At 41.5% G+C, this 102,500-nt stretch overlaps 3 protein-coding genes and 1 long non-coding RNA gene across 11 annotated transcripts; 2 read left to right on the plus strand and 2 right to left on the minus strand.

Moving 5' to 3' along the window:
- The first annotated feature begins 6,793 nt into the window (after positions 1-6,793).
- LOC138964456 (carbohydrate sulfotransferase 11-like) lies at positions 6,794-30,593 on the plus strand. Of its 5 annotated transcripts, none has more exons than XM_070336415.1 (6): positions 6,794-6,993; positions 21,331-21,419; positions 21,928-22,096; positions 24,186-24,253; positions 28,134-28,280; positions 28,782-30,593. In XM_070336415.1, the coding sequence occupies exons 3-6, from the start codon at positions 21,976-21,978 to the stop codon at positions 29,565-29,567; spliced, it is 1,122 nt and encodes a 373-aa protein (XP_070192516.1). In that variant the 5' UTR covers positions 6,794-6,993; positions 21,331-21,419; positions 21,928-21,975; the 3' UTR covers positions 29,568-30,593. The 5 variants fall into 5 exon arrangements, 4 of the variants coding, with proteins under 4 accessions (XP_070192516.1, XP_070192517.1, XP_070192518.1 ...); XM_070336416.1 differs by having other exon boundaries at positions 21,331-21,400; XR_011455109.1 differs by lacking the exon at positions 21,331-21,419 and having other exon boundaries at positions 6,795-6,993; positions 28,782-30,046; positions 30,111-30,593.
- An 8,766-nt stretch (positions 30,594-39,359) lies between these two features.
- On the minus strand, positions 39,360-63,415 carry LOC138964457 (POC1 centriolar protein homolog A-like). Of its 3 annotated transcripts, none has more exons than XM_070336418.1 (14): positions 63,265-63,415; positions 61,977-62,061; positions 59,897-59,976; positions 56,843-56,934; positions 54,652-54,760; positions 52,927-52,997; positions 51,821-51,928; positions 50,547-50,662; positions 50,124-50,257; positions 48,016-48,084; positions 47,188-47,343; positions 45,184-45,270; positions 42,958-43,167; positions 39,360-41,168 (listed from the first exon to the last, which is right to left on the minus strand). In XM_070336418.1, exons 1-14 carry the CDS (start codon positions 63,277-63,279, stop codon positions 41,064-41,066), a joined length of 1,437 nt encoding a protein of 478 aa, XP_070192519.1. In that variant the 5' UTR covers positions 63,280-63,415; the 3' UTR covers positions 39,360-41,063. The 3 variants fall into 3 exon arrangements, with proteins under 3 accessions (XP_070192519.1, XP_070192520.1, XP_070192521.1); XM_070336419.1 differs by lacking the exon at positions 45,184-45,270 and adding an exon at positions 46,883-46,903; XM_070336420.1 differs by lacking the exon at positions 45,184-45,270.
- A 200-nt stretch (positions 63,416-63,615) lies between these two features.
- LOC138964458 (cyclin-Q-like) lies at positions 63,616-68,416 on the plus strand. 2 transcript variants are annotated; one of them, XM_070336421.1, is made up of 6 exons: positions 63,616-63,724; positions 63,846-63,943; positions 64,257-64,342; positions 64,641-64,773; positions 66,906-67,133; positions 67,919-68,416. In XM_070336421.1, the coding sequence occupies exons 1-6, from the start codon at positions 63,667-63,669 to the stop codon at positions 68,003-68,005; spliced, it is 690 nt and encodes a 229-aa protein (XP_070192522.1). In that variant the 5' UTR covers positions 63,616-63,666; the 3' UTR covers positions 68,006-68,416. The 2 variants fall into 2 exon arrangements, with proteins under 2 accessions (XP_070192522.1, XP_070192524.1); XM_070336423.1 differs by having other exon boundaries at positions 66,927-67,133.
- Positions 68,417-93,868: 25,452 nt separating this feature from the next.
- Positions 93,869-96,866, minus strand: LOC138964466 (uncharacterized). Its single transcript, XR_011455113.1, has 2 exons — positions 96,335-96,866; positions 93,869-94,855 (listed from the first exon to the last, which is right to left on the minus strand). It is a non-coding gene; the product is annotated as an uncharacterized lncRNA (long non-coding RNA).
- Positions 96,867-102,500: the final 5,634 nt, after the last annotated feature.

Here is a 102,500-nt window from a genome sequence, read left to right on the forward strand (position 1 = left end):
AGCGCAGTGACATTCTAAAAATAGTAATAGTAAGTTACAAACGGGAAAGCCACACGAAGGAAGGGAGATAAACGCCAAACACTGGAGAAGATAAGGAAGAGTTACTTATAATGGTGAAATGAACACAAAAACCCAAATCAGTTCAGCGCTGCGCGCTGCGCTGAGAGCACGTGTTGAAATATCTCATCGATGATATTGTGTCCGGGGTGTAGCTGAATACGGTGTCCAAATTTGAAAAAGATCCACCGAGAACTTTGGCGTTGTGATGTGGTGTAGCGGCTATGGTGTGTCGGTATGGGGGCCCGGGTAGCTGAGGTGGAACCAAAATAGCTGAGGTGGAACCAAAATCGGTTCAGCGCTGCGCGCTGAGAGCACGTGTTGAAATATCTCATCGATGAGGTTGTGTCCGGGGTCTCTCTGAATAAGCCCACCAAATTTGAAGCAGATCCATCGAGAACTTTGGCCGTGCATCGCGCACAGACAGACACACAGACACACAGACACACAGACACACAGACACTAGTCGTATATATATATATATAGATGTTTACTAAAGCGGGTTTGCACTTCGTAGTTCACTGATGTGCTAAATACACGCGTTTAGATGGCAAAACATATACAGGGTGGTAAAACACACACACACACACACACACCGCCACACACACACACACACACCGCGACACACACACACACACTCACACACACACACTCACACACACACACACACACACACACACACACACACACACACACACACACACACACACACACACACACACACACGATAAATGAAATATAATCCCCAGAAAAATTAAGTTCACCGAAAAACTGATCAAATTTGGAAAGAGAAAATCATGTTTCACTTAACAACAAACCAAACAGATATCAGAACGAAAACGGGTCAATAACAACGCACTGCTGACACCCTCCTGATAACTTACGCTCTTGTTCTTGTTCAAAACATAAATAACACCAAACGTAAGCTTCCTCGCATCCGATACAGGCGTAAAGCTGATAAAGTTTTCGGCATTTACACCGCGTAGTAATTATCCATCCTGTCAGAGAGACATGAGCGATAGCGTAGACCGATGACTATCAGAATGATCAGGCATCAGTTACAACATTATTTCCGAAAACAAATCCCACTACGCACTAAACAATCAGGCTGTAAGTTGCGTGTATATGTCCTTAGAAGTGAAGCTGATATTATACGTTATTTGCGTTTTTGACCAAAATATGACATTTTACATAGATCGAGACAGTCATTGTTCTCCGAGACCGCGATAGCGGTCGAGGTGAACAATGACTGTCGAGATCTGTGTAAAATGTCATATTTTGGTCAAAAACGCAAATAACATTTATGTATCGATCGAATTCCTTTCAGGTACTGACTTTGTTGTTGTTTTGACGATTGTCGAACGAGCACACACACATGCAATCAAACACATGACGTGTGTTTTGTAGTTGCTTTGAAGTTTCGGTCAACCTGAAACGCCCAAATATGAAGTTTTGTAGGCCTCTGACGTCACATGGCTCAAAGAAGGGAAATCCAATGTCCAATCGATACATTGTGCAGTATATCCCATGTCAAAGCCTGTACGGCGATGAATTCTAAGATGGTGCACACGTGAAGGACGGTGCCTTTAATAATAATAATAATAATAATATAATGATAACTTGACTGGACATTTTTTTAGTGCCTAACCTATGGCTCTAGGCCTTTTACAAAAGAACATATACAGAATAGAACAATTAAATGTACAACCTACATAAAACAATTAACCATGCGGACAAAAATCACCACAAGTACTGTTCACAAAATATTCATGTATGCTATACACACTATATGTACACACATACCCAGCGAACACTTTCAACAATCATGCCAACCCTGTGGGAGAGGAGTACGTGCAGAAATGGAATGGAAAAGACATTAGGCCGGGTTGGTGTAATATTGTGTGAAAAAGAAATAAAAGATAATAACGGTAGATAAACCCGAAATGTTAGGCTTCTGTATTACGTTTATAATATGACATGTGTGTTTCACTTGTTGATGGTCTTACTGAGCCAGAGTATCGACGCATGAACTGTATGTAACTTCACCAGGACAGACAACGCACTGCAGATTATCCCAGCCTGCTACACTCGTTGCGTGAAAGGAAAACAGGCCAAGTACTCGTCATAATCCCTATCGCAGCATCAACAAGGAACTTAGTCGATAAATATCGACAGGGGGCCGACTAATGGTTTAAATGTGAAATGTGTGTATAATAATGGGTGTGGGTCTGAAATGAAGTTAGGTAGTAGATAACATTTGTTTTGAATAATTATTGGTATTTTGACAATGTGGGTAGCATGGAAATGTAAGCATTTGAATATAAGTCTTAGGTACCATTGTACCCAGGAAAAGAGACGAGAGATAGGAGTAGGTTGCAATAGCTTGTGTGGTCTTTGAGTTTTGTTTTTGGAAAGACATTGTTAAAGAAAAAGAAGACAAGTACAGTAACTAATGCAATATTTATTGTGAAAAACAACGATTGTACAAAGAACATGTGAGGCAACATTATGTCTATGATGGTGTGAAGAAAATTAGTTATGATTTATACTATTATTATTTAGACTTGAGACTGAATAGCAAAAGGCGAAGTGTATGTTTTGTGGTGTGAATTGAAACAAAATGAAAAGTGTAAATATCTGGGAAATTGTGGTTAAAAGACTTCGTTATTTCTTGATTGTTATTTACTATTATATTGAAGTGAATAGCAAAACGCTGTATTTGAAAACAGCATGGGATTTATATATATATTTTTTGGTATCAGGTAATGCCCTAGTTTTTACAAAATGTAGCAAAGTCGATTAATTTTACTATGTACGATGTTTGCTTGCAAATTACAACACAAACGCGAAAAACTTAACTATTTGTAGAGCATTGCAGACAAAGCAACTGCAAGAAAGTCAGGTTTTAGCAGTGTGAAAATCCGCTGAAAACGGTCTTATATCCTTTCCGTTAACATGGCTTCGTCCGGCCATACATGTAGGCTCTTATGACACTGACCCTGAGCTGACCCTGAGGCACTGAAAAGGTTTTCACGAAAAAATTCTCTCGAAGAACCAAATGGGTTCGGTGCATTCGTCAGTCTGTCACATGTTGAAGGGCGCTACACGGGTTGAAAGAGATATAAGGTACTGTCGTGTTTTTCCCAAACCTAGTGCACTACCGTTCTCACGAGATAAGTTACTTCTGTTTTGTTCCGGATGAGAGATAAAACAGAAAAGCCTGTTGTGAAAATGCAAAAATTTGGAGGAAAAAACGAAACAAAACAAATGTAACTGCTCTCATGACAACGGCAAACAACGACAATTAACCTCTGCTTTGAGACACATGTTCACCGCCCTCAGCTCCACCAAAAATCAATTATTTCAACTTTCGTAAAGACTTCAAGCTGTCAGTCTCACTTCAATTAATGGGTTTAGCCGCGGCCAGCTTGGTAAACTGACTGACTTGAACCGCCTGAAACTGTGCCAGTGCGCCGAGTTACTGCAAAGGGGACTGAACACTAGAGGGCCCTTTTGTATCCTTAGCGGATTATGACTTTATTCAGTTATTCTGCAGAAAAACAGAAATGCTGGAGAAAAACTGTTTGTTTCTGCAGCATTTCTGCATAATGTCATTCTTCGCGAGAGCAACGTTTATTTCTGCAGTAAAACAGTTTTACTGCAGTAAAATTGAAATCAAGAATGCTGCAGGAAAACGGTGATGTTGTTTTACTGGAGAAAAACTGTTTACACTTTTTCTTCAGCATTTTGGCATTATTCAGTTATTCTGCAGAAAAACAGAAATTCTGGAGAAAAACTGTCTTTTCTGCAGCATTTCTGCATAATGTCATCTTTCGCCGAAGCAACGGGTTTTTGCAAAACATTTTACTGCAGTAAAATTGAAATCAAGAATGCTGCAGTAAAACGGTGCTGTTGTTTTACTGCAGAAAACCTGTTTACACTTTTTCTGCAGCATTTTGTACTGGCTCATTATAATGTTGGAGCACGCGAGCCCCCCTCTGTCGAGAGATGGACTCATCCAGAATTACCAATAGTTGTGCGTGACACGAATGTATTTTGTCTGTCTGACTTCCTTTCCGCCGGAAGTTCAAAGTTTCAAATTAAACAATGGCAGAACAAACTATTATACTATCCCAGGGGGCGACGAATACAAACGCTACTTTACAAGGTCGTTCGTTTTTCTCCAGAAAAACTGTCACAGTCACAGACTATTCTGAAGAAAAAGTTAATCGCAATAATGCTGCAGAAAACCAAGTAAACATTATGCTTCAGAAAAACTGTTTTACTGCAGTAAAAAAACGTTGCTTCGGCGAAATATGACATTATGCAGAAATGCTGCAGAAAAGACAGTTTTTCTCCAGCATTTCGGGTTTTCTCCAGAATAACTGAATGTCATAATCCGCAATGTAAACAGGTTTTCTGCAGTAAAACAACAGCACCGTTTTACTGCAGCATTCTTAATTTCAATTTTACTGCAGTAAAATGTTTTGCTGCAGAAAAAAACGCTGCTTCGGCGAAAGATGACATTATGCAGAAATGCTGCAGAAAAGAACGGGTTTTCTCCAGCATTTGTCTTTTCTGCAGAAAAACTGAATAAAGTCATAATCCGCTAAGGATACTTTTGTGGATTGGGTGACACAAGGCTTGATTCAAGTTTACCAGCCGTGTAGCGGGCGTATCAATCGTCAGTGTACCGGCCATCATGAAGCGGCAAGTCGAGGTTAGTCAAACGGCTTTGTCAAGTTAGTGAGTGACCTGAAGCTGAGGAAAAACAACATTGTAAATATGAACAGGGATATCGTCTGTCCAAACTTTTTTCAAACCGGCCGCCGACACTAACTTGCCGTCAACAAGTTTCGGGCAGAGTGTGTCGAACATATTTTTTTTCAGGGAGGCCAAGGCGGGAAATTGCCGAAAGTCAAGTTTAACTTGATGGCTATTTCAACAAATTTGTCAAAGAAACTGGCCATCTTATTTGTGTGTTGACTGACTGTCACATTTTGTAAATCAACCGCTTGTATCAGTGTTCGTCAGTGGATCTGCCAATAGAATCAAACAGTCAGCTTGTAAACTGAACATTTTGTATTTGAAAAAAACCCACCCCACAATACCCACAATTACGGAGTGGGCGTATTGGAACCTCCCTTTTAGCTTCCAAAACATGGCAAAATACGGTATTAAGCATTTTTTTTAAATATTTTTTTTTACATTGGGGTGTTCCTAAATGCGGAGTTCCATTCTACGTTTACTGAACAGGGTCGCACACACACACACACACACACACACACACACACACACACACACACGCTAATCCCTCCTCCCCCCCCCCCCCCCCCCCCCGCGCCCCCATGTTCTGACAACATGTGTTGGCCCTGTTGATCTCTGATCAACCCTATTTCTCGTCTAAAATGCTATCGGTCAGCAAGTGACGGTCTGCTACTGGATACAAACTGACCACAGACATGAAAGAATCCACCTATCTATGTCAGTGTAAACTGCCTGTACCGTGCGCAGTGCCGGAGTCAGTATAGCGAATTCAGCTTTTCCCCTTATTCAGCTTTCTGATTCGGCCTCGTTGATCTTGTATAAACTCCACACTGAAAAGCCCCTCTCCCTTCCGCATACACTGATTCATGGGGTAACATTCGTTCAACCAATTGAAAAAAAATTAAACTAAGAAATTTGCTTCATACTAAAATCCAATCCTTCTCATTCAAGGGACGTTGCCACTCAGTGCACGTTTTTGAAGAAATCGAATTTTGGGGTCACGTGGAATCTATTAAATTTCACCACCAATTTCCTCACTTGCAAAAAAAATGACACTCGTTTCTTAGTGTCCTAATTCTTTAATTTGACCCCGGCAGGAAACAATATATTTTAGTCTCGAGTATATCGAATCAGAGAGCTGAATTCGTTACACCGGTCACGGTTGTGAAGGACCGTGAATAAAAGTTATCGTCAAGTTGTCGATACCTCAGTGAAATGGGCTTTTCCCACTGATTTCTTACAATTGGATCAGTCCCAATCCACAGGCTTTTTGTAGAAATTATTCAGTATCACGCATACAACGTCAGAGCAAGATTAAACAACAAACAAACAACACAAAAAAACAACAAGGAAACGCAAGGAGCGACAAACAACAGGCGCAAGAGAACTAGCAAACCTATGAAGCCGAAGCTTCGATGTCACAAGGGTACAAGAGTTCAAAGGTCCTGGGATTCTGCTATAAGCATGGGATATTTGGGGCGTATTCACAAAGCCGTGTGCCCTTCTGCGGGGCGAAAGCAGGGATGGGACCAGAAGAGAGAGAGAGGGAGAGAGAGACTGAGAGACTGAGAGAGAGAGAGAGAGAGAGAGAGAGAGAGAGAGGGAAGAGAGAGATCGAGAGAGAGAGAGAGGGAGAGAGAGAGAGAGCGAGAGGGGGCGAAGGCCGGAGAGAGAGGGAGAGGGAGAGAGAGAGGCAGAGAGACATCGAGGGAGAGAAAGAGAGAGCGAGTGGTAGTGAGAGAGAGAGAGAGAGAGGGAGAGAGAGAGAGAGAGAGGGGAGAGAGGGAGACTATGAGAGAGAGAGGGAGAGACTGAGAGAAAGAGAGAGAAAGAGAGGGAAAGCAGCGGGCGCAGGGGGGCCAGACGGGCGCGATTCGCAGCCACCGTGGTGAAAACTTTGGGATAGTGGTGTGTGGGATGCTGGTAGGCTGGGGGGTACAGGGGAAGGGGGAAATGGGATGCTGCTGCCACCATTCCACAACAGCACCACACTGTGCACAGACGGTGAAGCGAGGTGAGGTGATGTGTACTGTGTTCCCCCTGTGTGCCACGACGTGTCGGGATGGAGTGAGGGGTGGAGTGATGTTGGTGATGATGTTGATGCTGTTGTTCTGATTTTTGTGTATTCCCCCTTTTCTCCTCTCCGTCGCTTCCACGGTTATCAGACAGGTAAGCGCTTTTCAAGTTTTGAGGTTGCATCCTTTTGGGCTTTTGTGAGGGTACCAAAGATTGTACAATCTTTGATGGTACTCTTGCTAGCTAGGATAAAGCCGTGCTATGACTGATAGCCATGGCTAAAGTTACCGTGTTATCAGTCAGGCTAGTAAACTGCGATTCTACTTACTATACTGACATGCGTGAGTAGGTAGGGGGTAGGCCTATAGGCTACAGGTTCTGGAATTATCAACGATTTCTTGTACTAGTTTCCCTACCTATCCAAAACCCTTTGTTTAAAGAAGGCGCTGGTTTACAATCGATAATAAGGACACCGAGATTCTAATCACTACACTATACTGACATGCGTGAGTAGGTATACAGGTTCTGGAATTATCAACGATTTCTTGTACTAGTTTCTCTACCTATCCAAAACCCTTTGTTTAAAGAAGGCGCTGGTTTACACTCGATAATAAGGACACCGAGATTCTAATCACTACACTATACTGACATGCGTGAGTAGGTATACAGGTTCTGGAATTATCAACGATTTCTTGTACTAGTTTCCCTACCTATCCAAAACCCTTTGTTTAAAGAAGGCGCTGGTTTACACTCGATAATAAGGACACCGAGATTCTAATCACTACAGTATACTGACATGCGTGAGTAGGTATACAGGTTCTGGAATTATCAACGATTTCTTGTACTAGTTTCTCTACCTATCCAAAACCCTTTGTTTGAAGAAGGCGCTGGTTTACAATCGATAATAAGGACACCGAGATTCTCATTACTACACTATAATGACATGAGTTAGTATGTATTTATCCTACATACGTGAGAGAGACACTCGTGAGATAATAATCGTTCAAATCACACGTTTCTTTACTTTGACGTAATAGATTGCAAGAGGCTTTAGAAGAGATCGAGGTTCCAAAACAAGCGTCTTCAATTTAGCTGCCTCGACTGCAGGACATTTTCAGTAAAGTACATCTAAGTACAGTATGTAGGATAAACAGAATAATACATGGCTTGCTGTTTCGTACCAGATTTACTACTCGTTGCTTTTTCAAATAGTGAACAGCTCGCTTTCGCTCGCAATTCAATATTTAAAACAACAACGCGTGTGAATCTGGTACGACACAGCAAGCCATGTAGTACAGGGCCGGACTAGGCGAAGAGGAGGGGGGGGGTTGCCAGTGGTGGCCCAGGGGGATGTCCCCCCTCGCGGCAGGGGCGGATCAGTTCATTTTATGACTGTTTTTTTTCAAAAGTATATTGTGAAGATATGGGTGTGAAGGCGCGAAGCGCCGAGCCGACGGCGCGAAGCGCCTAGCTTGCTAGGGGGGTCCGGGGGCATGCCCCCCCGGAAAATTTTGAAAAAAAGGATGCCAAATGGTGCAATCTGGTGCATTCTGAGGATGATCATAACCAGTTTCAGGCAGCAGATTTTGTCACTGATTAATACCCCAAAAATTGAAACTCAATGTAAAATAAAGAAATGCATACCTCATTCAATATTTTTATTTTTTGGCTGGGGGGGGGGGGGGGTCCGGAAACCCTAAAACCCACCCCTCATTGTGGGGGTCAGGGGGCGAAGCCCCCTGAAGCTGACGGGTAGGTCATATTCTGAGATAGGAAAATGGTCGCTCCTTGCATGAAACGGCATAAAATAAGCAATAATTAAAAAAAAATTAAATAAGTAAGGTACATGTTTAGGCTGGGGGGGGGGTTGCGCAACCCCCATAACCCCCCCGGTAGTCCGGCCCTGTAGTATTCTCTATTCATTTATATTTATACAGGTTCTGGAATTATGAACGATTTCTTGTGCTAGTTTCCCTACCTATCCAAAACCCTTTGTTTTAAAGAAGGTGCTGGTTTACAAACGAAAACAAGGACACCGAGATTCTAATTACTACACTAAATAATGACATGCGTTAGTATCTATATATATATATTTATACAGGTTCTGGAATTATGAACGATTTCTTGTACTAGTTTCCCTACCTATCCAAACCCCTTTGTTTAAAGAAGGCGCTGGTTTAGGGTCGGGTCACTTTGTGCCCCGGACTACCCAGGACTACCCCGGACTACAAGAAATGTTTGGACAACAAAGACAGATCTATTGATCTGTGTTTATTTACAAAACCCTTTGTGCCCCAGACTACCCCGGACTACCCCGGACTACAAGAAATGTTTGGACAACAAAGACAGATCTATTGATCTGTGTTTATTTAACGAAAACCCTTTGTGCCCCAGACTACCCCGGACTACCCCGGACTACAAGAAATGTTTGGACAACAAAGACAGATCTATTGATCTGTGTTTATTTCGTATCCAGTCTATGGGACTCAGCAAGTGATAATTCCCTAAAGCTACTCAGCATATTACACAAAAGAGCGCTAAAAGTTGTATTACTCAAACAGTCTACTCTCACAGACTCAGACTACATCAACATAGGGGTCCTACCTCTAAAGTCAAGAATGAATTATAACAAAGGAATAATGATGCATAAAATTATGACAGAAAATGCACCCGAAACCATTTGTTCAAAGTTCTCTTTGAAGAATTCGCACCATTTTAGTAAATCTCATTCACGTTACTTGGCCATGTCTATTACTTTGATTACGGCTCTTCTGTGAGTAAATCTCTCACACACACACACATACACACACACACACACACACACACACACACACACACATACACACACACACAGGGGTAGTCCGGGGTAGTCCGAGGTAGTCCAGGGTAGTCCGGGGTAGTCCGGGGTAGTCCGGGGCACAAAGTGACCCGACCGCTGGTTTACAATCGAAAACAAGGACACCGAGATTCTAATTACTACGATATATAATGACATGCGTTAGTATGTATATATATTTATACAGGCTCTGGAATTACAAACGATTTCTTGTACTAGTTTCCCTACCTATCCAAAACTCTTTGTTTGCTGGTTTACAATCAAAATCAAGGACACCGAGATTCTCATTACTACACTATACTGACATGCGTTAGTATACTAGTATACTACAGGTTCTGGAATTAAAAGGCAGCTTCCAGTACCGGTTTGCCTCCGGCACATATCCAAGAACCCTTTGTTTGAGGAATGCACTGTGGTTTACAATCGAAAACAAGGAAACTGAGATTCTAATAATAATACGAGAATTTATAACGCGCACATATCTCACCACAAGGCGACTCAAGGCGCACTCATACACATTCTTTCGCATTAACAACTCATGCACACTCATATACACGTAATTCTACTTAGTATTCTGACATGCATGTGTGTGTAAAACTAAAAGACGGTTTTCTGTATTGGTTTTCCTCCGGCCTATCCAAGAACCCTTTGTTTAAAGAAGGCACTAGTTTACAATCGAATACAAGCAGAGACATAGATATGTATGTCTCTGATGCAAGGAAACTGAGATTCAGGCTACTCTACTGTGTATGTATACTGGTTCTGGATAGTTTTTTGTGACTAGTTTTCCTCCCTATCTAACAACCCTTTGTTAACCTAAAGAAAGCACTGGTTTACAATCGAAGACAAGGATGTTGATTTGGACTAGCCATTGCTGATTTTTTCAAGTATTATCAGGCAACACTCTGCCCTACCCCCTTCTTCCCGTCGCTGACTGGGTTCATGTGGTACCCAACCGGTACATCGCTTTATTAGGGCCATTACATATGTGTGTAAGATCTTTTTGAATGCAGAGCTTTTAATGCCAAGGGCATATTGCATCTCCCTGGTTATAATTCAAGGATCTTCTCTTATTATCTGTTCAACAGCGCTAATGTTTTCGATGATAACGGATAAAATGAGTAGACCAGGGTGGGTATCTTTTTTGAGGCTCCATCTACCCGGTTTGAAATTGCTTGTACCCGTTTTATATCATGGCTCTACAAAGAGCGTTCATTCTAAAACATTTCACCAAATGTTCATGCAAATCGGCCTCTTTTAACCCTTGATTTGTAGTTATGGAAGTAATGGCTCCAAAATTGCCAGTTTTGAACTTCATGACGTAATCTCATACACTGATTGCGCGGTCAGTATCTTCCCGAGTCGATTATTTGAAAACGACATAACTCTGGAATTTGATTTTTTTGCGTCAAGACTCACAATAGTCCACTATTTGACGGCCTGATTTTGTATTTAACGCCATATTGCCAGGAGCCTGGATTCTAAATAATAGTAATGGAACAGCCCTCGGTGTTCGTTATGGACAGGGTCGACTGTACCAGCAAGTTACACTGCTGTCAAGAGCAAACACGTAAGACGCAGGACTGGTACAGATGCGGCACAGTGAAAATAGCTATCCGCACTGTTACTATAACAATAGATCATTGACCATTTGGTCTATGAATAGATGAATTCCGAAAATAACTCTATCGGGTTTTGTATGGGTTGTGAAAGAGTGAATGCCCTTGTTTTTTTACTCGGACAAACATTGGAGGGGCCAATCACTAGCGGGGGGGGGGGGGGGGGGGGGGGGGGGGGAGGGGTCGGATACAGGTGGACAGGAGAAGTTATTGTCAGAGGAAAAGCAAGGGTATTTACCCTTTCACAACCCACGCAAACCCCGACGGAGTCATAGCCGAAAATGGTTTTTATTTTTTTATTTTTTTAACAGCGGTTAAACAAACGATAATGGAGCGTTCAAACGCTATTTTTACGGTCCGCACTAGCTCTAGTCTGCCATCCACACAACCATGATTAAGGGTTGGCATGTGGAACGGTTTTGACACTGACGTGATGTCCTGATGAGACTTCCGCCTGTCAGTAGAGTATCGTCGTACTCTTGTCACTGTGTGACAGTAACAGTGATAGTCCCAACTGGATAGAACCACAGAGATATAGAACCCAGAGATGTATCTTTTACTAGACCGTCGCGATATAACCTTGAACGGTTGAAAACGACGTTAAACACCAAATAAAGAAAGAAAGAAAGATCTTTTACTAGAGAGCTTTTTGCTTCATTTGGAGTCAGGCGCGATGGAATAGGGTAGGGGGGGGGGGGGTGATGGTGAGGTGGGCCCGTTTTGTGTGTGTGTGTGTGTGTGTTGGGGTGGGGTGTGTGTGTGTAATTTTGCGTGAGTTAGCACACACACACACACACACACACACTCTCTCTCTTTCTCTCTCTCTCTCTCTTTTCTTATCTTATAGTTCTCTCTCCAGGAAGCTCTGACTTCCGCATGCAAACACTCACACTCCACCGAGTATACAATACAGCCAGCGCCAGCGCCAGCAAGACAGACAGACAGACTATCTCACTCCTACTCAGTCTTCTGCTTTCTCTCCCTCAGTCTCGCGCACAGCCAGCGCAAAAATATGCAGACAGACATGTATACCAGACAGCTAAGAGCATGTGTTTCCGATCAACTTTTGTTAACAGCCCAGCGCATAATTATGACCGAGGAGGCTGCCTCATGTCGCCGTGAAAACCATTTTGTTTCGCCCTAACTGGGCCCTATCTGCCCAGTTGTCTTCTTTGTTTCTGCTATAAATTTGACTGGCACTGCAGTCCTTGCGTAAAATGTAGATTCAATCAAGGTTACCCAAATGACAATGAAATCGGAGCTTAGATATCTCTCTTATCGTGTTTACAAATTGAAATAAACTCGGGTTGATCTTGGCAACTTTTATGGAAGGGTAAAAAGGAAGAGGAAAAGTAGATGATGTCTACAATTCCACACTCGGCGCTGCCGCTGATGTGTATCATACCATGTCGCTGACTGTTATCATACAATCGAATTAAAAGCTACACTGTGTGTTTGAATTGCCAACTAATTAAAGCTGTGCCTGGAATAAGATGCAGAGGTGAGATCAAGAAAAGCTCACAGGGCACAGTTTGGCCATCGTGCTTTTTAATTTTTTTTTTATATAAAACAAAATCTGGAATAATGTGTATAGAGACTCGCACTGATCTCTCACACATTTGTGTTATATACACAACAAACTGTACCAAAACAAGTCTTGTTAGTGCTTTCCAGGAATTTGTTAAGACACCCACGTTTCCTTGACGACGTCACAGAGGCGCTTAGTAAGTTGTTTTAACACTGGGGTGACGGGCGTGAAGAAGCTAGGATAATTTCGGTGAACTTTCCGTCTCGTGTCGAAGAATCCTGATCAAGAAAGAAAGTGATTCTTTTCTTTCTTCTGCAATCGTGGACTGCAACTCCCACGTGTACTCTTTGTGTGTGTACGAGTAGGCTTTTACGTGTATGGTCGTTGGTTCCCCCCCCCCCCCCCACATCGCCTTTTAGGCAATCAATGTGTTTATGATTTATTAAAAGTCGTGAAAAGGTGAGTATTGGTCCAGATTTTTCTCCTCCAAACCGTGAAATAGACTTTTACGAAATTTGAAATGGGGTTTTCGTTCAGTAAAGATGAATGTGCTTATGATTTATTAAGCTTCTGTGAAAAAATAAGTGTATATTGATTAACCCTCCGAAATGTTACATAGACTCTTACACGTGATTGTTGTTGTTATCGTCGTCGTTGTTGTTGTTGTTGTCGTCGTCGATGTTATCGTCGTCGTCGTTGTTGTTGTTGCTGTTGTCGTCGTCGCTGTTATCGTCGTCGTTGTTTTTTTTTGTTTTTTAATTTTTTTAAATTTGTTGTTGTTGTTTTTATTATTGTTGTTGTTGTTGAGAATTCTCACGCTTAACAATTGCGGGGCCACCGGGAAGAAAAATGTGACTGGCATCCAAAAAGGAAGATTACGCGTACGACCGTAATTCAATCAGCCTGCGATATACTCATATAGGCAGCCCTACTCCGTCTTCGTTGGGTTTATAGTCAATCTGTTCCTTACATTCAGTATGACAATCTTTATAGCAATGTATTTTTTTGAAAAAACGATAAAGTGTACTTAGTTTGGTATAAAAACTGGTAGCAGCCACCTTGTAGAGTCCTACTTTGGGTGGAATCCACCCTTAAAAAACACGCGATGAAGTTGCGGCACAGATGGCTGGCCATCAATGTGGCGGGCCACTTCCTTTTTCTGCCGCCAATGTTTTGGTTTTTGAGAGCAGACACATTCCATGATTTGACACGTCATTACAACGCTCATGTAGGGAAATGTCACTCATCATCAGCTGTTGTGTGGATAACACACGACTCCTACCAAAGCAAGGTTAGAATGGAAAAACAGAGCAGTGTAGCGATATTCTGTCGCGATTCGAGCGCGTGCTTTGCGGTCACGTACACCGCTGGACTGCCGAACCGGCGTGTCAGTTGAATCGCTGCATCATCCTTTTGCGACAAACTACACATATGGTAAGTGACGTTTGTTTACAATTTTGTTTTATTGGAGTACCTTTACTTCACTTTGAAAGTGCATGCGGGTTTTTTTCATGATGCGTAGGAAAGTGCAAGTGTCTGTGCATGCAATCATTATTTTGGTCGCCGAGTGAAAAAGTATGGTACGCGACTTTTGACATATTGAGAAGAGAGCAAGGTCACAAAACAGCTTCGTTTTTTTGGTAAGGATAGCATATATATTATACTGAAAAAACAGTTGGTTTTGCTTCCCAGACCCTACGGCTTTCAGTGTCAACGTTCGTCTTTCATTGTTTATTTATTTATTTTTGTTTTTCTGTTTTTAGGAGCAGTTCTGTCTTCTATAAACGGAGTGCGTTTGAAAAAAAAATCTTGTATATATTTTTTTTATATATATTTTTGTTTATTTGTTTGTTTATTAAAAGACCCTTTTGCTCTCAGAAAAGGCTTACACCATATTTGAGAAAAACTATTAAGTTACGTTAACTTTTTTCTGCAGGAAAAATATGGCGAAACACTACAAAGATGTTGATCCATTTTGTGAACCCTCAACTTCACAGTCACCTGTTGTTGACTGGAGTCGATGCATTTTCTGTCAGAACAAGACAACAGAGCATCTGAACTGCCCAGCAGTGGGTACAAGGAGTGGCGAGGGATACACTTTGTTTGCTGAAAATGTCCAACAGTTTCTTGCATGCGGTTTTGACCTTCCTGTAACTGTGGGGGTATTTCAACTAGATGATGGATCTGGGATTAAAGAGACTGTTCAGAAAAATAGTGCATCGTGGCGTAAGTCTTGCAGAGAAAAAATGGGCAAGCGAAGTTTGGAAAGACTTCAAAAGAAAGCTGAGAAACGGCAGGCAGAGGACAGAGCAGCCACCTGCAGCTCAGCCAAAACAAGACGATCTGCTGGCACTCCGGCGTCATCCAAAGATATTTGTTTCTTTTGTAATGAGAGCTCTGGCAAGTTGTACAGCGCAGCAACATTTGGACTGGACTATAAGGTGAGACATGCAGCTAACCTTCTTCAAGACAAGGACTAGCTTAAAAAGCTTGCTGCTGGAGATATGATTGCTACAGATTCACAATATCATCTGAAATGTTTGATTTCCCTGTACAATCGTGCCAATAAATACGAAAAGGAACTGAACTGTGACCAGAGCAACAGTTCTGTTTGTCATGGCATTGCTTTTGCTGAGCTGGTGTCATATATCCAGAGTTTTGAACATGACGAAACAACAGCCCCTGTGTTCCGTATGTCAAAACTTTGCACACTGTACAATACTCGAATACAGGAGATTGGAGTTAGTTGCAGTCTGCATACCACAAGACTCAGACAGAAACTACTGGATGCATGCCCTGAGCTTCAAGAATGCAATACAGGTCGCGAAAGAGATGCTACTCTTGTCTTCAAACGTGACCTGGGATAGGGGCTATGATATGCAGTGAGCAAGGTTGTTGATCATGATTCCGACGCCTTGCTGCTTGCACAAGCCGCCAAGATTGTTCGCAGAGAGATTTTCTCGAAGCAGTAAAACTTCAATGGGGATTTCCTTGAAAACTGCCAAGAAAATGCAACACCATCTTCGTTGAAAGCTCTCGTCAGTATGATTTTGGATGGGCCAGGAAACTCCATCAAAACAAGCAATCCATCACAAGAGGAGGCTGCATTAGGACAAAAGTAGTCACAGGCAGCGCTTACCATTTCTCAGCTCCTCGTATTTAACAGCAGAAAAATTGCACCAAGAGATCCCTTGAAGGACACCCGTCGTAACCATGCAAAAGAGAAGGAAACTCCGCTTCCTGTTTAACTCGGACTGAAAATACACGCCGAGACCAGGAAGCATGGTATTATTGATATTCTGTACAATCTGGGTCTGTCAGTTTCCTATGATAGGGTTATACGTATTTCCAATGACCTAACTGACTGTTCTCTGTTTTCAAGGTTATATATAGCCTGCCAGGTAAGACAAGGAAACATGGAAGAGTTTTTCAGACATGAAAATCAACCCTTCCCCCCTTCTCTTGCCAAGCTGTCAGAAATGAGGTCTGGTAAAAAGTCTGATTTACTTGCCTGCCTCGAGCGCTGTGCATCAAACGGGGAGTATGCTTCTGCTGAACATGACCGCTTGCTGTATGACAATGCCACAGAAAGTATCCCTGAAGTCGTCATGCCCACTGAGGAAGAGCTCAACGTTCTTGATGAGCTTCTTGACGCAGAGCTGACTCCTGTCCACAACGACACGCTACTTCTGGGCGTTGAAACCCAATGCCAAGACATCACTAATCATTCTGCAAAGATCCTTGATGGTGCTTTCATTATTCAGATGTTGTCTCCAAAGCTGTGCAGGACATTTCACGACTACAGTGAAACGGTTTTCATGCCTTACATGTTACAGCAACTGAGCAGTGTACAGCGAGTTGATGTCGTCTGGGATGTTTACCGCGCAGACAGCCTGAAGACAGCAACAAGACAGAAAAGAAGCCATGGGGACAGCGCAGGAGAGTCTCAGGTGCAGCACCAATTCCTACAAACTGGAAAGGCTTCCTAAGCAACAACGCAAACAAAGAAGAGCTCTTCCAGTTTCTAGCAAAAGAAATTTCGAGATGTGTGGTTGATCTCGGAAAACTGATTGTGAGCACTTCTAACGAGAAAGTTGTTTGCTCTAATAACAGTTACACAACCGAAGGCTTGGAGCCGTGCACGCATGAGGAGGCAGACACAAGGCTCTTTCTGCATGCTGCGGACTGTGTCAAACAGGGCCAAACAAGGATCATCATCAGGACTGCAGACACTGACGTCATCGTATTTGCCGTCTCCGTTGCACGTAAACTTCAAGCAGAGGAGATGTGGGTGGCGTTTGGAACTGGGAAGCACATCAAGAACATCCCAGCGCACGAAATTGCGTCAGCCCGGACAAGTGCACGTCGTTACCAGTATTCCACGCCCTTACGGGGTGTGATACGGTTTCCTTCTTTGCAGGGCACGGAAAAGCTAAGGGATGGCAGACGTGGAGCGTGTATCCTGAAGTCACAAAAGCATATCTTCAGATCGCATCCTGCAGCGAGCAAGTGACTTCTTCAACCTTTGAAATCATAGAACGTTTTGTGGTCTTGATGTATGACCGCAGCAGCTCTTGTTTGAAAGTGAACGAGGCACGAGAAAAACTCTTTTCTCAGCGGAACAGATCCATCGAGTTCATTCCACCAACATCTGATGCTCTCAAGCAACATGTCCTCCGAGCAGCTTTTCAAGGACGCGTGTAGAGCCAGTGCCTTGAAAAAACTCCGGAGCTTCCTTCTCCTTCTGAGTATGGATGGAAAAAGGAAGGCCAGCTCTGGCAGCATGTGTGGATGACACTGTGTCAGGCCCAGGATGCCTGCTACGACTCATAAAGTGTGGTTGCAAGAAAGTGTGCAGAGGCCGCTGTAAGTGTGCATCAGTGCATCTGAAGTGTACTGCGCTTTGTGGCTGTGGTGGGGATTGTCATCAGAATTAACTGCATACTTGGGTGAGTGAAAACAGATGTACGTCATGCTCAGTCCTTGTAGAGTTAAGAGAGATCTGACTGGGCAAGAGCTATACAGGGGCGGATCAGTTGCTTTGTAAGGGGGGGGGGGCACTTTGAATCGAAAGTGAATATGATGGGCGCGAAGCGCCCAACTTTGCTAGGGGGTTCCGGGGGCATGCCCCCCCGGAAACAATTTTGGCCCAAAGAAGCAAAATGGTGCCATCTGGTGCCATTTGAACTTAGAAATGGTCATAAAATCAGCTTTTCAAAAAATTTTTTATTCGGGGGGGGGGGGGGGGGGGGCACGTGCCCCCCCCCCCCTCGTCCGCCCCTGGCTATAAAATATTTCATTTTGTCCTAACGAGTGTGAAAATTCATACTCAACTTGTTTGTGAAAGTTGAACTCATGAAATGTTTGTGGGGTTTGTTGTTTTTTTTTTTTTTTTTTTTGGGGGGGGGGGGGGGGGGGTAGATTTTTATGGGGTCAGGCCAGACACTTAAAATTGTATTTTTGAATCTTGTTATCTGTGTGAAGTAAATGTTTACCTCTTATCGTTGTTAAGCTGTATTAGCATCAAACGTGTACGAAAAGTAATAACCTGTGCTCTTGATTAGAAATACGAGCATTCTAAGGGTATTTTATTTGACCTAGATTGCGGACACACCCCTGTCTAACTTAGAATGTTCAAAATTGGCTGCTACCATTTTTTATATTCAGCATGGTGTTAGGTATCATCACAGCAAATTTCAGATTGCTATATAAAAATGCCTTCTGATGGCATTTTTTTGTGCTAAACAGATTGACTATTAAACATGAAGCGCTGTTAACCCGTGATTTGTAAAAATGTAAAAAAAAAATTCAAATCACGGGGCGCGCCTCGCGAATTTGTAAAATTTTTTACAAATCACGTTTTTGCGCCCCATATTTTCTTGTCATCTCTAAAGTCAAGGGACAAAAACGAAATCCCTTGACTTTTGGGGTAGCGCGACTCTGTTAATTTTAAGAATTTTTTTTCATTTTTTTTTCATTACTAGGATGTCCCATTGTTGGGAAATTCCGGTCGCTTCCTCCCAGTGGAAAGCTAGCAGTGACAGAGTCGCACTACCCCAAAGTCAAGGGATCTATTAGTCCCGTTTCGCCGTTATCCCAATTCGCCCCCATCCCATTTTGGCGACATTTCTCAGGCCAAGTGGCACGGTTGGCCTAGTGGTAAGGCGTCCGCCCCGTGATCGGGAGGTCGTGGGTTCGAACCCCGGCCGGGTTATACCTAAGACTTTAAAATTGGCAATCTAGTGGCTGCTCCGCCTGGCGTCTGGCATTATGGGGTTAGTGCTAGGACTGGTTGGTCCGGTGTCAGAATAATGTGACTGGGTGAGACATGAAGCCTGTGCTGCGACTTCTGTCTTGTGTGTGGCGCACGTTATATGTCAAAGCAGCACCGCCCTGATATGGCCCTTCGTGGTCGGCTGGGCGTTAAGCAAACAAACAAAACCAGGCCGAGTGTCATTTTACCACCATATCTTGTAACATTAGCTCCACATCCCATTTTGGCGCAATCCCGTTTCGCCGTTAGCCCATTTCGCCCCCATCCCATTTTTGCGACATTTTACAGGCCAAGTGTCATTTTACCACCATGTCATGTACCATTAGCTCCACATCCCATTTTGGCACAATCCCGTTTCGCCGTTATTCCATTTTGCCCCCATCCCATTTTCGCGACATTTCACAGGCCAAGTGTCATTTTACCACCGTGTCATACCACTAGCGCCACATTCCATTTTGTCGCCATGCCGTTTTGCCGTCATCCCATTTCGCCGCCATCCCTATTTCGCGACATTTTGGATTGTGGCAAAAATGGGATTTGGCGTAAACGGAATGTCTTCTTTGTTGAATAACGCAGTATAGTAGTATAGTGAGGCTTGGCAAGAAGAATAAATAAAAAATGGGATGGCGGCCAAATGGGATGGTGTCAAAATGGGATGTCGCGCTATTGTTATGACACGGTAGTAAAATGACGCTTGGCTTGTGAAATGTCGCGACAATGGGATGGGGGCGAAATGGAATGCGGTGAAACGGCATGGCGGCCAAATGGGATATGGTGTCAAAATGGGATGTCGCGCTATGTTATAACATGTTAGTAAAATGACGCTGGGCTTGTGAAATGTCGCAAAAATGGGATGGGGCAAAAAATGGGACGGCGGCAAAATGGGATTGCACCAAAATGGGATGTGGAACTAAAACCACCCCCCACCACTCAGCGTAGAAGCTCTAAACAAGAAAAATTAATAATAATAAAAGGCATGCATTACTTTGTGGAATGCGATATTTTTATATTTTTGCATTTTTACAAATCGCGGTTTTAGGTTCGACGTGATTTGTAAAATGTTTTAACATTTTTACAAATCGTTGGTTAACAAGCGCTCCAGTAAAGGGCTATCATGTGATAGGATAAGGTATCATAAGTATAGTAAGTATAGTCCTGTGAGGTTGCCCTCAAGGAAATTCGGGCGGCTTTCTCATTGCATGGGGAAAGCGAGCTGCCATACATGACGGCGCTACACATTTTTTTCTTCCTCTTTTTTCGTGCATGCATTTATTTAATCCTTTGTTTTTTAACTTTGGGTTTTTTTTTAACTTTGTTCATCTTACCACAGTCACTTCGTTGTTTAGATTTGCATTTATTTATGTTTCCAAGCCCTGAGACTTTCGCTGTGAACTTGTAATCTTTAACGTGCGCATGCGTGTTCGTACAACAAGGAGACTCTGCAAAAAATTTGACTCTGGGAAATAAATCCCTCGCCAAACGTGAAGGTCGAACCCACGCCAATAGCGACAACTGGTTCCAAGCCAGCGCCGCTATCCGTTCAATCAGGATGAATGATTGTTCATCACCACACCATTTTGAAAACATTGAGAACAAGAAATTCCTCCGAGGTAGGAAAAACACCCCCGTCCTGACCATTCTCACTGCCACCAACTGAGAAGGTTATTTCCCTTTGACCATTAATATGTCCCTCTATAAGTCCTTGTAGAATCTTAATCCACCAATAACTCCCTAACCGTGTGTTTGACTGGTCCCAATTTTTGTAAGGACCGTCTCAGGAATGTATAGAACCTGTTCACCAAGTTTGGTGACGATCGGTCCGTTCATTCTTGAGATCTATATGCGAACACAAACACACAAACACACAAACACACAAACAAACAAACAAACACATCGACCGAATCCTATACACACCCCTATACCGGGGGTGTAAATATGTTGTCACATACGAGCTGTGGGGAACAGTTTTGACAGTCATGTATAGTAAGCATGCGCCACACTACACTATGCAAACATTTGGATATCTGTTAATTGCTATTGGGGTTCAGGGATCGAGTGCACTCGGATGAACTGATGATCTTCTAAGTGCGGGATGTCAGAGTAACAAATAGGAAAGGGAAGAGGAAGCGTATTGTTCCTGATAAGGAAACTGATGGTGAAAGTGGATTGAAGCTTCTTTTGTCAACCTTCTCGTATCGTACCTTTGATGTGCATTATTTCCACAATTTTGCAGGACTGCTTCAGCTCAGGAAGAGAGCGGATGTCTGTGCGCCGGTCACTGGCACACGGCCGAACTAACAAACGTGTTGAATCGCGTCGATAGTAAACTGTCTCTGTCTCTGTCTAACTGTCTGTCTGTCTGACGCACACGAACAAAGACACACACACAGACATAGACACAGACAGACACGCAAGCAAGCAAGCACGCACGCGCGCATGCACGCACGCTCACGCACACACACACACACGCACGCACGCACAGACACACACACACACACACTCACATAATTGCACACATACATATACACGCGCGCACGCAGGCAGAGAGAGAGAGAGAGAGAGAGAGAGAGAGAGAGAGAGAGAGAGAGAGAGAGAGAGAGAGAGAGAGAGTGTGTGTGTGTGTGTATAAGAGAGGGATATACAGACAGACAGACAGACAGACAGACAGACAGTGTACTTACGCTTTTATAGCTCCGCACACCACCAGCATGCTGCGAGACACGTACGAACCTTATTACACGCTGACATTTTTTTATTGTCAATAAAATTATTACGAAGCTTGTTTCCCCACTATTACTCATATTCACTTTTTTTCTTTTTTGAACCACAGGCGCCTGAAAGAAGTTCCTTGACGCTTAAAGCACTACACGTCATCAGCATGTTGCGGGACCCAAGATTGAACAAAAAGTTCTTGGGGCTGGTGGTGGTGGGTGTGATGTTGCCGTTGTTGTTGTTCTACGCCGTTTCCGGGCCCCACGACACGCCGTCGTCGGAGAGAAGTGAGTCACTTGAGGGGGAAGGGATGGTGAGAGAGGAAGAGAGAGGAAGAAGGGAGGGGAGAGAGAGAGAGAGGGAAGCAAAAAGGGAAGAGAGAGAGAGTGAGTGAGAGAGAGAGTGAGTGAGTGAGTGAGTGAGTGAGAGAGAGAGATAGACAGTGAGAGAGAGTGAGTGAGTGAGTGAGAGAGAGAGAGAGAGTGAGTGAGAGAAAGAGAGAGAGTGAATGAGAGAGAGAGAGAGAGAGAGAGAGAGAGAGAGAGAGAGAGAGAGAGAGAGAGAGAGAGAGAGAGAGGGGGCTTCATTTACCTTTTGCGACGTTTTCTACTTTTAATTTTCTTTTTATTTGCAATATACTCGACTACTTTGTACATATATATATATATATATATATACATTATACGTTATTTGCGTGTTTGACCAAAATATGACATTTTACACAGATCGAGACAGTCATTGTTCTCCGAGACCGCGCTAGCGGTCGAGGTGAACAATGACTGTCGAGATCTGTGTAAAATGTCATATTTTGGTCAAACACGCAAATAACATTTATGTATCGATCGAATTCCTTTCAGGTACTTATGACTTTGTTGTTGGTTTTGACGATTGAACGAGCACACACACACATGCATGCAATCCACATGTATGCAATCAAACACATAAGCTTCATATTTGGGCGTTTCAGGTTGACCGAAACTTCAAAGGAACTACAAAACACACGTCATGTACTCACTTTGTTGTTGTTTTGACATTGAACAGCACACACACATGCAATCAAACACATGACGTTTTCTTTTTTTAGTTCCTTTGAAGTTTCGGTCAACCTGAAAAGCCAAATTATAAAGTTTTGTCGGCCTCTGACGTCACATGACTCAAAGAAGGGAAATCCAATCTCCAATCGATACATAAAGTTTTGTCGGCCTCTGACGTCACATGACTCAAAGAAGGGAAATCGAATCTCCAATCGATACATATATATATATATATATATATTTATATATTTGCAATTCTTTTCAATGAGCCTATTAAAAACAAGTCGCGTAAGGCGAAAATACAATATTTAGTCAAGTAGCTGTCGAACTCACAGAATGAAACTGAACGCAATGCCATTTTTCAGCAAGACCGTATACTCGTAGCATCGTCAGTCCACCGCTCACGGCAAAGGCAGTGAAATTGACAAGAAGAGCGGGGTAGTAGTTGCGCTAAGAAGGATAGCACGCTTTTCTGTACCTCTCTTTGTTTTAACTTTCTGAGCGTGTTTTTAATCCAAACATATCATATCTATATGTTTTTGGAATCAGGAACCGACAAGGAATAAGATGAAAGTGTTTTTAAATTGATTTGGACAATTTAATTTTGATAATAATTTTTATATATTTAATTTTCAGAGCTTGTTTTTAATCCGAATATAACATATTTATATGTTTTTGGAATCAGCAAATGATGGAGAATAAGATAAACGTAAATTTGGATCGTTTTATAATTTTTTTTTTTTTTTTACAATTTTCAGATTTTTAATGACCAAAGTCATTAATTAATTTTTAAGCCACCAAGCTGAAAATGCAATACCGAAGTCCGGGCTTTGTCGAAGATTACTTGACCAAAATTTCAACCAATTTGGTTGAAAAATGAGGGCGTGACAGTGCCGCCTCAACTTTCACGAAAAGCCGGATATGACGTCATCAAAGACATTTATCAAAAAAATGAAAAAAACGTTCGGGGATTTCATACCCAGGAACTCTCATGTCAAATTTCATAAAGATCGGTCCAGTAGTTTAGTCTGAATCGCTCTACACACACACACAGACACACACACACACACACACACACACACACACACACGCACATACACCACGACCCTCGTTTCGATTCCCCCTCGATGTTAAAATATTTAGTCAAAACTTGACTAAATATAAAAAAAGCGAATTGTTCTGCTGAATCGAGTTGAATTAACTTGAATCTTCAGGAACTAAAAAGCAAATATTGGACAGCACAATATGCCAAATGAAGTTCTACTAGAATATTCAGGAAAATGTCTTTCTGCTATGAGTTGCGGAGGAAAAGAAATCACCGAAATTGTTCTTGTCATTTCAGGTGTGAAGCTGATTCACAAAGGACACTACCTCAGCAACGCTAACAATACCATTTTATTTACAGACCAGGTTAGAATTTTTTTTACTCGTGTGTGTGTGTGTGAGTATGTGTGTGTGTGTGCGTGTGTGTGTGTGTGTGTGTGTGTGCGTGCGTGCGCGCGCGCGCATTTGTGTGAGCGTGTGTGTGTGCGTGTGCGTGCGTGCGTGTTTCGAGACCGACCCCCCCCCCCCCACCCCCCTAATGTTTTATTATTGTGCGTGAACGACTTATAGGGTACTGTTTGACTGTGTGTATCTGTTTGTGTTTGTATATCTGTCTGTTTGAGAGGTAAGGGTCAGTTTTCTTTTTCTATTCCCTTCTCGCTCCTTCCTCACCTCCCCCCACCCCTACCCCCCTTTACCATGTACGTGTTGGCGTGACAACCTGAGGGCCAGTAGTAGTCATGTTTCGATCTTTGACCCGCCTGCAATACATAATTGACGATCTCTGAGGGGATTCACAGGATTAGGTGACACTCGTAGCGGATTGTCAGCAAAGCTCGAATAGTTTTTCAAAGCCATCGGCAAATAACAAACCCTATAGCTGGGCGTTCTTGTCAGTCTTGCTGCGGGGCACTGTTTGCGCAGGTCCCTTCGGTGTGAAAGTTGACGGGGTTTGTGTGTGGTTGTGGTGGGTTCAAATCTTCCAGCTTCCCGGCGGCGTGGATTTTTTCGCCCCGCTTGTTTTTAGCTCTTGTTTGTTTGTTTGTTTGTTTGTTTGACTAAACCCCTTCTCTTGTTTCTTTTAATTTTAATTTTTTAATTTTGTTTTCTCCTTTCTATCCTTTTGTCTATCTGTCTGTCTGCATGTCTGCCTGCCTCCCTATCTGTTAATTGTTGGTGATAGAGTACGTTAACGCTTGCCATTTGTTATGTCTGTTAATTGCCAGGAGTGATTGCTCATCTGGTAATAAAGTACGTCAACGCTTGCCATTTTTGAAACGCCTATTGGCCTTAGCTCTGACTGCCAGCACTGACACATAATGATCCAGCTGGATCTCCAAACTAACTCCATGACGCTACTTGAAACCACCGCCTCGTTGACCGGGAGCTAGAGCGCGACACCCCCCCCCCCCCCCCCCTTGCGGTGGCCCTTTTCATTTTTACATTTAGTCAAGTTTTGACTAAATGTTTTAATATAGAATCGAGACGAGGGTCGTGGTGTATGTGTGTGTGTGTGTGTGTGTGTGTGTGTGTGTGTGTGTGTGTGTGTGTGTGTCTGTGCGCGCGTGTGTGTAGAGCGATTCAGACCAAACTATTGGACCGATCTTTATGAAATCTTACGTGAGATTTTTCGATAAATGTCTTTGATGACGTCATATCCGTCTTTTTGTAAAAGTTGAGGCGGCACTGTCACACCCTCATTTTTCAATCAAATTGATTGAAATTTTGGCCAAGCAATCTTCGACAAAGGCCGGACTTCTGTATTGCATTTCAGCTTGGTGGCTTAAAAATTAATTAATGACTTTGGTCATTAAAAATCTGAAAATTGTAAAAAAAACAAATTGTTTTATAAAACGGTCCTTATTTACGTTCATCTTTTTCTTCATCATTTTCTGATTCCAAAAACATATAAATATGTTATATTTGGATTAAAAACAAGCTCTGAAAATTAAAAATATAAAAATTATGATCAAAATTAAATTTTTGAAATCAATTTAAAAACACTTTCATCTTATTCCTTGTCGGTTCCTGATTCCAAAAACATATAGATATGATATGTTTGGATTAAAAACACGCTCCGAAAGTTAAAACGAAGAGAGGTACAGAAAAGCGTGCTATCCTTCTCAGCGCAACTACTATCCCGCTCTTCTTGTCAATTTCACTGCCTTTGCCACGAGCGGTGGACTAACGATGCTACGAGTATACGGTCTTCCTGAAAAATTGCATTGCATTCAGTTTCATTCTGTGAGTTGGACAGCTTGACTAAATGTTGTATTTTCGCCTTACGCGACTTGTTTATTTTTTCTGTCTCTTTTTTCCCCCATAATTTATAAAGTCGGGGTCAAACCCGGGAACCCCTAATCGTTTTACCGTGAGGGCGTTAAACATTACTTTTATCATCTTGTTGACAGCAGCCGTATAACCCTACATCGATTTTAAAATGAATTCATTAGTCCAGAGAGTAAATTAAGCGTGCATGCCCCAGCAGCTGCCGTCAGTTGCATTTGCCCTAGCCACCTGTGTTGTTAGAAAGTTTACACCGTGTTCTTAGCCCAACCCTGTAATCTTCCGACTTCGTTGAATACCCACTGGACCACTTATACACCCCCTCCCCCCCCCCCCCTTCTCCTCATCCTCTTCACAATCCCTGCCCCCTCCATTCCCCATCAGATTCCCGTCTCAACCCACCCACCCCCCATCTTAAAAAAAAGAGAGAGACTGAAAAACAAAAATAAGTAAAAAATAAAACTGCCTGAAATGGCCCCTGGCGTGAGGTTGGTTTTGGGGGCAGCCGTATCGTGACAAGGACTGGGTGGCCGAGTGGTAACGCACTTGCGCTCGGAAGCGAGAGGTTGCGAGTTCGACCCTGGGTCAGGGCGTTAGCAATTTTCTCCCCCCTTTCCTAACCTAGGTGGTGGGTTCAAGTGCTAGTCTTTCAGATGAGACGAAAAACCGAGGTCCCTTCGTTGTACACTACATTGGGGTGTGCACGTTAAAGATCCCACGATTGACAAAAGGGTCTTTCCTGGCAAAATTGTATGGGCATAGATAATAAAAATGTCCACAAAAATACCCGTGTGACTTGGAATAATAGGCCGTGAAAAGTAGGATATGCGCCGAAATGGCTGCGATTTGCTGGTCGATGTGAATGCGTGATGTATTGTGTAAAAAATTCCATCTCACACGGCATAAATAGATCCCTGTGCCTTGAGTCCTTCTTCTTCTTCTTCTTCAGCGTTCCAGAATTTTGTCTGGTTACGTGTGAGCTCGTTTGCCCATTTGGGTTCCCCACACTATACTCTGAGAGCATAGTCAGCTTCACTCCGCTTTCGTTGAGTAGGCATGCTGGGTATTTTCGTGTTTCCATAACCCACCGAACTCTGACATGGATTACAGGATCTTTTCCGTGCGCACTTGGTCTTGTGCTTGCGTGTACACACGAAGGGGATTAAGGCACCTACAGGTCTGCACATAAGTTGACCTGGGAGATCGAAAAAATCTCCACTCTCAACCCACCAGGCGGCAGCGACCGGGATTCGAACTCACGACCTCCCGATTAGGAGGCCGACGTCTTATCACTACTCCACTGCGCCCGTCAGCCTTGAGTCCGAGTCTGGAGATACGCGCGCTATATAAGACTTCATATAACATAAAAGTCCGCTCGCGAAGAAAAGGAGTGCGCGTAGGAGTTGTAGCCCATTGACACAAAGAAGATGAGAGGAAGAAGAGGACTTAGCTTACGGTTTTTTGGACTTCTTCTTCTTCTTCTTCTGCGTTCGTGGGCTGAAACTCCCACGTACACTCGTGTTTTTGCACGAGTGGAATTTTACGTGTATGACCGTTTTTACCCCGCCATTTAGGCAGCCATACGCCGCTTTCGGAGGAAGCATGCTGGGTATTTTCGTGTTTCTATAACCCACCGAACTCTGACATGGATTACAGGATCTTTTTCGTGCGCACTTGGTCTTGTGCTTGCGTATACACACGAAGGGGGATAAGCCACTAGCAGGTCTGCACATAAGTTGACCTGGGAGATCAGAAAAATCTCCACACTTAACCCACCAGGCGGCCGCGACCGGGATTCGAACCCTCGACCTTCCGCTTTGGAGGCCGACGTTTTACCACCACGCCACAGCGCCCGTCGTTTTTTGGACTGACAGCAGACCCCGCCATCTTAGCGATAACCTCTCGGTTTTTTGTAACGCCGAACTGCTCAGTGACTAAATGTTTTGCTTTTGATTGACAGCAGGCCCCGCCCACCACACCCAGCCAGCAGGCGGTGCTGGCAGAACACGTGCGGAGGACGTGTCAGAAGCAGGACAGACGTCAGACCACGTCGGTCAAGTTCAACCCCAAGCACTATGACCACATCCTGGTGGACGACCGACACAAGGTCAGTTCTGAGGGTGAAGATACACGACACATTCAATGTCGAATGGGATTGGCATGCACTCATTCAGCAAAGCTGTGTGGTGTGGCTTTCTCATAATCTTTAGTTGTGTTGTTGTATTTGGTTGGTCTGTTGCCTATGTTTGCCTGTCGTTTGTTTTCTTTTATTTCTTCGATTTGTGTTCTAAGTAGTTTCCGTAGTACTTCATTTTTTGAACAAAAACAGGTTCTGACTACGTATCATGGTCGGCCTCTCATCCTCGAATCTCGGCAGCTTGTTATCGAGGACACCGAATTTTACTGAGCTGAGGTCTTGTTCATCGGTTTGTCTCATTATCACTTGTCTCATGATTATATGTATGTCCGTCCACTGCCAAGACCGTTTGGACCGTACTTGTGAATGATTCGTTTTATCTACAACTAAACGCTCCAATGACCAACCTTTTTGTTGTTTTGGTTCATGGCTGGATATTATAACCTTGTTTGTGTCTTCTCTCCCCATCAGATGCTGTACTGCTACGTGCCCAAGGTGGCGTGCACCAACTGGAAGCGGGTGATGCTGGTGCTGTCCGGTAAGGTCAAGGTCAACAACGTGCTGGACATCACGGCAGTGGAGGTCCACAACCGCTACAAGGACGTCATCCCCCTGCTCAGCAACTACCCCAAGTCCGAGATCAAGTACCGTCTCGACAACTACTACAAGTTCATGTTCGTCCGCGAGCCCTTCGAGCGGCTGCTGTCTGCCTGGAGGAACAAGTTCCACAGCAACGTGTCTTCCTCGCTCTACTTCAGGAAGCAGTTCGGTCGCAGCATCCTCCGTCGGTTCAGAGACTCCAAGGAGATAGGCTTCGCTGCCGGTGGGGGCGGGAAATCCAAGACGGACGCGGAGCTTGAGAAAGTCAGGGTCCGCTTCGACGAGTTCTTGCAGTACCTCGTAGACCCCGTGAGAACTGAAGAGCTCAACGAGCACTGGGCCAAGTACCACAAGCTTTGCCGCCCTTGCTCAGTGCAGTACGACTTTGTCGGCAAGTACGAAACGATCGACGAAGACGCTGAGCACGTGCTGAGGTCTGTTCTGGCTAATCACATGGTTAACTTCCCCAAGCGCTCAGCTACCTACAGGCATAATCGCACCGCGTCGTACTTCGGGAAGTTTTACGACGATGTGCCTCCGTCCTTGCTCAGACGCGTGTTCAAAGCGTACAAGCTAGACTTCGACATGTTTGACTACAGTGTGCCCGAGGAGTTGCAAAAACGGTTTGAGGCTGATGATGATGATGTGGATATTTGATGATAGGGAAATGAAGTTGAGATTGCATAAGACATTCGATGATAGGAGTGGATATTCGATGATAAGGGAATGATGATGAGATTGCATAAGATACTCGAGGATGTGATTGGATATTCGCTTATAGGGAAACGATAATGAAATTGCATAAAATATAAATTTGATAATGGGAAAAAATCTGACGCGACTTGATGACGAAATTTGATGACGGAAAAGAAATATGGATGAGACTGTATATAGATATTCAGTGATGGGAGAAAAACATAACTGATTAAACTGGATGGCGATTTTCGATGATCGGAGAAATATTGATGAGACTGGATGAATATATTCGATGATGAAGATATTCGATGATGGGCGAGCGATAGCTGGATTAATGAGACACGAGTGTGGGACTTTTGTGGCCGTATGTTTGTTTAAATTTAACTTGTGGAGTGGTGGGTCGTCTCAGTTAAATGCAGCTTATGTGTGTGTGTGTGTGTGTGTATGTGTGTTTGTGTGTGTGTGTTTGTGTATGTGCTCAGAAGTATCAGTTAACGTTCATAGGTGTGTGTGTGTGTGTGTGTGTGTGTGTGTGTGCATGCATATATGTGTATGTGTGAGGGCGTGCTCGAATGTGTTCATTTGTATGCTTGTGCATTCATAATGTGTACAGGAACGTGTGTGTCTACATATTTCAACGCCAACAGTGAAAAACATGTGTATTTTAACCATGCATTATAATGTTACATCCCCCATCCCGAAACATTTCAGTTCCAAACCTACACCGGCTTCAACGAACCTTCGCTCAATTTCTCCCGCACCCCTTGGCTTTTTTTTTCTCTCAAACAGTGACCACTGTGGAGGTTTCTATAGTGTTCACTGGACGCTGGTCAAGGAAAAAAAGTTTGCTCGTCTCAAACTTGACGAAGAAAAGACAAAGACAAACTGGAACACTTGCACTGCTGGTCAGACTCCAACTGTGCGCGTAGTCGGTATTTGCAGCTTACACAGATTGTGTTGGAATAAACTATTGATTCATAATACAAAGGATGGTCAGTGTTGGTTTGAGGTTTTGATGCGTTTGCTCTCTTGTCTGGGCAGTTTGTATGTCTGTAATCGCTTTTGTTTTGTTTTGGTAGAAGAAATGTGAGAGTTAATGAGCGATTGAAAAATGAGTGACAGTACTGTGCGGACACAGGTGGGTAAAATTGAGGTTGATTTCTTCTGATTGATTGCTGCCATTAGGGGAGACTATCAAAGGTGTGTGTGTGAAAGAGAGAGACAATGACAATGACAATGACAAATCTTTATTTTTCGAGGGTGACAAGAATAAGCATAGATATGCTTTTTTGCATCTGGCCCTCGCCCTAAAGAGGGACTAAACTATTTTACTATAACTATGACTAGGAAAAAAAAAGGTTACATAAAAACATTAATGGTAGAACATATAAGTTTATGTACATGAAGCGCATTATGTGGAAGCATTGTAGATCATAAGGTAGTGTTCAAAATTGGGTGTAAAGCAATGAAGATAAACGGAAAGTAACCCAACAATACATTAGCTCAGCAAAACAATGTATTACAGAGCCAAATCTTCGTGATTTTGTCACAATAAACCATAATTCCGATAATGAACAACTGTATACAAAGAAAACATACCAATCAAGTTTATTTGTTCATAGAGTTCATTAAATGGAAAGAATATTTGGTTCTAAAAGAATCTGTGTTGGTGGATTGCCGCAGGGCGTCCGGAAGAGCGTTCCAGAGGCTGCTTCCTGAATAAACAAGACTTGATTTAAATAGGTCTATCCTAGGAAGAGGAGTGTTTAGTTTTATAAAGTGGTGCGAATTCTTCAAAGAGAACTTTGAGCAAATGGTTTCGGGTGCATTTTCTGTCATAATTTTATGCATCATTATTCCTTTGTTGTAATTCCTTTAGAGAGAGAGATAGAGAGAGGGAGAGAGAAAGGGAGAGAGAGAGAGAGAGAGAGAGAGAGAGAGAGAGAGAGAGAGAGAGAGAGAGAGAGAGAGAGAGAGAGAGAGACAGACAGACAGACATACAGAGAGAGAGAGAGAGAGAGAGAGAGAGAATCGCCGATTTATCGCATGTCAAAGAGAACAAAAACCTTTACGTGACCGTACATGCGCACACACATACACGCACGCACACACACATGCGCGCAAAGAGGCGAACAAGACACTCACGCACACAAACACACTGGAAAACACACGCACATACCCACACACCCATACACACTGGCAAACAAGACACACAGGCAAACAACACACGCACATACCCACACATATATACTTCCTTACACAGGGCTAAAACGCTTCGCATAATATAAACAAACACACAGTCCGTTGGATAATATCACGGTATGATATGACAACCAATTTCAAATCTGTATCTCTAGGAATAGCGCATGAAATACTCAGGTGCGAAAGGTAGGATAAAAATAATGACTCCGTCACATGGGTGGGAGCCAAAAATGTTGCCAGGACTGAACATTTTAGAAGGCCGGGTTCCAGGGGCCGCCAAGGCTCCTGCGGGGTGCACAGCGTAGCCTACAAGATCTTTGTGCAGGGCTGGGGGGGTCTAGGGGGGCAGCGCCCCCCAGCCAAAAATGAATGTTAGCATTTTAGGGAGGGTTTAGGTGGCCTCTCCTGACTTTAAATTTTTAGAACAAACAAGCTATTTGGAGATGCATAATATATACGTCTTGTAAACTTGAAGGTTTTTGTAACTGACCAGCTGAAAATTAATTTTAGCATTTCACGAGGGGGCTATTTGAGCCTCTGCTGGCTTTAAAACTGATAACAGCAAACAAACAACAAATGAGGGGGGGGGGGGGGGGGGGAGGGAGGGGGGAGAGAATGCCGCACAAAATCAAGAACCTCTATACTTGAAGATGTTTGGTTGTATCACTCTTGCTAGGGGGTCTACAAAAACCGAGTGGTAAACACATTCAAGAGTTTTGTTTAGAAGCCCCTATACAGTAAAGGGAAAACCAGTGCCTGGGAGAGGGATTTTGCAGCAAGCGAGAGTGAAGATAAACGGAGGGAACATTTTTCTCTGCGCGCGAGCCAGCAAGCAGGATGTCCCAGGACTGTATAAGCTTAAACAAAATCTTAAAATTGGAGATGCACAAAAGTAAAAAATCTTGTTAACTTAAAGGTATTTGTAACTAACCAGCTGAAAGTGAATTTTTAGCAATTCACGAGTTGCTATTTGAGCCTCTCCTGGCATTAAACCTGAAAACAGCACACCCTTTTTACATTTAGTCAAGTTATGACTAAATGTTTTAACATAGAGGGGGGAATCGAGACGAGGGTCGTGGTGTATGTGTGTGTGTGTGTATGTGTGTGTGTGTGTGTGTGTGTGCGTGCGTGCGTGTAGAGCGATTCAGACCAAACTACTGGACCGATCTTTATGAAATTTGACATGAGAGTTTCTGGGTATGATATCCTCAGACGTTTTTTTCATTTTTTTGATAAATGTCTTTGATGACGTTATATCCTGCTTATCGTGAAAGTTGAGGCGGCACTGTCACGCCCTCATTTTTCAACCAAATTGGTTGAAATTTTGGTCGGGTAATGTTCGACGAAGCCCGTACTTCGGTATTGCATTTCAGCGTGGTGGCTTAAAAATTAATTAATGACTTTGGTCATTAAAAATCTGAAAATTGTAAAAAAAATATGTTTTTTATAAAACGATCCAAATTTACGTTTATCTTATTCTCCATCATTTGCTGATTCCAAAAACATATAAATATGTTATATTCGGATTAAAAACAAGCTCTGAAAATTAAATATATAAAAATTATTATCAAAATTAAATTTTCGAAATCAATTTAAAAACACTTTCATCTTATTCCTTGTCGGTTCCTGATTCCAAAAACATATAGATATGATATGTTTGGATTAAAAACACGCTCAGAAAGTTAAAACGAAGAGATGTACAGAAAAGCGTGCTATCCTTCCCAGCGCAACTACTACCCCGCTCTTCTTATCAATTTCACTGCCTATGCCGTGAGCGGTGGACTGACGATGCTACGAGTATACGGTCTTGCTGAAAAATGGCATTGCGTTCAGTTTCATTCTGTGAGTTCGACAGCTACTTGACTAAATGTTGTATTTTCGCCTTACGCGACTTGTTACATTAGGTCAAGTTTTGACTAAATGTTTTAACGTAGAGGGGGGAATCGAGACGAGGGTCGTGGTGTATATGTGCGTGTGTGTGTGTGTCTTTGTGTGTGTGTGTGTAGAGCGATTCAGACTAAACTACTGGACCGATCTTTATGAAATTTGACATGAGAGTTCCTGGGTATGAAATCCCCGAAAAAATTTTTCATTTTTTTGATAAATGTCTTTGATGACGTCATATCCGGCTTTTCGTGAAAGTTGAGGCGGCACTGTCACGCCCTCATTTTTCAACCAAATTGGTTGAAATTTTGGTCAAGTAATCTTCGACGAAGCCCGGACTTCGGTATTGCATTTCAGCTTGGTGGCTTAAAAATTAATTAATGACTTTGGTCATTAAAAATCTGAAAATTGTAAAAAAAAAATAAAAAAAAATAAAACGATCCAAATTTACGTTCATCTTATTCTCCATCATTTTCGGATTCCAAAAACATATAAATATGTTATATTTGGATTAAAAACAAGCTCTGAAAATTAAATAAAATTAAATATATAAAAATTATTATCAAAATTAAATTGTCGAAATCAATTCAGTAAAAACACTTTCATCTTATTCTTTGTCGGTTCCTGATTCCAAAAACATATAGAGATGATATGTTTCGATTAAAAACACGCTCAGAAAATTAAAACAAAGAGAGGTACAGAAAAGCGTGCTATCCTTCTTAGCGCAACTACTACCCCGCTCTTCTTGTCAATTTCACTGCCTTTGCCATGAGTGGTGGACTGACGATGCTACGAGTATAGGTCTTGCTGAAAAATGGCATTGCGTTCAGTTTCATTCTGTGAGTTCGACAGCTACTTGACTAAATGTTGTATTTTCGCCTTACGCGACTTGTTACATTTAGTCAAGTTTTGACTAAATGTTTTAACATAGAGGGGGGAATCGAGACGAGGGTCGTGGTGTATGTGTGTCTGTCTGTCTGTCTGTGTGTGTGTGTGTGTAGAGCGATTCAGACTAAACTACTGGACCGATCTTTATGAAATTTGACATGAGAGTTCCTGGGTATGATATCCTCAGACGTTTTTTTCATTTTTTTGATAAAAGTCTTTGATGACGTCATATCCGGCTTTTCGTGAAAGTTGAGGCGGCACTGTCACGCCCTCATTTTTCAACCAAATTGGTTGAAATTTTGGTCAAGTAATCTCCGACGAAGCCCGGACTTCGGTATTGCATTTCAGCTTGGTGGCTTAAAAATTAATTAATGACTTTGGTCATTAAACATCTGAAAATTGTAAAACAATTATTTTTTATAAAACGATCCAAATTTACGTTCATCTTATTCTCCATCATTTGCTGATTCCAAAAACATATAAATATGTTATATTTGGATTAAAAACAAGCTCTGAAAATTAAAAATATAAAAATTATGATCAAAATTAAATTTATACTTGGCGCTTACAAGGTACTTTACGGTACTTACAACTACCTTATTTTATTTTAACAGTATGGCGGCTCAGGTTATAACAACAACTGCGGCAGCGGAAAAAAAGGGACGCGGCGGAGAAGATGAGTCGGAAGATGCCCGCTCCGGCCCCAGTAATAACAACAACAACAACAGCGGCCGCACGGTGACACCAACAAGGATTCTTCTTCTTCTTCGTCGTTCACTAGACTTTATCATTTTGTGATTTGCGTGATGCAGCGCTTTTTGGCACCCAGGGGGTTCCGCATCTCCGACTTCGGCCATGGACGTTGGTCAGGGGTCCCTCCCCTAGACCAATTGCCTTCCTGGGCTGTTGAGCTTGGTCTGCCCGTGGTTCTATTTCGGAGTTTTCCTTCTCCTAGACTGGTTACCTGCCAGGGTTGACGAGTCCAGTCTACCCGTTTGGAGGTTGCTGAGATGACCGCTTGTGTCCTTGGGCCTCTGTGCCGTCACACCGGTACTGTCCAGCACACCTCCGTCTTCACCAGAGCCCCGTTAGCCAGCAACCAACCTGGCCGCCAAGGGAGAGCCCTACCAGTATACTTCTCACAATGAAAAATCACCCCCATGTTTTAGGGACAGTGAGATTTCAGCGATTTTCTTCCGACAGCATAGCTTGGTTCTGTTTCACCACCATACCACGATGAGGAGGGGATGGTCTTTATAGCTTGGTTCTGTTTCACCACCATACCACGATGAGGAGGGGATGGTCTTTATAGCTTGGTTCTGTTTCACCACCATACCACGATGAGGAGGGGATGGTCTTTATAGCTTGGTTCTGTTTCACCACCATACCACGATGAGGAGGGGATGGTCTTTATAGCTTGGTTCTGTTTCACCACCATACCACGATGAGGAGGGGATGGTCTTTATAGCTTGGTTCTGTTTCACCACCATACCACGATGAGGAGGGGATGGTCTTTATAGCTTGGTTCTGTTTCACCACCATACCACGATGAGGAGGGGATGGTCTTTATAGCTTGGTTCTGTTTCACCACCATACCACGATGAGGAGGGGATGGTCTTTATGGTGGACACCAACAAGGATGATGATGACGACTACTACCACCGATGATGATGATGATGATCATCGCGGCAGAACTAGAAGTAGTAAGAGGAGAAATAAAACATCTTCTGCTGCGGAGACGATGACGACCACCGACGGCGGTGATGGCAACAGCGGTAGTGGTACAACAATAAGGGGTCGAAAGCGGAAATATCATCGGGACGATTACATCCAGAAAGAACCAGATTCTGACTACGGTTCTAAGAGCAACGGCGATGATGATAATGATGAGCTGAGCCATGATGATCAATACGAGCAACAACAACAGCCTAGTGTTGCTGCTGCGTGACGAGATTGAGATCGATTGTGAAGATGATGGAGAGAAAGAAGAAAAAATGAAAGAGGAAGAAGGAGAAAAGGTAGAAGAAGACGACTGCAGTAGAGCCACCACCAAAGGCCACCGCGGTGGCCCCTACGTGGCGGTGGGGACCGGTAGTGGCGATGGAGGAGGATGATGATGATGACAAAAATAATTCTGAACAGCAAAAACTGCAAAAACAACAACAGCAGCAGGAGAAGGACGACAGCAACGACGAGGACTCTGCCGTCGCCACCACCATGCAGTTTCCGTATGGCGGAAGCGGGGATATTGATGAACGGGAAGAAGAAGAAAGGATGTCAGCACCATCGACGTCGTATATGGACGCCGAAACGCTTCAAGGTCTCAAACGTACTCTCGCTCGTATTGACGCGGTCACCGCTCGTTCTGCTGCGCCTAGTAGTAGTATTATTATGGCACCACCCCCGGACACCAACAACAACGACGAAGATTATGAGTATATCAGCAGTAGTGGTAGTAGCGAAGACGATTGCTACTATCAGGACCTAGTAGTAGAGTACAAGCAGGCTACATCCGCCGCCGCTGAGCCGAAGCCCGCCAACGCCGCCGCCGCTGCAGCTGATGAGCCGGAGCCCGCCAACGCCAACACCACTACCACCAACACCACAACAACAATGGATATGATGGATTAATAACCCCCGTTCAAGATCGGTGGTGGTGGTGGAAAACAGACGAGACGTCTAGTTTATGTCGTTGTTGTTGTAGTATTTTTTATTATTATAATATCGTACACACCGGCGGGAAAAAAAGAAAAAAAACCGGCAGGGTGGAGGAAGAGGAGAGAGGAGGGTGGTGGCAGAGACTATAGAGTATACAGTCTCTGTGTACTCTACAGTCTCTGGTGGTGGTCACTGACGTGACAAGTCACAAGACATTAAACAAGTCAAAAGGCTGCCCCGGCCGAAAAAAAATTGGGAGATATAAAAACATTTCACTGGTGGTGGAAGAAGCAGTGCCGTGCCTTTCATTTTTTTTTTTAATGCTCATTCGATTGCCGCGCCTGCACGCTGAAGGGGTTTACAAGGCATAATAATATGTTGGATCTGCGCCCTCTTTTGTTGTTGTCGTTGGATATTGTACGTATAATAGGATATAATAAGTGTGTTGAGTGTACAGGGTTCGTACAGGTCATGGAAAACCTGGAAAGTCATGGAATTTGATTTTTAATTTTCCAGGCCTGGAAAGTCATGGAATTTCAATTCAAGTCATGGAAAGTCATGGAATTTAAGAAAAATAAGAAAGAAAAAAAATTAACCTTTAGCACGCCAGCGGCTATTTTCGTCGCCCAGCCATTCCCCCCCTTCCCCCCCTCCCCCCCCTTTGCCAGCCAGGAGCGATTTGCGTCGCCAGCACAAGGCTTGTTCGTATGACCAACTTCTCGTTCGTATTTGCATACGAGAATAACGGTATTTTTAACGGCACTTGAGCCAAAGCGAGGCTCACTTCCTTCTGTTATCTCTCTTTTGTTTGTGTGTGTGTGTGCGTATGAAAGAAATCATATGCTGGATATTGAATTCTCTTTCTGCCTCCTTTCGTTCTCTCCGCTCCTTTCCTTTCTATGTGTGTGTGTGTGTGTGTCCCAGGAGGGTAGCGCAGGTCGCCGAACCCACACAAATACATACGCGGCCGCAGTGAAAAACACACACACACACACACACATACACCATACAAAGGGAAGCAACCGCTAACAGATTTTCCGACAACGTTTGTAGAACTTGTTTTGTATTTTCCAATGTTATTTTTGGTTCTATAATTTGTATGCACGTTTTCGCACGAAGAGAGTAGTGGTGTTGTTTGTTTGTGGTTTTTTTAATTTTTTTTACGCAGAGTCTGTGTGTGTGTCCCAGGAGAGTAGCGCAGGTCGCCAAACCCACACATATACATACGCGGCCGCAGTGAAAAATACACACACACACACACACCATACAAAGGGAAGCAACCGCTACTAAAGAGAGACAGATTTTCCGACAACGTTTGTAGAACTTGGTTTGTATTGTCCAATGTTATTTTTGATTCTATAATTTGTATGCACGTTTTCGCACGAAGAGAGTAGTGGTGTTTGTTTGTGTTTTTTTTAAAAGTTTTACGCAGAGTGGACATTTTGTGAATTTTTGATTTCATAAGTGAAGCTGGTATAAAGTTTAAAAATGTATTTGTAAAGAATGTCCACCTTCCACAGAAACTGAGAAAAGTATCCAGAAAGATGGTCTTACCCCTGTGTAAAAAGCTGGACACACTTGAGATCATGAACCACTCATACAGGAAGGGTTGTGAATTTAAATAAATAATGTAAGGCGAAATACCACACAGGATTATGGTTCAAGTTACAACTTTAAAAGAAACAATCTGTTCATGAAGATGTGACTGATAAACAATTTCGTTGTACAGTGGAACCCCTCTTTCAGTCTTTGAAGACCTAAGAAAATCTGAGAAAATCAGGTCTTAAAAAGGAGGGAGTCTTAAAATGAAGGTAAATTTACAGAGGCTATGAACAGAAAATCTGAAAAATTCTAGATCTAACAAAGGGAGGGGTCTTAAAAGGGGGTTCCACTGTACATGTTTTGCTGCCCATCCGCCCACCTATGTCCATTTGTGTTCTTTAATGTTCGACAGATGTATAACATAGCTGGCATCAACCGATCAAGGTGCATCAAGGTGCGCGTGTGTGTGTGTTTCAATGGAAATAGACAAAACTATGGATGTGCATGTATAAACTAATTCAACCTTCAGTATGACACAAACCACATTTCACAAAATTGGACTCACAAAACCCTGAGAAACACGAGCTCAGATGTTTAATCCATCTTATGTGTCCATTTGCTCAAATAAATGTAAAGAAATGCTTTCTACAGAATCCTCAAATTCATATGAAATTAAAACCTACCTCACACACTCACGCAGACTCACAGTTACAGACATTTTACATAACTGTACAGCTGAAATAAAATGTGTAATACATGTATATATATATATCATGAAGGAAAAACATATGTCCACAGTTTCATATATACATTTAAGGTAAATATACTGACGTTGGCAGAATACAAATTCAATCATCACAGACACACAGATTTCACTTCAGAAACTGATACTCTTAGTAGCAGTTTTCTAAGACGAACATTCGCCTCAGCCGAAGAAAAAAATCCCCTTATAAAATGCATTACCCCAAAGGCTTTGAAGATACTGTTCTTTTAAAAAATGAATAAAACTCTGTAGACTGTACACATAATGCGTGTACACAAGTGTGCACCTTTCCACATCCTATCCTAAATGCGATGTGCTGCCACAGAATTACTCAAACTTACTATTACACAAGATTTTCCATGGATGGGTGCCACACAGTCAAGTGAGTAACTATGCTCACCTCAGAAATCTGAACATAAGTTTCTTTTGTTTATTTTTTACAAATCAAAAAGAACATAGTGCAGGAAACTGACAAAAAGGAATGCATCCACACTATGGAACTATCTTCAGAACAATGAATTCAACTTCAGCTGTGACAACAAAATGGCCACAAGCAAGACGTTTGCACCAATAAAAGACAGCCAATCTTCGGTGCAGCTTCCACTTCTTGGCTTATTTCAAAACCTCCAGCCAGAAGGAATGCAAGGAAAAGACATTGCTTTGACATTTCAGGGACGTTAATGCAGCTCAAATGATTTTCTTCCAATCAGATGCAAGTGGACGGAATAGTGATACAAAGCTCCTGGAATGAAGTGTCTAGTCATCAAAGGGCCAGTGAACACGAGGAAATTAGTACAACATGATGGGGACTAAGAAACCGGATGGAACATTTGCAGATTTGAAAAATAATGACTGCAGCTAAAGAAGAGATGCTTGTGGGTGAATATTGCATATGAAAACTCTGCTGAACATGTTTTTGTGCAACCAACACCATGCAATGATCGTTCCTCTTCCTGGTTTCTTTCTTTTATCAAATTGCTTCAATTTCAGCTTCACACACGAACCAGGAATGGATACAGCATTCAAAATGGCCATAAAAGTTGAGATAACTTTTCAAAGTTTCAGGCAGTTCTGGGTGGAAAAGTTTTGGGCGATCTGATGGAAGTTCTAACGTTCTGGGCCCGAGGTGCACGAGAAAGTTACCGACCGGGTGGGAGTCAGCCGCGGTGTCGGATAGGTTGAAATTGAGATTTGTTGAGATTTCAATTAATCAGGCCCCGCAGTTTGTTCTCACCCATTTGGGTTTCACCCACTTTTGCTTCGTGCCCCTCAGCCCCTTGTATGTGTAAAACTTTGACTGAAGGTTGAAAAGTAAGTGGCCTCAAGCTACATACAAATAGACAAGAACAAAGCCGGCTGGCAGAATGGCCTTTACACTTCTCATGACATTAAATATTGTGCTGGTAGCCACTTCAGGACACCTGAGCAAATTGCTGCTGATGATGTAGAGGTGAGAATGACTTTAACATGGTAGGAATGATTATTCAGATTTATGCAAGTTCTGCACTCAAAGGCAGGCCTCAGTCCGTGGATTTGATGTGCAGACGTATCTCTTGCTGGCCGTCGATGCATTCTCGCAATTTATTCTCCGTCATGGTCAGCCTCTGCTCCAGCAAAGACACCGTCTGTAACAGGGAGAAAGAGAAAATATCTACTTTTACAAAGCTGTCGCACATTTCATGCTCTGCTTTTATTTATTAAGCAAGACAATTATTATTCACTTTATCACTGCTCCAACAATGATATTGTCTAAACCCGAAAAAAAGAAGTATTTTCAGTGTTCCACATCTGCAGAATAATATAACATGTACCTATTAATTAGAAACAAGTCGCGTAAGGCGAAAATACAATATTTAGTCAAGTAGCTGTCGAACTCACAGAATGAAACTGAACGCAATGCAACGCAGCAAGACCGTATACTCGTGGTCCACCGCTCACGGCATAGGCAGTGAAATTGACAAGAAGAGCTATGCTGCATAGCACGCTTTTCTGTACCTCTCTTCGTTTTAACTTTCTGAGCGTGTTTTTAATCCAAACATATCATATCTATATATTTTTGGAATCAGGAACCGACAAGGAATAAGATGAAAGTGTTTTTAAATTGATTTCGAAAATTTAATTTTGATAATAATTTTTATATATTTAATTTTCAGAGCTTGTTTTTAATCCGAATATAACATATTTATATGTTTTTGGAATCAGCAAATGATGGAGAATAAGATAAACGTAAATTTGGATCGTTTTATAAATTTTTAATTTTTTTTACAATTTTCAGATTTTTAATGACCAAAGTCATTAATTAATTTTTAAGCCACCAAGCTGAAATGCAATACCGAACCCCGGGCTTCGTCGAAGAGTACTTGACCAAAATTTCAACCAATTTGGTTGAAAAATGAGGGCGTGACAGTGCCGCCTCAACTTTCACGAAAAGCCGGATATGACGTCATCAAAGACATTTATCAAAAAAATGAAAAAAACGTTCGGGGATTTCATACCCAGGAACTCTCACGTTAAATTTCATAAAGATCGGTCCAGTAGTTTAGTCTGAATCGCTCTACACACACACACACACACACGCACACACACACACACACACGCACGCACATACACCACGACCCTCGTTTCGATTCCCCCTCGATGTTAAAATATTTAGTCAAAACTTGACTAAATATAAAAAGAACGGGACTTCATGCGTAACATTTTCTGTATTTTTATACCTCTTGGCTCTGCTACTTCTGCAGGATTTTGTTGCATTAGGAGGTACATGTACTATAGCTGATGGGGTCTATGTCGACCAAAAGAGTGGGATTCCCTGTAGGTGGAATTCCTGGAGGGGGATTCCCTGTATACAGGGAATACCACAGGATTTAGTTCCTGTAGCGTGTCGCTGATATCGCTGACAGTCACGTGATGCTTGGCGACATCGGTAGAATTTGATGTTTTTCAATCTTTTTTGATATTTCTTAGAAATTCGAGTATGGTTTGCAAGTTTTATTGAAAAACTCCACCCTGTGGGATTCCCTGTATACAGGGAATCCCCCTCCAGGAACTCCACCTACAGGGAATCCCACTCTTTTGGTCGACATAGACCCCATCAGCTGTACTATACCTCCGATTTTGCATGATGCAGATAACTGATTTTCTTATTTGCTTCTTAAGACCTTCATTTCATGAAATGAGATTCTCTTGCAGCCAGGAATATCAACACCAACAAAACGAAACTTCAATTGTGTCTACAAAATCATGACTGTTTATTTTTTAAATAATCTTTTGACCCATCTTTCTAGAGTGTCACTACTCTTCCTCTCTTCAAAAAACAAAAACAAACATACATGTACAAGAAAAAACCCTCCTCCCACCAAAACAACAACCCCAAACAACAAAAAACAAACAAACAAAAAACAATTGACCCACCTGTGTAAGAATGTCCAGCTGTCCTGCAATTTGCTCCATGAATTTGGTCAGCCCTGCAGGGACGGCCTTCGCTTCCAACGGCTGTGTGCGAGGTCTGGAATCATTGACAGTGCCGGCAATGGCGGTGGGGGGGTCATGAAACTCTCTGTCTGACATCATGTCCGCATCAACATCCATTGACCTGGACGCTGGCGCTGGGTCTATTCTCACCTGAAAACAGTCAGAGGAAAAAGACTTTACAGTATTGTTAGATGTTGAAACCCAGTTAAAGCCAGAGGTCTCTTATAGCCATGTCTCCAGGAAACAAAATGCTTACAAGGTGCCGAATAGACAAACTCCAGGAATAATAACTCTGTCTTGTTTGTATGGGTTGTGAAAGAGTGAACACTCTTGCTTTTAGTGAGGCAAACTTTCCCACGGTACATTATAGGTAAGTCACTAGCAAGAAGGGTGTCTGAAACACGTGGACAAGGAGCACGCATTAAAAGCTTGCCTCACTAAAAGCAAGAGTATTCACTCTTTCACAACCCATACAAACCTGACAGTTATTTTCAGGGTTCGTCTATTTTCAGATAAAACGGTATCGCTGAAACTTTTGATAAACATGCAAAGAATTGAGGCCCAAAATAGTATGGTTATCAAAAGTTTCTGATACAATTCATACTGACGGTTCTGCTGCGCACTACGTCTCTTGTTCTTGTTCCCTGGTAACATGGACGTTAGGGAGCTAATTGGGCTTTAACCATTGTGCAATGAACAGTCTGTAAGATTAACATTTGCGAAGTGCAAGGGGAGAGAAATATGCAATGTAGCTACTTGTAGTAAAAGTTGTTCTCATGTTTAATGTTACTTCAGATAATTTGTGGTTATTAAGTTTCAACCAGTAATAACATGACTACATTTACAAACTCTAGTCCCTAAAAACAATGGCTTGTGAAAGTGAAAGCTCAGTTTTATCTTTGATCCCTTTCAACACAAGTTGCCCAAAACAAGAAGCATTCAATGTGCCATTCAACTTTAAATAATTGTTTCCAATCTTCCCCTTAAGATTAACAAGAACAGACCTCTTTCTGATAATAGATGGTACAGATCACATTCTTATAGGACCATGCACATATGTCATCAGACAATAACATCCCATACAATGTATGTCAATCTTTCTACTTCTGCCATGCAATTTGTGAATCAGACCGTGCGAAATCTGCTTTGTCATATGGGAATCTGAAAAGAATTTGATTGTATGCTCCCTAAGTATAATACTGTATATCAAACTAACCCGCCACACAGAAGAGATGCAATATTTTTTTCATGCTTTTACAATCATTCCCACAGGATTATTGCAATATATCCCATACGGGTTGTCAGTAGAACGAGTAACGACTGCATAAAACACCATGCACCTCATGCAAATTAAACAACAAGCAAACAGAAAATGTTTTTTCAATACTCAATTGAAACAATACAAAACAAGTGACAAAAGCTGACAAGAGTGACAACATTCAGCCATTCAATACATTTTCCAAATTTGTGCAAATATTACGGTCCCTTTCTGCCTACAGTACCCTGCCTTTCCATCCAATCAGAGACCTGGCTGAATGAATTCAAGCCAAACACCTTTAAATTGCTCAGCCTATGTCAAAGGGAAATGGCCAAATACAGCATACCATCAGTAATTTGAATAATTGGCCATAAACTTTATGGGTTGATTTCAAAATAGCTAGTACAGTCTATGTTGCAAGATCTTATGACCCACATGCCAGATATTTCAGTGGGTTACTTGACTGACTCAACAAAAAATGATAGTTTTAAATGTTAATGCATCAACAATCGATGCCCAAACTAAGCTCAGCTATTGTGTGTGTGTGTGTGTGTGTGTGTGTGTGTGTGTGTGTGTGTGTGTGTGTGTGTAGTTGCGTGTACGTGCGTGTGTGCGTGCATGTGTGTGTGTGTGTGTGTGTGTGTGTGTGTGTGTGTGTGTGTGTGTGTGTGTGACTATCATTTGTCTTAGCCCAGCTTGCTTGTTTTGTTGTTGTTTTTTTCAAATATATTTGTATGCTTTGTATGCTCGTTACATTATTCCCCGTTTGTTTTAAAATGAAATTGTAAAGCGCTTGGAGCAAATTGCAGGGACTCGCACTATAAACAAGTTATTTATTATCACTTCTATTCAATCATGATGAATGAATGTTGTCACTGGTTGTCAAAGCATGCGGTGCGTTTCAAGACCTGAGCTCTAGAGAACATGGCCGGTCCCACGTCAGTGACTGGTGGCTCCTCGTCATCCCTGTTTTTGACTGCCAATCGAGCGTCCAGCTGAAAGCCACCATCACCCCCGTTAGACAGCAGACATGCAGCGGAGCAATGAAATTAACGGCTGAGCTACACAGTGGAATACCCCTTGACTGAGTAGGACAAACGTCTATTCAAGTGATGGAGGCAGCAAGCCATCATCACCCCCGTTAGACAGCCGGCATGCAGTGGAGCAATGAAATTAACAGCTGAGCTACACAGTGGAATACCCCTTGACTGAGTAGGACAAAGGTCTATTCAAGTGATGGAGGCAGCAAGCCACCATCACCACTGTTAGACAGCAGATATGCAGCGGTGCAATGAGAGTGACAGCTCTACCCCTTGACTGAGTAGGACAATCGTCTATTCAGGTGACCGAGGCATTCAGTTAACATGATTCAGACATTGGATTCTGAAATCTCCATTTTTATTTCAATGACTAATAGCGAGCAAAACAACTTGAAAAAGAGTAACATGTCCTTTGAAGTGATTTTAATTTTATCATAATTCTATACTCAAGAAATCTGAAAAAAATCATGTTTGACATGCAAGCTATGCTGACTTTGATGTGATTTTATCATTGTTTGATTCTCAAGAACCTGAAAAAGACATGCAATTAATTTTACAAGTAATCTTCGCTGAAGCATATTAAAAAGTCGCCATAAAATCCATTAGTGTAGGACGCCGAGAGTAACTGAGTGGAATCAAAGACCTTCCACATTCAGAAGAATTCAAAATACTCATCCTCCAATTAAGTCATTATTTTGTTTATTTGTTACTTGCAGAATAAAAAATGTTCATGTCAAGTGGACTCCACAGTAGTCACCCTGGCAGTATAGGCCGTCCTTAAAGCCTGTTCTTAATATACCCTGCTTGCAGCTGCATTCAGCTGTGCGCAATGTCTAAAACTACTGCTCCGAGATGCATGCAATCAATTTCACTGCACAGGTTTTGCTTTGAGCAGGTGTGTCCCATGCAGTAGACGCTGATTGGTTGGCTGGCAATGACGCATTGAAAAGACACGTTTTAACCTGATGACGACATCGCAAGTCTGATGATATTTCTTTTTGAAACTGAGTTCCAATCTGGATCTCTGGCACCAATTCGTGCTCTGTGTTATTTTTAATGCAAATTTATGTCGGATTACGCAAAACATGGCGCACCAAGGAGAAATTCGTTCTGGGAGTATGTGAAATGAGTTGCGGTTGCCGTTCCCGTTAGTGCTATGATTCAACGCTTCGCGAAGCACAGGGAAAGCAAACACTACACTTAGCGTAACTGCAGGACAGCTGTTCTGTGGCTTACTGCGTATATTAAGATCAGGCTTAATTGAGCCTGAAGTCGACTTTGCAAAGCCGTCGCAAAATCTTTTTACCGAAAACTCAGTGCAAAAGCTTTGTGCCGCCAGCTTCGCAAAGTATACTTTGCGTAGTCGACTTGGCCCAGTTAAGGACGGGCTTTAAGACATGCTTATTAGTCAACCAGTAGGAAAATCAAGCTTATCGTCATTGGTGCTTTTGCTGTCATGTAACCACCTTACTAGAAATGAACTCATATTTCAACATGCAAGATAATGTTAGCAGCAACAATGAGGAGGGTTCTAAAACAGGTATTTTTCTCCTTTTGTTTTCCTTACCTGAAAGCGCACTTTACGTTGCTGAAAAGGAGAGATGGCAGCGGGGGATAACATCACATTCATTTTCTTCTCAACAAATTACCACCTTAGTATCATTACAGTCGGCCTGCCCCATTTTAATCACTAAATTAACCTGGGTTCATCAGGTAAAATCCAACAGGTAAAAAGCACAGCAATAAATATCAAAATACAAATCAATTAAAACAACACTGATAACAAAATAAAACAACAATAAGAATCAAACGAAATAAACAGTCCAAACATAAATCACAAAAAAAACACCCAAAAAAACCAAGACAACTCACGCTGATCGGAGAAGCTCTCCCTTTCTGCACTCTGGAAGGAATGTCCTCCATGGAGGGAGGTGCTTGTAATTCGGCGCTGGAGCCATCACGTGAGCCTTGAGAGCCCAACACACAGCCAGCTGACAGCTTGTCAAAGTTGGTCCTCCACACGAGGACCTGTGAGACAAAGCATTAGCTATTTAACTCATTGTCTCCCAGGTACGGATATATCCGTACCCACCCACTCATATGGCTCTATCTGACCAGGTACGGATATATCCGCTCAGACTGTTAGCTACAGTCGCTTCCTGTAAAGTCCATCTAACACCTGCAATCCAGCGTGTTTATACAGTTACGACACAGTTACTACAATTCTGAGTGACCTGCTGCAGCACAGCTGGTCTCGGCTAAAAAAAAATGGGTCAACATAGGTGGGGTAGAAAGCGTTAAAGAGTCACTGCAATCAGACAGAACTAAGGCCAAACAAAAATATATGTTGGTTTAGGGTAACGTGACCCAAAACGATAGGGTCGGTAGGTCAGCTTTTTTTTCTCTTTTAATTTTTTTCTTTTAAAGATTTAGTCAAGTTTAAAGGAGGTTACTTCCCTTAGTCTCGCAAATGTGCCAAAAGTTGATTCTTTTTTTTAAGAAATGAAAAAAAAGTTTTATTGTCGGCGAGACAAAAATAGGGTCGGTTGGGTTACTCTAAACCAACATATATTTTTGTTTGGCCTAAGATAAAAAAAATCAAGAATGGTAGATAATTGGAACGTTCATTATTGACAAAACTAACACTTATGAAAGTTAGAAACAAATAATTTAGTTATTAAAGCAGAAGATCTCACTTACCTGTTCATCGGATCCACCTGAAGCAAAATATTCCCCGTTTCTAGAGAATGACGCTGCTGTGACTGGGCCCTGGAGACAGAAATTATATTTTTTATTTTATCATCTGTATTTTTCTCCAAAAACATCACAGTTAAATGATGCGGTGATTGAAACTGTTGGACATGTAATCTCACCATTTGATTGACGAAGCAATGTTCTTGGTACCGAATGGTCCCGCGAGTGTTAAGCAACAACAACATCTACATGTTTCCAGACTACAGTGAAACCCCCCTTTTAAGACCTCCAACATTCTGAGAAATTCAGGCCTTAAAAAGGAGGAAGTCTTAAAATGGGGATAAATTTACAGAGGTTATGAAGAGAAAATCTGAAAAAGCAAAGTCTTAAAAGGGGGGGGGGGGGGGAGGTCTTTAATTGGGGGGGTCTTAAAAGGGGGTTCCACTGTATCAGCAAGTAAGAAACTAAAAAAAACTCGTTCTGTGCTACTGGGCAGAGGTCACTATTAAAAATTGACAAGTTTGTGAAGCCTTGTCCTTGTGTTCAAAACGCATTATTTATTTCCTGGACTCTTCACACTAAAGATGGTCCTCATATGACAAAATAGTATTTGAATTTCAATGCAACTCAAATCTGTTGAAATCATATAACACTTCTGGAGTGAATTAAAAATAGGGTGAGTAAAATCTATTTTAAGTAACGACATCAACGTGTCATGTGATTGTTCAAACAAAAGTATGCATGTAATGCATAAAATATTAGAGTTTCTTCAATTCTGAAAATATGATCTATATCACAAGCATCTGTGACCTGAATACGCATTCTCAAGTAGCACTTGCAAAAAAACTCATACATGTAATGTAATGACGGTCACTCAAGTTGCAAGCTTTTTACTTTTACATTCCTGGTGTTAAGTGCAACTCAAATGACCACAACAGAAAAATAAGAAATTTTCCACTCAAACTCTTCATTTTTCATGCATTATTTAGTCATAACTTCATTGAAAAAAAGCAACAACTGGATATGGAAATTACCAACCATGGCAGTCACTTGAGTTACACATTACACGCATTACTTCATTAATCAGTCACAGAGTTTTATGTGACATGCAATTCTCAGCCGACTTTCCGGCCAATGGTGACGCATGAACTGTAAAAGACGCTTTCCTGGTTGTTTGCTTCAATGAAAAACTTTTGAAAGAATTATACTCAGTCTTTGGTTGAGAAAATATCAAGTTTCACTGACACTAGCACTCAAAACACAAAGTGTAACTAGCAAGTCATTCCAAAAAGGTGAGATGCTACTGTAAGAGCACGTTTGCTTCATGTGACGAGGCCATGTTTGGAGAACCCCAACAGCTCGATTGGAACTTTCACAAAGCTAGGGAGAAAACCCTCCCAAGTAATACACACTAGTGTGCAATTTAACATTCAAATTCATTTTTCAGCTCACCCTCCGGAAAGGTGTTTTCTGGAAAAAAATGTTGATTTGGAAGAAAAAGCCAATTACAAACCTGGGAACCCTTATTTTGCACTTGGAGTATTCTCAAACAAACTTGGTGTATTTTCAGAAAAATCAGTGTACTCCACAGAGCATTTGAACATCTATAATTCAAGTAAGCTTGGCACGCGTACGTTGCACCGTAAATTTAGTTTGCCAATACATTTAAAACAAAAGCTTTTTTCAATGTCTACTGACAAAACCTCCAATAATAGAATGATCAAATGCAGAGCATTGAAAAGGGCGCTAATAACATGTTTATCACTAAACTGGGTTATTCGAGACTACACGTCATGTGACATGCCGCGAGATCTGCAAAACAGGTGTGTTAAAATGCAGTACTAGATGGGCTTCGGGATGTGCAAGTGTGTGTTTACATTTACTCAGTGTGAACCAGTCTACATTCTGCCCAGTAGCAAAGAATATACACGTGTAGTATTTTTGAACAAAATACGACATTTCACACAGATTGAGACAGCCACTGTCTGCGATTCTGAACATCCGTCTATTTAAGGGAAAGTGTCCCTTTACGGGCATTTCCTTTCATCTGAGAGGTCTCACACAGCGGGTGTCACTGTACCTTTCAGTACATGAGAAACAGTTCTAACTCTGACCTGGTGTCCGTGCAGCGTGTAAAAGATGCGTCCTTCCAGGAGGTCAAAGATCTTCAGCGTGGCGTCCTCGGAACTGGTAATGAGGAAGTTACCGTTGGAGTGGAAGGACAACTTGGTTACTGCCCCTGCGTGTGCTGTAAAGGTACACGATGAGAGTCTTTACCAATGCAAAGCTAGGGTAGCGAAGCATGTGCTTGTTAATAATAATAATGACAGCTTATATAGCGCGAACCACAGTAAACTATGCTCTCCGCGCTTTACATATTAACTATGAATAACACCGTGCTATTTAAACATCAAGTACATACATTCTAACAAAATAACGTAACAATAAATTTACAGCAACACATTATCCACTTATGGACAATACCATGCATCCCCCCCCCCCCCCCCTCCAATCTTCAGTGGCTAAAGGTAGCCTACCTGCATGGTGCTGCAATATTTTGTTCATGCGGATGTCCCAGACCTTGATACTGCCATCTGTGCTGGCTGAGGCGATGCATGTTCCGCTTGGGTGGAAGTCAACATGGTTCACATACCTGTAACAAGTCACAAGCTAGTTCACTCTCAAGGCTAGACATTTTAATGCTGTAAGAGTAACACAGACATCCGAGATGTCCACTGCACTCCATTTCACATTATTATAAAAATTATGCATTCACAACTATCCTCATCATGCAATATCTCCTAAATCTATTTATTTCTGATCCAGTGATAAAAAAAACTAAAAAAAACTGCATTGAAAGTCAGAAAGGAAAAGCAGGGAAGCAGAAATACAGAAAAAAAAGGTTTTTGTTTTGAACGCTGTGTAAGGGAGGCAACCAGCTTTTCTATCTCCTAATCCTCACAGAACCCAGTTTTCTCTTTTTCCTCATGCACATTTTTTGCTGATTTTCTTACTCTAGTCATGAATTAAATATCTTGTGATTTCCAAGCTAATTGTAACCTTAAAGCACACACACAAGTGCAAGATCATATGCAAGATTCCATTTTAAGTTTGTAGTGTATGAATTTGCCAGGAACTAACGAGACAGGCAAATCGTCCCTTGCGAAAAATGAAAGACAAGAACGAGTCTCCCTCTTTTAATTAAGAGCAAAAACAACTAAAAAAAAACCAAGACTCAAACAGAAGGGAGTGTTAAAATGGAGGTACATTTAGAGGTTATAAACAGAAAATAGGAGAAAGAAAGGTCTTTAAGTTTAACAACGGGAAGTCTCATTCCGGAGGTGGGGGGTGAGGAGGGTATCTTTAAAAGGCGGATTCCACTGCACTGAGTTTGATACAAAAAGGTCAGGGCGGGGATGTAGCTCAGTCGGTAGCGCGCTGGATTTGTATCCAGTTGGCCGCTGTCAGCGTGAGTTCGTCCCCACATTCGGCGAGAGATTTATTTCTCAGAGTCAACTTTGAGTGCAGACTCTCCTTGGTGTCCGAACACCCCCGAATGTACACGCAGGCACAAGACCAAGTGCGCACGAAAAAGATCCTGTAATCCATGTCAGAGTTCAGTGGGTTATAGAAACACGAAACACGAAAATACCCAGCATGCTTCCTCCGAAAGCGGCGTATGGCTGCCTAAATGGCGGGGTAAAAAACGGTCATACACGTAAAATTCCACGAGTGTACGTGGGAGTTTCAGCCCACGAACGCAGAAGAAGAAGAAGAAGAAGATACAAAAAGAAAACATTAAAACTCTTACCCTCCAATTTCATGGAATGAGTGGATGCAGTCTTTGGTCTGTCGATCCCACAGTTTGATTAATTTGTCGTCGCTACCGGACACAATCAGACGACCATCAGGGGAAAATCTGAAACACAAACACATATTTCATGTCCGTCACTTGGTGGAAAATACTGTAGGTGCACCAAAGTTGCATCAATCTGTCAACATAGAAGTACAGGAACTGAACTATGTGTGCTAAAATTGATTTATGTTAATGAAAGCACCCAGTGCATGTGTGAAAAGTGATCTGAAATATATATATGTGTGCCAAATTTTAACAAGCAAATGGAGTTGAAAGGAACAATTAAAATATAATCATTTAGACAGCAAAAGAGAGACTTGCATGTTGACAAGTTTTAACTAATTCAGAGACAAACGGTTTAAGCCAATGCACACATGTATTAACAAGAAGAGCAAACGCTCGATCGAGTCACTTTCGCAGTTCTGAATATTATATGAGGCATCAGATGGACAGGAAGAAATTGCTATTCACAACACAATGAGTCACGTTCACATAAAATTTGAGCCCGGTCACTTTTATAGTTTCCGAGAAAAGCCCAACGTTAAGTTGTGTGTTGCCGAACAGAAAAGGCTAGTTATCTCCCTTGTTTTTCTGATAACGTTCGTAAAAGGCTACAGATGTAAATACTTTGATGTAAAGAATAATCCTACAAAGTTTCAATCACATCCGATGAACTTTGTCAAAGATATAAAATGTCTAATTTTTCCTTTGACGCTGACCTGTGACCTTGAAAAAGGTCAAAGGTCAACGAAACCATCGTTAAAGTGTAGAGGTCATTGGAGGTCACGACTAAACAAAATATGAGCCCGATCGCTTTGATAGTTTCCGAGAAAAGTCCAACGTTAAGGTGGTGTCTACGGACGGCCGGCCGGACGGCCGGCCGGCCGGACAGACTAACACTGACCGATTACATAGAGTCACTTTTTCTCAAGTGACTCAAAAACCCCACCACCCAAATGTTTTGACCTAGACGTGCTCTTTAGCTAATACAAATAGAAGAATAACAAGCAGAGAAGAGGATAGACAAGAAACTATCACAGAATTCAAAGACGTTCACTTACTTTGCACAGCGTACCCAGTTGCTGTGTTGTGTAAGAGAGTAAAGAAACTTTTGTCTGTGCACCGTCCACAACTGCAACAGAAAACTTCAGTCAACCTTCATGCCTGTCAGCTTCTTTCCCTTACTTGCTTAGTTTTACAACAATCCAACTCGACAGTCTTGAGGAATAAACACAAACTGCAGAAAATGCTGCAGTTAAAAAACAAAACAAATACCACTAGCGTATCTTACACTTATATCGAGACTCCCTAAGTTTAAGACTTCCTACTTTTTCAGATCTTTGTTTTCCAGAGTTTCTGTTCAGAACCTCTGTAAATTTCTTACCTTTTAGGTAAATAAAGACTTTTTATTTTTATAAGGCCTAAAAAAAAAAATAGGTGTGGTTACGGTAACCCGACCTACCCTATTTTTAGGGGCCGATCCTATAACTTTTTATTACATTTGTCACACACACAAAAAAACGAGTGCAAAAAACGCAATGAAAGCGAAAGCGCCCGAGTCGCACACTTATTTCCCTGTCAAGTAGGTTTAATTTGTACACATTAGAAAAAAAAGTTTAAAAAAAAAAGTGATTGCCTACCTACCTACCCTATTGTTTTTGGCTATGTTACCGTAACCACACCTATTTTTTGGGGGGGCCTAATTCAAGACCTGATTTTCTCAGGTTTTTGGACGTCTCAAAAGGGGGTTTCACTGTGCCTACAATTGCCCAGCACTTCCGGTTCTATTACATACATTTACCCCTTGGGATCTGCATGAATACCCCCCGCGGGTTAGGGGGAAGAATTTACCCGATGCTCCCCAGCATGTCGTAAGAGGCGACTAACGCCTTAACGGATTCTGTTTCTCCTTTTACCCTTGTTAAGTGTTTCTTGTATATAATATAGTCAATGTTTGTAGAGATTTTAGTCAAGCAGTATGTAAGAAATGTTAAGCCCTTTGTACTGGAAACTTGCATTCTCCCAGTAAGGTCATATATTGTACTACGTTGCAAGCCCCTGGAGCAAATTTTTGATTAGTGCTTTTGTGAACAAGAAACAATTGACAAGTGGCTCTATCCCATCTCCCCCCTTTCCCCGTCGCGATATAACCTTCGTGGTTGAAAACGACGTTAAACACCAAATAAAAAAAGAAAGAATCTGCATGAATGGAACTATAATTATGGCCTAAGTAATTTATTAAGAAGCTAATATTCCACATAAGCGACATCAACACACACAGAGTTTCTCCTCTATCTCTCTTACTCACTCCATCTCGCCTAGTCTCAATGCCTTTCTCAGTCTCATTCTCTCTCTCTTTCACATACGGGTTAGGGGGAAGAATTTACCCGATGCTCCCCAGCATGTCGTAAGAGGCGACTAACGGATTCTGTTTCTCCTTTTACCCTTGTTAAGTGTTTCTTGTATAGAATATAGTCAATGTTTGTAAAGATTTTAGTCAAGCAGTATGTAAGAAATGTTAAGTCCTTTGTACTGGAAACTTGCATTCTCCCAGTAAGGTCATATATTGTACTACGTTGCAAGCCCCTGGAGCAATTTTTTGATTAGTGCTTTTGTCAACAAGAAACAATTAACAAGTGGCTATATCCCATCTCCCCCCCTTTCCCCGTCGCGATATAACCTTCGTGGTTGAAAACGACGTAAAACACCAAATAAAGAAAAAAGAAGACATAAAGAGAGGAGAAAAGAGTGGGGGCCAAGGAAGGTGGAAGAGATCTATAACTCACTTTGATACTTTTGTCGTCTGATGCTGTGCAGAGAGTCTGTCCGTCACTGCTGAAGTCAACGCTGCGTACTGTAGCTGTGTGGGCCTTAAAAACAGTCGACTCTCCTTTACTGGAACACAAACCAAGAATAAAACCAATCATTAGAATTTAGAGAGTTAATAATAATAATAATAATAATAATAATAATAAATAACTTTTCTATAGCGCGAGTCCCATCAATTGGCTCCAGGCGCTTTACAAATTGATTTTAGAATAAACTAGCACAAATCAACAAGCATACAAAGCATACATTTAACTGAGACATAACACCAAGAACCCAAGCACTAAGCAAAACTTAGCGTACAATGTTAAAAGTACACACACACACACACACACACACACATACACACGCACGCACGCGCACACACAAAGATACCATTGACAAAGAGACCATAAAGCACATACAGGGTAGAGAGTTCCAAAACAGAATAGAGTTGTGGAGAGTCTACTCAGGCTAAGCAAAGGCTTTACGAAACAGGTATGTTTTGAGTTGGGTTTTGAAGGAGGAAAGGCTGCTGGAATCACGGATAGAACTTGGAAGCGAGTTCCAGACGGTCGGAATCTGGTACCTAAAGGTTCTTTCACCAAAGGTCTTGGTCCTGGTTTTGGGGATGCGAAGGAGTTTTTCAGAGGAGGATCTGAGAGAACGGGATGGCTCGTAGATACTGAGGGAATGGGACAAATAGGGGGGAAGTGATTTCTCAAAACAGCGGTACCCTAACAGAGCGAGCTTGTACTCGATTCTATACTTCATAGGAAGCCAGTGAAGGGTGGTAAGTAGGGGAGTGACATGGTCTTTCTTAGACTTCTGCAGAATGAGCCTTGCAGCACTGTTCTGGACTCTCTGTAAGCGATCAAGTTCTTCAGTGGGGAGGCCGGCAAGCAATGAGTTGCAGTTGTCAAGTCGACTCAGGATCAGAGAGGAGACAAGTTGAACAGTGGCTTGGAGTGTCAGGAATGATCTGACAGAGGAAATCTTGCGCAACTCAAAAAAGGCACATTTACAAACAAAACTAATGTGTTTTTGCATTGTCAGAGCAGAGTCCAGGTACACGCCTAGGTCCTTAACAGCGGTTTGGGAAACAATCTGAGTGTCGCCTATTGTCAGGGAAGTACAGTCAATCTGATTTAAAGCATGCCTTGAGCCTGACAGCATCACCTCAGTTTTTGAGTCATTCAGCTTGAGTTTATTGTCTATCATCCAGTCTTTAACTGACTCAATGCAGCGCTCAGTGTTTTTAACCACTTTTGGAAAATCACTGGGGGGAGCAGAATCCTCTATTTGGGTGTCGTCGGCATACTTGTGGTGTTCGCAGCCATGCCTCGAGATGACGTCAGATAGGTCCTGTGTATATAGTGTAAACAGAACCGGGCCTAGAACAGAGCCCTGAGGTACTCCGTGCTTCAGGGGAACAGGGGATGATTCTTTTTGACCTATTTGTACTCTTTGAAAGCGTTCAGAAAGATATGACACGAACCACTGGAAGGCTTTGTCGGCAATTCCAAACGTGAACTGTAGTCTCTTTAGGAGGACGTCGTGGTCGATGGTGTCAAATGCCGCCGAGAGGTCCAAGAGTGCGAGCACAGACACTTCCTTGTTGTCAGCACTGGTCAGCAGCTTGTCAGTTACGTAAAGAAGAGCGGTTTCTGTGCTATGATTTTTCTTGTATGCGGACTGATGGACGTCCAAAAGATCATTACTCAGCAGATGTTCTTGGAGCTGCGCTAGCACACACTTTTCTAACAGCTTGGTCAGAAAGGGTAAGTTTATTTCTAATTGTACTTAAAACTACCTTAGAATGGTAACTTAGATGCATCAAAAGACATGCTCGAAACTATTTATCGACGCAGATGATAAACAAAACAAAACACATGTACAGTGATACTTACGATGCAAGGCCCCTAAAATGAGAGGAAACCTCCCAATAACTGACACATGTAGTCCCTTTGTCTATTATCGTGACCAGAATATACCTGTCATGACAGGCCACCTACAATGTAGGGACACCTTTGACTGGTCAAAGTGGTGTCACTGTCAATTCATCACAGATACTATTGTACACACAAACATTTTCGCACATGTATACAAATCATACAAAGTGATGAACATGTTTACACACTGCACTTCACTGAAATAAGTAGATGTACTCACACACTAGGAATCCACAAGCGAACAGTCTTGTCTCTGGAGGCAGAAGCTACTAAGTGACCAGAAGGTGAAAACCGAACAGACAGGACAGCATCCTGAAACCAAATCATAGGCAAACCATAAAGTTAGACTAAAATAAATATTTGTGTGTGCGACTCCTTTGTTTCTATTTTCAGTTGCATCAAAAAGAAATTAAATTCTTAGGAGGACTAGATACAAGAAGATACAAGAAGTTTTATTGTCCTCATCAATACAAGGAAATTTGGCATGTGTGTGGCAAGACATAATACACTGATACATAGACATTTACAAAACACAACTGAAGTTCAATATCAGCACACCATTACGCAACATACCCACTACTTCAGACACACAGGCTACATGTGCCCCTCGGACGTATGCAACCCACAATTCACCCAGCCATACAGCTCCACATGCACTTACTCATTCATGCAGCACTCTAGCACCCGGGCATGTACAACTCACACACTGGAACCATCATACGGCTACATATTGCATTATAACACCCGCACAAACATCGTACTAGATCTAGAACTAACAAGCATATGATGCTGAAAGGAATAGTGTGTGTATGTCTATATTACTAGATGAATACCCGCTTCGCCGAGCCGGGTACCCCGCTTCGCCGGGAAGAAGTAGAGCCGAATACCCGGCTTTGCCGGCGCACGAAGGAAGGGAGATAAACGCGCAAAACACTGGAGAAGATAAGGAAGAGTTACTGGGAATGGATGTACAGAAAAACCAAAATCGGTTCAGCGCTGCGCGCTGAGAGCACGTGTTGAACATTTTCATCGACCAGCTTGTGTCCGGGGTCTACCTGAATATGCCCACCAAATTTGAAGCAGATCCATCGAGAACTTTGGCCGTGCATGGGGAACACACAGAAAGACAGACAGACAGACAGACAGACACACACAAGCCGTATATAGATATAGATATATATATATTTTTTTTAAAGTGAACATTAAAAAACAATAAAACACATTGTCATCATTTTCACGAGTTTTCATTCACAAACACCTGGTAAATAAATCTCATGTTCCCCATGCAATAACTCGAGGTGGTGAATGGGTTTGAGCTTTCATGTGAAACGTGGATTGTCAAAGTAAAAGCCAATCAGGCTGATTGTTTGATGTGTGGAACCATCGTGGCTTTGGATTTGTGTTTCCGAGGACAACGATTGTAAGCATTCACTCTCAAAGACCCAATCAATGTTGATAATTACCGCGGCGACTCATGGTCAATTTGCAACTTATCTCTGTAATCGCAAAATCCACAACGAAAAGTCATAAACACATAAAAGAAAAGAAATATGCTCAACACTTACTGGATTCACAGGTATGATCGCAGCTCTGTACATTTTCAGACTGGAAGAAAAGCGTCAACAAGCTACGTTTGACGTCACTTACAAGTTTGACGTGTTATCTCGTGCTACAGTAAAACCTGAGTCTAGCGGACCTTTGTTGTAACGGCCACCTGCTACATACGGACAGTTTATCATGGAACGAACACGATTTCAACAATAACTAACCTTTAACGGACGGACACCTGCCACTTACGGACGCGGACACGATTTTTCGGACCGTAGGAAGTGTAAACACTGTCACAAACGGACACTACGTACATGAAAACGCAACTTCGAAAACTCGACTGTTATTCAGGTCAGTGCTCGGCAGCCGTAGCACAAATGGTTGTTGATTGGTTGTCCTGTCCCTTTTCTGACCAATCAGTGGCTTGTTTAGATGGAGACTCACTTTCGCTCACGCACATTCGCTTCGCTCACTTTCGCTTTTCCGCTCTCGATCTCTCTCTCTTTGTAAGCAATTGTTCGAAGGAAATAATAGTTAACACAGCTAAATTTCTGTTCCATGCATTTATGCTGAGACTAGAAAAACTGAATGAAACAAGAGCTGACCCAATTTGGTCGAGACACACTGCGGAATTTCCCGTTGAACGACCGATGAAGAGTCAGCTATTTTTAGCTTTGTGACGTCCGACTTGCGTAAGTTTGAATGCACAGTATGTGTAGGGAACGGGGTAGGTGGAGGGTGGGGGGAGGGGATGTTGTTGTTGTTGTTGTTTGCTACATGTATCATTTGTTTACTCACATTTTCAGCGAGTCTCATGTTCAATCCATTGAAAGGGGCTGTTGGCCCATATGTATTCAATAGCTCAATTCTCTCTCTCTCACTCTCTCTCTCTATTTTCAGTGCTCTTTGTAAAATATTGCCCCGGCCCCTCCACCTGTGAAGAAAGGACACCTGTCTAATAGGGACACCATTACCATACCCCAAGGGTGTCCTTTAGAGACAGGTTTTACTGTACTGTGACGATGCTTTGTGGCCCGGAGTTGGATTCTAAAAATTCGTCTCCCTGTGGGTTATTGTGCATTTTGTTGCACAACCAAAATGATGACAAAAACGATGTTTGGTAGCTTGTTGTCAGACCAGCACTTTGTTGTTGGTCCTCGGGGAGCATATCGCCTTTTGTCTCATATTTATCAACCGCGGCCTTCGGCCTTGGTCGATAAAGATGAAACAAAAGACGATATGTGACCCTCCACCACGGAATGAGTCGCATGTCACCTTTGCATGATTTTCATATTTTTACATTTTCATAAAGAGTTTTTTATGCTCTATCCAGTGGTGAAACCCGTTTTAGAAAAGAGCGAAAACTGTTTGAGTTATAAGCCTGTGACTAAGGTGACCCTCACGCTGTTACCATACACTCTCCGGACTTATATCAAGCCTAGCGCAGAACCGCGCGAGGTGACATGCGACTCATTTCGTGGTGGAGGGTCACATATGGTCCCCTTGGACCAACAAAAAAGCTGGTCTGTCAACAAGCCACCAAACATCTTATATTGTTGCTTATCACCACGCCATGTTTGAAATTGAACAACATTAGTCAGCAATGTGAAAATAAACACACATTTGTTCCATTTTCAAATTCATGCACGTCTGTAACAGCTCTTCCCAAGTCATCCCACTCTCAATAAATTTCCAAACAAATTAATTTTCACACAAAATATGTTACCTTGTGTCCCACAAAACGGTAGGCCCTCATTTTGGGTTTGAAATTCCAGACCATCAAACAAGAATCCATGGACCCGGATGCTGAAAACAAATTGTTTGAACACATCAGGTTACACATCCTCTTCCGCACACAAGTATTCCATAGACCACAATGCAAACGGTCTTTTTTTTAGGAATTTAATTCAGTTTTCTGACTAAAAACACATACATGATGGTCAGTGTTGTTATCCTACTCTGATTCTGAGGGCAATAGGTCAGTTAGGACCTAAATCGATACATGTAAGTAATGTAGAGGGTCTAAATGTTCTGGCCACTAAAAAAAATTTCCGGTCAGAACAGAGCTCTACATGTAACTAACAAGAAGAGCAAACGCTCGATCGAGTCACTTTCGCAGTTCTGAATATTATATGAGGCATCAGATGGACAGGAAGAAATTGCTATTCACAACACAATGAGTCACGTTCACATAAAATTTGAGCCCGGTCACTTTTATAGTTTCCGAGAAAAGCCCAACGTTAAGTTGTGTGTTGCCGAACAGAAAAGGCTAGTTATCTCCCTTGTTTTTCTGATAACGTTCGTAAAAGGCTACAGATGTAAATACTTTGATGTAAAGAATAATCCTACAAAGTTTCAATCACATCCGATGAACTTTGTCAAAGATATAAAATGTCTAATTTTTCCTTTGACGCTGACCTGTGACCTTGAAAAAGGTCAAAGGTCAACGAAACCATCGTTAAAGTGTAGAGGTCATTGGAGGTCACGACTAAACAAAATATGAGCCCGATCGCTTTGATAGTTTCCGAGAAAAGATATAAAATGTCTAATTTTTCCTTTGACGCTGACCTGTGACCTTGAAAAAGGTCAAAGGTCAACGAAACCATCGTTAAAATGTAGAGGTCATTGGAGGTCACGACTAAACAAAATATGAGCCCGATCGCTTTGATAGTTTCCGAGAAAAGTCTAACGTTAAGGTGGTGTCTACGGACGGCCGGCCGGCCGGCCGGCCGGACAGACTAACACTGACCGATTACATAGAGTCACTTTTTCTCAAGTGACTCAAAAACAATTCGATCGTAGAGCGGCCAGAGGTCAGTCCAAGACATCAGAGATCAAACAAGTATGCATTACCATTCTAACTAACTGAAAACCAAGGCCTGAGAACAATACTGCATGGTTTAAGTATCCTCATAGCAACATCCTTAAGACTGTATACCTCTTTATGAGCCAAAAAGACAGATACAGTGGACCCCCCGCGGGTTAGGGGGAAGAATTTACCCGATGCTCCCCAGCATGTCGTAGACTAACGGATTCTGTTTCTCCTTTTACCCTTGTCAAGTGTTTCTTGTATAGAATATAGTCAATGTTTGTAAAGATTTTACTTTTTTAGTCAAGCAGTATGTAAGAAATGTTAAGTCCTTTGTACTGAAAACTTGCATTCTCCCAGTAAGGTCATATATTGTACTACGTTGCAAGCCCCTGGAGCAATTTTTTGATTAGTGCTTTTGTGAACAAGAAACAATTAACAAGTGGCTCTATCCCATCTCCCCCCCTTTCCCCATCGCGATATAACCTTCGTGGTTGAAAACGACGTTAAACACCAAATAAAGAAAGAAAGATACAGTGGAACCCCCCCCCCCCTTTAAGACAGGTCTCCAAAAATCTGAGAAATTGTGATAAATTTACAGAGATTATGAAGAGAAGATCTAACAAGTAAGGTTAAGGTTAAATTGGGGCTCTAAAAAGGGGGGCTCCACTGTGTGTGTGTTTGAGAGAGAGCCTCGGAGAGAGAGAGAGAGTAAGAGAGAGGTTTGTCTTTCGCTGGGGTATGCAGTGCCTTGGGTGGCGTTTGCTCGAAAAATGGGGGCGCCTATTGCACCCACCGTATTTATGTTAGTATGGTCCCAATTTTTGGTGAACTTCCATCTTCAACTGTAGCCCGTAGCCGGGCACAAGGAATCCTTCTTTATCATGTATTATCGGTATGAAAATTTCTCAAGTCGATTACAGTTTAGCGTTCGTGGGATACCTCCAGCTCCACTGTACAATAATTCTACACTGTGGATGGACTGACGACAGCATACCTAGTTGTGTCATGACAGGGCTGAAGTCCACTGACGTCACTGTGTCACGATGGCCACGAAAGTGACGCTCCAAGGACGGGTCCTCCTGGAAGTGGAAGAAACACAAGAAAGTTTTATATTATCACCCAAGTTGCCACATGCATGAATTGAATGCATGCTCCCCCAAAGATAATAGTACTGAAAGTATCGATTTAAGTTTGAACATTGCCATTGGATTTTTCTTCTTTGACTTTGAGCCATGTGAGCATTGTGACTCGTGAGTCACGTGACGCCAGAGACGGACAAAAACTCACATTTAGGCGGCTAGCTGAGACTAAAAAAGACTGTATGTTTGTGTGCATTTCATCGTAACAAATAAAAGGAATTCTAACTAAAATCGATCTATACAGAATTGTTAATGTTGTCATTTTTGACCAAAATATAGTAATAATATTTTAGTTTTTACATAGATCTCGACAGTCAATGAGTCATTGTTCACCTGGCGCAGTCTTTGGGGAACAGACTGTCTCGATCTGTGTAAAATGTCATATAGTTTGGTCAAAAATACAAATTACAAATAACTTACATTACAATAAAATGTTGTTTTAATACTTTTATAATGTTAAGGGAAGTAACTGTAACGTCTAAATCAAAACCAATCCAGTGTTAGTTCCAAATATGCAAGTGGTGAAATAAGAACAAAAAATTTAAAACTGTTTATAATGGCTGAGAGTGAGACTGTGACTGATAGTGATAATGTGTGTTTTAAATTTAAGCAAGGGGGTGGGAATGGGACTTGGAGGGGAGTGAGTTACTGTATACAATGATCTATGATACATAGTTACGGCAACAATAATATTATAAACAATACAAAAATGTAATATTTAATATTTTATCCCCACTTCTCCTTGAAATGCAATGCTTCACTGTTAGTGTTAGCATGAGACTGAGAGTATGCAAGTTTCTCGTCAACGCTCAAGAACTGCCAGTGCCAAGCATGTTCATGTTGTGACTTGTTTTGATTAGCAATTGCAGAAACTCTGTTTACATTCTGATATTTATAACCACAATTTGGAAGGAGTCGTAACCGCATGTATCACGCAAATAAACTGTGAATTGATTAGATGATGCATGGTACGATTAGCAGATCGTTGTGATCAAGGCTTTTGACTAAATCGGTAAAAAAGAATCCATAACACAGTGAAGCCTGGGTTCGTTTTGAGCTCGAGAATGCATAGCATTCGCACAATCACCAGACATTCAAACATAACTGTTGCTGCACTGCATAACTTTGTTATATTAGACTCACCAGTGGTGTTGCCATATTGTCCTACGTCGCCACAAGACTCCAAAAGGAAAGCTGAAATATTACAAGAATAATTCTTGGCTGTAAAAGTTTCGTTCAGGCATGAATTCAAAAGGAGCCGCCTGCGACTGGACTGCGCATGTCAGTCATAGGGAGAATTGCTACTTGGTGTATCCCTTTCAAATCTTTTTTTCAAAATATATAAGTTTGTGAAAAAATTGTACAACCTTGAATACAAAAATGAAACAAAAAGTACTGCTTCAGTGGTAAATATGCAATAATATGCACAATCCACGTAAAATCTACGAAATTGTGACAAGAAGAAAACAATAGTAGATCCCTGGCTTAGTGTCGACTACTTCCGGCATTATCAGTGACAACTTTCGGTCTGCACAAGCACAAAACATGGGTGAATCTGAGCCAAGGGTGCATTTTCGGGTCATACGATTTATGCATGAAGCTGGTACGTTAGTTGCGAAAACAATAATTTAGTCGAAGTGTAATTCTATCTACCAACTGCTTTGTAGATAATGATCTATGTTAAAAACTTCAGGGAAGCCTAACCTGTTCTCTTCTGTTTTCAGGACTCCGGCTTCATGTGGGAAGCATACCTATGGCAACAGCCTGTGTGGTGTATCACAAGTTTTTCTGTGATTACTCGATAAACGACTACGATCCTTATGTAAGTTTAAGACCGATGGTTGAGTTATTATTTTTGTTTAAATACTCCGAGGCAATTTGATTAAGACTTCTTTTGAAACACAAATTTTATTCGTCCAGTTTTTAAGATTTGCCATGCGATTGATCATTTACTAGATAATTTTGAAGCAGCAGTTTGAGATTTTTCATTGGCACCAGGTTATTTTAAGTTTAACCCTACTACATGTATGACATCTGTCACTGAAATAATTAAGATACTTAGATAGTAAATAGCCTCTGTCAACATTTTCTCTCTCTATATATATTTGTATTGTCATGTGTGATTTCACTTTCAGTTGATTGGGAGCACAGCTCTGTACCTAGCAGGCAAAGTGGAAGAACAGCACCTTAAACTGAGAGACATCGTCAATGTCTGCTACAAGTAAGATCAGAATAATTAAATCTCTAAGTCGTACTATTCAAGTATTGTGACATTGCCAGCCATGAATCTGTTAATTGTGTGCATATGCCCATGCAGTGAGTCATCTGCACACGTGTGGTTGTGTGACAGTGTGTGTGTGTGTAACATTGTGTGTGTGTAAGTTGTAACATTGTGTGTGTGTGTGTGTGTGTAACGGTGTGTGAAATGAAAATGCTTATGAGAAACAAATGGGTTATATTGCAGAAAGGGAGAAGAATTCAGCAGCTTTATATAATGTATGGCAACTTTCTGTTTGCAGAACGCTTCATCGGAGGAAACCTGCTCTAGAAATTGGAGAGACATTTAACGCCTTGCATGAAAGCATTCCGAGTTGTGAGCTGTTGATATCGCGCTGTTTGCGGTTTAAAGTCGTCTTTGTCCATCCACACAAGGTAAGCCGTAAGCTTAAGGTTGTCCCTGTATAGCATTAAGCAAGGGATATAACTCTGGCGGTTTCTGTTTTTGTCTAAACCTTCTTCTTTTATAACCTGAGCAGTTAGCCCTTTTGAAGGTGTTTAATTGAAACAAACTGACTTGAAACTTGTTTCTCATTTGGTTCAAGCTATGGTTCAACAATTATTTGAGAATATACCACCTGCAATGATAAAATCATAAGCTACAAGTAAAAATGTGTAGTACAAGGGAGGTGACTGTTATTTTCTGTGTTTGCTTTGTTTGCATGGCGATTTTCCTTTAATGCAGTAAGGTGATAAAATCAAATACCTTCAAGTTTACAAGATTTTTTAATTATGTGCATCTCCAATTTTAAGTTTTTGTTTAAGCCGCTTCTAAAACCCTTCTTGAAATTTGTTTACCACTTGTTTTTGTAGACCCCCTAGCAAGAGTGATGCAACCAAACACCTTAAAGTATAGAGGTTTTTGATTTTGTGCATTAACCCCCCATCCCCCCAAAAAAGTGTGCTGTTTTCAGTTTTAAAGCCAGGAGAGGCTCAAATAGCAACTCTTGAATTGCTAAATATTTACGTTTAGCTGGTTAGTTACAAAAACCTTTAAGTTTACAAGATTTTTTACTTTTGTGCATCTCCAACTTTAAGATTTTGTTTAAGCTTATAGGAGCTTCTAAAAACCCTTCTTGAAATGTGTTTACCACTTGTTTTTGTAGACCCCCTAGCAAGAGTGATACAACCAATCATCTTCAAGTACAGAGGTTTTTGATTTTGTGCATTCCCCCCCCCCCCCCCCCCCCCCCCCCCCCCCCCCATTTGGTGTTGTTTGTTTGCTGTTATCAGTTTTAAAGCCAGCAGAGGCTCAAATAGCCCCCTCATGAAATGCTAATATTAATTTTCAGCTGGTCAGTTACAAAAACCTTCAAGTTTACAAGATGTATATTACGCATCTCCAAAAAGCTTGTTTGTTCTAAAATTTACAAGTCAGGAGAGGCCACCTAAACCTTCCCTAAAATGCTAAAATTCATTTTCGGCTGGGGGGCGCTGCCCCCCTAGACCCCACAGCAAGGGCGCTGCCCCTGCACCCCGCCAGAGCCTTAGCGGCCCCTGGACCCCGGCCTTCCAAAATGTTCAGTCCTGGCAACATTTTGGGCTCCCGCCCATGCAATGTACGGACAGGGTTTTTTCCCTGTAAAAGTTTGTAGAAGTGTTTGACTTACATTATTCTGACATTACTTACAACTAGTATGCTACATCCCATTATTTCCCCTTCCACTTGCTTAAAATTTCAATTGAATCCAGCAGGTGTGCTTACCAAGCAGACAAATATGTGATTTTGTGAAGAGCAAAATCGATTCTTGAGGATATATTCTTACACTGTATGCTTTACTGACTTCTATTTTTTCTTCGCTTTTCTGACCATTGAGAATTATTTTTAATCACAAAGCTTGGAAAAAATTAAAATCCTGCATTATATTATGTACAGGAAGCTTGAATCAGCCAGCAGCCTCGGTATCTGTTTGAAAGTAAATATCTATCAAAGCCAAAAATAAAATTCAGAACAAAATTATTGCCTCGGGACTAGCAGTAGCACTTAACATCTTAACATTTTGAAAATGCCCAAGTGGTGGTTTGCGTTGAGTGAACTCAAAATCCTAAAATAACCCTGACAGTGACATTCAATTTTATCACATCCCATGCCTGTAAAAGTACAGCAGCAATTTGCTCTTTCTTATCAATTCCACTAAATTTTACCTTTTACAGTAGACATTTTGAGACTTCAAAAAATCTAAGAAAATCAGGTCTTAAAAAGGAAGAAGCCTGAAAATGGGATACATTTTCAAAGGTAGTGAACCAAAATCATAGAAACCAAGGGAGGAAATATTGAACCGGTTAGTCTAAAAGAGAGATTTCACTGCACAGTGGAACCCCCCTTTTAAGACCTCCACAAATCTGAGAAAATCAGGCCTTAAAATGAAGGGAGTCTGAAAATGGGGGTGAATTTACAGAGGTTATGAACACAAATCAAAGAAAACAGGGTCTTGAAAGGGAGATAATCTTGAACTGGTGGGTCATAAAAGAGGGATTCCACTTCCCTCACACTCTCTTTTCTCAAGCATCTTCTGCACTACCTCAAGTCTCTGGAAAGCTGGTTCCCCCGTGATGAGTGGGCGGGGGTCCCTATCGCCTCCACTGCCTGGTCGCTACTCAAGGACAGCTACCACAGTCGCGTCTGTCTCAAGTATCCCCCCCAACATCTGGCTGTAGCAGTTATCTACCTTGCACTGCTGTCCTACGGCCGAGAGGTGCCTTACAACAAGTACGCTGATACTCCATGGTGGAAAGTGAGTTGTACTAAGGGCATTTGTATATTCTTGTGTTTCTTTTTGTTTTCGGTTTTTTTTTAATGTGTTTGTGTGTGTGTGTGTGTGTGTGTGTGTGTGTGTGTGTGTGTGTGTGTGTGTGTAAGGGCATGGGGGCAACACTGAGACATTCATCTGTGTATGTATGTGAGTGAAGGCACAGACATATATGTGTGTGTACGTGTGTGCTTGTATTTTATCCATCTGTCTGTGAAACTGCTAATTATTTTTGAATTCATGTGGAACTTGTAAAGCTGGTTTGATATTTTACGGTAAAGATCAACTATCTCTTTCTTTTTGGTCAATATTTCCCTTGCTCTGCATGATCTTATTTTTACTTTCTCGTCTGTATAAAACATCAGCGACAGGGCTTTCTATCTTGCACACCCTTACATTTCAATCTCTGTAAGAAAATGTTAGCAAAACGCATGCATCTGCCAAGAAAATATAGTAGAATGTATTTACAGTTTTATATGTAATGAAAGGACACCCTTGAGACTAGCCAAAAGTGTCCCTACATTGCAGGTGTCCTTTCATGACAGGTATATTGTAGTAAGGTTTATACTATTAAAGACAAGGTACAGAAAATATGTCCTTTGTAAGGAGGTGTCCTCTCCAGGAGGGGCCTCACATCACAGGTACCACTCAACTCTAAAAAAAAAAGAGGTATTTGTTATACAACAAAATTGACAGACTTCGATAAACAATGGACATGCAAAACCCCTCCTTTGTGATTATAAAGGTGAATTTTCAATGTGTTTGTGCAGGCATTCTGTGACGACATCACCTTGCCCATCATTCACACCATCATCAAGGACATCACCACAACATATGAAATGGAGATCACCGTTTAGTGGTGTCTGCAGCCATTTATTCATGCCTCTCTTTTTTTTCATCAACGACGGAAGAATTGAATATGTGTTTGTGTGTGTGTGTGTGTGTGTCTGTTTGTGTTTGTGTGTATGCGTGTGCGAGTGTGCTGGCACGTGTGTGTATGCATGAGTGCTAGTGTATTTGCACATTTGTGTGTATTTTAATACGTTTTCATTTAACTTTTAGTACCATTTTGTGTTCATTTTGTTTTCAAACAAGGACCAGTTGGTAATTGTTTTTTGTTGTTTTGTTGTTGGTTTAAGCGTGTTTTTATTCATATTTGTTTTGTTGTTGTATTGTGTGCGCGAGGGGAGAGATTGAGAGATTTTGTTATTAAACGCAATTGCTGGTGAGAAAAACATGATAATAAAACAAACTGACAAGCGATCAAACAGAGTTTTTCTTTTCCTGTTATTGAAGCTAAGCTAATGTCTGAACATGTGTTGAATAATGTATTAATAGCATACTGGGTATAATCTTGGACAGAAAAAACCGCATGTGTGTGTCTGTGCAAGTGTGTGAAAGTGTGTGCTTGTTAGCTGTATTTATTTGAAGATTAATCTATTTTCCAATTTTCCCAAACTAAGACCGGTTAATGAGGCCAGCAAAAAACATCAACCGGATATATATCAAAAGGAAAGCTATGCATGATGAAATCCCACAGGAAAAGTTCAAGGTTGTATGATATTTACCTTAGAATGCAACACCGCTATAAGAATAGGATTGCGGAAATATTAAAAACAGAGAAAAAAGGTTGGATGGAAAAGAATCTCGGTGAGAGTGCATCGCCTCCAGGCTGTTTGCTTGTTAACTACGTATGCAAAATGTGCTGTCTGAAAACCGCCTCGGTTACCGTAACATGTTTTCCAGCCAGCACATATGTCATTTAGTTTTGATTATACAGTTATGCAGAAATGTCACACTGACCTGCGATTTGGCACGTTCACCATAGGTTTACATGCATTTTACGGGATACAGTGCCCCCCTCCCCCCCCCCCCCCCCACAAGCCAAATTAAGACCCCCCCTCCCTACCCTTTTTAAGACCTAGTTTTTCAGAGTTAATCTATCCCCATTTTAAGACTTACTTTTTCCCAGATTTATGGACGTATATATTTAACTAGATGATTACCCGCTTCGCCGGGTACCGGCTTTGCCGGGAAGAAGTAGAGCCGAATACCAGGCTGCGCCTGGGAGCCGGGTGTACGCCGGCTTCGCCGGCGCACGAAGGAAAGGAGATAAACGCGCAAAACACTGGAGACCTTCTAAAAATAGTAACGTGCAGTAACGTAGAAACGGAATATGGATTGACGCCACATGGAGGAAGGGAGATAATCGTGGCTGAAAACACTGGAGAAGATAAGGAAGAGTTACTGGTAGTGGATCCCGACAACAAAAAACAAACAAGTCGCGTAAGGCGAAAATACAATATTTAGTCAAGTAGCTGTCGAACTCACAGAATGAAACTGAACGCAATGCCATTTTACTCGTACCATCGTCAGGCCACCGCTCATGGCAAAGGCAGTGAAATTGACAAGAAGAGCGGGGTAGTAGTTGCGCTAAGTCAGAAGGATAGCACGCTTTTCTGTACCTCTCTTTGTTTTAACTTTCTGAGCGTGTTTTTAATCCAAACATATCATATCTATATGTTTTTGGAATCAGGAACCGACAAGGAATAAGATGAAAGTGTTTTTAAATTGATTTGGACAATTTAATTTTGATAATAATTTTTATATCTTTAATTTTCAGAGCTTGTTTTTAATCCAAATATAACATATTTATATGTTTTTGGAATCAGCAAATGATGGAGAATAAGATAAACGTAAATTTGGATCGTTTTATAAATTTTTATTTTTTTTTACAATTTTCCGATTTTTAATGACCAAAGTCATTAATTAATTTTTAAGCCACCAAGCTGAAATGCAATACCGAACCCCGGGCTTCGTCGAAGATTACTTGACCAAAATTTGAACCAATTTGGTTGAAAAATGAGGGCGTGACAGTGCCGCCTCAACTTTCACGAAAAGCCGGATATGACGTCATCAAAGACATTTATCAAAAAAATGAAAAAAACGTTCGGGGATTTCATACCCAGGAACTCTCATGTCAAATTTCATAAAGATCGGTCCAGTAGTTTGGTCTGAATCGCTCTACACACACACACAGACACACACACACACACACATACACCACGACCCTCGTCTCGATTCCCCCCTCTACGTTAAAATATTTAGTCAAAACTTGACTAAATATAAAAAACAAAAAAAATCGGTTCAGCGCGCACAGCGCTGCGCGCTGAGAGCACGTGTTGAAATATCTCATCGATGAGGTTGTGTCCGGGGTGTAGCTGAATACGGTGTCCAAATTTGAAAAAGATCCAACGAGAACTTTGGCCGTGCATCGCGAACAGACAGACAGACAGACAGACAGACAGACAGACACTAGTCGTATATATATATATATATAGATATGTATACACGTCTCTGTACTTTAAAAAGTAAGTTGACCGCAGACTTCCTGTAAAGAATCTCAGCAACACAGTTTTGCAGATCAGTCACATAAATGTCTTATTCTGTATTGAAACATGCGTTAAACATGTTAAAAAAAAAAAATTAGTTAGCGTCTCATTGACACGGAAATAGACACTCACACACACACACACGCAGAAAATTTCTTTAAAGAAACAAACACTCCATTTATTTAATTACATGTATGCAATATTGTTATTTGAATAACATTGTTTTAGACCAAAAACATAGAAACCTTTACCGCAGAGAGTAGAAGAAACCCATAACGCCGAGATGCGTTAAAGTCCCTGAACCATTTACCTTCCATGTTTTTTCTGGCGATCAGACGGACGTAAACGTTGCTGGATCCAGCACATTAAGCCCTTGTAGCAAAGACTATACAATCTTTGCTTGTAGTGATACAAAAGTAATAGACTGTGCAACACCCGCCTTCCCCCTGGGGTTTACATGGGTGGGATTCTTCCGGTATATGCCGGAAATCCGGATTCGATTATGGCCTTTTTTCTTTCTCTCTCTTTGTGTGTGTGTGTGTGTGTGTGTGTGTGTGTGTGTGTGAGTGTATGACATTTTTCAGTCCCACCCATGGTTTTACGTCAAATAGCAATACTGTGTGTTAATTTCAAACCCCCTGCTGATATTTCAGTTTTTTGTTTGTTTGTTTGTTTGTTTTGTTCGTCACTGAAAGTCGGGACTTATAAAAAGGCATAAACCACAGCTTTGCCAGGTATTAGTAATTTAAGTAAAAACACAGATTTCAAAACACCAATGTATGAATAATGTGACTGACCATTACCTGTTGCCGCGTCGACTGGACTGACGTCCATTAAGATGTAAATCAGTCATGCTATGAATAGAACTGGGGCTAGGTTGTACTTTAGACCTGGCCTCGACATTTCGGGAAAGGTCGCAACTTTCAAGATAATGCACATTGTCAGTGAGAATTAGTCCACACAATTGCAACTGACTGCAACAACTACTTTGACATTTTGGAAGGGAATTTGTTTTTCTCCCGTTTAACTTTGGCCCGGGTAGAAAGTGGTTTGGGGGGGGGGGGGGGGGGGCAATTGTTGTTGCAGCGACTCGAGGGTACCATCATCCAATGTCGGACAGGTTTACTGAACTGAAACAAGCTGAAATTTGACACATGTATTGACACCTTAAATTGTATGCTGATAGATATATCCCATGTCTTGTCCACACACGTACCTCGATCACTGCTCAGAAGTCAGTATGCCTAGACTTGCCTGAAGCGTAAATCTCAGTCGTATACACGTGTTTCAGGCCAAGCTAGCTCCTGTGTAAACTCGTGTAAACTCAACAAAAATGAGACTGGTCATTCATTTGTTTGAGATAAAAAAAAAAAGGCTTTGGTGCAAGTAAGCTCACAAAGAAAGAAAGAAACCAGAAAAACACACTGAAAGACAGAAAGAGCAAATTTGGAAGGAAACAAAAGCTCCATCATCTAAGCTGTGGGAAACAGAAAACTAAAACTAAAACGCCCACAAAGCAATAGTACAATGTATCAACAAAAAAAAAAAATATGTACAAGCTCCAGACGTTGGGAACAACCAGCCACCCAACCAAGCAAACCAACCAACCAACTAAACTATCACCAGAACACTTCATGGGTATGATGCATGCTCAGATGATGTTCAGCCATTGGGCACACGATTCTCTGACAATCATGAGATTTTTACGTACATTTACGGCTGATTTTGTATTCTCTCTTGAATTTCAAAGTCCCAGCTGAGGAGGGTTTGTGTTTTTCAAAGTCAAAGTCAGCATCTAAAAGTATGCATTGAGTAAAACTTTGCTCACTGTTAGCAATTTAAGTTTAAAGGTCCTTGTCTACATTTTTATACCGAAATCGCCATTTTACCATTAAAATGCAGAGTCTATTATCTACAATTATCAACAATACACCCCCTTTCGATCAGGAAAGACGAAGCCAGTGTAGCCGTTTGAAAATTCATTGTAGTATTCTAGCGTAGTACTCATAGTAGGATATCCTTATTTGGAAAATGCCAAGCGCAAAACTCCTCTCAAATCCCGTGCATTTCGTGCGTTTAAAAAAAAGCGTGGACAGCGCTCCAGTGTCAAACTGTTGCTGCACTTGTTTGGGCGTGGCTATAAGCATAGTGACATGAATTTGATTGGTCAGTATTTTTAGGCAAAGCACATGTTCTCAGCAAACAGAAAACAAAATATTGGAAGCGTGAGTCACGCTACCCAAAAATAAAATCTTTTTTTACATATATTTTGTTTTCTATAACTTTTTTCCCCATGGTTCATTCATCATCTGACATAACTTTTTAGCGAAATCTAACCATAAGATTATTGAAAAAAAGCAAAAATGTAGACGACCACCTTTAAAGGTCCTTGTCTACATTTGTATACCGAAATCGCCATTTGACCATTAAAATGCAGAGTCTATTATCTACAAATATCAACAATACACCCCCTTTCGATCAGGAAAGACGAAGCCGGTGTAGCCGTTTGAAAATTCATTGTAGTATTCCAGCGTAGTACTCATAGTAGGATATCCTTATTTGGAAAATGCCAAGCGCAAAGCTCCTCTCAAATCCCGTGCATTTCGTGCGTTTATAAAAAAAAAGCGTGGACAGCGCTCCAGTGTCAAACTGTTGCTGCACTTGTTTGGGCGTGGCTATAAGCATAGTGACATGAATTTGATTGGTCAGTATTTTTAGGCAAAGCACATGTTCTCAGCAATCAGAAAACAAAATATTGGAAGCGTGAGTCACGCTACCCAAAAATAAAATCTTTTTTTACATATTTTTTTTTCTATAATTTTTTTCCCCATGGTTCATTCATCATTTGACATAATTTTGTATCGAAATCTAACCATAAGATTATTGAAAAAAAGCAAAAATGTAGACGACCACCTTTAAGTTGAGATTTCAGATTCTCATGTCTGGATTTCTTCTCAGCGGTAAACTTATACGCGTGCAGCCCCGGCCGGGTCATGCTTAACTTTAAAATTGGCAATCTAGTGGCTGCTCCGCCTGGCGTCTGGCATTATGGGGTTAGTGCTGGTTGGTCCGGTGTCAGAATAATGTGACTGGGTGAGACATGAAGCCTGTGCTGCGACTTCTGTCTTGTGTGTGGCGCACGTTATATGTCAAAGAAGCACCGCCCTGATATGGCCCTTCGTGGTCGGCTGGGCGTTAAACAAACAAACAAACAAACAAATACGCGTGCAGGGTTTGATCATTTACATTTTTGGAAGTCTGTCTCACTTGAAGCGGAATCAGTTTTGGCGTCGATTCAAAGCGAAAGCATCAGCGCAGTGCAACAAGAGTGCTTCTCCTGAAAAAAGATAAGGCACATGTTCCCTGATAATTTGAGATCTGAAAAAAGACTAACAGGATGCAGTCTGGCAGGATGCCGATTTGCAAACGATTTTGCATCCGCTGCTGCTCTGTTTGCATTTTTTGGTCAGAGATACATGAGGTTAACGTATCACCCGAGTAGATATATTGGTGCATTAGTCACGGTCTGACGATTAAAGGGCAGATCGAGATGGCACGAAATTTAAGATTTGTTTTCAAGATCTTTGTCGAAAAAAAACCCTCAGGAAATGGTGTTTTTTTTTGGGGGGGACAAACAAGAGTGATATTTTAATGATTAATGGATCAAAAATGACGTTTTTTGTGTGTGTACCTTTCGATGTAAGAACTTCAGTCTTTAGATTACACAAATATCCTGGAACAATAAAGACAGAGTTTTGAAATATATTTTATTTCAGTCTAAATAAATACCACCAGAAAAGAAAAAGAACACGTTTTGTTCCCTGGTGATGCACACAATAAATTAAAAATAATAATCATAATAAAGCAGCTTTTCTTACTTTGACAGAATTTCTAAAAATCATTCCTCTGTTATGATTCATTCGCTCGGCTTCCTGGCGAGTGGGCGAAAACTGAATTCCATCAAGATAAGTTTATTGTGATATTTGTTTGTCTGTTCACTTGAAAGACTGTTGGGTCGACATATTCAAGTTTGTGACTGTAACGTAATTTTGTCAATAACAACGTTCCAACAACTTACCTTTCTTGTTTTTTTATTCTGAATTTTGGAACGTTGGCAGTCTCTTTGTTTTTGGATCTGTTAGTCATAGAAAGTCTATACTATGTAACTGCATGGAGGCGTCATTTCTGGCTAAAACAGAAGACAGAATAAGAAGATTGAACAGTAAGTTTAGGAGGTAGATGTTTCCCTGTGGCGGCACTGATGAATAAAAATCGATTCTGAGGAAATATAGCGCCTACAGCGACCATCTGTCACATAAACCATAAAAACAACCTATTCAGACAGTTTCAATTTTCACGATGCATGTCACACTTTTGGTACACAGCTTTATGGAATGACCCATATGCATGTCCCCCTCCCCCCTTAAAAAAAATGGGAAAAAAGTGTAAATATTTCGGTCACTCGACCTCATTCTGACAGTCTCGGAAACGGTCATTTTAATTCTGTCAGTGAGATCGGCAGTCTCGAAAGAATGCACCGCAATGAGATAAATTAATGGCGGTATGTATATCCTCGGGCTAGAAATGACCGACATCCATTTTGGTACAGTATTATAGATTGTTTATGACACCCGTGGTCGCGGATAAAAAGATTGGTAATTGTAGTTAGTAAAGGCCAAAATGCTGAGCCGTTTGTCTAAACTCGTCAGTTCAATCTGGACTCGTAGAAGATTGCAGACATGTCATGGCGGGCCGCTTGTTAGTCAGTATCGGTTGTCAGTATACAGTTGGCCTTCACCTCAGGTTGGGATGGATTCAGTGCAGTGTCTGTAAAACGATTTAATAACGTGGCTTCGTTGATCTGTTCTCCGGTAATGATGATATTGCCGACGTTACACACAGAGGTGCGGACAGACTCGACTCGTGCTGACATAGACACGGACACTATACCGATGGACCGACACCAGAGGCAGGCAGGCACACACGGCACGCATACAAACACACTGACACACACACGCACGCACGCACACCGCACACACGCACGCACACACTCGCACGCACACGCACGCACATACGGGTACGCACGCACGCACACACGCAAGTACGCGGCACGCACGCGCACATAACACACACACACAGACACAGACACACAGACAGACTCACACACATACGCACACACACACACACATACACACACACACACTGACACACACACATATATACGCACTGGGGAAGTGTAAAATGGTTGTATTTTGCAAACTGTTTATGTTTACATCTACCGGTATATATACAAAAAGAGATTTAAATAATCATCAGTAAACGCCGTAGACCCACGCATCACCGAACTCCCAGTGAAGCCCATTTACAAAAAGCCGCAACATCAGTCAAAGATCAATTCTCACGAGATGTACCCGCAATCATCGTCTCGTCAGTTTTTACATGTCATCGTTTAGGGAGAAGGATGTATGGGGCTCTGGATGCTTGTCCTATGTTTTGCCCATGTTTTTTTTGCGAGCTAAATCTTTCATCATTGATTGCCTTATTTTATTCTCTCCAAATCAGTCTCAGTGCAGTCCAGGAGTCATTCACATCCGTTCCCAGTTTTGGGATGGCATTGACATGATCAAGATTTTACCGTTATACCAGAATATCTCACCATTACTCATTCACTGAATATATGAAATTGGAATTCAGTCATTCACAGGTTTTGCCTTTGGAATTACAATGACTGTATTAATGTCTTACTCAAGGACAATTCCAAGCTACTCGCCATATTTGAGCTCAATTGACCCCAGAGTACCAGAGATACAGTCCCCAGTCCCCAGTCGACAATCAACGTGAATTTCAAACTTCCACAAGAGCGAAACCTAAGTAGCCCAGCGGCTACAAAAACAAACAAGTCGCGTAAGGCGAAATTACAACATTTAGTCAAGCTGTCGAACTAACAGAATGAAACTGAACTCACTGCATTTTTACAGCAAGAGCGTATACTCGTAGCATCGTCAGTCCACCGCTCGATGCAAAGGCAGTGAAATTGACAAAAAGAGCGGGGTAGTAGTTGCGTTGAGAAGGATAGCACGCTTTTCTTTATCTCTATTCTTTTTAACTTTCTGAGCGTGTTTTTAATCAAAAATATCACATTTATATGTTTTTGGAATCAGGATCCCACAAGGAATAAGATGAAATTGTTTTTAAATCGATTTCGGAAATTTTATTTTAATAATAATTTTTATATGTTTAATTTTCAGAGCTTGTTTTTAATCCGAATATAACATATTTATATGTTTTTGGAATCAGACAATGATGAAGACTAAGATGAACGTAAATTTGGATCGTTTTAAAAACAATTTTTTTTTTTACAATTTTCAGATTTTTAATGACCAAAGTCATTAAATAATTTTTAAGCCACCAAGCTGAAATGCAATACCGAGGTCCGGCCTTCGTCGAAGATTGCTTCGCCAAAATTTCAATCAATTTGATTGAAAAATGAGGGTGTGACAGTGCCGCCTCAACTTTTACAAAAAGCCGGATATGACGTCATCAAAGGTATTTATCGAAAAAAAGAAAAAAACGTCCGGGGATATCATTCCCAGGAACTCTCATGTCAAATTTCATAAAGATCGGTCCAGTAGTTTTGTCTGAATCGCTCTACACACACACACGCACAGACAGACAGACAGACAGACAGACAGACAGACACACACACACACACACACACACACACACACACACACACACACACACACACACACACACACACACACACACACACACACACACACACACACACACACACACACACCACGACCCTCGTCTCGATTCCCCCTCTACGTTAAAACATTTAGTCAAAACTTGACTAAATGTAACAAGTCGCGTAAAGGCGAAAATACATTTAGTCAAGTAGCTGTCGAACTCACAGAATGAAACTGAACGCAATGCAATTTTTCAGCAAGACCGTATGTACTCGTAGCATCGTCAGTCCACCGCTCATGGCAAAGGCAGTGAAATTGACAAGAAGAGCGGGGTAGTAGTTGCGCTAAGAAGGATAGCACGCTTTTCTGTACCTCTCTTTGTTTTAACTTTCTGAGCGTGTTTTTAATCCAAACATATCATATCTATATGTTTTTGGAATCAGGAACCGACAAGGAATAAGGTGAAAGTGTTTTTAAATTGATTTCGACAATTTAATTTTGATAATAATTTTTATATATTTAATTTTCAGAGCTTGTTTTTAATCCAAATATAACATATTTATATGTTTTTGGAATCAGAAAATGATGGAGAATAAGATGAACGTAAATTTGGATCGTTTTATAAATTGTTATTCTTTTTTACAATTTTCAGATTTTTAATGACCAAAGTCATTAATTAATTTTTAAGCCACCAAGCTGAAATGCAATACCGAAGTCCGGGCTTCGTCGAAGATTACTTGACCAAAATTTCAATCAATTTGGTTGAAAAATGAGGGCGTGACAGTGCCGCCTCAACTTTCACGAAAAGCCGGATATGACGTCATCAAAGACATTTATCAAAAAAATGAAAAAAACGTTCGGGGATTTCATACCCAGGAACTCTCATGTCAAATTTCATAAAGATCGGTCCAGTAGTTTAGTCTGAATCGCTCTACACACACACACACACACACACACACACACACACACACACACACACACACACACACACACACACGCACAGACACACACACATACACCACGACCCTCGTCTCGATTCCCCCCTCGATGTTAAAACATTTAGTCATAACTTGACTAAATGTAACAAGTCGCGTAAGGCGAAAATACAACATTTAGTCAAGTAGCTGTCGAACTCACAGAATGAAACTGAACGCAATGCAACGCAGCAAGACCGTATACTCGTAGCATCGTCAGTCCACCGCTCATGGCAAAGGCAGTGAAATTGACAAGAAGAGCGGGGTAGTAGTTGCGCTGAGAAGGATAGCACGCTTTTCTGTACCTCTCTTCGTTTTAACTTTCTGAGCGTGTTTTCAATCCAAACATATCATATCTATATGTTTTTGGAATCAGGAACCGACAAGGAATAAGATGAAAGTGTTTTTGAATTGATTTCGGAAATTTAATTTTGATTATATTTGTCATATTTTTTTATTTTCAGAGCTTGTTTTTCATCCAAATATAACATATTTATATGTTTTTGGAATCAGAAAATGATGGAGAATACGATGAACGTAAATTTGGATCGTTTTATAAAAATTTTTTTTTTTTACAATTTTCAGATTTTTAATGACCAAAGTCATTAATTAATTTTTAAGCCACCAAGCTGAAATGCAATACTGAAGTCCGGGCTTCGTCGGAGATTACTTGACCAAAATTTCAACCAATTTGGTTGAAAAATGAGAGCGTGACAGTGCCGCCTCAACTTTCACGAAAAGCCGGATATGACGTCATCAAAGACATTTATCGAAAAACAGAAAAAAACGTTCGGGGATATCATACCCAGGAACTCTCATGTCAAATTTCATAAAGATCGGTCCAGTAGTTTAGTCTGAATCGCTCTACACACACACACACACACACACACACGCACACACACACACATACACCACGACCCTCGTCTCGATTCCCCCCTCGATGTTAAAACATTTAGTCATAACTTGACTAAATGTAAAAAGGTAGGTTGTTGGAACGTTTGTTATTGACAAAACAATTCATTCACAAATATATCGACCCAACGGTCTTTTAAGTGCACAGACAAACAATTAATAACGAAAACTTATCTGGCTGATTACATTTAGTCAAGTTTTGACTAAATGTTTTTAACGTAGAGGGGGGAATCGAGACGAGGGTTGCGGTGTATGTGTGTCTGTCTGTCTGTCTGTGTGTGTGTGTGTGTGTAGAGCGATTCAGACCAAACTACTGGACCGATCTTTATGAAATTTGACATGAGAGTTCCTGGGAATGATATCCCCGGACAGTTTTTTCATTTTTTTTCAATAAATACCTTTGATGACGTCATATCCGGCTTTTGGTAAAAGTTGAGGCGGCACTGTCACACCCTCATTTTTCAATCAAATTGATTGAAATTTTGGCCAAGCAATCTTCGACGAAGGCCGGACTTCGGTATTGCATTTCAGCTTGGTGGCTTAAAAATTAATTAATGACTTTGTTCATTAAAAATCTGAAAATTGTAAAAAAAACAATAAATTATCAAACGATCCAAATTTACGTTCATCTTATTCTTCATCATTCCCTGATTCCAAAAACATATAAATATGTTATATTTGGATTAAAAACAAGGTCTGAAAATTAAAAATATAAAAATTATGATCACATTTTTTTTTCAAATCAATTTAAAAACACTTTCATCTTATTCCTTGTGGGTTCCTGATTCCAAAAACATAATAGATATGATATGTTTGGATAAAAAACACGCTCACAAAGTTAAAACGAAAAGAGGTACAGTAAAGCGTGCTATGAAGCACAGCGCAACCACTACCACGCCAAACAGGCTCGTCACTTTCACTGCCTTTTGCACTAGCGGCGGACTACGTTCAGTTTCATTTTGTGAGTTCCACAGCTTGACTAAATGTAGTTATTTCGCCTTACGCGACTTGTTTTTTCTTCCGCCTGCCATGAAGCCGCAAGCTATACGCTTCAGGCGGAAGAAAAAAATCAGCCAGATAAGTTTTCGTTATTAATTGTTTGTCTGTGCACTTAAAAAGACCGTTGGGTCGATATATTTGTGAATGTATTGTTTTGTCAATAGCACACGTTCCAACAACCAACCTTTCTTGTTTTTTATTATAAATTTATATAGGCAGGAATTTCCACTGCGGACCCTTCTGCGTCAGTGAACCAAATGATGAACGAATATCGGTGAATGCCAGAGGTTTCAAGTGTGTGAGGAAATTTCAGTCAAGCACGGTATTCGAACAAGTACTCCGAAGGGTACTTTGCCAGCCGACCTTGAACAACGAACGTCACTCAATTTCGACACAGTTCACGTTACAGGGACCAACTGACCTGGCCCTGACTCTAGTAGTAACGACCTTGCCTGACGAGAAACAATAATTGAACTAGACTCGTCCCCTCCCCCCTCCCCATTTCTGCTAGGTCCTTCTCTCCTCTTGCACTTGTCAGAGATTCTATGGAGAAAGTCTATGCCCCAGTTTCCGAGATAATTCTGTTCCGCCTTCCTTCGACTGACTGACGCTCATTCTCAGTCTCTATTCCTCGTCAGCTGAGAATTGTGTGCCCCCCCCCCTCCATATACCCCCTCTCCTCGCGATCCTTCCCTACCCCGGCTTCTCGTCCTCCCTGCTCCAACCTCCCCCCCCCCCCCCGCCCCGCCTTTCCCAACCGATTTTGGGTGAGCGTGTCGGAGGAATCAGCTGACGCCCATATTCCACGCTTCAGCTGAGAACTTTGTGAGTCACAATGTCCGAGGTCAGCGCTAGCAAAGACAATCTACTGCAATCTATGACGGCTTACTAATACTAGTGCCAAAACCTGGGGTTACCCATTATCCCGTGATAATTACTAATTATTATCACGTGATAATTACTAATTAACGCTGTCAGTTTCTGTTTTCACCTGCTAGTTACTCATTTTCACGGGAAAATTAATAATTTTTAGTTTTGGCACTAGCAATCCGTCAGGAAGTGAGCCAAAACTAAAAATTAGTAATTAACAGGTGAAAGTTAGTAATTATTCCGGGAAAATTAGTAATTTTCAATTAGTAATAAACACGTGGAAATGGTAATTATCAAGGGAAAATTACTAATTTTCCCTTGATAATTACAATTATGAGGTTTTGGCACTAGTAAGCCGTCATAGCAATCTATCTGTAGTGCTAGTGTTTGCGTTTTTCAACGGCTCCCTCCTCCGGCCCCCCCCCCCCCCCTCTCCCCTCTAGATTTCGCTGGCGACCACCCCGCTCCCCGACCTTTTGTGAAGGGGTCCGAGAAATCAAGAGACGCCCATTCTTTTTATTCCGTCCTCTTGCAAGCAGTAAGCCGCAGAATCAACGTCCCCCCCCCCCCCCCCCCCCCATCCGATTTTGCGTGGACCCTCTTTCCACTTATTTTCCGTCGCGATATAACCTTCGTGGTTGAAAACGACGTTAAACACCAAATAAATAAAGAAAGAAAGCTGACGCGGTCTTTTCTTTGTATTCCACGGTCCAGCTGGAAACGTGGCGAGTCACATTTAATGCCCTGCTGGTGTCCGTTGCACGTTGGTGTTTTACAAGGTCAAGCTCACCCCTTGTTTTTTCTTCTCTGTCCTTCAGGTCAGTCAAGGCTTCGGAATCACAACCTGTTCTAAAACTGACCTTAAATAAGGTCAGATACTTGACAGTCATTCTACGTATTGCAGAGAACACAATCCCTGATACAACTCGATCTTATTGCCTCAGGTCGACTTGTATGTCCAAATTTAACTTCGGGGGTTTCAAAGAATATGAGCTGGACCGGAACGGTTCTTTCGTTTGATACCAAGAGAACGAAACTGCATGGTCTTATTCATGTATTTACGACGAAAGTCTTGACTGACGCTTTCTTTCATTCACCACCCAAAACCATGACGCTTTCTGTAATTTACTACCAACGTTGTGACGCTTTCATGCATTCAACACCGTTACCATGATATGCTTTCTGTAATTTGCAACCAACGTTGTGACGCTTTCATGCATTCAACACCGTTACCATGATATGCTTTCTGTAATTTGCTACCAACGTTGTGACGCTTTCATGCATTCAACACCGTTACCATGATATGCTTTCTGTAATTTGCAACCAACGTTGTGACGCTTTTATTCATTCAACACCATTACCATGATATTCTTTCTGTTGATTGCAACCAACGATGTGAGTCTTTCTTACAGCTGGAATTCACCACCAAAAACCATGATACTTTCTGAAATGATTTGTTAACAAAGTCGTGACGCTTTCTTTCATTCACCGCGAAAACCATGACGCTTTCTTTCGGACTTCACCACTAAAACCATGACGTTTTCTGTCATTTGCTTCCACAGTTGTGACGCTTTCTTTCGGACTTCACCACTAAAACCATGACGTTTTCTGTCATTTGCTTCCACAGTTGTGACGCTTTCTTTCGGACTTCACCACTAAAACCATGACGTTTTCTGTCATTTGCTTCCACAGTTGTGACGCTTTCTTTCGGTCTTCACCACTAAAACCATGACGTTTTCTGTCATTTGCTTCCATAGTTGTGACGCTTTCTTTCCTTCACCATGTTGCTTTTGCACATCCTGACCTCAGGTCAAAATGAGTTCGGCAAATTCGATCCCTGACAGGATGCCTTGGTTTTCCTTGTCTGGCGAGGAAATCGATTTTTTTTAACATAATTATTTAGAGCTTTTCGTAATGTGCTATGGATATAAGCAGATTCGCGATCGTCGATAATGATTTTTCATGGTGTTGTGTAATTTTTAAATTACAAAGGAATTGATATGTAAGACAGTTTCAAGCGAGCAATTTTTCGCGGCTGTATTTACTGTGCAAACAACTCTAAATATGGCAAAAGTGTCACGTGATAATCAACCGTTTGGTTTCGGCGCTCACTGGAGCAGACGATTTTTTCTGACAGTGATGCAACCATATATTACGGTCTCCTTCCGGCAGCAGTCCCAAAATTTCGACTTGTTTTGACCTTAGAACGATGTCTTTATCATAACTGTGAAGAACAGAACGGAGATCACTGTCGAAGTCGGCCAATCTGCAATCATTTTCGTCTCGCGAACACTGCTCGCGAACAACATTTGGGAGATAACTCTGTATTCTTGTTTTGATAGATTCGCGTAGGACTTTAGCGTCCGGTCAGAGAGATAACTGGCGATAGCCGTGGAGCGATGATGATCAGAATGGCTTTTGCAGTGATGGCGCCAATATTTTTTTTAACTGGTGCACAAACTTTTATGATGAAAACTATCCAGAAAAAAAAGGTAGGCTGGTCATTGGAACCAGTAAGAGTCCAATTCTGGTTTTATTGTTTTACCAGCGAAAAAAACCGTAGTTCTAAAAATCAACCGGTAGGTTATACCGGAAGCCAATTATTTTCCGCTATTTTCTCATTTCAACCGGTAAAATACCGGTAATTACCGGTTAACGCTAATACTGTTTTGCTTTTTGTTTTCCTTTGTATTTGTTTGTTTGTGGTCTCATGTCGCTTTTGGTCTTTTAATATGCTTCCTTGAAGCAGAACGCTCTCTTTGATCAAGCGCAACCTAAATAGCTGTAATTAGGTGCCCTTCAATCAGAAGTCTAAATATAGATTCTGACAGATAAACGATTGCAAGGACAATGACACACGGACGCCAGCTTGACATGTGTATTATTGCATCGTCAATTTAAAGGTACAACCCTTCTCGTGTAAACGATTCGGACCACCATCTCATATCCATCCAGGCTATTACACATGACAAGACCATCCTTACAGTTGGAAACATATATACTAACAATCAACAGTCTTAGTGCGGTATGTGCAGATACATTTTTTATGATTTAATTTTGTAATTGACACTAGTGTCAATTTGCAAAATAAGCTCATCCAAAAATTCTCACTCCGCACATAATGCAGTCAGAAAATCATAATTTTAAATTTCTTATAATATGATGACTGTTAGCAAATATTATTACCAATTCAGTGTCCCATAAAAATTATGGCTTTTTGGCCAATCAGGACGGATTCTAGGTGACCCTCTAAATGTTATAACGTTCAGGCAGAGACCCTTTTTGTTTATCAAGCTAAAAATTAACAAGACAAAGTAAAAATTTAAATCAACAATATCAGCGTGATTTATTCTAACGAATGACACTTCAAATGCTGTCAGATAATATTTTCTTTATCTAAAAAATACCGAAAAGCGAGTTTTGTCGGTGGGTGCTTTACGGAACAGCAAGGCACCGCCCATCCTCTGAGTGTACAATGCCGACCCGCTCACTTGAAATCTAAATTATCTAAGTTCGGAAAAATCAAGTGAAATTGTGTCACTCGCTTAAAGATATAGTCTCCGCCAGTAAAAGGCCTTCAGATCGCCCTAAAAGCTTTACCATAAGATTCTGCGTGACGAATAATGTTACCACACAAAAGGACAAACTTAACTTTGCAGAATTAAAAGTTTGGGAAGTTGAATCAATTGTCGTAATACCAAAGGAAAATGCACTCTTGTGATGTGTTCCGTGGGTGATGTCCCTTGATTCGAGACAACATGGCGACTATCAGGGAACGTTTTGACGAATTGGAGACTGACCAGGTAAGTGTCGGATTTGTAGACCACAGGAAATGTTGTTTATAATCAAATAGGGCTTTCAATACAACAGTCAGTATTAGTGTAAAAGTTGATCCCAGCAGGACTGCAAAGAAATCTGTAAGGCGAGTCATTTCGAACCATTTGGTTGGTATGATGAGATGGATACCAGTAAGTTCGTCAAACGGTAGATTCGTCACCGGTCCCCGGTAACTTCGCCACAGTAACTTCGCCACAGTAGTCCGAGCGCGGCTGTTATGTAATGGTAATACAACCTTGCACCCCCCCCCCCTTTCTCTCTCTCTCCCTCTCCCCCCTCTCTCTCTCTCTCTCTTTCTCTCTCCCCCTCCCCCTCCCTCTCTCCTTTCACAGAGCATATATGTGATGTTGTGCGTATTTATTTTGTATCTTTTTTCTTTGAGTAGGTGAAGTACACAATATAAAATGGCATTTTCATTCTCTCTCTCTCTCTTAAAAATGTGAATCTTGAATCTCTCCCACAAATCAAACATCTGAAAGCATATAAGCTCTAAGCATAAACACCCGCCCACCCTGCCGGTAACTTCGTCACCCGTGACGAATCTACCGTGTGACGAACTTACTGGTAGCCGATGAGATCACTTGTTTTCAGCTACTAGAGGCAGTAGAACGAGGACGTCAGCCGGCTTTGCATATGGTTTATCCCACACAAACTTAATACTGACTTTTCCCCTCCCCTCCAAAGTGCTGCTGATCGAACTTTGGACCATTGTAACGCTTGAAATTCGTGGAGAAACATTCAATCTGAAGTTAATTTTGGCTGACGTCTTTCCGATATGGCGATAGCTCAATCAGTGAATGTGTGTAGATCATGGATTGGAAAATCAAGGACTTGCCTTCTGAAATAATTATAAGACTCTGCATTTGCACTGTTACTCTTTTGATAATATATATATAGATGCATTTTTTTTTAGCTACAATTCATACGGTAAACTAAAAGTAAAAGTGTGCTTTGCTTGCAAGAGTGAGTAGAACAGAAAATACTAATTATCACACCCATTTTAAAAGCAAAAATTCTACTCGCACTAGTAAAGCTTATGAGAGCTGAATTTTATTTGTTCAATGGGCAGTCGATAGAGAATGAATCATGCTCTTCAAAGTCAAGTGAGCTTTTCTTGATGATAATAGGTTTGATACAGATACTGTAAATTGAGTAAGGATGAAGTATGAGAACTGTAAACTCTTCTCATTCCGTCTAGGCTATGGAAGTTTCGCTTCCAGCAGAACATGCTGTCCTTACTAGTGCTAGAGGGCGGCAGGAGAGGAAGAGGTGCGGACAGAAAGTGATCTGCTGAGGAACCAATTTGAAGGTAAATCAGGATTAGTTTTAGTCCTTTTCCTAGTACTTTCCATGCACGGGTTCACACACGCATGTATACACAGAATCATGAATGACAATAGCACTTGCACAAATAGTTATATAAGAAATAATAGGGTGAACTTTGATGACAATAACAGAAGATATTATTTTCTTGGGTGAAGAGTATAATGGGGATTTCACAGTTATAATTATGGCAAGGATAGAAGTGTGCTGTGCATCTGTCTGTCAAAAGGGCCCACCAACATTTTGTTTCCTCTGAAGAGCAATATACCACAGTTGTGTGATATAATTTTACGTGCAAGAATGCCCTTTGTAAAAAAATTCCTGATAACATAGTGAAACACACAGAAATGCAATAGACAACACCCTTGTGACATCATTGTTTATTTTGCTGTCATTAAGATGATCCATTCATTGTTATTATACATTCATCAGAATACTTTCCTATAATTTACATGGAATGTATCCTGTGAGGAAATACACAAGTACAGGTTGTAACAAAACTCTCTCCTCTGAATTGTTTAAGGTTTCAAGGGAAAATGTGCTAGACGTAATATGAGAACATTAGATGAGGTAAAATTTACAAACAATAAAAAAAAGCAAGTGTGAAAAATCACACGTTGTCAATATAAAAAAATGAATGTGCTTTACAAAACTGTACTTTCTTTTCTTTTGAAATAGTCACTTTAAAATTTAAAAAACACACCATTGTTCATAAGAAATACTTTGCAAGTTTTGCTCATCGTTCAGGTTAGTGGTGTGTTATGACTCGTTTATGCCTGGTTCAAGCAGGCATAGTTGTAAAAATGGGTATTGACTGATTTAAAAGTGAAATAACAATCTTTCCACTTCCAGAAACTTATCCAGGAACCAGGCCAGGAGAAACTCCAAGCCCTAGCCTCTAAATGGTGAAGCTGAATGCTGGCCTTATGACAGTAAGTACCTATTCCTTGTGTGAGATTTGCTCTAAATCCTCTGCAAGTGCAAGCAGACAGTTGCCACTATTAAAATATTTTTTTTAAAAACTCTGAAATAATTCTGTCTGAGAATAGGGTTAAAATAACAGTTTATAAACATAAATCAGAGAGAGTAACCTTACAAATAAGGGGGCATAAAAAAGAGGGTTTCTGTACAGTACATGGGTACACTGGGCACGAGCTATGAAAAGGAAAGGTGTACCAGAATTCAAATGTCTTGGAGAAATGTGTACAAATGAGGCAAAACTCGCCTCTGACAAAATGGATATGATGCAAAACAACATGTTTAAATAATCAAGTATTAGAAGATTATTTCAAGGAGAGGGTGACATATAGTATATATGTGTCTCAAGAGACAATCATGTGCAATTCATTCCAAGAAGCTAAAGATATGTTACAGGTGCCTCTACACAAATATTCACAATGTCCCATGACAGTCTTGTTTTACTAACCAGTGTCATCACTCATGTACATTTCTTCTTCTGTGTTCGATATAATCTATATTAAATTGCTTTCTGTTTTATATACCTGCCTCAACTCTGTTCTATCATACTGGAAAGCCTCTACCGTCAGAGGTGTATATCCCCCCCCTCCACACACACACACACCAAGACATGCTCTATTACATAAATTACAATTTCTTCTTTCTCATTATTTTCTCCAATTTTCTTAAATTTGGTGCATATTTTTTTTAACAATTTTAATGTTTAAATCTGAATCAAGTTTTGTCACTGAAAGATGATTTTCTGTTTACACTCCAGGATTTCGATGCACTGGTGGTTGGTGCTGGATGAGAGTTTCCTTTCACTTGCTTGGGCCCAGAGAAGCGACGCCCTCGTCCTGGAAGAAGCAGAAGAGGGAGACATCAATAAAACACAACACTATGCTGCTTACAGACAATTTATTTTGTGCAAATATGGTTATTTGGGAGAACGAGTCCAAATAGCCAGATACAGTTAATGTGTGTAGGCCATAAGGAAAAAATGTACCGATCCAGCTGGCCAGTACACAGGCTATATATGCTGGTCGCCTGTGCTAAATACAGAGTTGTGTCAAAAGTCATGCATGTTGAAAAGGTGAATTTAGAGCGTAGGTTTAGATCACCCCAAAGAAAAATCACATAAACCAGTCTGGGTGGCCGGGTGGTAACGCACTTGCGCTCAGAAGCGAGAGGTTGCGAGTTCGACCCTGGGTCAGGGCGTTAGCAATTTTCTCCCCCCTTTCCTAAACTAGGCAGGGATGTCGTTAGGCGTCAGGCATAGACCGATTGAAAGGCTCAAATGTCCGATTCACATAGCAGCATGGCGGTCTGATGTCCTATCGTTTTGAACTGAGCGCTGTCATTCTCCGATAAGAACACCATTCCTTCGGACAGCGTGATATTCGATATTTTCCATTCAAGATACACATTGTCCAAAATTGACCGAGCACTCTCGCCTACAGGTGCACTGAAGTCGTGTAGTGCTGATCTTGCGTTTTTGGGAATTCCAAACCGTTTGCGATATGAGCCGTTTGGGTACAACCGTCTGCAGCACACTAAAGTTTAGGAGTACGGGAGACGACTCCAACTGACTATAAGTCTTGCGTCTGCTTTTGGTTTCAGTTTAAGAAATTTTGACGAAGCGCATTGAATTATGCCACCGAATTAAAACTAATAGGCCTGCCAAATATCAACAAAAGCTGAAGACCTTTGGCTTTTCAACGGCATCCTGTGCTACGTTTCGGTCAAAAACAGGTGAAAACGCGACGAGCGTCACAAGAATGACAGTGCCAATGACAGTGTCGCATTGGAAACTGACACAGCCACGGAAAGAGACGTTTTGTATTTTGGGACTGCTGCCGGAAGGAGACCGTAATATATGGTTTCATCACTGTCAACTGGTTAATACAGAAAAAATCGTCTGCTCCAGTGAGCGGCGAAACCAAACGGTTGATTATCACGTGACACTTTTGTCATATTTAGAGTTGTTTGCACAGTAAATACAGCCGCGAAAAATAGCTCGCTTGAAACTGTCTTACATATCAATTCCTTTGTAATTTATAAATTACCAAAAAAAACATGAAAAATCATTATCGACGATCTCGAATCTGCTTATTGTTCACAGAACCCACTGTATATTTACCACTGGGTTACATTTTCATTCCTATTTGCTGATGTGTACAACTTTTTTTTGTACTGTGCACACTATTTACTCGAGTCAGTAGTTGCGGGTAAAATCTGATCCCTGTTTTGAATTTTGTGGAATCATTTTGCGACATATCGATAAAGTCACGAGACAAAGAACATCAACAAAGACCATGGGCAATCATGTACATTTTTGCGGGGTGTAACGGAGATCGACTTTGTCTTTATAAGAATAGGAATCACATCATCTTAAACTCTACACATGGTGACAACTGCAACACGTGTGTCACACAACATGACAAATAAAAAAGAGCCCCTGCAATGAATATTCCATGCTTAGTCCTATTTATCAGTTTTGGTGGCGCTGATTCGGCAAATGAAATGTTTTAATTATGTTGTGCTGGCTTGCAGCCCAAGAGAGATATTAAACAAAAGCAAATGTATTTCTTCAGGCCTAACCATCATAATGCCATATATGCATGGTGATCTGTAAACTTTTGTTCTCTGTGCACAATGCATGTGTAAACATTTTGTTGTTCGCAGAACGCAGAACCAATTTCACATTTTAACCCTGAGGCTGGTTGTCGCGACATATGTCGCGCTACTTTAGGTATACTGTCACCTGGTTGTCACGACACATGTCGCGCTACTGGCTGAGTCTGTTTGGTCGGTTCCGATTACCTCCCATGTATGCGAAAACCTATAATATTATGACCGTTTTTTGTTATTTTTCTCTCTGTTAATTCACCAGTGGCTACATGTAACATGTGTTACAGAATTGCACCAGTGTAAGAGTTAACATTTTATTTTTCACTCACACGTTTGCTGAAGTGTACAAATTTTGTTCCATTTAGTGCTGTTTTTTTCCCGTCTCAAGACATATAATATGGTGATGTGTTAAACTATTGTTCTCTGGGCACATTTTTTTTGCACATTTATGTCCCTCACTTATGTCAATGTAGCCGCTAATTTGTTTAAGTCCAGTCAATCGTACAAACGTTTCATTGTGGGTGACTCGAGCTGTCGGGGTACTGCGACGAGATATCTTTCCCAATTATATGATTGGTGTTATATATTCTTTTACACATTTGAACTAGCATTCATCATCTTGGTTGAACTTGAAGCGTGACTAAATGATTTTGTCACATTGATTGAATTTTCAGACTGTCCACATTGACTGAAATCTAAGAAAAGGGCACAATTTAACGCTGTTTTATTCTTTCCCAATTATATGATTTGTTATTGTTCACAGAACCCACTGTATATTTACCACTGGGTTACTTTTTCATTCCTATTTGCTAATGTGTCAAACTTTTTTTGTACTGTGCACACTATTTGCTCATTTAATGCTGTGTTTATGTGTTTGTTTCACTCCCATGTGTCATATTTTCTGAGATTTCGGTCAATGTAGCCACTTTTTTTGTTTGGCCGCATTTAGCCTTTCCTTCGTAACTGTCTGTCTTCACCAAGCTGTAGATTCTTGCATTACTAATGGCGAGCAGCTATGCAAGAAAACAAAGAAAGTGTATTCAAGCGCCGAGCCGGGTAAAAAGAAAATATCACTACATTGACCGAAATTTCAGAAAGCGTCACATGGGGCGGGGATATAGCTCAGTTGGTAGCGCGCTGGATTTGTATTCAGTTGGCCGCTGTCAGCGTGAGTTTGATCCCAGGTTCGGCGGAAATTTATTTCAGAGTCAACTTTGTGTGCAGACTCTCTTCGGTGTCCGAACCCTCCCCCCGTGTACACTACATTGGGTGTGCACGTTAAAGATCCCACGATTGACAAAAGGGTCTTTCCTGGCAAAATTGCTTAGGCTCAGTTAATAATTGTCTACCTATACCCGTGTGACAAAGAACAAAGAAAAAAGAAGACGAGGAAAAGTATCAACAGTTAGAAGCACAGCAAGAAGAAGCCCATGCTAGATACACCAGAGCTAGAAACCAAGCCAAGTGGGCATGTAAGCAAGCAATACGCCAAATGGAAAAGCAAGTAGCTGAAAGAGCAAAGGACAACCCAAAGGTCTTCTGGTCATACGTGAAGTCAAGAACAACTATCAGATCTGGAATCGCTGACTTAAAACGAAAAGATGGAACTCTGGCCACATCAAATGTGGAGAAAGCTAACACCCTGAATGACTTCTTTCAAAGTGTCTTCACTGAAGAAACAACTGGAGAGATGCCAGAAGCCCCAGATTATGCCTTTGAGAAACCCCTTGAATCAGTTACAGTAATAACGAGCAAAGTGAAGACCCTCCTGGAAAAACTGAACCCAAATAAAGCGCTTGGGCCAGACGGCATCAGCCCTTTCATCCTGAAGCAGCTAGCAGACGTATTAGCTTACCCTATTAGCAAAATCTTCACTCTGTCTATGGATGAAGGGGTGCTACCAGAAGACTGGAGAACAGCGAATGTCTCACCAATCTTTAAGAAAGGGAGCAAGCAAGAACCAGGGAACTACAGACCAGTGAGCCTGACGTGCATCCTGTGTAAAGTGATGGAGAAACTAGTGAGAAGTAGCATAACTCAGCACCTTGAGGAAAACGACCTGATCAGCAGAGAGCAACATGGTTTCGTCAAAGGAAGATCTTGTGTCACTCACCTCTTGGAAGTACTGGACGACTGGACCTCAGCTATGGAGGATGGGTCTTGCATTGACGCCATTTATATGGATTTCAAAAAAGCATTTGACACGGTTCCTCACGGGCGTCTACTATCCAAGCTCAAAGCAATTGGACTACAGGGGAAACTCCTGAACTGGATCCAAGCCTTCCTAAGCAATAGGCACCAGCAAGTTGTTGTTAACGGCTCTCACTCAGCACCAGCACCAGTTACTAGTGGTATCCCACAAGGCAGCGTACTGGGCCCAGTTTTGTTTGTCATGTACATCAATGACCTGCCACGAGTGGTGAACAACAGTGTGAAGCTTTTCGCTGATGACACCAAGCTCTACGCAAGAAGTGACTCAACCGAACTCACAAACTCAATCCAAGATGACTTGGACAGACTCCAGGAATGGTCAGAGACATGGCTCTTGTCCTTCCACCCCCAGAAATGTCACACCATGAAAATAGGTCCAAAGAAATCGGACGCAAAATACCACATGACAAACTCAGCAGATGGAGTACAGCATGACCTATCTGAAACGACGCTAGAGAAAGATCTAGGTGTGCACATTGACGACAAACTGTCTTTCAAGGAACACATTACAACATCAGTATCAAAGGCAAACAGAGTACTTGGAGTAATTAGAAGAACCTTTCAGAACTTGGACAAGGAAACCTTCGTACAGCTGTACAAAAGCTTGGTCAGGCCCATTCTAGAATATGGTCACTCAGTCTGGAATCCACAGGCTAAAGGGCTCTGCAAAGACCTAGAGAATGTCCAGAGAAGGGCAACAAGGATGATTGGAAGTCTGAAGGAACTGTCATACTCAGAAAGGCTTAGGATCCTGGGAATTCCTTGTCTCCAGCATCGTCGGCGCAGGGGTGATATGATTGACACTTTTAAATACCTCAAAGGTATATACATTACCCAGAAACCCAATCTACACAAACCCCCACCCACTGAAAGGGACATGAGAGGAAACAGTCTTAAACTGTTTAAAAACTTTGCCAAGTCAAAAGTAAGGAGTGCCTTCTTCGCAGACAGAGTTGTCTTAGACTGGAACACCCTGCCCGAAAACGTTGTGACAGCTGATAGCGTTAACTGCTTTAAAGCACGACTGGACAGACACTGGAAAGACACATCAAGTGTCTACACACCAAGCTGCTACTAGCCCCCCCCGCGTATGCAGCTTACCTTTGTGGATCGGCGTACAGGTTTTTAACCTAAATCGTCGTACAAGTACAAGTACAAGTACAAGTAAGTGACTTGGAATAATAAGCCGCGAAAGGTAAATATGCGCCGAAATGGCTGCAATCTACTGGCCGTATAAAATTTCATCTCACACGGCATCACTGCAGAGCGCCTAGAACTGTACCCACGGAATATGCGCGATATAAGCCTCATTGATTGATTGATTGATGTTTGCTGCTGTGTAAATGGTTTGCAGTTCATTGCACATTGAACGCTCCTTTTCTTAGGTTTGATGTTTTATCACATTTTGTTGTTCTGTGTGTGCTAGCGCTTTTTTTGGGTAACTTTGTCGCAATTACTTCTAAATTTAATATGTTACTGTTGTCACTGCACAAGTCATGGCCAATCCACCACCGTGCCCTTTTTTTATCTCTCCTAATAAATGTATGGCATTTTGTTCTGTAGGCGCTTGCCATTGCACATTGAACACGTTTTTGTTGTTGCTTATTCATAATTAACTCTGTAATTAATGAAGAAGAAAAAATCCCGTGCGGGGCACGGGTATTACTAGTAAATTATAATACATTACATAAAGCTCTAAATATGTAAAAATATCGGTTTCCTTGCCAGACAAGGAAACTCAAGGCATCCTGTCAGGGAGAGAATGAGCTGAACTCATTTTGACCTGAGTTCAGGATGATGGTAGAGAGCATAGCAAATTTGAACAAACAGTCCCTGCTTTTGAATTTTTGAAGAAGCACAGGAAAAATGTTTTTTTTGGGTATTTATCTAGACTTTCTACATTTAGAGTTTTTATTCAATCTATCCCGCAACTCACATTTTTTTAACAGTTTCCACAATTTGACTGAACTGATGTTTATTTTAACTTTAATTTGAACTATCATTTATTCGAGTCTAAAAAGTCTGAAAGAGTTACAATGTGTCCTTTTTGCTGATCAAAAACTGTTATTATATGTACCTGAAATTTCAGTAGTTGGGGATGTTTCTCAGGAAGTATTTGCTCATCTTGTAGAGCCTTCAAAGCAGGTCTCCATGACTGCATACCCTAGGTCCCTGGTCATACGACAGCAGCCAAGAGTGCTCATTGACAACATGGTGCAGCTGTGGAAGTAATACAACAATGGCTCTGGGTTATTGAGATCTCTCAAACAGTGAAATTTAGAATCCAGACACTAGTTTCATGTTTTTCCCCCTTGAACTGTTCAGAGAGAATGTGTGGCTGTGGTCTTGAGATTTACATCAAATAAAATTGAACAATGCTCTTGTCAATTGAGTATATTTGTGTGCATTTGTTGTTTCATTTATTAATAATAATAGTCCTCTAACTGTAACCATTTGTTTCTCCGCAAAAACGCAATAATAAAGAAAGAGACAAGTTATTTTCAAACCAATGGCAGCTTATGCAATCCCGGCCGATTTGCTTATACAAATAAATATTATATACACATGATCTTCATAGAAAACTAAACAAATTAAACATATGACCACTCACCTGCACTCATTCTACGGCATGTATTTCTTTGAAACTAATTACATAGTCTAAATAACAAATGAAAACACAGGCACACACACACACACACACTCTGACACACACACACAATAAAACATCATTCACTCTTCCATTTCATTTGGTTCAGAGACAGCAATATGCAAATTATAGAGTTATTGACTTACACCGACTCCTCTACAGATGAAATTAAGAAACATCTGACTCCTGCATCACTGGTTGTCGTCCGCCAGTTGCCTTGATAGATGTAGAAGATTGCTGTTCTTGTGTCTTCGCATAGTAACTGGTAAATGAAAAAAAGGTATGTGTGAGTTTTTGAAAATATGCATCTGTGCACATATACATTACATAACATACCATACGCTATGTAAAGATGTAATTTTCTCCACATGATTTACACAAAGAAACCATGAAGAGCGTATGACTACATTTTAGGCCCCCTGCTATTTTATTTAATAATAGTTGGGAGGTACAGAACTCTTTCAGTCAAAGCATGGAGCGCCTCCTGCCAACTTCTCAAAAGATTGTAAGACCTTCCTGGCTGAATAATTTGACAAATGTATACAAGTATTGAAGTAGGGAGTAATATATTCCTTTTTATATACAGCTTACCTCACTGGAAGAATATTGAAAAATAAGTACAGGAATGTGATCTATGAAATCTGAGAAAATCAGTTCATGAACTTTAAATGGGAGTAAATTAACGAGGTTATGAAAACAAATTCTGAGTAAACAATGTCTTAAAATGGAAGGTCAAAGGAGTCTGAAAGTGGGGGGTCTTATAAAAGTGGGATCCACTGTATAAACACAAATGAATGATAAATATACAAAGGAACAATCACACCAACACACACCCATCCCCCTAAAAATAAAGCTTATTGTTGCGTACATTCTCCTGTTACTTCTCGAAGTTCTCCTCTTGTTATTTTTTGTTCTAATTTTCTAAAAGAGAACATGATGAATGTATTGAAAATCTGTCTGCATCCTCATGACTGTTCCCGTTTCACTTATGCCTCTTGGCTGCACACCGTCACAGAATCAGCTGTTCCGAGCAGGAATCCTGCTCGGCAATGCATGTTTACAAATGATGTCCACGTCATAGTTTATAAATAGCAACAGAAACAATGGTGGCGCTAGACAGTCTCAGACACCCGTGTACACAAAGCACAGCCATGTGTAAGTGATGTTAGACTCGCCTGGCGATAGGTTCTTGGCGTTACCACCCCCCCACCCCCCCTAACAGTATAGCGCGGACCCTAGCGTGTCACTAGCAAAGCGGGCCTTACTCTCTGTATAGTGCGTTCACTGAGAATTCATCACTTTGTGTTCCGAAAACATAACAACTAGAATCAGCCGCCACAGCCACAAAAAAAACGTATGCATGCGCTCGCTTGATCAAGCATTCATTACAATTTACATCGATACAGTACTTTGGTGCTTCGACAAGCAAGATGGAGGATGATGAGTTTGATTTGTTTGAAACTTTCGTTTGAGTTGTTTCTTGACAACAAATCGTACGTGGAATCTGAACGATTTACTGAGAACGATCTTCGCAATGAACTGTGTATCGCGGTGAAGAAAATGACAGTTCTGAGTTCGTCAAGTGACGGAATTTACGAAAGTGCACATGGATACAAACAGTGGCTGGTCCATTTTCGTGAAATGGCAGGACCAGCAAGCATTACTGATTAAAAATGTAATGAGGCTTCGGCCAGGAAAAAGTATAGATCTACACAACAAGAACTTGGATTGTCGTACTTACAAATCTAGCAGGATTTCTGCGAGCGCTTCATCGGCGGATTCTGCCCCAACGGTTACACTTACACTTTTACAGCCTCCTGTATCCATCGTTCCCATTGATATCTATGAATATGGTTCGCTTGTTGCGTTCTGCTGTAGTTTGTCGTCTGCGTCGCTTCCGTTCAGGTTCTGTCATTGGTTTCCTTTTCATTCTGGACTCAATTTCGTTGAGAAATGAACTAGCTCTTTGCGATACGTCCGGTTCGTCCGCCATTTTTTGCCAGTTGTCATGACAGCAGCCGTCTCGGCGAGCACAGGCGACGAAAACCAGTCTTGACGGCCAATTTTAATCTTCAAATGGTGGAGAGCTCGGTCGCGACCAAATGCCAATTTACTCATTTTGATTTAATTATTTAGCATACTTCTGGTGCTTTATTGAGCAAACCGAGCCAGGTGCGTCTTAATTAAGGTACACTAGATTCCTCAAACTCTTCAAATCGGCCCAATTCGGCAAAAAACTCTCCAAGATGGCGGCGTGGAGACTCTATCTTTAACGTCAAATGTATCTTTACGTCATTTCCCATCCGTCTGGAGTCGGTTCTAAATCTGTCGCTCTCTGTTCAACAAGAAAAAGCGAAGCAACCGAAACGCATGTTCAACATGGTTTATCTTGTGAGATTGTTGTGTGTCAAACGCATTTGACCTGTGAATATTCATCACGGGGATGTAGCTCAGTCGGTAGCGCGCTGGATTTGTATTCAGTTGGCCGCTGTCAGCGCGAGTTCGATCCCAGGTTCGGCGGAAATTTATTTCACAGAGTCAACTTTGTGTGCAGACTCTCTTCGGTGTCCGAACCACCCCCCGTGTATGCTACATTGGGTGTGCACGTTAAAGATCCCACGATTGACAAAAGGGTCTTTCCTGGCAAAATTGCTTAGGCACAGTTAATAATTGTCTACCATACCCGTGTGACTTGGAATAATAGGCCGTGAAAGGTAAATATGCGCCGACATGGCTGCAATCTACTGGCCGTATAAAATTTCATCTCACACGGCATCACTGCAGAGCGCCTAGAACTGTACCCACGGAATATGCGCGATATAAGCCTCATTGATTGATTGATTGACGTCAGGTGTGTTACTCTGATTGGCTGACCCAGGTCACGAGAATTCTTTGATTGACAGGCATAATCAGGTAGGAGCGCTCAAGTTCCCATTGCGGCTGTTCTGTCTAATTCGCGGGGTCGCTTCGAAATTTCTGTTGGTCATATTAAACGGTAAAACCGTTATCTATATATATATACGACTTGTGGGTGTGTGTGTCCACGATGCACGCCTAAGGTTCTCGATGGATCTGTTTCAAATTTGGTGGCCATATTCAGGTACACCCCGGACACAACCTGCTCGATGAGATATTTCAACACGTGCTCAACAATATTTCAAACACAGATTTTGGTTTTTCTCTGGATCCATTCCCAGTAACTCTTCCTTATCTTCTCCAGTGTTTTCAGCGTTTATCTCCCTTCCTTCGTGTGGCGTCAATCCATATTCCCGTTTCTATTTTTAGAAGGTCACTGTCGACAACGCTCAATCCATATTCCCGTTATACTATTTTTACTCTTCTCCAGTGTTTTGCGCGTTTATCTCCCTTCCTTCGTGCGGTGCGCCGGCAAAGCCGGCGTACACCCGGCAAAGCCGGGTCCCGGGTATTTGGCTCGACTTCTTCCCGGCGAAGCCGTACCCGGCGGCGAAGCGGGTATTCATCTAGTTTCTAAAATGCTGACTGTTAGCAAATGATAACAAACATGTCTCACAAACGATATCAGCATTCGCCTAAAAGGCTCATGCTTGATATCTTTTTTCTCGACATGTCTGTTATCATTTGCTAACAGTCAGCATATTAGAAATAACTCATAATAACAGACATTTCGAGAAGATGGATTATCCGGCTCATGCTAATATCATTTTTGAGACATGTCTGTTATCATTTGCTGACAGTCAGCTTACTAAGAAATAACGGTTTTATTACCGTCTATTTTGACCAAACGAAAGATGTGCCGAACTTTCACAGGAAGGACGGTGCCTTTAACAGCCGTTAGTTAATACATGATTCTTTTGTTCAGGGTTATGCAGTTTTCCATTGTAATTGTTGGTAACTACTCCGTCTTGTCACCAAACACACAGAGGTGTCACGTCATTTTGGACTGTGATAATATCAGCCGTTACAAATGTCAAACGTGGTTGCTCTGAATGCCAGATCTGTCACCGTTCATACCGCTGTTAGGAATAATGCAATTCATAACCACTCTGTTAACATAACTGAAAAGGTCACACTAGGCCAATAATACAACGACATCATAAGCTGCCTATTGGCAAAAGGAAAGATCAAATTGTGATTTGGCCGGGAAAAAAATTCTGAAGGTTCGACACAGTATAACGCACGGAGAACAGGAGAGAGAGAGAGAGAGAACTCAGAACTCAGAAAGTTTATTGTTTAGGCCAACTGACCCGTTACAACCGGTACATATATCAAACATGACAGCCTCTCTCTCTCTCTCTCCCACTCTCACACACATACACTCTGACTTTCACTCCTTCACTCACAAACACACACTCACACACACACACACACACACACATACACACGCACCTAAAGTGTGGATGGTTACCTAAGAGGCGGCACTGGGTGTAGTGCCTTTCTAGTGCACTTGCACTACAACAGCACTGGGTGCAGTACTCGCTCCGGCATCGAAGAATTTTGCACTAAAAAATGCACAAAATTTGACCTATTTCGTCGCCTATAGAGGACGGAAAGAATGTCATTTTGAACATTGTTATGACATTCTTTCCGTCAAAAAAGTCAATTTAACGGTGTTAAATGAAGCGACCATCCACACAATTAGGTTGCCATCCAGAGTTTAACATTGTTATGACATTCTTTCCGTCAAAAAAGTCAATTTAACGGTGTTAAATGAAGCGACCATCCACACAATTAGGTTGCCATCCAGAGTTTAGGTTGCCATCCACGTGTGGATGGTTGCCTTATGGTGATTTAGGCAACCAAACCTGTGGAAACATGGGTACACACACACACACACACACACACACACACACACACACGCACAATACATACATGTATGGGTATGTACAGGGGATGGCTGGTGCCTCATCAAATACATCCTCAACTACAACATACATCAAAGGACACACAGAGAGAGAAACAGAGAGAGACAGAGCGAGACAAAGAGAGAGAGAGAGAGAGAGAGAGAGAGAGAGAGAGAGAGAGAGAGAGAGAGAGAGCTTAGTTTCTCTTCGCATACACACACACACACACACACACATGCTCGCACTCACACGCACACACAACCACACACACACACACACATACACACTCACACACATACACACACACACACACACACACACACACACACACACACACACACACACGTGCGCGTCACTCAGTGCTGGGGGCTTTAGAAGTTGCATAAGTGGGACGTTGGACACACAACAAGGGAGGCGATGGAACATTCACGCTCCAAAGACAGAACTATTGCTAAATCAGCACATCATAAGTACACCTGATCACTAACCTCATACTCTGACGCTCCAAAGACAGAACTATTGCTAAATCAGCACATCATAAGTACACCTGATCACTAACCTCATACTCTGACGCTCCAAAGACAGAACTATTGCTAAATCAGCACATCATAAGTACACCTGATCACTAACCCGATCATACTCTGACGCTCCAAAGACAGAACTATTGCTAAATCAGCACATCATAAGTACACCTGATCACTAACCTCATACTCTGACGCTCCAAAGACAGAACTATTGCTAAATCAGCACATCATAAGTACACCTGATCACTAACCTCATACTCAGACTCCTGTTTGGGACACGAGTCCTTTAAACAACCTACTGACACAGAAATTAAACGAAGCATCAATGACTTCAAATTTTTCTTATGGCACACAGACGGCATCTGGTTTGCATAACCAGCTGAATCCGGAAACCGTTCTTGACACAGCAATCATACAAAAACTTCGTCATAATTGAAAAGCGGAAATGCACAGACTTCACTTTTATGAGTCTGTCAGACCTCATTGAAGTTACGAGTGCACCGTCCTTTCTAGAGCAAGAAGGGCAATATGGCAACGTTTGAGTTCAAGAGGAGGGGTTCAAAATGTCGGTTAGTCGTGCAGTAAAATGCATCACCGCTTTTTTTCTCCAGTGCTCCGGCCTGCTGCACATTAAAGACCATGTCAGACGCACAACACAAAACAGTGTTTCTTTCAAAACAAACACAAAACAGCGTGTTTCCCGTGTGACATCCCCCAAAACGCGTTTCAGAAAACACTGTTTCGTGTTTTCGCATCGTGTTTTGAGTTTTAGAGCATGCTCTAAAATCTGAAAACACGTTTTGGAAGTCAGCCAATGAGCGCGGACGATCAACTCACGTGACTCGGTTTCCGGCACCACGGAGATAGAAAAAAAATGGCCGACTCAGATGTGGTGCCGATTCAGGGTAGTATCGGACCCATGAATCCTAACTAGAGTCTATGGAGCCTGTCACGATTGAAGAGAGGCAATAATATCAGTGGGCGCTGCCAGCCGTGTTGTTTACAAACCCAAACACTGCGCGGTAGCTGGACGGGTCAAGCTGACACTGACCGTATCAGCGGGCCGGCTGCCAGCCGTGTTGTTTACAAACCCAAACACAGCGCGATAGCTGGACGGGTCAAGGTGACACTGACCGATATTTCTGTGAAAACACGCACCGCGCTTCATCTGTGTGTTTCGCGTGTGACATCCCCTCTTTAAAAACATGCGTTTTTCGACGTTTTGAGATGGTGTTTTTGTCCAAAACATGGTTTTGTGTTGTGCGTCTGTCTCCGCCTTAAGCATTTTTTTCACTCAAGACTCAGTCGGTCAGCCACTCCGTTTGGGTCTGGTTTGCTCCGAGACGAGAGACGGCTGACGTAATTATGTGCGTCACAAAACCGAATCCCATTGACAGTTTTTATTTCAGGACGGTATATATTTGCGGGATTAGATTAACGGTTGCGTCACAAATACTTGTGTCCCATATTTAGCTAAGGCTGTTTTATTGGATAACTGAGTGAGAGGGGTAAGGCGGGAGGTGGTATTGACCTAGTCGCTGATTAAAATGTTCTCACGGCCCCTGCTTGATATATTGCTACTGGTGACACAGTGGCACGGTTTCGATTCTATTTCGGTTGTTGACGCCCAAGATAAAGAAGAAAACAAGTTATCCTAAACGAGATCACGGTGTCGGATACCGTGTGCGTGTGCACGGTCTGCATGTAGATTATATATAACAAAAGGAAAGCAAAGGAGGTTTGGCAAAAGAGAGTGAGTTTGGGTTTGGGGTATATATATATAAGATACTCTTATATTATAGAAGAGAGAGAGAGAGAGAGAGAGAGAGAGAGAGAGAGAGAGAGAGAGAGAGAGAGAGAGAGAGAGAGAGAGAGATTTAAAACGCACGCTGATTAGTCATCAATTAAAGAAGTCACGGTCTATAATACTTGAATTGAATTCTAAACAGCCTCTTTGAGAAAACTACCAAGACCTTTTTGTGGAAAAAACCAATAAGGTCGAAAGGCCTGGTCTAAGCTATTCTGCATAATGTTTTTTTCAACCAACCAACCAACCAATTAAAGGACCAATCAAAGGACCAAATGAAAAATGAACAAGTAGCGTAAGGCGAAAATACAATATTTAGTCAAGTAGCTGTCGAACTCACAGAATGAAACTGAACGCAATGCCATTTTTCAGCAAGACCGTATACTCGTAGCATCGTCAGTCCACCGCTCATGGCAAAGGCAGTGAAATTGACAAGAAGAGCGGGGTAGTAGTTGCGCTAACTTTCTGAGCGTGTTTTTAATCCAAACATATCATATCTATATGTTTTTGGAATCAGGAACTGACAAGGAATAAGATGAAAGTGTTTTTAAATTGATTTGGACAATTTAATTTTGATAATAATTTTTATATAATTTTTTATTTAATTTTCAGAGCTTGTTTTTAATCCTAATATAACATATTTATATGTTTTTGGAATCAGCAAATGATGGAGAATAAGATAAACGTAAATTTGGATCGTTTTATAAATTTTTATTTATTTTTACAATTTTCAGATTTTTAATGACCAAAGTC

Source organism: Littorina saxatilis, linkage group LG4, assembly GCF_037325665.1.
Source record: "Littorina saxatilis isolate snail1 linkage group LG4, US_GU_Lsax_2.0, whole genome shotgun sequence".
NCBI classification, from domain to species: domain Eukaryota; kingdom Metazoa; phylum Mollusca; class Gastropoda; order Littorinimorpha; family Littorinidae; genus Littorina; species Littorina saxatilis.

Coding starts and splice junctions, on each gene's coding strand:
- LOC138964456 (XM_070336415.1), top strand. CDS start 21,976: ATGTTGCGGGACCCAAGATTGAACAAAAAGTTCTTGGGGCTGGTGGTG. Junction 22,097..24,185: donor CACGCCGTCGTCGGAGAGAA/GTGAGTCACTTG, acceptor TTGTCATTTCAG/GTGTGAAGCTGATTCACAAA. Junction 28,281..28,781: donor TGGTGGACGACCGACACAAG/GTCAGTTCTGAG, acceptor TCTCCCCATCAG/ATGCTGTACTGCTACGTGCC.
- LOC138964457 (XM_070336418.1), bottom strand. Junction 52,998..54,651: donor CAGACGACAAAAGTATCAAA/GTGAGTTATAGA, acceptor TTTCTGTTGCAG/TTGTGGACGGTGCACAGACA. Junction 48,085..50,123: donor ACACGCTGCACGGACACCAG/GTCAGAGTTAGA, acceptor TTCTGTCTCCAG/GGCCCAGTCACAGCAGCGTC.
- LOC138964458 (XM_070336421.1), top strand. CDS start 63,667: ATGGGTGAATCTGAGCCAAGGGTGCATTTTCGGGTCATACGATTTATG. Junction 64,343..64,640: donor ATCGTCAATGTCTGCTACAA/GTAAGATCAGAA, acceptor TTCTGTTTGCAG/AACGCTTCATCGGAGGAAAC. Junction 67,134..67,918: donor CTGATACTCCATGGTGGAAA/GTGAGTTGTACT, acceptor GTGTTTGTGCAG/GCATTCTGTGACGACATCAC.